Here is a 144,179-nt window from a genome sequence, read left to right as displayed (position 1 = left end):
CAGCTTGTGACAACGCCTGCACTCTGTCATGAGCCTCTAGTTTTGGAAAAGCTTCAGGAACTACAAAAAAAAAAAAACATTCAACCTGACAACTATTCCATTGCTGGAATAGGCTCCTGTTTTAATTCAGCACAGATGTGATTGTTAATGAAAGCATTATGCCTTAGCAGCTGCATGGAAGGCACAAACATGGAAAAGGAATATATAATTTAAGCCTTTCTATGCATTGAACGATTATGCCTGACCTTTCCTAGGGTGAAAAAAGTAGATGGATTTGAAGCCATTGAATAAACAGGCTAGTATATGTAACCTACATTGAAATGGCGAATGCTGGACAGAAAAATACTGTAAATACTTTCAGGCACACTATAGGGCTCAAGTAAAATTGGGCACACATGTATTATGGGGTTAATTCAGTGGATGGGTGTGATTTGCTAAGGGACAATACCATGTGTAATGCAGGTGGGGCAGATGAAACATGTGCAGAGAGAGTTTTTGCACAAATAGACTCTTTGTGCTAAAGGGGTGGAAGGGGGCATTCAAAGAAGTGTGGGAAGGGGTATGCAAAAGTACATTAATGACATGGACATGCTAAATACAGCCCGTGCTGAGCACTATGGGTAACTACCAGCGGCGGCTGCCTCTGGCCACATTGGGGGTGCCATGATTCAGGCTCCCCATGTTGCCGCCGCCGCTGCTGCCGCCGCTACCTCCTACAGCCCATAGGTAAAAACTGCCACTGGTGACAACCAGTGGTACAGTAGCTCCAGAGGTGGGGCTGCAGTACGGTCCAGAGTTCAAATAGGGTAACCACACCAACTGCCATCCCACACTGAATCACTGGCAGCTGGTATGGCTCTTGTATTTGAACTTTGCACCTGGCTGCAGCCCCACTTCTGGAGCCGCCACTGGTAACTACTCAACTTGTTCTCTTCTCCATCACTCTTTAGAATTGTCCCCAGTGCTGGCCATCTGACACTGGCGAATTCCAGAATAATCATGTCCAAATGGTCCAACCATACAAAGAGCAGATCTGGTGAGCAAATCAGCCTTCCGGCTCTATGCTGCCCGCCCGCCCCCTGACTTGAGCAACACCCCTGAATCACCACGTCTTCACCCCCCTTCTCATGTACTCGCGGGTCTGTGGCAAGCACTCACACAAATTTGCCAGGGCTGCTCCTCAGCCTCAGGCTATCCCCGTCTACTGTATTTTTTAGTATATGTAAACAATTAAACATTCTGTAATAATGAAGTTTAATATTTTCATGCAGTTATTATTATGAATAATAATAATAATAATATGCATAGATACCTGTATATAGATACTTAGGATGGTAAGACAGGCTAACAGTCGAGTGGTTGACTAAAGAGTTTGGCAAGGTAGCAGTTAAGAATACCACAATCTCCCAGGCAACAGGGGTTACATGCTAATAGGTTGTCATATCACCTGAGCAGAATATTCTGCTTCTTCCCTTCCCTGAAAACCATCTATTACTTCACTCCATGTGGCAGCCTTCAATTAGATGTACCCACACCTGCAAACCAGCACTGCTGAACACCTGACACGTTTACACATATACTTGTGCATGTTATTAGCTCTTTTTTATAAACCAAGTTATGGCTTAGTTTGTCCTTTAAAGTTAATATATGAAACAGTTTATAAAATCATAACATGGCTGAGTGGTACAGCTGTGTCTATATATCTGAAAGTACACAGAGTCACCCAGAGCCGGTCCTAGGCCTATGCATACTAAACAAATGCGCGTACTTCCTTATCTTTGGGGCCACCGCTTATGTTAGCCGCTATGTAAATCACGATTGCCCCTTCGCGGGCTTTCTTCACTCACCACGCTTTGGGCTCGGTGGCTCGGTCTGCTCCGATTCGCTCGCCACAACTTTGCTAAAGGTAAATGTGTTACCAGGAGGGTGGTGTGGACCCCGAAAATAACCCTCGAGGCTCGCCGTACACTACGTAATTTTCGTAGCATAAGCGGTGGCCACAAAGATGAGGAAGTACCCAAATGCCCTAGGAATTTGGAATGCCTAGGGGTATTCAGGCCTGCCTAGGGCTTGCTGCCAGGGCATCTGATATGGACTGTGGCTCTGCTGCTATCATTGGAAGATCTAGAGATGGGCAAGGAGTGCAGCTGCAGTAGCTTAACTAGTTCCAAAAAGAGCTTAGTCATAAAGGTTATTATACCAGGAATTTGACCATATAGGATTAATATCTTTAAAAAATTGTTACCCTCTGGTATTCCCAGTTGTGAGGTGCTCAATTACCATTTACTTACTCAGCATGTGGTAATTATCTGCTAGGGGACACCAAGAAACATTTTGCCTGGGGCAGTGGTTCTCAAACTCGGTCCTCGGGTCTCCACACTGTGTTTTCCAGGTCACCGGACAGGTGCACTCATTACTGACTGACACATTTTAAAAGATTGACAGGTGGAGCTCATTATTTCACTTGATTCTGTGACCTGCAAATCATGCACGGTGTGGGGTCCCACGTCCCCCTCAGATGGAGCGCCTCTCTGCCAGCTCTCGCTAGCGGAGGGGATTTGGATTGCTGGCGCTGAACAAGAGGCGTACATCTGTAAATGTTCAAATATTCTCTGTGAAGCGCTGCGGAATATGTGTGCGCTATATGATTAACTGTAAATAAATATACCAATATACCCATCATCCAGGGTAAAAAAACCCTCTGTTTGGTCTAACAGTCATTTTTCAAATGTTACTGGGAACACAAGTTTCCATGAAGTTTGATTATTGCAGCAAAAGTACATTTGATGGCCAGATTGGTCTCATAGCCCTGCACATCCTCAATGTAAGACTGTCAGGGAGTAATTACTATTGGCAATGGTAGTAATGAGATCTTAGGGTAGTTCCTTGATGATTATGAGAGGTGGTCATACTTCTGTTTCCTGTACCATAGGAGCGTCTGGCCAGCATCACAAGTGATTAGACGGTTACTGTAACAGACATCATTATGTAAGGTAAAGATGAGCATAAGTCAACAGAGCATGTGCTTCTGACTTACAAGTATGAGAGGGGAAATGGGAAAAGCAGAATAACATCATATTCTCATAGTTAATGATAAACAACTGTTTGACTTGGTGACATTTGGTTTTTAGTGGCATTATCTAGCAGAAAAGCAAAGTGCTGTATAATTCATTTTTACTACCGACTTTACAAACTAGTAAGCCTCCAAACTCCTAGAACGTCTGACCTATAATCGTCTCCTAAACCACCTTACTGCTAACTCCATTCTCGACCCCCTCCAATCCGGGTTCCGCCCTTTACATTCCACTGAAACTGCCCTGACCAAAGTCACTAACGATCTAATATCGGCTAAATCCAAAGGCCTCTTCTCTATCCTCATCCAGCTTGATCTGTCAGCTGCCTTTGACACTGTTGACCACCCTCTCCTGCTCAACACACTCCGCTCCTTTGGCATCACTGGCACGGTATTCTCCTGGTTCACCTCATACCTCTCCGATCGCTCCTTCTCCGTCTCCACTCCGAGCTCCTCCTCTCCTACTACCCCGCAGCCAGTCGGTGTTCCCCAAGGGTCTGTCCTTGGCCCTCTCCTCTTCTCTCTCTACACCACCTCTCTGGGCACTCTCATCAGCTCCTATGGTTTTCATTACCACCTTTATGCTGATGATACCCTAATCTATCTCTCTTCCCCCGATCTATCCCCATCACTCCTGTCCAAGGTCTCTGAATGCCTCACAGCCATCTCAGCCTGGATGACCCAACGCTTCCTGAAGCTAAACATGGCTAAAACTGAACTTCTAATCTTCCATCCCCCGAACATCCCCTCTTCTCCCACTATCTCCATCAGTATTGGTGAAACCGAGATCACCTCCACCGACCAAACGCGCTGCCTTGGTGTCATCATTGACTCCTCCCTCTCTTTCACCCCCCACATTCGTGCTCTCTCACAGTCTTGCCGCTTTCACCTACGCAACATCTCACGCATCAGACCATTCCTCTCCACTGACGCGACCAAAATTCTCATTCACTCTCTTGTCATCTCCCGCCTTGACTACTGCAACATCCTTCTCTCCGGGCTACCTCTCACCCGCCTCGCACCTCTCCAATCCATTCTTAACGCTGCTGCTAGGCTCATCTTCCTCTCCCGCCGCTCTACCTCCGCCTCCCCCCTCTGTCTATCTCTTCACTGGCTCCCCATTCCTTTCCGAGTTCTCTTTAAACTCCTCACCACCACCTACAAAGCTCTCTCCTCCTCCACCGCTCCTTACCTCTCTTCACTGATCTCTATCCACACTCCCTCCCGTCCTCTTCGCTCCATCGCTGACCGCCGACTGACCTCTCACCTAATCACCTCCTCCCACTCCCGTGTCCAAGACTTCTCTCGCGCTGCCCCCCTGCACTGGAACAACCTCCCGCCACCCATCAGGCTTTCTGATTCCCTTACCTCCTTCAAGCGCTCCCTCAAAACCCACTTTTTTCGACTAGCCTATCCCTCCTCCTAACCTCTTTTGATCCTCTTATCCTGCCTCCGTCCCCCTCCGTTCCTACTTATCCTATTGTTTTTCGTTCGTCCACCCACCTATTTTTAGTATGTTAACTCTTATGAGTAGGGCCCTCCTTCCTCACGTACTCACCCTACCTCTTTACCTCACCTGTGCTCCTGTCCTGTTCTTCCCTTCCTCTACTTCATCTTTAGTCTCCTTGACAATTTTGACACCTACTTCTGAACTGATGCTGATTTTAGTTCTACCAGCTATACCCCCATTTATACTGTATTTTTCAACACACCCTGTACGTTACCTCGTCATTTTTTTTTGTTTGCTATGTACGGCGCTGCGGACACTTTGCGGCGCCCTATAAATAAACGTACTACTACTACTACTAATGCTTATATTGCCTACAATCCCTTTGTTAGCACAGGGAAGGAGTAGTCTTGAAGGAACCCTCATTTTGTCAGATGGTGGAGAATATAATGTTTACATAGCATTTTCCACAACTAAAACATAACCACTTTCTTCTGTGGGAGGAATCCTGGGGACAGGCAAGTGAGGTGGTAATATGGCAGAAAAGACATTGGCAGAGTGGAGCTGGTGAGAAGAAGAGTGTATCTTAGTGGAAGGGAGTGGTGGAAGGGAGTGTGTGCATGTGAGTGGGAGAGTGTGTATGTATCTGGAGGGAGTGTTTATGTGGGTGGGGGAGTGTATATGTGAGTAGGGAAGCGTGTAATTGGGTGAGGGAAGTCTGTATATGGGTGAGGGAAGTATGTATGTTGGTGTATGGGTGGAGGAGTGTATATGTGGGTGGGGGAGTGTATACATGGGTGGGGGAGTGTATATGTGGGTGGAGGAGTGTGTATGTGGGTGGGGCAGTGTATATGTGGGTGGGGGAGTGTATATGTGAGCAGAGAAGAGTGTAGGTGGGTATTTGGGTCAAGTGTTGAAAGTGATGAAAGTGTTATTTGGGATGGGGGAAAGTATGTATGTGGGTGGGAGCGTGTATGTGGGTGGAGGGGAGTGTGTATACAGGTAAGGGGAAGTAAGTAGCCGGGTCAGTGTCCCCTCTAAGCGCCGTAGCTAGGTATGGAGGTGCAGTGGTACCCCAGCCTTTCCTGGTCTCCCAGCTGCTAGTGTTTTTCACAAGGAACTGCAACCCAAATCTCTTCCTCTATCTCCCCCCCCCCCCCCCATCCAACCACCCCTATGGGGGGGGGGGGGGGGTTGGAGTGTGTATGTGGGTGGAAGGGAGTGTGTAAGTGGGTAGGATAAAATGTATATGTGGGTAGGACAAAGTGTGTATATGGGTGGGACGGAGCGGGTATATGGCTGGGAGGAAGTGTGTATGTGGGTGGGGAGAGAGTGTGTATGTGGGTAGGACGAAGTGTGTATGTGGGTTGTAGGAAATGTTGTGTGTATATGGGTGGGATGTACTGTGTATGGGGCTAGGATGAAGTGGGGGAGTGTATATCCGGGTGGAGGTAGTTTGTATATGGGTGGGAGGTAGTGTGTATACAGTATGGGTGGGACAAAGTGTGTATACACTATGGGTGGAGGGGAGTGTGTATACAGTATGGGTGGAGGGGAGTGTGGGCCTTATTCTAGTTCACTCTTAGAGGCAAATTCCTTCTTAGCTGGACAAAACCATGTGCACTGCAGGGGGGCAGATGTAACATGTGCAGAGAGAATTAGCTTTGGGTGAGTTCTGTGCAGGGAAAATACTGACTGCTTTATTTTTACAATGCAATATAGATCTCACTTTGAATGAAAACCCCACTCAAATCTAATTCTCTCTGCACATGTTACATCTGCCCCACCTGCAGTGCACATGGTTTTGTCCAGCTAAGAAGGAATTTGCCTCTAAGAGTGAACTAGAATAAGGCCCTGTGTATACAGTATGGGTAGGTGAAAGTGTGTATAAAGTATGGGTGGGAGGAAGTGTGCAGGGCCGCTGAGAGGCAGGGGGGGGCAGGTACATTTTACCTGGGCCCGGGCCTGCCAGGGGAGCCCGGGTCCGGCGGACACACACTTTAAAAAGTAGCAGCTGATGGGCGGGTGGCCGGACACACGGGCACATATTAACCCCTTGGCAACGAGCTAGAACCCCTGGCAATGGAAATCCCCCTTGGCAACGAGCATTAACCCCTGGCAAAAAATATTAACCCCCTTGGCAACATCCAATAACCCCTGGCAACGCATATTAACCCCTTGGCAATGAGCAAGAACCCCTGGCAATGGACAATAAACCCCCCTTGGCAACGAGCAAGAACCCCTGGAAATGGACATTAACCCCACTTGGCAATGAGCATTAACCCCTGGGAACAAATATAAACCCGTTGGCAACAAGCAAGAACCCCTGGCAACGCACATTAACCCCCCTTGGCAACGAGCAAGAACCCCTGGCAATGCACATTAACCCCCCTTGGCAATGAGCAAGAACCCCTGGCAACGCACATTAACCCCCCCCCCCCCTTGGCAACGAGCAAGAACCACTGGCAACGGACATTAACCCCCCTTGGCAACGGACATTAACCACCTTGGCAACGGACATTAACCCCCTTGGCAACGGACATTAACCCCCTTGGCAACAAGCAGGTAATTTATAATTTATTAGAAGCCTTACTGTGGGGGGCAATGTGGTGTGGCATAGTCAGTGTGTATCGACTTTTGTGTGACATCCCATTTTTTTGGGACGGTCCTGCGGGTATTAGACACTGCATGCGTCTAATGAGGCAGGGAGGCTGAGGGCATGGCCAGCAGTTCACACAGCACTGGCCATGCCCTCACAGCGACAAAACGGCGCCCAAAAATTTTGCCTCTACCACGCAAATATATTCCTTTCTCCACTGCCAAAGTTGGGAGGTATGCAATAGGTGTGAGGGGCATTGCAATGTGTGGCATAATGTGTCAGTGGCATTACAGTGTGCAGCATAGTATCATAGGCATTGTGGTGAGCTGCATCATGTTTCAGAGAAATGGCGGTGTGTGGCATAATGTATCGCTCGCTCAGACACTGCCCGGCTGTTCCCGACCCTGCATGCGGCCTGCGCTGCATGTATCGATCATAGGTCACGCTGCGCAGGCCGCAGCGCTGACCACCAGCGCCGGAACCTGCTTGCCGCCGGGCCTCCCACATCCTCCCACATCATACCCGACGCCGGAACCTGCTCGCCGCCGGGCCTCCCACATCCTCCCACATCATACCCTACGCCGGAACCTGCTCGCTGCCGGGCCTCCCACGTCGCACATGTCTACCCGATGCCTGCCTCTGTACTGCGGCCGCCTGCCCCCCTCCGCAGCTCAGAAAAAGTAAGTCAGTGTGGGGGCACAGGGGGCAATTTTCTTTTAGGGATGCCAATCCCGGGATTGAGCATTTTTCAATCCCAGTGATATTGGTGTACCGGCCCCAAGATTTCTGTTGCCATCCCTTACATAGAAATGACCTTCTAGACCTAATTTGTCTCTGTCCCTGCGTCCCCACCATCTCTGTCCCCACCCTCTGGTCCTTCATCACCACCGTCTCTGTCCCTGCATCCCGCCATCCCGCTCTATGCACCTTTGTCCCCGCCATCTCTTTCCCTGCATCCCCACCATTCCTCTCACTGTCCCTGAATTTTGCCACAATCTGTGTGGCACAATGTGAATTTTGCCACAATCCATGTGGAATAATTTGAATTTTGTGTCATTCCATGTGGCATAATGTGAATTTTATGACATTCCATGTGAATTTTGGCTCATTCTGTGTAGCATAATGTGTAAGGAGCAAGTATAAGGAGTCTACTTTTGTGTTTCATAAAGGGTATATGGTGTGGTACACACCCCTATATCCTTTTAATGGCCACACCTCTTTTCTGTAGCTCGCCACTCCAGGGGGGCCCCATGACACTGTTGTACCGGGGCCCAGGATTTCTCTTGGCAGCCCTGGAAGTGTGTATACAGTATGGGTGGAGGGGAGTATGTACACAGTATGGGTGGGAGGAAGTGTGTATACAGTATGGGTGGAGGGGATTATGTATACAGTATGGGTGGGAGGAAGTGTGTATACAGTATGGGTGGGAGGAAGTGTGTATACAATATGGGTGGGAGGAAGTGTGTATACAGTATGGGTGGGAGGAAGTGTGTATACAGTATGGGTGGGAGGAAATATGTATACAGTATGGGTGGAGGGGAGTATGTATACAGTATGGGTGGGAGGAAGTGTGTATACAGTATGGGTGGGAGGAAGTGTGTATACAGTATGAGTGGGAGGAAGTGTGTATACAGTATGGGTGGAGGGGAGTGTGTATACAGTATGGGTGGGAGGAAGTGTGTATACAGTATGGGTGGGAGGAAGTGTGTATACAGTATGGGTGGAGGGGAGTATGTATACAGTATGGGTGGGAGGAAGTGTGTATACAGTATGGGTGGGAGGAAGTGTGTATACAGTATGGGTGGGAGGAAGTGTGTGTACAGTATGGGTGGGAGGAAGTGTGTATACAGTATGGGTGGAGGGGATTATGTATACAGTATGGGTGGGAGGAAGTGTGTATACAGTATGGGTGGGAGGAAGTGTGTATACAATATGGGTGGGAGGAAGTGTGTATACAGTATGGGTGGGAGGAAGTGTGTATACAGTATGGGTGGGAGGAAATATGTATACAGTATGGGTGGAGGGGAGTATGTATACAGTATGGGTGGGAGGAAGTGTGTATACAGTATGGGTGGGAGGAAGTGTGTATACAGTATGGGTGGGAGGAAGTGTGTATACAGTATGGGTGGAGGGGAGTGTGTATACAGTATGGGTGGGAGGAAGTGTGTATACAGTATGGGTGGGAGGAAGTGTGTATACAGTATGGGTGGGAGGAAATGTGTATACAGTATGGGTGGGAGGAAGTGTGTATACAGTATAGTGGGAGGAAGTGTGTATGTGGGAATGAGGTTGGAGAACTTGATTCTGAGTGAGACAGGGAATCAATGGAGCAATTGTATGACAGCAACTCCAATGGGGAGCAAAGGGAGACAAAGATAACACGAGCAGAGGCATTAAGGATAGAATGAATAGGGGTGAGGCACGGGTTTGCTATCATTGTTAGTAAATTACAGTAATCTAGGTGAGAAATTGGGTGAGTTTTAGTGGTTTTCAGGGTGAGAAAGAGTCTGGTCCTGGAAATATGACAGATTGGATACAAAGGTGGGATCTGGGGATGGACTAAATGCTTTTGTGTGTGTGTGTGTGTGTGTGTGTGTGTGCGCGCGCGCGGTGGGGGGGGGGTGGCTATGAGGGAAAACTAAGGATGATTTCCTGACATACACAAATAGTACTGCACAGCGTATATAGCACAGCTGTTTCCTATTTCATCTCAGTGGAATGTCAAACATAAGACTCACACAGACGGAGCCCAGTCACTGCAGAGAATAGAGCATCATGATACAAGATATTTTTTTAATTATTTTGTGCATTCCAAGCTATTCACATTTACACAGATGTCTGTCACAAGATAGCTCGATCCTCCAGTGATTGCTTAGTGATGCAGCATTCAATGTAACAATGCTGTACTGCATCTGCCGAGATGTACACCACAATCACTGAGGGGACAAATACAGTAGGAATATAGGTGCAATACGATGATGATTCCCTGGTCTGTACAAAATGGATCAATTAAATCTTGGGGGAAAAAAGACAAACAAATACAACTTGATCCATGTGATCAGTACAGACCATAATGGGAAGAAGATCTCATCCAACCAATGTACACTCTATGGCCAATAACTAATAATTGTTGGTTTCATTATCATTACTGCAGTTATCAGGATGAACTAAGCGGTGGGCTGTGGAGCTGTTAAGTCAGGTCTACCAGGCTTGGAGTGTCACTGTCATGTCAGACTTGGACTTTGGTTTCCGAGTTCAATTCCGATTCTACCTGCCCACCCTGTTCTTCCTGAACCTAACATGATCAATGAAAGAGATATTGTGGGTCCAGATTAGACAATGGGCTTTCATGCTCTGATACAGGCTGAGATGTCGCCAACATACTGTAGTCCTAGTGGCCCAGGCCAGCCCATTCCACCTCTGTCTGAATGAATTCAGAGCAGATCCGCGACTATCTGTATTTCAAATCTCGCGTTGGCTCACAAGCCAATCGGAGCCTGCGGTCCAGCAGCCAATCTGGAGCATCAGTGGTCGTTATGCGCCGGAATCAGCCCCCAGAATGTCCGGTTCTGAATTAGACCTTAATTGTGCAAGTGGATGTCTATAGAACCGTTTAGAGAATGTGTTTACAAATACTTCTATTATTATTATTATTATTATTATTATTATTATTAATAAATTATGTTATGAGTCTATCTGTAACCCATCTGAGACAAAAAAAAAACATTCATTTCCTCTATATATTATGTGCCTACGAATCGTTTTAACAAGTTATCACTTACTCATTCGTCATCTGGCGTCCCTGTCCGGTTCTGAATTAGACCTTAATTGTGCAAGTGGATGTCTATAGAACCGTTTAGAGAATGTGTTTACAAATACTTCTATTATTATTATTATTAATAAATTATGTTATGAGTCTATCTGTAACCCATCTGAGACAAAAAAAAAAACATTCATTTCCTCTATATATTATGTGCCTACGAATCGTTTTAACAAGTTATCACTTACTCATTCGTCATCTGGCGTCCCTGCAAGAGTTAACTGTGAAATTCTAGAGCAATATGTTTTTATTTAAAACATCTCCTTGTCTGAGTATTGCTGGGTGAACAGTTAGGACAGATATTTCAGAGCTCTCAATTGATAGCATTCCTGCTCTATAATTTAGTCTTGACATCTGCCTGCTGAAGTACTGCACATATGTCATTTCAGTTAAAGGCTGTAGACTAGAAATGCAAATAACATTCCCTCCTCTGCTGTGTTAGAAAAACACCAAATATATGTGCTGGAAACATCTGTGCGCTAAGGTATAACAATACCGAGGGTGTTTTGCTTTTTTATTTAACATCCATTAGAGGCAGCCAAGTCTGCAGCATGGCTTCCAGTCATTTCAATGCATTAGACCTACAGCATAATGGTAGCTTCATCACAATGTCTGTCATTAGTTACTGCATCTGATAGCGAGAAGCATTATTATTTCCCATAGAGCCGAGTGTGGAAGAGGAGAAATACTCGTTGGGTTAGGTAATTTTGAAGATATATTTGGCCAAGTGCAACTACTGCACTTACATGCAAACTGGTCCTCCCGCTTGTAGAGCATCACATTGGAATGTAATTCACCACGGAATGCACAGTTTAATCATTGACAGATGCCTCCCCGACCCTTGTTTGAGTGCAGAAGGGATTCAACTGCCCTCTCCTGGCTGTTTTATGAAAGGGGGCCATTATCAGCTGTGTGATTGAGAAATCAGTGCAAGAGTAAACATATATATATATATATATATATATATATATATATAACTTCATGTTGTGTCTATTGACTGATCACTCCTTTGTCCTTCTTCTCCACCCTAGTTGTAGTATGTATCTGGCAACCTTCAGGAATATAGAAGACCTGTTCGTATCACTGGCAGATGATGGCGTTTTGAGATTGTCCACATGTCCTGTCTCTATCGGTCTGGGCTTGCAGAGCTCATGTCCTGACTTGTTCCTGACATACGTTGTGGTTTTGTTTACTGAGTCTCTGTCTTCCTCTCAGTTCTGTGTGACATGGGTTTGTCTTGTGTATTGAGCTGTCCTGACTCAGTCAGGTCATTTTAAGAAATAGGCACCCTTGGCAGCTGCCCAGTCCCACAAATCTATTGGTCTTTGAGCAGGGGTACACAGTTAGTTACCCTCCTCCCAGAGTGCTTCCTGACAGTGAACTGCTGGAGGCATACTGATTAGTGGATGACTGGTGGGCGACTGATTGGTGGATGGGTTCTGACAGTGAATCAGTAGCCCAGGACCTTGGGGGTTGTTATGTTTTTTTAAGTAGTGTCCATGAATGAGTTAGGGGCCCCAGTGCATTTACTTTGCCAATGGACTACAATGCAGTTAAGATGGTCCTGTTCTTAGTGCTGCCTATCAGGTGTTTGATACAATTGTGTCTGCTTTTCATGCAGCAAGCAGCTTTTCATGTTGCACTACTACTGAGTCCTGTGGAATATGAGTACTTATGGGCAGTCCCAATCCAAGAGCATGCGGACTGAGGCAATACGGTTCTCCAGTAGTGGTTGGGTGTGAAGTATTTTCTCTTGTGATATTCATTTGTCACATCTGTATGTTGATTGCATTAGCACCTGACTACTGGTTTTGACCCCTTACTAACATTCAAGGATGGAAAGTGTAAAAGAGCAGAGACTGGTTGTGGAGGTTACCCGTAAGCTCACACATAAAATTAAACCCATATACCCAGTAACTTGGCCAATATGAAAAAAAAATAAAAGTAAAGTAGACCTAACAGTGTGGTGTAAAACATAGGATCTGAGATTGTTTAATTTGGGTTGAGTATATGATGACAGTGTTGACATGAGATTGTCATAATGTTGAGTCAGCGTTCATCATGTAGACAGCGTTGACATTTTGACATGTTAGAATGTCAACATATTGTCCCTAATAACCCAGTGTTGACTTACCTGGTGGATCTGATGGCTCCAATGGTGTCTTCTTGGTCCCAGCAGTCATGTGACGGTCACTTCCAGGTCAGAGTTCCAATCCTCCGGTATTCAGGTGAGCATTTCTCACCTATCCATATCTTTAATCCCTACCCCTCCCTATATTGCCTACCCTAGCCTCCCCTCACACATCCAAACCCTAACATCATCCTTCACCCTAAACCTAATGTCAACATTATGACAAAGTAAAAAATTCCCCAGTCAAATGATGAGAATGTAAAAATGTTGACTGCCAACATTTTAACAATCTCAACAACATAACTGTCAATACTGAGGTGCCAATATTGTAATACTCAACCTTTGACAGCATCCTGTCTATTGGTTGTGAGAGCTCAGCGACACAGGACAATGTGATGGATTTCTATTCTGCCACTTTGTTATATTTTTTTTATTATTTATTGTTTACAGTTTCTTATATAGCACAGCACATTCCGTTGCGCTTTACAATTGGAAACAGCAGTGATTAAAATAACTGGGTAGATACAAACGGACATGGCGGTAGTAGGGCCCTGCTTGCAAGCTAACAATCTATAGGGATAATAGGAGGGATACATAAGGATAGAATTCCATAGAATGGCAGTCCCATCAGATTACAAGACAGTCCTGATGGGATGCAAATAGATAAAAATGCTACTGGTGGCAGTGTGGGGGTTCCTGAGTATTATAAGCTTACCTGAAGAGGTGAGTTTTCAGGGGATGCTTGAAAGGTTGGAGGCTAGAGGAGAGTCTTAATGTTCATGGAAGGGCATTCCATAGGGTTGGTGCTGCCCGACAAACATCCTGCAAGTGTAAGTGGGAGCAAGTAATGAGTGTGGATAAGAGACACAGATCTTGTGCAGAGCGGAGAGGTCGGGTGGGGATATATTATGAGATAAGCGAAGAGATATAAGTTGGTGTAGTCAGTCATGGCTTTGTATGTAAGTAGAAGTATTTTAGGTACTTGTGAGTTATCCGGGCGTCCGATTTTTAAATCGGGTCGGATCGGGACATCGCATCGCATCGCATGCGACCATCGGATGCGATGCGATGCGATGACCCGATTTTTCCATAGGAATCAATGTTAAAATGGACTGAGTCCATTTTAACATGGAATTCAATGGGAAAAAGGGGTCCTTTTCATACCCCTACTATCCAAGTGGGCATGGAGTTGGATATAAACCTGTGGCGAGCGTAGCGAGCCACCGAGCCCGAAGCGTGGCGAGCGTAGCGAGCCCCACGAGGGGACACGGAATACCGTCCCCTCGCGGGGCTCGCTTCGCTCGCCACGCTTCGGGCTCGGTGGCTCGCTACGCTCGCCACAGGTTTATATCCAACTCCATGCCCACTTGGATAGTAGGGGTATGAAAAGGACCCCTTTTTCCCATTGAATTCCATGTTAAAATGGACTCAGTCCATTTTAACATTGATTCCTATGGAAAAATCGGGTCATCGCATCCGATGGTCGCATGCGATGCGATGCGATGCGATATCGCATCGCATCTGATTGTATGCCTTAACTTAAGGCATACAATCAAAAAATCGGACGCCCAGATAACTCACAAGTACCGTATTTTATATTGAATGCGGTAATATACAGGCAACCAATGGAGGGACTGAAAGAGCGGATCAGCAGACGATGAACTAGCCAGGAAGATTAGCCTCGCAGCTGCATTCAAAATGGATTGTAGTGGTGAGAGTCTTTTCTTAGGAAGACCGATAAGGAGGCCATTGCAATAATCAATGCGTGATATAATGAGTGCATGGATTAGAGTTTTTGTAGTGTCTTGTGTAAGGTACGGATGAATTTTGGATATGTTTTTTAAATGCATGTAACAAGATTTAGAGACAGATTGAATGTGAGGAATGAAGGACAGTTCAGAATCGAGGATGACTCCTAGGCAGCGAGCTTGTGGAGTAGGATTAATTGTTGTCTTCTCAACAGTGATAGAAATAGGCAACATAAGAAAGGTGCTTCACACAAAGCGCTCAGTGTATAACCTCATAAGGCAGATTTAAAAATTGAAACAATATCACCATTTTTCATTTCGCTGTCACTGGATATTTTCAATAGACAGGCTTGATAACCTGAAATGATAGCCACCTATTTTTACAATACATGTGAGCAAGGCGGTATTAAAAAAAATTCTCAGTTTAAAGGGGAATTTAATACATGTCCACACTTACAAACGTAGACTTTTAAAACAGCATGAGATAAAAATCCCCAACAAGGCAAACTGCTACTGTCAGATGGAATGGGCAGGAGCAATCACAGATCCACCAACCAGTCCGGAACTTGGGATGGAATCCGCATCTGCAACACCACGATGACCGCTGATCAGCCTTTCTTTCTAGGGAAGTCCTCACAACACTGAGATAGAAATATCAGGTTGGTAACTACTCTTGGCTGGTGGGAATATAATTAATTCTGTTTTGGAAATGTTGAGTTTGAGGTGGCGAGATGACATCCAAGATGAAATGGCAGAAAGACATTCAGAGACAGATAGATTTGAGTATCATCAGTATACAGATTATACTGAAATCCAAAAGAGTTTATAAGTTTCCCAAGTGAGGAGGTAAAAGCAGAGGACCTAAGACTGAGCCTTCTGGTACTCCAACGGACAGAGGTAGTGAGGAAGAGGTAGAATCAGAGAAGCGGACACTGAAAGAGCGATTAGATAAGTAGGAAGAAAACCAAGGAAGGACTGTGTTCTGAAGACCTAGGAATTGTAGTGTTTGTATGAGAAGAGAGTGGTCGACAGTATCAAAGGCAGCTGAGAGATCTAGAAGAATAAGAAGTGAGAAATGGCCAGATCATTGACTACTTTAGTCAGTGCTGTCTCTTTGGAGTGTTGAGAGTGAAAGCCCGACTGAAGTGGGTCCAATAAGTTGTAGGAGTTGAGAAAGTGTGTGAGGCGAGTGTAGGCAAGTCTCTCAAGTAGCTTGGAGAGGCATGGGAGCTGAGAGATAGGACGGTAGTTAGAGAGACAGTTTGGATCAGAATTGTGTTATTGTAGAATGGGAGTAATAAGTTATATGCTTCAGAATATAATTATTGTATTGATGTGTGGCAGTAAGAAGTAAAACTTTACTTTTGTTTTGTTTGCCCAATCCTTGGTATGAGCTCAGCCTACTGGCACCCAATGTTATATTGTTTTTTTGCTTACAGAACACACCCAAGCAGTAGCTATATATCTATATCATACATATATCCACATCAGCCTGCAATGAGAATGCAATCATTCATAGAAACATAGCATTTGGTAGCAGTAAGAACCACTTGTCCAATCTAGTCCAATTTTTTTGGTAATGTGAGATTTTTAGGCAAAAAAGGTCCGAAATCGCACATTTTACTGAAAATCGCACATGTACTATCGTGCGAATTCTGGTAAAATTTGCATGCTTTGACCTGTCGCAAAAATCACACATTCAAAATCACATCCAGATGTTTTTCAAATTGCACCCTAAACAAAAATAAATAGAGCAAAATAAATAGAGCAGGTCCAGCCTGGCGAGTTGGACAGAACCATGGACAGATCAATGAGATCTGTCCATGGTTCTGTCAAAAGTGTGTCAAAGTAAAAAAAAAAAACAGCATGGGCTCATTGAGCGTGCCCTGGTTCCAAAGTAGGGGGGATAAAAAGACTGGAGGTCCCCGTATTTTGGAATCAGCACCAACTCTAACAGCCAGCGGTGTTATGCCACAGCTAGGGGACACTTTTTATACATGGTCCCCCAGCCAAACCCTGATTACCGTGGCTGGTTAGCCATGCACAGGTTACCTGGGGGAGTGTGGACCCCACAGGCTTCACCCATACAGGGCTGATTCCCGGGGCTGTCCCTGCCACTCCTGGGCTGTGGGTGGCAGGCTGTTTGTTTTGGTGTAAAAAAATAGAATAAAAAAATACTGTGTAAAAATTGGTTTACACAGTAAAATTACAAGTCCCAGAAGGCCTCCACCACATGCTGGGATGTGGAGAACCACAAGTCCAAGCATGCGGAGCATTAATGGGCCCACTTAGACTTGTAGTTCTACTGTGAAAAGAATGTAAAAAAAACAGGCACAGAAAAGTGTACACACACACACACACACACATACAGTACACACATACTTACCCTATCCACAATCCTTTGACAGAGCGGCTCCTCTCCCCACTGACCTCCGTCAATAGGACTCTGCTCAGCCCTGATTGGCTCTAAGCGTTTCCTTGGAGATGCCTACAGCCAATCAGGGCTCAGCTCAGGCCTGTGGACACTCGCTATGGTCCTGCTGGTACAATGCCCTCTAAGAGATTCATTATAATAAATAAAATAAACTTGCAACATTTAAGCAAGTGAGAATGTTTCATTTTGGCCATTTTTATGCCTGGCCAGATATTACAGTAATGTCTGATGTGTGGTCTGTAATAAACATCACTGTGATTATTCTTCTTATTATAATGGCAGGGATTTTTGGGCTTCGGCAGTTATTGGAGAAGCTGAATGTGCCTCTACTTCTCAAGAGACCGTTTGCTTATCTTTACAACTGTTTCTGCTGGAAACAAAGGCATTACATATGCTTTCAACCTAGGATGAAGTACGGTTGCCAAAATGTAAAAAACTGGCTTCAGTATGTTGCAATCCCTTGGGTCCAAGCAAATAAAGGACATTATCTACAAGGCCAAGATGGTTAGTACAATCAATTGTTTTCTTGGATACTTTTAGCCTCTTCAGCTGCTTTTCCGCCAGTTTAATGAATGGTATGAAATGCTAGGCGGACAGATTCTGAACTCTTTTTACTTGTAACTTCTTTTGTAGTAAGATGTACAAAGCCAAAAGGAATCTACGGTGTGTCAAAGTAAGGGAACATGTCCCTCACCTCTTCTTGGCTATAGCATAATAGGAACTTGTAAATAAGCACCTTCAATTTCGAAATCATCTTTAATAGTCATATTTTGATTTCATGGTGAGTGAAATGACTGGGAAGATGTAGATAATAGGTGTAAGCTGCTCTCCTGTGTTAGACCATGAAATGTCAGACTCATGGACTGACTCCTCCAAATTGCAAGGCCCAGTTGCTTCTACTCTGGCCTAATGGGTCCATCCAATTTTGGATGGAGGGTGCGAGTTGCCAAAACACTGAGGTACCCTATGCCCTATTATGCCCACCTTGTGGAGTGAGAGAATCAACCACAAATGGATTGACCCATTAGTGATTTCCTTTAAATTGTTTGGCATGCCAAAATATACTGTACAGCTAGAGCAGCGATTTTCAACCGCTCTGTGGGCAGATACCAGGTGCCAACAGAGCGGTTGCCCGCCAGATAAATATAGTGTGCGGCTAATGCCACTGTCAGTAGATGCCAGCCGCTGCTGGGTACTGACTTGCAGTGCTGGGTGCTCCCACGGGACGGCAAGTGGCCTGTGGTGACTCATAGGTCATGCATGCCATGTTGCCTTCCCGCTCACCACTGCTGCTTCACTGTGCGCCGCTGCTCCTCCATACACCACTGCTCCTCCGTCCCCCCTGCTCCTCCAACCACCCCTGCTCCTGCGTCCACAGCCTGTCTGCAGCACATTGAGCAGGTTTGTCAATGTTTTTTAACGGAGTCCAGCTATAAAACTACTGCAGTAGCTCCACTATGTCTGGTGTCCCATGGTAGTAAAAACATTTAATTTTATATGATTAAACTGTGTGAAATTACTTGGTATGGAGGAGGGAAGGGTGAGTGGTTGGCAGGCAGAGTGTTGCAATTACTGAGGGACGTGTGGAAGGTAGTGTAAGTACTTAGGGGGGTACTACAGTAATTACACCTTGCCTGCTGACACTCACCCCCCCCCCCCCCCCCTTAAGTATATTATGTTTGATAAAAAAATGATGGTGTGCCCTGGTGATTTTGAAATCTTGTTTAGTGTGCCACGAGTTTGGAACGGTTGAAAATCATTGAGCTAGAGGGTGAAGGGTGAGACCATACACAAGATCAAGTGGTGTTTAGCTATTGCACTTGCCAGTTCTAGAATTGCACACGACCCTGACACTTCTCTGTCACAGTATATGTCATAAATGGGCTGATGGCTGTATTGTTTTTATTTTTATATGTTTGTTTTTATTGTGTTTATTCGTAATGCATAGAAGAGGCTTGGATCAGTTAGAAAGTCGGGCACCTTTACTAAGCCTTTCTTTTTAGTCCAATTTGACACTGAACATCAAATTACCGGGTGAAGCCGTTCTACCCAGTAAATTCTTCAGTGTGATAGGGTCAACCCGGATCTTAAATCCTGGGTTGCTGACCCTTTCACACCGGAGAAATACCCATGTAGATTCAGCAAATTACCGGACTGACATTTTAACCCAGTAATTTGTTCCTTTGGTCTTTCTTGCTACAGAATCTCTTGTTATTCCTGCTATCTTTCCATGGGGATATTTAGCAAATCTTGCAGGGAGATTAGTAAGTAAGTTTCATTTACATAGCGCACATTGTCCAACAGGAATCAAGGCGCTTTACAGACGTCAAAACAATGCACAAAGGAAGTGATTCTGGTTGACTCGCTAAGCAGAGACAAAAATCCCTGTTTAGCTAGCCATCTAACTGCGCGCACCGGGTGGATGTTTTGCATATACATCCATTCGCATGGTAGCACATGAGGCAAAATCATTCATTGGTCACCGACCATCTAATGATTTTTCCCCTGCTCGCAAATCAGGCTTAGTAAAAGAATGGGTCCTCGATCCGCCCCAACCGTGAGAATTTCTCGGCGACTATGCAAGTCGCCCACATCAGCCATTCACATACAATAATGCGAATATGCGCAGAGCATAAACATTGCATCATTTGCACAATTTGATTACACAGTCTGGAACCTGACCCCTAGAGAAGAGGCCCAAAGATACTGTGGCCTACCAGGGATTTCCACTGTACCCCAGTGTGGAACTCCAGCTCTGTTCACGTCCTTCCCATCTTGCCAACTAGGAGTTGGGAGAGCTCCCCCAAATGTATAAGTCTCATAGAAATTCGGGGGAGAGTAGGCAAGTAATAGATTGACTGAAATGGTAAGTCAAAAAAGAGGACTAGAAGGGAACAAAACGGGTTTTGGGGCACACTTACTAGAATATTTAAGGATGATTTATGAAAGCATTTAAAAGTTAACTTTTAATGGTAAGACTAAAATTTGCTTGGTACAAACAAATAGAAAAAAATTATCAAAATTGTGATCCACACTTTATACAAACACAAATAACAAGAGAGTATTAAATCCTTGATCATTAGCGAAAATGATTAAACTGATACTCCTATCTTAGACCAAATATATTGGATACCTGGACCAGGACCGCAAGTGGACATTGCCACTCACTTTGGGGACCCATCAAGGACAGAGCAACACCGTCACGGGACCACTCCAACTGCGGTCGGCAGTAGGTGGTTGACATCCCAGAAATGTGATTGTCCAAGGACTTGGCAACAACTCCACGGGGACCACTCCAACTGCAGTCCGAAGTAGTGGCAATCATCCCAGAAACGTGAGTGTCCAAGGACAGATTAACATCTTCACGGCGACCACTGCAACTGCAATCCGCAGTAGTGGTACTTATCCCCAACTTGTTAGTGTCAAAACCACTTTGCTAACTGGAGTCCAATAGGAACAGGATCCACCCTATGAATGACTAGTGGGGTGCAACTATATTTGATTTCCACTCATATCCATTCACAGTGGAAACTCATAATTTATTCATCTTATATAGTTTTCATTAAGGCTAGCACCCAGCAACTATGCTATTTTTATAATGTTTTAGTATTTTTAATGTGTGTTGTGTTATTCATGATTGAAATTGTGATTATATTGATCTAGCAAATAAATGGATATTAATTAAATGTTGTAGTAATTTCCTCGACAACAGAAAATGTGTTCACCATTACTTTAATTTAATTGGGCCGCAGAACATCTTTTTTTTTCTTCAAAATATGGAATCATTAATTGTATAGAACATTTACTGAAACAAATTCAACCATTGTGAAAATGTAGTATTTATTATTTTTTAATACTCCCACGTCTCAAATAAATGAAACCATTCATTAAACTATTGGCAGGCAGTCTCATATAATTGAGCTTAGCACAAAGAGTAAGATGTTTGGATGTTCTTATTACATTGTTACAGAAAATTGTAAATAACTAATTGTTTATTTAGATGAAAACTAAAATTTGAATTAGGGAATAAATTATTGGCACAATGAAATATTCTATTTAGGTACAATCTAGTCATTAAAAATACAATTTGGCACTAATATATTGTTTGAAGCCTTGCCAGGGTGTGTTTCAGAAATTATGTATGATTACTTCTGCTAATTTTGTTCTGTGTAATAATTAAAAGACTATTTTACATACTTAAAGAATTGAGTTAATTGATCTCAAACAGTTGTTAAGTGATTTACATGCTTATCTTGGACCACCCACTACCGCCATACTCGATTCAATCATACGGTATGGAGGGTGTTTACAAAATGCATGTTTGTAGATGAATACTATTGTATGTCACAGAAGAAATTAACATTTGTTTTTTTTTTTTTGTTTTTTTTTTAGATATTTATGTTTTCTCATTTGATCAATGAGCTAATTGAAAAAAATTATATTGGTCTGCTCATGCCATACATCCTTTTAGAAGATTTCCAAATATTGTGTCCCAACCCCCACCCCCCTTATTTTGTAAGCAAATTAAATCACCGGAAAAAAACAACGAATTAAACTTATATAAAATATAAGCGTATTCATTCCTAATGTTCTCTGTTCTGAGAGATTAGTATTTTTTTATTATCATATTATTGTTTTGTATTAAGGGTTTAAGGAGGAGATGATTGAAGTCTTCTAAAGATGATAAGTAAAGAAGGTGTCCATAGCAATCAATTAGATTCAGCCTATCATTCTACAGCATGGTTGCTATGGGCAAATTCCCACATAGTGCATGCAACTCTTACAGTACAGAGATATAGCATGATGTGTATGCCCTATGTTGCCTGTTCTCTGATTAAAATGGATATTTTTTATAGGCATTGGTTGGCTGAATATTGGCCCAGATCAATATCTTCAGCCACTGTGTGTAGGTTATCTCTCAAGTTAAATAAGTACTTGCATAAATATTGTGGCAGATAGAGTATATTTCCACATGAGGATAATGTGGAAAATCCAGACCAGGTTTTAGAACAGCAGCAGGGAATTTAGATCCAGTCCAGGTTTCCTAACTGATGTTAACAGGGTTGGGCTGATTAGCAGCACCTGTGGCTTTCTGATATAAGTGTATCCAGGGCAGGAGGTCATTGCTCCTGATTATGGAACAGCTGCCCAGGTGGTAGGCTGGATTGTGGGCTATGGTAGGGACCACTCAAACATAGTGAATTATTTTGTGACATCTGTATGCTGCAATGCTGTAAATGTGCTTGCCTATGTTGTTTACCTGGTATGCTGTTAAACTACACTCTCCTACCTGTCATAGGTTGTTGAAATTGATGATAGTGGTGTGGACCATATTAGGTAATCACCCGGAAATCAGTCTAGCTAGCCATCGGTTCACTACCAATGTGTCCTTAGGTTGTTGATGGAAGCTGAAGCACACAGAGCAAATCCACACCAACACTGGGAGAACAAACATCACACAGATAGTGCCCTGTTTGGAATCATACTCATGGCCCCATTGCAGTGAGGTGTCGCCACTACAGTATGTCACCGTCATTCTCCCAACAATTAACAATATTACTAAAAATAATAGTGATTGGTGGCATAGACTGCTCAGCTGTTGATCAAGGGGATTAAATGATTTAATTGAATTGTATGTGGTGTCCTTGCAAATATAATCACAGTGTTGTTTACTAAGATGCCTCTGCCATTAGCCAGAACTCTCATCTTGGTACTTGTTTAGTTTCACGGCGGCAGTTACGTATTTTACTTAGTGCTGTATTGAGAATACCAATACAGCACTATGCTGGCTACGTACACTACGTAACTGCTTCTGGAGCACGAGACGCTTGCGCGTCCCTTTGCAACGGAGCCTGCCTCCGCTCCCCGCCGCCTCCCCGCATTGCCGCAGGTACCCCTCGCCGCCCCGAGCGCCGCCTAACGCTGCCCGCCTCCCTGAAGCGGAGATGGGCAGGGACAGGCAGCATCCCCGCCGAGAGACTGGGACGCACATGCGTGTGAGACGCACACACATCTCAGTTCAGTGTAGCCCCTGTCCGCCGGCGCTCGCCAGCGGGGAGGGTCTGGCGAGCCCTGGTCAAGGATGGCAGGGGCTACATCTGTACATCGCCACCCCTTGCCACTCCCCCGCCCCAATGCTAGCGCATATGTACTATCAAAAACTGAGGTTTTACCGTATTTTCCCCTTAGTACTTCCCGCCCTAAAGGAGGTACCTCATAATCAGTGCAAAGATGCATGTTTGTCAAATATTAAGCAAAAATGAGTCACACTTTTCATGGCACACCAAGGGACAAATAGGTATCTGTACAAGACAAGAGGATGGTGGTACCTAAGGTTACTGTCATTAACACATTTTTATAATGTGCCAGTTGGACAGGAAAAGTTTAAAAGTCAATGTTGAGGGTACAGTATGTGGTCACACAGTAATGTGGGTTTTGGCTCAGATGGTTTACTGGCTACAGAAAATAAAATCCATATTAGCTCTGGGTACTCCTAGGTTTCCCCCAATGTTTCTTCTGTATTTTCCAGTGTTTTGTTGTTGTTGTTTTTTGTGGGGTGGGGTTTGGGGAGTGACTGCTGCTGTGGCTGGTGGATCACAGAATAAAAAGCAGGGTGCACAGACTGGTTGGCAGCTGCTGTAAACTGAATAGGGAGTGACTATGACAGTAATTCACTGCTTAAGACGGATGGATGGACAGACTACTGTTCAAAAATTTGGGGTCGCCCAGACAATTTAACATTTTACATGAAAACTGACTGTTATTTATCAAATGAGTTGCAAAATGAATAGAACATATAGTCAAGACATTGGCAAGGTTAGAAATAATGATTTTTTCTTTTTTAAATAATAATTTTGTCCTTCAGACTATGTTTAGTCAAATAATGCTCCCTTTGCAGCAATTACAGCACTGCAGACCTTTGGAATTCTAGCTGTTCACTTGTTGAGGTAATCTGAAGATATTTAACCCCACGCTTCCTGAACCACCTCCCACAAGTTGCATTGGCTTGATCGCACTTCTTGCGTACCATACGGTCAAGCTGCTCCCACAACAGCTCAATGGGGTTGAGATCTGGTGACTGCACTGGCCACTACATTACAGACAGAATACTAGCTGCCTGCTTCTTCCCTAAATAGTTCTTGCATAATTTATTGGAGGATGGCATTGCAAAATGGTGTGATAGCCTTCCTTATTCAAATGACTAGCTGACCCGCCCGGTGTTGCCCGGGAAAACCTTGGGGTTTTTTTATTTCCAAAATTGCTGAAAAATGTAATCTTACAGTATGCTGTGCCAAAGACCTAAGATTGTAATTTGTTGTATGCTCAATGACGGCAATGAATTCAGGTGTGGTGGTGTTGTTTGAAACACAACGATCCTGATTTGATGAATTCTACATCCACTCCTGAGATTTAGCACCTATGACATAGCCTCCAACATCTGAGGGTCAGAAATCGGTACAAAATCAGAAAGGGATGTGGCCACACCTCCATTTCTATACTTTCAACGGTACAGTTTCTAAGATGTGTAAATACAGGTGCTGAGTGCGTGGAGACCGGGGTGGGCGTTACTTACCACGCCATAATTAATAAAAAATTCAACGCTCCCTGCCACTCCCGCTCCCCTCACCAATCCAGCCTGCAGCAGTCTCTGAGGTCTGGAGATCTGTAAAGCACATGCACCGGTCATCTCTACCAGTGGGGCAGCCCCTGAGAGAGGGAGCATGTCCGCAGGCCTGGCCACATGACGTTATAACGCGACGCAGGCTACCCGCACAACACTGCAATGCACCACTGGGAATGGGTGCAATGGGCCAAATTCTTCCCTACACCCGCCGGGCCAATCCACCGATCCAGCCATCGCAATCATCAATGGGTGCATTGATAAGGTTTGGAGTGTAAGAAGTTGAAGAATAAGACTCAGATAAAGATTTTCCATGTTAAAGTGTACAATTTACTCAATAAATCATGCAAAGATATAAGTGTACATAGAAGTACAATCAAGAAATGAAAGTAGGATTAAAAATAAATTCTGATTCAAACTCCTAATTGTTTGGTTGGGGGTGGGTTGTGAAACAAATCTATAGGTGGAGGGGGATATGGATATTGTGGGCATAATTGGTGTTTGGTACACCTACAGGGGCTACTCATTTGATGGGATTTTCACTACAGTGTCATGGTCACAGTGTCACCATAAGGGGATTCCCAATTCGGGTCCAGGAGGTCTTTTAGGAACCCTTTACAATCCCGTAGGTCTCTTCTCCTTGAGCCTACAGTCTCCCTTAATAATAGTCAATCACTGAGGGAGACCATAGGCTTTAGGAGAAGAGACCAATGGGATTGTAAAGGGGTCCCTAAAAGACCACCTGAACCCCAATTGGATTTCCCCCTACGGTGACACTGTAGTGAAAATTTCTCATCAACTGGGGACCCCCTGTAGGTGTACCAAACACCAATTATGCCCACAATATCCATACCCCCCTCCACTTATAGATTTGTTTGGCAACCCACCCCATCCAAACAATTATCAGTTTGAATTAGAATTTATTTTTGAAACCTACTTTTATTTCTTGGTTGTACTTCTATGTACATATATTTTTTTCACGATTTATTGAGTAAATTGTACACTTTAACGTGGCAAATCTTCATCTCAGTATTATTCTTCAAATTCTTACACTCATAACATTCAAACGAATACATGCAGCGCTCATGCCCATCGACCAAACATTATCTATGAACCAAAAGAGTCTGGGACACCCTCAAGGCAGAGCAGTGCCTAACATACAACTGACAGGGTGAGTGCAGTGTACCCACTTTGTATTGATCAAGGGGTGCATTGGCCAGGACAAAGATTTCTCAGTGCAACTGGCTGGGGAGCGCAGTGACAGGCTGGAGGACTGGAGAGACGGATATGCGGAAAAAAGAAAAAACGGTACATTAGGTACAGTTTTTATTTGCTGGTAAAGACTGTTAAATAAACGTCAATTTTTTATGTGTTCTGTGTGTTGTACTGTTTTTGTGTGTGTGATGTAGTGTATGTGGTTGTGTGTGTTGCATGTATCTGTCCAATGCGTAAGTGTGTGAGGTGTGCTATGTATATACAGTATGTGTATGTTGTGTCTTTGTGTATATGTGCAATGTTTAAGTGTGTGTTTTGTGTATGTTGTACTGTTTTTTTGGGTGTGTATGGTGAATGTGGGTGTGTGTTGTGTTGTTAGAGGTATGTTATGTGTGTGTGTGTGTGCTGTGTGTATCTGCCCTATGTGTAAGTGCGTAAGGTGTGCTACGTATAAATGTGTGTGCCGTGTGTATCTGTGCAATGTTTAAGTGTGTGTGATCTGTGTATTGTACTATTTTTGGCTGTTTGTTGTAGTGAATGTGGGTGTGTGTTGTGTTGTTAGAGGTATGTTATGTGTGTGTGTGCTGTGTTTATCTGCCCTATGTGTAAGTGCGTAAGGTGTGCTACGTATAAATGTGTGTGTGTGTGTAGTGTGCCGTGTGTATCTGTGCAATGTTTAAGTGTGTGTGATCTGTGTATTGTACTGTTTTTGGCTGTGTGTTGTAGTGAATGTGGGTGTGCGTTGTACTGTGAGTGGTGTGTTATGTGTGTGTGTGTTGTGTGTATCTGCTGAATGTGTAAGTTTGTGAGGTGCGCTACGTATACATGTGTGTGTAGTGTAGTGTGCTGTGCCTATCCTGGCAATGTTTGTGTGTGTTTCTGTATCTGCACAATGTTTAAGTGTGTGCGTTTGTTGAACTGTTGTTGGGTGTGTGTTGTAGTGTATATGGGTTTGTGATGTACTGCATGTGGTGTGTTATGTGTGTGTTTTGTTGTGTGTATCTGTCCAATGTGTAAGTGTGTGAAGCTCGCTACGTATATATGTGTGTGTTGTGTACTATGTGTGCGTATGTGGTGTACTGTGTGTGTGTGCACGTGTACAATGTGTACATTTGTGTGTGATGTGTGGTCTATGTATATCCTCATTTATTCCTAATTGTTGAAAGTCTCCACCATAGTGTTAGAATGTGTCATTCATACTCAATGACAGCAATGAAATCAGGTGTGGAGTTGTTCCTTCGCAACGGTTTCCCAGATCGTCGATCCTTTTCCCAGATCATCAATTAAGGCAAATTAAAACTTGGTGTTTTTTAAATTTCTAAGTGAAATTTCCCCAAAACGGCTTCGAGGTGCACACCACCGGGTACAGAGGTATCTTGTTGCAGAATTTGGTGGCTCTGAGTGCCACGGTGTGTCCGCAATGCAACGGAAACGCACACACGCACACAGACTCTTCAACTTATTATATAGATGTCTGTCAATAACACTTTTTTCGGTACTCTTTACTTAGCACGGCGCCCACGATTTTGATCGTGGGCATCGCAGGTAAAAAAATCACGGCATTGAATGCACTAAAAAATCGGGTGCGATGCTACCGACGCGATGCCCGCGATTTCCCATAGGGAACAATGTTAAATGTCTCAATTGACCCGATTTTCCTGTTCAATGCCTCAATTGACCCGATTTTTCCATAGAAAACAATGTTAAATGGCCCACAGAGGCCAAATAGCCACCCTGAAGTGTGAAATGGCCCCCACAATTGTTAACGCCAGCCCACGATCAACGTGAACCCGAAGCGTGGCGAGCGCTGCGAGCCCGCGAGGGGCGGCGGTACGTGTCCTACGACCTTTTCATACCCCCACTATCCACGTCGGCGTGGAGTTGAGAATAGAATAGTGTGGCAAACGCAGCGAGCCACCGAGCCCAAAGCGTGGCGAGCGCAGCGAGCCCCGCGAGGGGACGCGGATACCTTCACAGGTAAAGGCGTCCCTTTGCGGGCTTCACAGGTATCCGCGTCCGCTCGCCACGCTTCGGGCTCGGTGGCTCGCTGCGCTCGCCACACTATTCTATTCTCAACTCCACGCCGACGTGGATAGTGGGGGTATGAAAAGGTCGTAGGACGCGTACCGCTGCCCCTCGCGGGCTCGCTGCGCTCGCCACGCTTCGGGTTCACGTTGATCGTGGGGTGGCGTTAACAATTGTGGGGGCCATTTCACACTTCAGGGTGCCTATTTGGCCTCTGTGGGCCATTTAACATTGAGGCATTGAACAGGAAAATCGGGTTAATTGAGACATTTAACATTGTTCACTATGGGAAATCGCGGGCATCGCGTCGGTCGCATCGCACCCGATTTTTTAGTGCATTCAATGCCCGCGATGGCCGCCCTTCTAGGTAAAGAGTACCCTTTTAGAAGGACAGTAACCCCGAGTCACCTCTTCACTGTAAACTTTGACACTGGAGTTTTGCAGGCACCATTTTATGTAAGGCATCTATTTCTCAAACTAGAATCTCAATCTAATGTACTTGTCTTCTTGCTCAGTTGCGCACCAGGGCCCCCCACTTCTCTTTCTACTCTGGTAAGACCCTGTTTTTGCTGTTCTCTGAAGGGAGTAGTACACACCGTTGTGGGAAATGTCCAGTTTCTTGACAATTTCTCACATGGAATAGCTTTCATTTCGAAGAACAAGAATAGACTACCGAGTTTCCCATGAAAAGTCTATTTTTCTGACCATTTTTAAATTATAATCGAACCCACAAATATGATGCTTCAGATTGTCAACTAGCTCATAGAAAGGCCAGTTGTATAGCTTCTCTAATGAGCCAACTTATTTTCAGCTGTGCTAACATAATTGCACAAGGGTTTTCTAATAATCCATTAGTCTTCTATCGTGATTAGCAAACACAATGGATCATTAGAACACTGGAGTGATGGTAGCTGGAAATGGGCCTCTATACACCTAGTATAGTCATTTACCACATTAACAATGTATAGAGTGTATTTATGATTGATTTAACGTTATCTTCATTGAAAAAAAATGCTTTTCTTTAAAAATAAGGACATTTCTTAGTGACCCCAACTTTTGAACGGTAGTGTAGATAGATAGATTTTCTATCCAACTGTCCTGATTTTTGTGGAATGGTTCTAGTCACAGGGGTGCAATTAGTGATATTAAGAGCACATATATTATATATAGACAAAGACTATATACCTCCCAACTGTTTTTCGGGGGACAGTCCAAATGTTTTGTTACTGTCCCGCGTCCCAGTTGGGAGAAATACACACATCGACAGAGGGGCTGGGGGCAATACCAGCAGCTCACAGAGCACTGGCCATACCCCCACAGTGATGAAAACAGGGGGGGGGGGGGTCCTTGAGATTGCGAAGCCATGCTTCTATTCTGGGAGGCCACACCCCGTTTTGGGAGCGAGTGGCTACCTTTGCACATGGGAGCCCAGCTTATCAATGCTCGAATGTTGAAAGGCATAAAACTATGTTATTGGACCTAGCATACTCTGGGCCAAAGGCCTACCTAGATATTCGTAGGCCCCATAGCAAAAGTTTGTAAGGGCCCCCTATTTAGCAACTGATGGTGATAAATTTATGTAAAACATATTACTTAGACAGCAAAGATGGGCCCCCTTCAGCTCTGGGCCGCATAGTAGCTGCACCCCTTGCACCTATGGTAGTTACGCCCTTGCTCTGGGCCACCTCAGATTCTGAGATGCTTTTTGTGCTGTATATAGGTCAATGGAATGTCCTTTGTATTGTAACAAGTCATTACAATTCCTGCACTGTATTGCATTGCATACATGTGATGTGCCAAAAATGCCTGTCTTGAATTTACATATCTTTTACTCCTGCCTTATATTTCCTGTAGGTCCCTATAATGCCTGCCTTTGAAAGTATATAGGTCCCTATGTGTTTCAGTGTAGTTGGTAAATTGATATAAAATACAGGGACTTCTATTTGTTTAAAAAAAAAAACTAAGTTTTTTTTTAACTAAGTAATTAAAACATTGGGCTGTTTCAGTCATTTACTGCCAACTGGCAATTATGTTTAAGTTTCTATGCAAAGTATAAAATCAGTGTCACTGTCACCCTTTATATTAATATGCCATGAATGCTTAGATTTTAAATATCCTTATAATTAAGATTGGCAGCACACTAGCTTGTACGGAAACCCTGTCTCTTTTAAGCATGGTGGATTTAACATTTACAGACTTGTGCACTGGGTCTTTATTCTTGCAACGCCTAAAACTATTTAACTGAAAAATTAATGCAATAAAATCGCTGATATGTATTCAAGCAAGATTTATGTATGAAAATCCATTTATTTATACAGGTTGAGTATCCCTTATCCGAAAAGCTCGGGACCACGAGCATTCCGGATAAGGGAATATTCAGTTTTTTGGAATATTTTTTTTTTGTCATACTTACCTGCCCCTGGTGGGTCCCAGATGGTCCCACGGCGTCCATGGAGTCCTCTGGCGTCCACAGCAGGCCACCAGCACCGTCTCCGGCGTCTCCAGCGGTCCCAGGAGTGCTTTGCGCAAGTTCCCAGGCGCGCCGGTGACGTCACCGGCGTGCGCGCGCACTCGCGCAAAGCACTCCTGGGACCGCTGGAGACGCCGGAGAGGATGCTGAAGGCCTGCCGTGGACGCCGAAGGGCTTGGTAAGTATTAAAAGAGGGTTAGGGAGGGGAAAAAAAAAAACAAAAAAAAATTTGAATTATTCCAAAAAACCACGGTTTTTGGAATAATTCGGATACGGGATGCCCGGATACGGGATACCCGACCTGTATATGCAAAGTATATGTAATTTATTCAAGCCGCACGTGATCAATAAGCGAATGTACAGAAATATGATCAATGAATATTATTTATGTAAGCAAACGAATGAAAACTGCATCAATGATAATACAATATGAGAAGACAGATATTACAATTATTACGTTTATAATTCCAGCATCCTTAATACCGTTAAGCTCAGTGATGTTATATGTGTGTATGTGTGCACAGTGCTGGAGGCGTGCCTATAAACGGCAGCCATTTTAAGATAACTAACAATGGGTTACTGCATGGTGTCCACCTTTTTGGATTCAGCCTCATGTAACTCAAAGGAACCTTATGTTAGGCACCATCGCCCAGGTGCCAGGGATCCTGGACAGACGGTGGTGCAGGGTCAGCGCAGCAGCGCCGAGAACGCTGTCCGGCGGCCCCCTCACTACAGTAGCCGCCGTCCGGATGCCGGGGATTCAGGACGGTCGGCGGGGGGCGTGCACTACAGCAGGACGGGGGACGTTGCTAGGCAACGACCCAGGCCGCAATCTGACACCGGGCGTCGGGGCATTGCTAGGCAACGCACCCGGACTTCCGCCCTGCAGCTGACAGCGTCAGACGCCGGCGTTATCAAGGGGGCACCAGATTCAAATAAAATACTGAAGCTCATGCCAGCTGTTTCTGGTCCCCGGTGGTTTCTGTTCCTTGGTGTCACCGTCAGAGGTTCTCCAGCGTGCCTGCTGCCCATCCTGGTGATCAGCTCCCAGATTCAGTTCCAGGTCTGTGCCTCTGGACTCCTTGTTGATCCTGCTGACAGCTTCAGGTCCCATCTTCTGTCTGAGGTCACGTAAGTGCTCCGGTGGAGCCCGGAATTATTTCCTTATTTATCGGCAGTTTGCCGGCCTGTGTTACCATCTTTTTGGATACCAGCCTGTTAGTTTAATTTGGAGGGCACAGGTCTCCACCCCTCCATGGGTTCAGCCTGTCTCCCTCTCTAGTGGTTACCAGTTCCTCATTTTGGTTTACTTTACTCTTCTCTAGTCGTTGCGTTAGGCAGGGCATTCCAGTGTATTTCAGTTTTGGGAATTTGCTTCCTGCCTTTGTTACTTTTCTGTGGAGACTTCCCCTAACTCTCTCTCTTGTGTATGCGACTGGGTCGCCTTCCCATCCTTGGCCAGGTGCCGGCAGATAGGGGTTATTACCAGCATAGGCCCTTTAGTTAGACATTTCCTCTTGAGCCAGCCTCTGACGATTGCAAGCTCTTTGTCCCCTCATAGACCTAGATGCATCGGGTTGGAGCGGGCATAACTCGCTACTTCGGATGCGGCGGCAACAGGTGAGGACTAGCATTCGCAGGGGTTTGTCATCTGCCCGAGGTGCTCAACAGAGAGAGTGTAGGGTTCGCCGTGGCCGTTCTAAACAGCGGTCACGGTCACGGGCTCATGCCTGACCTCCCACTCCTTGTTCCCTGGTGCAATAGTGCACAATCCTCAGTTATCCTTAAGATTATAACCGGCCATAACAGGTTGTATAAGAGGGCTTGTATAACCATTTTTTTGTTGGTGTGGGTGGATCTCATTACTATGAATCCCAATACTCAGACATTTGCTGACCAGCTCCAGGGAGTAACTCAAATGGTTAGAGAGCTTTTGTTGAAAGTAGCCCCTCAGGAACAACGGTTGCGCCCGGTAGAACTTGAGGTTCCTGAACCAAGAGTTAATTTACCGGATCGCTTCTCTGGTGACAGAAAGGCTTTCTTTAATTTTCGTGAAAGCTGCAAATTGTACTTTCGATTGCGACCTCGGTCTTCAGGGTCAGAGTCCTAGTGTGTGGGCCTGGTGGTGTCCTTACTACAGGGGGACCCCCAAACTTGGGCATTCAGGCTTCCAGCAGACAGTCCTGCCCTATCCTCAGTTGATAATTTTTTTTCTTCTTTGGGTCTCTTATACGATGATCCTGACAGGGAGGCTTCTGCAGAAACCCACCTCCGGGCCCTTAGCCAAGGGAAGGACCCGGCGGAAGTTTATTGTACGGAGTTCCGCCGCTGGGCTAACGACTGCGGTTGGAATGACCCGGCCTTACGAAGTCAGTTCCGCTGTGGTTTGTCTGACGCCATAAAAGACAGCCTTATCCAGTATCCAACACCTAAATCTCTGGATAAACTGATGGAATTGGCAATCAGAATCGACCGCCGCCTCCGTGAACGGAGATCGGAGCGGGGTGTTCAGACAAACTTCCGTTTGTTCCGTTAGTCTCGGAAGATAGCGAGGAGCCTATGCAGCTCAGGGCTACTCGCATCTCGCCAGAAAAAAGAGCTCGCCGGTTCAGTTCCGGTCTTTGTTTATATTGTGGGAACAAAGGACACATCCTCAAGAACTGTCACAATAAGCCAGTAAAAGCCTTGGCCAAGTGAACGAGGAGAGAGTTCACTTTGGCCTACAGCTCTTTTCCTCTCGCGATTCGCTCTTAGTTCCTTGTTGTGTTTCCTATTTGGACAATAAGCTTTCCGGTACCGCATTTATTGACAGTGGTCAGGCCGGAAACTTTCTAGATATCACCCTTGCCAAGAAATTGGGGATTCCCCATCTCAAACTCCATGGGTTAGTTACCTTACGAGGTTTGGATGGGAATATTTTGTCCAATGGGACAATATCGTCTCAGACTCCCTTGATTTTTCTAACCATTGGTTTGTTTCATAGAGAAGAAATTTCGTTTCTTTTAACCTCTTGTCCAGTCGTTCCCATTGTGATAGGTTAGGGCATCCCTGGTTTGTAAAACACAATCCCACCATTGGTTGGTCCGCGGGTGAAATTGCTCCTTGGAGTCCCAGCTGTTCCAGGCAATGCCTTAGCACCTCAATTTCGTAGGCTTCTATTTCCCTCTCCAGGATTCCATCCTCTTATCAAGACTTTGCGGATGCGTTCTCAAAGGGAAAAGCAGACTGTCTTCCACCCCATCGTCCTTACGACTGCACCCTTAATTTAATTCCCAACGCCCCATTGCCCAAGGGTAGATTATATGCTTTGTCCATCCCGGAGACGAAAACGATGTATGAATACGTTCAGTAGAGCCTGAAGAAAGGGTTCATTCAACCATCCAAATCTCCGCTCAGTGCAGGGTTTTTTTTGTTGCCAAAAAGGATGGTACCCCAAGGCCCTGTATTGATTTTCGTGCCCTAAACAAAATCACTGTTAAAAATACTTACCCACTTACCTTGATTGCTGCACTTTTTGACCAGTTACGTTCTGCAACCATTTTTTCCAAGACTGATCTCCGGGGCACCTACAATCTTGTTAGGATTAGGGAAGGCGACGAGTGGAAGATGGCCTTCAGTACTCAGACTGGGCATTATGAGTATTTGGTGATGCCCTTTGGCCGTCTTTCAAGATTTCATAAATTACGTTCTTCGTGGGTAAATTTGTGGTCCTTTATTTAGATGACATTTTGATTTTTTATCAAGATTTAGACTCCCATAGAAGTCAGGTTCGGCTTGTCCTGCAGAAGTTACGTGAAAACCAATTATTCGCTAAACTTGAGAAATGCGAGTTTGAAGTGACACGAGTATCTTTTTTAGGGTACATTATTTCCTCTCAAGGATTCCAAATGGATCCTAAGAAACTTCAGGCCATTGTGGATTGGGCTCGTCCCACCAACCTAAAGGCGATCCAACGTTTTCTTGGATTCGCTAATTACTATAGGCGCTTTATCCATTCTTTTTTTACCATCGTGGCACCCTTGGTGGCATTAATCAAGAAATGGGCCGACCCTACCCATTGGTCTCGGCAGGTAAAGCAAGCCTTCGAAACTCTGAAACAAGCCTTTATATCAGCTCCTGTATTGAAGCATCCGGATCCGAGACTCCCTTTTATTGTGGAAGTAGATGCCTCCAAAGTTGGGGCAGGAGCGGTACTTTCCCAACGAGATTCTGACTCGCTTGATCCACAACCGTGTGCCTATATGTCTGAATAATTTTCCACGGCCGAGGCCAACTATGATGTCGGTAACCGGGAGTTGCTCGCCATCCAATGGGCTTTTGATGAGTGGCGACACTGGTTGGAAGGGGCAGTCCACCAGATTCTGGTCCTTACTGATCATAAAAATCTTCAGTATATCGAATCTGCGAAAAGGCTGAATGCCCAACAAGCTCGTTGGGCTCTCTTCTTCACACGCTTTAACTTTGTCATATCTTATAGATCTGGCTCGAAGAACATCAGAGCTGATGCCCTGTCACAGTCTTTTCTTCCCCAACACGAGACCAAGATTGACAAAGGTCCCATCCTGCCAGCTTCTTGCGTTCATGCAGGAGTCAGTCAGACTCTGAAGAGTCTTATTCCTCCATATCTTCGACGCAGAGTTCTTTCTGAATACCATGATACCAAGATCGCTGGTCATCCGGGAGTTCTCAAGACGGTGACTCTCCTTTCTCGGGTACTCTGGTGGCCGGGCATGTCACGAGATACCAAGGAATTTGTGCTGTCCTGTCCGGATTGCGCCCGGCACAAGGTTCCTCGTTCTCGACCTATAGGAGAACTGATTCCATTGTCCATTCCTGTTAGGTCTTGGTCTCATTTGGCCATGGATTTTATTGTTGGGTTACCTGTTTCATCACAATGTCAGGTGGTTTGGGTCATCATTGACAGGTTTTCGAAAATGGCACATTTTGTGGCTTTGAGGCAATTACCTTCGGCCAAGGAGTTGGTGACTTTGTTCTTGCAACATATCTTTCGATTACACGGTTTACCCACCGATATCGTGTCCGATCATGGTCCGCAATTTGTTGCACAATTTTGGAGGTTCTTTTGTTCCGCTTTAAAAGTCAAAACTAGCTTGACTTCTTCCTTTCATCCCCAGTCCAACGGGCAGATTGAGCGATTAAATCAGTCCCTCAAACAATATTTGAGGTGTTTTGTGTCTAAATTGCATGACAATTGGGTGAGCTTCCTTCCTCTAGTCGAATTCGCCTATAACAATGCACATCATTTAGCTTCAAAAACCTCACCCTTCTTTGCAGTCTATGGGTTCCATCCGCGGGTTAATTCCTTGAGACCTGATGCCCCCAGGTCGGCTTCTTCTTCTTCTTCGGCCTCTCAACTCAGAGTCATTTGGAGGAAGGTTCACGCAGCTCTTAAGGAGGCCTCTTTGAGAGAAAAGGTATCAGCAGACAGATCCAGACGTCCTTGTCGTTTGAAGGTTGGTGACTGGGTGTGGCTTTCCACCCGAAATATCAGGCTTCACCAACCATCCGCAAGGTTAGGGCCGCGTTACATTGGTCCTTTTCGGATTGTCAAGAGGGTTAATCCGGTAGCGTTCCGTCTTTCCCTACCTAAGTCCCTCAGGATTACTAACACCTTCCACGCCTCGCTGCTCAAACCTGTATTCTTTTCACGAAGGTTTCCTCGCAGAACCACTCCAATAATGGTGCAAGGACAGCAAGAGTTTCGAGTGGAGAAGATACTTGACTCCAAATTCGTGAGAGGTTCCTTACAGTTTTTGGTGCATTGGAGGGGGTTTGGTCCCGAGGAGAGATCCTGGATCCCGGATAGGGATCTGCATGTGCCCAATCTCAAGAGGATTTTCTTTCGTGAATTTCCGTATAAGCCCGGTGGTAGGGGTTTGTTAACCCCTCCTCAAGGGGGGGTACTGTTAGGCACCGTCGCCTGGGTGCCAGGCATCCCGGACAGACGGTGGTGCAGGGTCAGCGCAACAGCGCCGGGAATGCTGACCGGTGGCCCCCTCACTACGGTAGTCACCGTCCGGATGCCGGGGATTCCGGACGGTCGGCGGGGGGCGCACACTACAGCAGGCCGGGGGACCTGGCTGCAATCTGACACCGGGCGTTGCTAGGCATCGCACCCGGTCTTCCGCCCGGCAGCTGACAGCGTCAGACGCCGGCGTCATCAAGGGGGCGCCAGATTCAAATAAAGAGCCGGCGTATGCTGCACACAGACGCCGGTTATAGCTCTTGCCAGCTGTTATGTGACGGGCAGGGTTGCACGTCCCATAAGATCTTAATTATGGAAATTGTATGCAGAAGGGAAATATGGACTTTGACACATGTTAAAGGAAATAACTATAAGGATTTACAAGAGGATCTTCATTAAGCTGAGAACATGGTTTTGTATTACTATAGGGCTCTCTGTGAAAGACAGCAAATAGTAGTAAATGTTTGGTGTAAAAGATTATCCTAATATGTATGGGATGTAATAGTGGCATATTGCATTTCCCGAAGCTTCAGATACCAAAACATCCTGGGAGCTTGTACTCGATAGGCAATACCTTACACAGATTCATACCAGCCTACATATGGCAATACCTTACACAGATTCATACCAGCCTACATATATAACATATATATAACTCTTCTCCGGGAGAAGCCTGGAGAGGAGTGAAAGGGGGGCGGGACGAGGCTGACATCACCAAGCCCCGCCCCCTCTTGACAGCCAGCCGTGTTAATTAGTGGGTCCGTGGATTAGGGGAGGGGCTAATTTTAGCCTCGCCCCCTCCCGCGGACCCGCAAAATTTGGGATTTTATACCAAGGGAAGGGGGGAGTAGAGGCTGTGGCGGTGATGCAGGAGACTTGTCCAGATTTGGGAGACCCTGCAGGCAATTTCGGGAGAGTAGGCAAGAATGCATAGATTGCTTTTCCTATTAACTTTTTTTTTTTTTGTATAATTACCTGAGAAGGATTCAATAGGATCCCTCTCCTGTGCGGCTCGTGCATCCTCTGACCGAAGGCCATAAACTGGGAAATCCTCATATTGCAGCTGTTCATCATGTCTGCAAAAGGCATGTGCCCATTAACTATTGTGATCTTTACTGAGTCACATGTAATGCGGTCCCAATCCCATCCAATACTGTGATTGGAAGTCACATAAGAACATCTGCCAATAATCAGCGATGTCACCGCACTGCACTAGACCTCTACTCACGAGAGCAGCTGTAATCACTAGTTTTAGCATTTGTTGTAGTATCAGCCTGAATCTAAATGTGAATATCATGTTTAGGCCCAGTAGATAGTACCTCCCATCCAGTAGCAGTTGTGGAAGCTCCCATAAGTACTTTAGTATGCACACATAGCCCTCAACACATTCACTATTTGCTGAAACACCACTGAATCTGTTCACAGTCAATGAAACTTAGGAGTATACCCTTGGTTACAGAAGCGTACTGGCCTACCATCCTGTAACGGTCATTTGGGTACCACTCCTAACCATCTGAAATGAGGGCAATTCTCCCGAAGACAACGCATACAAAGCTAGCCAGCCACACACCCCATTTCTATCCCACAGTCTACCACTTATTTAAAGTAGGAGGAGTAATGACGGAATTTGTGCTGAATCTTGTCATGAAAGCTGCGCGACTGCTGTAAAAAGCCAGTAATCTGGGCATTTTATAACAGGGGGCGGGACTACAGTATTGCCCTGTACCACCCAACTGTACTGATGCCACGCCCCCTGTTTTGGCAAGTATGTCACTAAGCGAAGGATATCAGATGATTCAATTAAAGCTGGCCATACATCTGCAGATTCATTGTCATATCTGACTGGTTGGAACAAAAACCTGGTAATATCTGATTGACAGCTCGTTAGTTTTCCAGAATTCGAAAGCAAATGGTCAACTGTCGTTTTCTGTCATGCATTACCAAGTTTTTGTACCAAGCAGCCAGATCGGACAATAAATCTGTAGATGCATGGCCAGCTTAAGTCAGACTCGTCTACTCCTCAGAAATTCCTCTGCCAAGGCTAAGATGTAAGAATCAACTCGTAACCTTCCTTTCTTGTTTGCAGCTCTCCATATTCCTGAAATAACTCTTTGAAGTCAGAGGTTGAGATAAATGCTTTTTGATTTTGATAAGCTGTTGGCTGACGTTCCAGGTGTGGAACGCATGAATGCTTCTGAATAACATAATGAGAGAACGCTGTACAAAATGATAACCCGGAAGTCAAAAGAAAAGATTTAGGCCACTGAGCACCTGTAGGACATCTACCGACGTGCCGACTGCGGTAATTAACTCACTTTAGACTGCTTTAAGAAAAACTAAATGTACTGCAGGCTGTGATGCAGGAGTCTTACAAAATGTATGACATAAATATAAGTGCAGGGGGAAAAACTTGCAGTAATGAGGCCTAATTAAAACAGCTAATTTGGCAGTCGTCTGAGAACTTTCTGCCAGTACTGCGGCAGCATCGTTCCTTGTTTATTTAGAAGTTGTTTCTTAACTCTGTTTCATGGAAATGTAATGAGGTTATTTTGACAGAAAGGCAACTTTGATTATCCTAATCACAGAGAAGGTTTATCATCAAAGGTGACGCTTACAAGAAAGGCATGGCGGTCTGCAGGAAGTACCAGTACAGGTGACACAGTGTTGTTCTCAAATGGTGCGATCTGGTAACAACTGCATAAGCCGTTACTACATTACATTTAGGGAAATGTAATGTGGTGCCACACTCTCTGTCCGTATCTGCTGACGCTCTCTCTCTCTTCCAGGTACAGCGAGGTTGAGATTCAGGAGAAGGTGGCCACCTTTAGGCTCATGCTGCAAGAGAAGGATCTGACTGCCTTCAAAGAAGGGGAGAAGCTGAAAGCCAAGTAGGTGCCCCTTCATCCCACCTGTCCTTCCCTTACCAGCCCCTTGCCGGGTCAGCCCCTTCCTTACCCCTCACCTTTCCAGCCTTTCAGAGACTCACCAGCTGGCAGAGGCCAATGAGAAGATGAACGAGCGTCTGCGTGCTGCGTTTGGCATCAGCGACAGTTATGTGGATGGAAGCAGCTTCGACCCCAACCGCAGAGCAACCGCCAAGCAGCAGGAGCAGCAGAAGTCCTAAGTGCGAGTTTATAGAAGTGAGGTTGCCCATAGCAACCAATCAGATTCTCAAATGATTTCTCCAGTGCACACAGATCAGACACCTCTACACCTCTATGGTGTCTCTGATCTGTGAGCGCCCTGTGCGGGAAGCAGGCGGGCAGCTGATATTCGCTGGCTCCAGCTGCCCGCCCCCCGCACCTGCGTCAATGGCCAATTACCATGGGAATGGACAGCATTTTCATGGGAACACCCATGGACCCCGTGGGCTGTACCTCCCCCCCCCCAACATTTAGTTCACCGTGCCCGCTCACACCCTGTGTCTGCATATGCGCAGAACACGCTGGGGGCCGAATGAAGTAGAATAAGGTCCAATATCTGCATAAAATGCCAGTGTCACACACATTTGTTATATAAATTCAAATACAATAAATGTTGCGTAAAAAAAAGGAGTTGACAGATTCACTTGGCACTCAAAGGGTTAAGGAATTTGCATTAACCCTTTGATTGCCAGCATCTCTGTTCGAGATATGCAAAATATCAGCAAAAAATGCCAGCGTCGCTCACATTGTTATATAAATTCACGCTGTGCATTCCCATGGAAATTAGGCAGTGACGCGGCTGCCGGGGGCAGGCAGCTGACATCGCCGGATGTCAGCTGCCCGGCCTGATCCCGCACAGGGAAAGCTCAAACTAAGGCGCCTGAGAGTGCCTTAATTTTGCATGTACAGTACCATGTACAGGCAACCATCAAATGATTGAACATCAATTCTCAGGTGTGCAGGGAAAGCGGCAACAGAGGGGGGCGTGCGGCAGTACAAGTGGCGGGCGGCGTTAAAAGTAGAATAATCCCCATTGTGCCTTCTGCCTCAATTTTCACTGGCATTGATTCAGACAAGAAGCACAGATTTGCACCACTTGTACAGGACAGATTCAAATAAAAGAAAGACTCTTGTTATTGTGTAACATTACCAGATTGCATGATTCTTTGGAGCAGGGATTCAATGTTCTAGAGTTAAGTAAAAATGTTCTCTCTAAATGCTTGGCAGGCTTGCAGGGATCTGAAATTGCCTAAACCTGCCTTCATCCTCAGCTATATCCCTGTACCAATTTCTTTCTTTTTTATAGCCTTCACACAGGACTGACCTTGCATTCAGCCCCCTGCCTTGAAGTAATTCTATTGCTGAACATAGTAGGTTTGTGCTCTAATGTACTGTACATCAGAAACTGTGTTGAGAGCAGTACAGTGAGAGATGTGCAGTTCATCTAGAGTGTGTTGTGAGTGTAATTACTTACTATGAACTTTGGTCTTACGGGAAAAATTAGCTTCATAATGTTTTGTGTAACAGGATATAGAGTCCTGTGCAGTGTTGGCTCCTTCCTCCTGCCACCGCTTTAGCTGATCCCCACCGGTCCCTGCCATAGTCGTGGGACCGGCGCATGCGCAGAATCATCCTTGGTACTATGCATGCACTGCCCCCAGCTTCTATGGGCTGCTTCAGCGGCAGCATATAAAATCTAAATCATGGTCCCGATGCCTGTACACTGCAGATGACAGGCACAGGGAACGGCGCATGCAAATACCACGGATTCTATGGGCTGCAGCCAAAGCAGCCCATAGAGGCATCCCGGAGGGAGGGAACACCTCCCAATAAGCCTGCCTTTGGTGATTGGCAGGCTGGACTCCCAACAGGAAGTCACTGCAAATCACAGTGAAGCCAGTACAGTCTCACAGACTGAATCTGGCTTCACTTGTCAGAGCACATTGGAAGATTGTATCTGTGGGGCTGCAGTCCTGCAGCCCATAGGTAAAAACCACCACTGGCCCCATGTAATAACGACCCTATTACCAGTTGCATACTTCATTTAGATCGCAGTGATACATCTCTGGCGAGCACCAGTGAAGTCCCGCCTCCTTGGCAGCATTTTCTGCTCTTTTGCTGACAGCCTATCACTGGCAGCACCAGTGTCATGGGCTGCTGTATCATGTGCATGCGCGACGGCCAAACTGCTCATGTCACTTTCACTGGTGCCACAGTGGGGACCTGGCAATGTCTGGAAGGCTTTGCGGAAGGGGGGAAGCCTGTTACTGGGCCCCCTTTTTTTTTCAATGGAGACTGTTTCACTATTGTAATATATAGATGGTATAAGCAGTACACAGTGACAAACTGAGCTTATTGCTGTATATATTGTACTGAAAGGAGGACATAACCCTTGGTGGAATCGCCAACCGTCGGAAGGGGATGCATGAACACGAGACGCTCGTGCATCCCATTCTGACAGAGCGAGCTCCCTGTCGGTCCCGATGCTTCCCCACCGGTCACCATCAATCGTCACCGCCTCACCACACCCCCCCCCCCCTAACCCTGCCCATCTCCGCTTCAGGGAGACTGGCAGGCTTAATGGAGGGTGCAGGGAGGCAGCAGCGATTGATGGGAAACGATGAACTCAGTTGGAAGGGGACACATGTCCCAGTCAGATGGAGCGCCTCTCCGCTGGTGATGGCCAGCGGGGGCCTTCTGGCGAACCCCGGCGCTGGCTGAGGGTGCTGGATGACTGACACAGTCGGGACTCCGACAGTCATTACACAGATGTCGGAATTCTAACTGTTAAAACCCAGACACAGGATCCCAACGGGCACCGGCTATTCTCCCTCGTGGCGGTCCACAACCCCCATAGAGGGAGAATAGAATAGGTAGTGAGCCTAGTGAGCCACTGTGCCTGCAGCGCGGTGAGCCCGGTGTCTTATACCACACCCTTGGCTGAGAGGCGCTCCATCTGTATGTCTCTTTATTAAATAGTGCCCATAGCAATGTGTAAACAATACTGGATGGCAGTGGCAAGTCAGTTGGAATGGCAGTTGGTGCAGCTCTGCTATTTAAATTTTGAACTGTGCTGCACGGTCCACCGTGGAGATCTGGATAACAGATATTTGCGCTATTTGTTACCCAGGTTTGTCCATTGCATGTGGTTTTAAGATATTAATTATTCCACCAGTGATCCTACAATTTGCTTTTATCTGATCTGTTTTCACATGGAGCCACAATCCAATCCACCGGTGCTTTGTCGGATATCTGTCACTGCTGCGTTTGCAGGTTGAGAGGTCGAGAAATTGTTTGCAGAGTCAGAGGGTTGAGACCTGCATATCTCTAGCACCAATACGTGTTCATCAAGGGCTGTTACAGCACTGACAGTTTCATCCATCTCGCCAATGGCCTAGGAAAGAGAAATGGCAGCTTTTCAAGTTGTTTATGGTATGACGGATGGGCGCTGTCAGGCATCTACTTGTTAGACTTGAGAACTGACAAAAATAACCTCATCTCTTGGGAAAGAGGCAAGCAGAACACAGTCACTGTCTTTTACATCCTCGGAAAGCATGGTGGTGCTGAATTTTAATTGAGAAAGGTCAAACAGACTCTAGCACGCTCCAGAATTGGCCAGCCTGTGAGTCTTCAACTGCTGTCAAGATGTATGCTGAAACTTGTAGTGCATAATGCAGGTGATAAAATTAATGTATTTGTTCTCATGTACTGTATACTGCAATTTATTTTTTTAAATATACATAAAAAATTACAAAAGTTTCACCAACAACAGATTCATGGTTAAGCTGTATTTATTAAGGGGCCAATTCTGTATCACATGCAATGATCTGACTTTGGCGCCTGCCCTGATAGTTCAAGGTTTGCCCATGTGCAAACCCAACTGTGAACGGCCGCAGAGAGTTACTCTTTGCATTAATCCACCCACAGTTCAAAAGTTGACTAAAGTATAATCATATCATATCTTTCATTTTCAGCAGTCAATAAAATGGCTCATTAACAGTATATTCACTCATCCGTGGTAACAATCATATGGCCACCATAGTAGTCGACAATACCGTTTCGGTGCTGCATGCACCTTCGTCCTGGACTGCTCGTCAGTAAGTGGCGATTGATTCGATCCCATTGCCATGCACCGGCACCGCATTGAGCGTCTATGGTGTTGCGAAGTACATTATTATATAACCATTCTGGTAAAAATGATAGCTTATAAAAGGGGAAAATGGTTACTATCTTCTGCGCTTCTTCCTTTCAAACAGAATTAAAGAAGAAAATAAATTTAAAAAAATTAAACTACATTTATAAAATCTGTTTACGCTAGTAAGTTTTTTTTTTAAATATTTAGGTAAAACCACAGAACACATCAACATGTAACCTTTGTTATTTGTTTTCTGATTAATCCATTCATTTCAGAGGGCACATTATACCCAACATTTCTGCGACAATGTACAATGTTTTATTTTGCACTGTTTATTGGTTTAAATCATTTAAAATTCACTGTTATAACTGCCAAATCTGTAAACCACACATTACCTCAATTACGATAGCAACAGATTGTCCCTTATTTTTTTATGATAAAAAAGTAAAATGTAATACTTCACAGTTTTGCATATTTATTCATCTAAACAAGCTACAAAATAATGTGGTGACATCTGTTGCAGTAATACGTACAACCAAACAGTGCCTTTTTCCCTACGTACATTCAGAATCCTGGTCAACATTTAAAATATATTTTTCACAGAAAGAAAAAGAATTAAGGGATTAATTTAAACTAAAAGCGCATAAACTAAAATAACATTTTTAATTTAAAAACAACATATGGAGATGGATGGTGTAATTAAAATATTAAATCTGCCTACGGTATTTCTTCTACTTTTTTAAAGACGACTTTGCCCTATTACCTGTTTCAGATTTGCCCTGTTCTCTTTTTGGTTAATTGTATTTTTCTTTTTTATTTCAGAATATTATATTGTGTTTTTTTTCTTGTAGTTTATTCTTTTTATATTTATATATATATATATATATATTTTTTTTTTAGCTCAGTTACCAACAGTTTCTCGGCGCATTGGAAATCCATTATGCTCTACTCTAAGTAGTTCTGATCTCATAATTTCCACATTGCAGTAACCTGCATTGTAATTATCGTCTCAATCAAAAGAACATATTGAGCAAGTAAATTTAGGCTCAAGTAGGTTTTCCTATTTTTAAACACACTGTAGAAAGCTTACGCCAGCCAGCTTCTCTCTGCCAGCGAATAATATGTCATTACTAAAAATTCCATTTAAAAGAGAGGAATATTGTTTATCGAACTTTCGTCCTACTGATGTACTGAAAAACAAGTGGAAAAAATAGTAAATCTATTTGTAGAACAGTTGTCATTTTAATTACGCAACCAGCAGAGATTTTCAGGGCAGTTGTACATTTTATTCAGCATTGCAGGTATAAATAAATGCAGCTTAAACAAAATGAGTGTATTTCACAAATTTACACTTAGAAATCTGTACACTGGTAATTAGGATGTCAATTCAAGTGTTTACATTTTAAACCACAGTCAGTTACCAAGTGTTTACATTTTAAACCACAGTCAGTTACCAAGTGTTTACATTTGATACCACAGTATGGGGTAGATTTATTATCTGGCGATCAGGGGAATATGCGCTATCCCCGTGTCTTAAGGCAGGGGATAGAGCTTCCCCTGATCTATCACACCTGCTGGCCAGGTACTTTATCGGCGGCGGTGTGGGGCAGGAGGCATAGCGCAGCTACGATATTTCCTGCTGCGCCCCTGCCTCCTGCCTGATTTATGAACGGTCAGCATCGCTGACCGTTCCACCGCCTGCAGCTATCGACTTCGACAGCTGCAGGCGGCGATGCCCTGTACCTACAACAGGGACAGCGCTGTCTCTGCTGCTGGCGCTGAGCTGCGCTGGGATCTCGCGTGAGTATCGCCGGAGGGGGGAGTTAGCGCTCCCCCGCTTCGGCGGCAAGATCTTAGTAGATCTTGTTGGTGTCCCCTTCTGCTTCACCTCGCTAATGAGGCGAAGCAGGGAGTGTTATAGCGGCGCTAAGAGCGCCTCTATAATAAATCTACTGCTCAGTTACTCACTCTGAGCTCACCTGTCCAGCTGGTTCTGGAGCACTTCATTCAATTCACAAAAAAATAAAAATAAATGGGTACTTATACGCAGGGCCGGATTAACAATGGACCTGATGGAGCTACAGCTCCAAGCCTACTCTCCAAATAGGCCCATTTTGTAGCTGTGGGTCAGGGCTTTCCCAAAGAGCTCAGCTCTGCGTCGATCGCCCCACAGGAACCAGAGATACCGCCAGACAAACCTGGAACATTTTCCCCATATGATAACATGGGACCTGACCCCCTTCCGGTTCCAACGGCTGCCAGTTCCCTCTTTGGCATCACAGAAGCTCAAGGTTCAGTCAAACCCAAATTGCTGGGCCTTCAATCTGATACCAGGCTGGTCCATATGGGTTCATTGGTTCCAGAGATATTGCGGGTAAACCGATTTTTTTCATTTATGAAATGTAATTTCATGGCTGTTCATATTGTTTGAAGACAAATTTCTCTCATGTAAATGGGTCAGTTGGTTTCCGAAGATATAGCTGGTTGTTTAAAGGGGGGGGGGGTTCTCTCCCCCTTACACCAGAAAATGTAGGGACTAGGCTGGTGTAAAAAGGGCAAGCCCGGGAATGTCCCTGCATGATTCTGGGACCATATTCCCAGGTAAGTCTCTGCATTTTCTGGTGTGAAAGGGGTATTATTTCAAATAGCCGGGACCTGCATTGCTCTGAATTTTTCCAGGCAGCCCCTTCTCTCTGCCTGGCTGTCAATAGCTGTAATTTCTGCCCGGCAGCGGCGGTTCCCCAGTTACCGCAACCATGTATTCCCCCTTGGCAATGAGCATGTAATCCCCCATGGCAACACGCATGAAACCCCTGGCAATGAGCATGTAGGTATACAACACTAATGTAGCAGAATTTTTAATAGGCATTATGGTGTTTGGCATAATACAGAATGGACATTATGGTGTGCGGCTTAACATGTAATGGGCATTATGGTGTAAAGTTTTAATGCGCGCAATGCCCCTGTTTATGAAGCATATTGTGTATTTTGGCTCAGTTGGGTGTGAATTTTGGCTCATTCCTTGTGGCATAATGTGTAAGAGGCAAGCACAGTATAAGGGGGTTACTATCGTGTTGCATGATTTGTATAAGGGGTATATTGTGTGGTAAACCTAGGTGACCACATTAAAGGTGCTGAAATGTTATCTACCAAGTTTCAGCTTTCAGTATTTTTTTTATGACTGGAATGCCGCCTCACCCCGCAAGTATCTTAGGACATCGGCGTTCTGTAGGTGCACCTTTGGAGGGCATCCGCCAATATATCTCCCTACATTTTTCCTATGCCAGCCCTCTGCCTTTTCCAGGCATATATAATTTGTTGAAAGTATTTACACAAATAGATGCACACCCATGAGCAGACCACCCAACCAGAACACTGGTCACCCCCCCCCCCCCCATTATTAGGTGCTGGCCACAACCCCTATTATTGCGCATAATAGGCCCTTGATCATTTTCAGCTCCAGGCCCATTTAGACCTTAATCTGGCACTGCTTATACGTTAGTTGGGCGCCCACTAAGCTATTTGCTTATTTTTCCGCTACGCTCGCCACGCTTCGGGCTCAGTGGCTCGCCACACTATATAAAATCAACATGGATAGTGGGCGTACTAACTATAGTTGGAGCCCAAATAACATATAAGTACCAAAAAATGTAGACTGTGATGCATACATAGTGGCCACCATATGAATATAATTTGGGTATGGGTCACAGTGTCGACAGTAAGAAGAGTTTTTAACGTTTTTGATGTCTTTGTCAACATGGACACTATATAAAGTGAACCACTTTGCTTGCTACGTTTTGGAACATTTTATTACAATCTAACTCTACAGGTATGTCCACTTGTAAACCGGAATGTAAAGTTCCTGTTTTGGATTTTTATTTTTTTTTAAACTCATGTCAATCTTTTTCAGGTCAGCCTTTTCAATGTCAACCTATTGCAAGCTCATGTCAATCTTTTTCAGGTCAGCCTTTTCAATGTCAACCTATTGCAAGCGTTGACCTTTTGATAATGTCATGTAAGGTATGTCGACCTATGACCTGTCTATGAATAGTGGTCAACCTATTGACTGTCAACATTTTTATTGTCATCCGGCTGTCCACATCCCTATAAATTAGGTTGTATTTTGTTGATAAGCAGTTGAATCTTGTGTGCAGAATACTAAGGGGTATATTCAATATGGAATTCCAACTGTCGGAATGTCCCGACAATTGGAATCCTGGGCCATTTTTTCCCACCCCGACAGCCAGAATTCAATGCTACAGCTGTCAGAAAGTGGGCGTGTCTACAAAAATGGCCGCAAATTGTCAAGAAAAGGCCATGAATTCGACAATCCATGACCGTTTCCGACAAACAGATCTGATTGTTTTAAAGTCGGATTTGTTTTGTCGGAATCTGCCTTCAATGCTGTCGAAAATGACAGCAATGAATAGGCGGCGGCCACTATTTCCCCTAGTGGAAATAGCGGCCGATATTGAATACCCGTCTAAGGTTCTAATGTGATACAGTAGTCAAGATACACTTCTATAGAAACATAGAATTTGACGGCAGATAAAAAACATTTGGCCCATCTAGTCTGCCCCTTTTTAATCTCAACCCTTTTTAATCCTTATTTCTTTGTAAGGATATTCATATGCCTATCCCAAGCATGTTTAAATTGTTCTACTGTCTTAGCCTCTACTACCTCTGATGGGAGACTATTCCACTTATCCACTACCCTTTCTGTGAAGTAATTATTTCTAACATTTCCCCTGAACCTACCTCCCTCCAGTTTCAGCGCATGTCCCCATGTTCTATTACTTCTTTTCCTTTGAAGAAAATTTCCCTCCTGTACTATGTTAAAACCCTTGATATATTTGAAGTTTTCTATCATGTCCCCCCTTTCCCTTCTCTGCTCCAAACTATACATGTTAAGATCTTTTAGTCTTTCCAGGTAAGTTTTGTGATGTAGGCCATGCACCATTTAATTAGTTGCCCTTCTTTGTACACTCTCTAATGTATTTATATCCTTCTGAAGATATGGTCTCCAGAACTGGACACAGTATTCCAGATGAGGCCGTACCAATGATCTATAAAGTGGCATTATCACGTCTTTTTTTCTGCTACTGGTTCCTCTCCCTATGCAACCAAGCATCTGACTAGCCTTCCTCATTGCTTTGCTACATTACTTTCCTGCCTTTAAGTCACTTGAAATAGTGACTCCTAGATCTCTTTCCTCCTCAGTAGTTTCCATTATAGTACCCTTGATACTATATTGAGCCTTTGGGTTTTTGAGTCCCAAGTGCATAAATTTTGCATTTTTTAGCATTAAACTGTAGTTGCCATGCTCTTCACTACATATAAAGCTGCAATTAATTTAAAGGCAAAACAAACTTAGTTTTGCCAGTGGTTCCTAAACTGGGTGTCTACAGTATGTACCAGGCCTTGGAGGGAGATTAAGTAGATGGAGTTAAAGTACCAACTAAACAGCCCCTAATTGTAATATTTCAAACAGTCCGTAACATGACAGTTAGGCGCTGACTGGCTGGTACTCTCTCCAAGGCTTAGTACATCCCCCAATCCTGCACTGCCACCAATACCAACTTCCCAGTCCACAAGTAAAAGTGTGGAGGTGGCGTCTTAAAAGTTCCACAGCTGCCAAGTGCAGTAGGTACAATAAGGATGTAGACTGTATCTGCCCTTTTATATCCTTATAATGACCTCAAACCTTATGTCTATCCCAAGCATGTTTAAGTTGCTCTACTGTCTCAGCATCTAACACCTCTAATGGGAGGCTATTCCACTTATACACTACCCATTCTTTGAAGTACTTTTTCCAAAAAAACACTTGGCCCACCAGCACTACTGGAGAAGAGAAAGGGCACCCTCAGGACAGACACGTTGGCCATGTAAGAAGGTGCACTATGGGAGGACTGGACATAGCCTCCTGTGAGCGACACCTGACTGCTTTAATATTGATACCTTTTGGGTCCCCATACCTCGATACTATGGATGCAGTGTGGACTGTGTCCAATAAACTTTTCCAACTGCTCCGTGTGAACAAGTGGACTGGAACTCTGCACCATTACTTGACCAGTGATATTACTTACAGTCTACTGTATTTTCTTTTGCACATTATGCATTTTAATTTTATACACGTGTTCATTTTTGTACTTTTAACATTTATATTGTATTGAGCATTGTGACTCAATAAATACATATATTTCCTTCACAGTCTGCAGTTAGCACACAATTTACCCATTACTTGTTGGTAATACATTATTGATACACTTCGCTTACACCCAGCGTCAGTTTATTATCCCCCAGTGATTTGACAGCTGCTGGGTGCAGGCTTCAGCACACGCCTCTGTCTTCCTCATGTGTGTTGTGTGTGACCTCTTATGATGCATGCATGTTTGACATCACGCAGAGAAAGAAGCAGGACTTGGCACGCCCCGGAGAGGAGATTCAGGTGAATTGTGACGCTTGCCAGTGGCTTCAGTGGCACTTTAATTTTGTGTACATAAACATCTGCCAGCTACAGTACAACCAGTGAAGGGGAGAAATGGGGAAATGCCTGCCTGCTACAATCAGTCTGAGGAAAGAGGGCCCCAAATTGGTGTCTTGCTTAGGCCCCATGAGGACTAGATCTGCCACTGAGTCTTATTTGGTGTGGAAAGTCACATATTCAGACAATTTGAGCAGGAGGAGTGGGACAGAGAGGGGTGGAGCTGATACTAATTACCTGGTCTTCTTGGAGGAGCTGGGGGTCCACATCCCAACCACCCTTCCCCTTTTTTTACCTGTCAACCAGCAGCAACTCCACGGAGTGCAGCAGTCTCCTCTGCCTGCAGGGGGCATGAGCAATCGCACTGACCCATGCATTAGTAGTTTGGAAAGTTATTTGGAAATGGGATGTGGCCACACGTCTGTGATTAGTCCACATTCCAATGTATTACTGGGTTCTGGGCTCGCTCTCTATATCCAGGGAGGGGCAGATTGGATGATCTTGATTCCAGGTGTCATGGTGCACTTCCACCACCCCCGTATGATTTTCGCTGATTTCAACGGATCAAGCGTAGAAATCGAATTTGTGTTTGACATCCAATCCGTTGCGTGGTTTCGAGTTGGAGGTTGGATTTGTCTGCACGCCCGACTCGGCCCCCCTCCCGGCGGTGGGAAACGGGGTCGCATGCGATACATCAAATGCAGATTGACTGCATGCGATACATCCTGCCACCCGGGAAGGTCCTGGGTAGCTCAAGGGAGATCGGATAACCTTTAGAAGCAACCTCAAGTGATGGCTCGTTCTAGAACCTTAGGTCCACAATATTACTACAATGAGTCCAATATCATTTATTATCTGTGAGTTCTATTAACTTCACTTCCTCTCACACAACCACCATAGCCTCTATCTTCTAGTCAAGCCACACTGTCCCTTTATACTTGTGTCACGCGTACCAGGACTATCCCTCATTTCCATCGAAAAACAGTGGACCCCCAAACTTGCTTGTACTTTATTACACATTACATTATTACTTTACATGTCGCAAGTGACACCTTTTCCCTAGCACTGATGTTATAAAAATGTTGCACTATATAAAATACATACACGACATCCCAATGATAATTATAATATGTTTAATGTGCGTTCAGTACAAAAAAATTCAACATCATTTTAAAACACAGATTAATTTCTATAAAAATCCTCATATGTAAAATGTTCTTCATTAGAATCATGGCAACACTAAGTAGAATGCAGTTTACAAATCAACATATAGACATATATCCATTGAAAATCAACACTTGCAAAAACATAGCCTTTCCCAAAAGACGTATTGGAATGTACTACAGAACGGACAATTTGTATCTATTGGGATCGGGAATGCTTACAAATAATTGCATTAAGACTTCGGTATTTTGTGCTTTATTATCATTGTACAAGAAGTGGAATGTATCAGCTTTTCCTAGTGGCAAACTGCAGCCGCAGCGCAACTATCATTTTCATAAGGTCAGTCAGGCGCTAGTCTGTGAAGTCGTCCGTGGATTCTGTCATCTGGCTCATGTTAAGGTAAAAGAAGGCATAACAAGCCAGTAGAAGCACCAAGATGGCCACAACAACAAGGAACACCTCCTACACGAAAAGGAAACAAGACAAAACAAAAACCGTTACAAAGAAATTCAGTCATTTCTGGCATATTGGTTTTATTATGAAGTCAGGTTATCCGGATAAAGCAGTTTAAAATGTATAGAGATAAAGTACCAATCAATTAGTTTCTTACTGTCATTTTTCAAAAACAGCCTGTAACATGACAGTTATGAGCTGATTGTTTGGTACTTTATCCCTCTCCATGCTTTGATACCTCTTCCCCTAATTGCTAAGCTTAACTAATCTGCTCTGTCACCTCTATAGCAGTTGTTTCCAGAGCTGGGCCAAGTATGACCATAAGCAAGTACGGGAGGAAGGACCAATTAGAATACTGTACGTCATCACAGAGACAAACCAACTCAAAAGTGTTGGCAGTTCTATATCATGGGGAGGAGCAGGAGGGAAGTAAAATGCAGGTACTAGATGGTAACAAGGTATTAAAACAAAATGTTAGACTTAATAACCTAAACAGATACAACAATATGCAATGGCAATGTAATATCCTTTACAAGGCAACTGTTTGCTGTAGTCAAATTAAAAAGAATATACAGTACCGTATATATGGGAGTATAAGCCAAGTTTTTCAGCACATTTTCTTATGCTAAAAAAGCCCCCCTCGGCTTATACTTGAGTGAGGAGGACGGAGCTACCACTGCCAGAAGTTCAGGGACACAGTGCGCTGGCAATGCACCTCCTCCCTGTGCTGCTGCTGCCCTACTCACTTCCGGTGCCCGGGGCTGCCGTGTCTCCCCGCAGTGACAGAGCCCAGCAAGAGGGGCAGTGCGAACACTCAGCTCGGTGGATATGCCGATGGCGGCCTCTGACAGGAGGCCGGGGGGACGCCACGCTGCCACTGACAGGAGGCCGCCATGTCTGATCCCAGCAGCAGCAGTGTGTCCCTGCAGCAGGTGCTGGACGGGTGAGTGCCGCCAGAGACACTGATCCCGTCATACATACACATACAGTATGACACACTGCTCCCCCACACACATACATGTCACACACCTTGCTTCCCACACATATGGCACTCCAGAAAATCATAACCTTACTGTAATTTCCCAGTATATGACATTTTTTCAAAGTATGGAATCCAAATTTAGCATGCGGGTCATTTTCCTTATACAGTATGACCTCTATGGGTGGTCTGACATTTACCAGTAGCTGCTGCATTTCCCACCCTAGGCTTATACTCGAGTCAATACGTTTTCCCAGTTTTTTGTGGTAAAATTAGGTGCCTTGGCTTATAATCGGGTCGACTTCTCAAGTATATAAAGTAAATATAAAACAAAACTGCATGTAAACCCCAGCCCCAACATACTGTAAGGTCATGTCAGCATCATTTACAGCAGAGAGCGCTCTGGCGAGAAGCGGAGGGAAGAAAGCAAAAGGTAAGTAAATTGTGAGAGTTTGTTTTAGAGATAGGTTGGGCATTACATTGCTGAAGACAAACAAAGGGGAGAGATTTGATTTATGAAGACACACAAGGGGGAGGGATTTGATTGCTGAAGACACACAAGGGGAGGGATTTGATTGCTAGAGACACACAAGGGGGAGAGATTTCATGGCTGGAGACACATAAGGGGGAGACATTTCATGACTAGTGACACAAAATGGGGAGGGATTTGATTGCTGGAGACACAAGGGGAAGAGATTTGATGGCTGGAGACACAATGGGGGAAGATTTGATGAATAGAGACACACAAGGGGGAGAGATTTGATGGCTTGAGACACACAATGGGGAGATATTTGATGGATGGAGAAACACAAGGGGAGAGATTTGATTGCTGGAGACACAAAAGGGGGAGATATTTTATTGCTGGAGACACACAACGGGGAGAGGTTTGATGGCTGGAGACACACAATGGGGAGAGGTTTGATGAATTGAGATACACAATAGGGAGAGGTTTGATGAATGGAGACACATAAGGGGAGAAATTTGATGGCTGGAGACACACAAAAGGGAGACATTTGATGGCTGGAGACACACAAGGGGGAGAAATGTGATAGCTGGAGACACATAAGGGAGAGAGATTTGATGGCTGGAGACACGGACATGCTTTTCCTCCCCAGTCACCCACTGTCATGAAACTATGGCCATCTAGTTCTGTCTTGCTCCCTTCTCAGTGCATGGTACATGCGCCAAGGACAACCATGGGGAGAGGGGATTACAAGGCATGCCACTGTTGCACGCAGGTGTCTCCATTTCAAATCATACAAAAGCGTTTATCCACAGATAGCCCATCCCAATTTAGAATCAGTCCAATGTTGCCAACATTTTACCAGTTTAAATGTTTTACAGCTAAGATTTACATTTTTGATATGTACACTTAAGCAGAAAAAAATAGCAGAAATATCAACATTTTATAAAACTATTGGTCAGAACAATAATTCAAAAATAAATAAATATTGCATATGTACAGTATTCTTATTTTCTGTGGACAACTAAGTATAAATATGAAATAAAGCGATTTGGTTACAAACATTTTTTTTGCACAATTTACAAAAATAAATGAATAAAGATTAAAAGAATCAAAAATAAAAGAACAACCTAACAACCCTTCAAAACACCATTTGCAGTTTAAATAAATAAATAAATAAATAAAAAATAAAATCCCAACATGAATAATTCATTGCATTTGTTTATGTTCTGCTGGGATTTTCTACCTGGCTGTTCATGTTTTAGTGCTAATGGCATAAATTTGTTCAAAGCATTCCAACTGTAACATACGTTTCTCCGAGGCATCATCTTGATTTTGCATTGTGACAAGTTTTTTTCGATAATTTCACTATTTATATTGCTCTTGTGTGAAATAAATGCACAGTCGCATTAAATAAGCAAATTATGAATATTTACTCAAATTAACAAAAAATACAAACAATCCAAAAGGGAGAAAGAAAATGTGTTTCCTTCGTTGCAACTAGGACATTTATTCTTAAAAAAAAAAAAAAATCACGCAGGTTTCATTTATTTTCATTTTTTATACACAGCTGTTCTGTAAGGCCCATCTGGACACACAGCTACTAATCTTAAGAGGATGTAATAAGCAAGTGACACACAACTGGAGCTGCCATCTGCTAGTGAGAACGGACAGCAGACCTGTACAGTGCATTCGCTATTCTCAACCCACATAATGAATGTCAGAAGTGCCGCATGATACAATGCCTACAGATGTGTGTGTGTGTTTTTTTTTTTAAATATTCAAGCAGGCACAATAACAATGGCTTAGATGATTTGTGTGTGTGGGGGGGGGGGGGGGGGGGGAGAGGGGTTGAGGAGGAGGGGTGGTCAAGCATAAACAGATGATTTAAAAACAAACTATAGGAAGGGGTTCCACTGTTCTCCCTAGGCTGTGGGAGTCAATCCTATTATCCGCAATGATCTCAAGTGCGAGCCATTGCGTCAGTGGGCACACATTATGGAGGTCCTGCCCAATAGAGTTCTTAACACACTTGTGCAAAATCACTTTGATTACAGCCTGCGAAGTGTGCGAGCTTGGGTGCCGATGTAGGCGCTAAAACATTGCAGCGGCGGCACATCTTAGCGTTCACGCACTGTAGGACTATATTTGTCGGGAGGTTCACCTTGCAAATATCCCCTGCCATGCGCCATTCTCCACTTTCAAAACAGTGCCATCCCCTGCCACCTGGCACAGCAGCGCGTCTAAAAGACATGCCGCACAGACATAAGTGCACAAGGGCCATATGTTTCAAGCTTCAAAAAGTGATAAAATGGAGAGCTATAAACTGCCAGCCAATCAGCTCCTAACTGCCATGTAACAGGTTTAAAAAATGACAAGTGCTGATTGGCTGGTGGTTTATCACTCTCCATTTTATCACTTTTTGAAACTTGATACATCTGGCTCTTATTGGCTGTGCCACAGTGCAGCTCACAGCTCGGAGCAACCCCTGCCAGAAGAAGAATGGCAAAGGCCAGCAACCTCGACCCATAATATCATTCCCCGGTGGAATACAGCTAGCTATAAAAAATAGTTAAAAAAAAACACTCCAAGGAGAACACTCCGTTTCTATGTAGTTTGAGCTCATGGCAAACTGCACATAGGGCCTTATTCTAATTCACTCTTTCTGACAAAATCCTTCATAGATGGACAAAACCATGTGCACTGCAGGGGGGCAGATGTAACATGTGCAGAGAGAATTAGATTTGGGTGAGTTATTTTGTTTCTGTGCAGGGTAAATACGGACTGCTTTATTTTTACACTGCAATATAGATCTCACTTTGAAGTAAAACCCCACCCAAATCTAATTCTCTCTGCACAAGTAACATCTGCCCCACCTGCAGTGCACATGGTTTTGTCCATCCAAAAAGGATTTTGTCAGAAAGAGTGAACTAGAATAAGGCCCCAAGTGTTCCCTCTAAGCTTCTTTAGCAGGGTGCCGCACCCTGCCCATTTTTAAAACCTCAAAATGCACCCTGCCCTTTTTGTGTGTGGCACTGTCTGCCTTTACGCTGCCCCCAACCCCGATGACATGCCGCTGAGAACATTTGTATAATGGGTATTACAGTGTATGCCATCATGTATAATGGGCATTATGGTGTGTGGTATAATGTGTGAGAGGCATTACAGTGTGTGCCATAATGTTTAATTATGATAGAAATATGTAATGGGCATAGCAGTGTATGACAATGTTTAATGGATGCAAATTTTTATATATATATTTTTTTAATTTCTAATATAAAAGGTGCACTCCCAATTGAAAAATGTGCCCTGCCCGGTGGTCAGCACCCTGTCCTAAAAAAATCCTTGAACACTATGCACCTATATAAGTACCAAATGGTGTGAAGTTTTTAAAGACAGAACACAGAGAGAGTTGCAAGATTGCAATGGGAGATGCTGGGATAAACATTAGCAGAGTTCCCTCCCCCCTTACCTTGTACTGCAATGGTATAAATGGAGATTACCAGATATTCCAGGAAAGTAGGGAATATTTTTAGAATCGGAAGATGCAATGTAAGAACAGTTCTGGGTAGGTTAACAGTATGATGCAGAAGGACCAGACTGAGGAATAAAAGGGAAGGGTGGTTGATTGCACTAGTACCAGACAAATTTATAATATCAAATGATTAGGGTAGGTCAGGTGTATGATAAATGGGTAACAATTTATTATTAAAACATGATTAAATATAAAAGAAAAATAAGAGAGACACTCAGATTCATAGTCACACTTTGGTTTCCAGAATGTTCAGTCTGATAGAATTCTCCTGAAAAAATTGGTGTGGATCCACAAGGTAAGATTTGTAATCCGTTTGGGGTATATGGGCGCTGAGATGTTAATTTCTCCACAGATGGTGCTTTCTTCTCTGGAATGCTCCTACGCGTTTCGCTGCCCTCAACAGCTTTTTCAAGGAAAAAGCTGCTGAGGACAGCGAAACGCGTAGGTGCATTCTCAAAGTGACCTCAGACTACCTCTCCAAATTTCACCTGTGGTACCCAGTTCCATTGTGGACTCCACCAAGGACTACCCATCCAACGGGGCACTCCACTCTTCAGGGGAAGCTAAATCCATACTTCAGGAGAAGCAAACTGGTCCTTCTGTTTCCAATCCAAGGAACAAGAGTCATCTGGAGGCACGCCACCTCCTAAAAGCCTAGTAACATCTGCAAAGGTAATTCCAGCGCTCCCCACTTTGTGGGTTCCCACCGACACCACCTAGGTGGCATATTCAACTCCCTATTGAGAGAGAAAAAATTCCCCCTTAGGACCAAGTGAATTGTCCCCTTACTTTTGTCCTGAGGTACAAGACCTTTCTGGAGACCCACTTCCCCCAGAAAAGAAAGCACCATCTGTGGAGAAATTAACATCTCAGCCCCCATATATCCCAAACGGATTACAAATCTTACCTTGTGGGTCCACACCAATTTTTTCAGGAAATTTCAATCAGACTGAACATTCTGAAAACCCAGGTGTGACTATGAATCTGAGTGTCTCTTTGTTTTTCTTTTATATTTACTCATGTTTTAATAATAAATTATTACCTATTTCTCATACACCTGACCTGCCTTAATCATTTGATATTATAAATTTGTCTGGTACTAGCGCAATCAACCACCCTTTCTGTTTTTCTATATTGTATTGGGGTTGACTCCCCCTTTTTTAGATTGCTGCTTACTAGTTAAGCACACTCATACTTAGGTGCCTTTAGTGGATATTTTTATATCCCTTCTTTTTCTCCAGACTGAGGAATAAAATGCATTGGACGGTACTCTATTAGCCCTGTTCATTTTTCTGCTCCAACAAACAGGTTAAAATCCTGATTTTAGTCCAATGGGGAGAATTGGGCTATCCTATTAAAACCCATTCTTCTGACAGACCCTGAAGGTCTGATTTTTGGGTATTATGCTTCGCATGCCGATAGGTGTATCAGGATTACACAATCTCCCTATAGTTAGGGCAATGGTGGGAATGGAACCCATGACCTCAGTGCGGTGAGGCAGTAATGCTAACCATTACACCATCTGTGCTGCCCAAAGAGAGCGATAGATATAGATATTATCCTTCCTATTTGGACATGTCAAAGTGTTTTGAGAATGTGAACATTGCTCACTGTATCGAAACTGCTGAAAACAACCCAGGAACATTTCAGCAATAGCGGTAAAGGAATAGTTTGCTCGATGACATAGCTAAATTGTCAGAGAGCGAGCAGGGCTGTATCAATTTAATCTTAGTTTGCTCAGATTCTATATAACATCCTTTTTATTATTTATACAAATATATGTGTATATATATATATATAATGACAAACACTGGATATGGATAAAGTCTTATCTTGTAGCAGCTAAAACAGCATACCAGGTTAACAGCTCGGCAAGCAAGGTTAGAGCATCTCAGGGTGTTCCACAGATTTTACAGTCAGGGTACACTCCAAAGTACCCAATGTAATATTACATTACCGGCCTATCACCCAGCCACTTTTCAGCATTGGGAGAAATTACCTCTTGCCCTGGACACACATATAACAGGAAGCCACAGGTGCTGCTAATTAGCCAAGTCTTGATCACATCAGTTTAGAGAACCTGGTCTAGATCCAATTTTCCTGCTGCTGCTTTAAAACCTTGACTGGATCTTTCACGTTACTCTCATGTGGAAATATGCTGTGCCAGCCACAAATATTATATATATATATATATATATATATATATATATATATATATATATATATATACACACATACACATATATATATATATATATATATATATATATATACACACATACATATATATATATATATATATATATATATATATATATATATATATATATATACACACACATTTAATTTTAATTTGTAGCATCTGATTTCCCTAATCCTGCATCCTTATTGTGACGTTCCGTGTACTGTACAGCATATGATGTCTTCAGCAGGGCTAGCACAGCCAGAGGCAGAGTGATAGCAGGAGATAAGCAGAGCCTTCTTCCCATCTCTATATGGCAGGCATGCAGATGCTCCAGCCGTGATGCTGCCACGTGCGATGCCAAGCAACCTGCTGCTCTGATATCCATGCCGCCTTTGCCAATGCATCCACAGGGGAAATGGTATAATGGCACACACTGGTTGATGATGGCAATCAATCTCAATTCTCATTCTCTCTCCAAAACACACAAACTTGGATCGGACGTGATCTTGGAAGAGCGCCACAAATCTCCCAGAGCAACAGTGATTAAGGAAGAAAGGAAGATAAGAACAGCATCTGATCGCTTTCAAAATGCAAATGTTCACTAGGTGCGAACAATCCATTTTCGTCCAAACTCCGCACACAAAGACGCTGTCTTAACATGGGCATGAAAAAAGTATAATTGTGTCAAATGCCTAATGTATATGTAACTATTTATTAACAGTTTCTTATATACAGTAGCACACATATTCCGCAGCGCTTTACAGAGTATAGCTGAACACTCACATCAGTCCCTGCCCCAGTGGAGCTTACACTCTATATTCCCTACCACATGTACAGTACACGCACACACAGACATTCTAGGGTTAATTTTGTCGGGAGCCAATTAACCTACCAGTATATTTTTGGATTGTGGGAGGAAACCGGAGTACCCAGAGGAAACCCACGCAAGTACGGGAAGAAGATGCAAAATCTGCACAGTTAGAGCCATGTGGAAATCGAACCCATGACCTCAGTGCTGTGAGGCAGTAATGCTAACCATTACACCATCCGTGTCTATACAGTATATAGACCAAAGATATATAGGGTATTTGGCTATTGGTCCCAATAATGGCACAGCAGATGTGAAAGTGCCTTGTAACTTGGTAGGACTGCTATGCTATTACTGATGCCTGTCCTTGTGTTTCTCTCCTGTGTCCCTATAGATTGTAAGCTTGCAGCAGGGCCCTCCTACCTCCATGTCTGCGTGTTGTTATCCAGTTTGTTTTATCTCTGTCTACTATTGTAAAGCGCAACGGAATCTGCTGCGCTATATAAGACACTAACGGAATCTGCTGCGCTATATAAGACACTGTAACGGAATCTGCTGCGCTATATAAGACACTGTAACGGAATCTGCTGCGCTATATAAGACACTGTAACGGAATCTGCTGCGCTATATAAGACACTGTAACGGAATCTGCTGCGCTATATAAGACACTGTAACGGAATATGCTGCGCTATATAAGACGCTGTAACGGAATATGCTGCGCTATATAAGACGCTGTAACTGAATCTGCTGCGCTATATAAGACGCTGTAACGGAATCTGCTGCACTATATAAGACACTGTAACGGAATCTGCTGCGCTGTATAAGACACTGTAACGGAATCTGCTGCGCTGTACAAGACTCTGTAAATATATAAAACAAACAAATAAATAAATAAGTGCCACACATGATGCTATATATATTGGTAAACAGTAGGTATAGGTTAATGCAGGAACACTTTGGGAATGCAGGGGTTAACAGCAGCAGTATTGCAGCTATCTGGAGCCTCGCCTTAGATGCTAAGTAGCTTTACTGTGACACTATTACACTGGGTATGGATCATTGGATAAACAGCAACTAGGTTGGCAAGCTTTAGGTCGACATCACTAAGTCAACGTGACTGAAGGTCGACATGCAGGAAGGTCGACATGGGTCATTATGTCAACATGTGGAAGGTCAACAGTCAAAAGGTCGATACAGTGGACTCATGGCTCGCTGAGCTCACCATGCTTTCGGGCACGGTGCCTTGCTACGCTCGGCACACTATTTCATTCTCCCAGCACGCCCACTTAGTGAATGGTAGGGCATGAAATACCGCCTGTCGGCACATGTAGGCTCAAGAAAAAAAAAAACATGTCAATCTTTTGACTGTCGACCGTCCCCATGTCAATATAATGCTTGTGTCAACCGAATGACCCTGTCAACCTAACCCATGTCGGTCTTTAGTCATGTTGACCTTCCTGCATGTCGTCCTAATGCTTGTCGACCTAGTGATCGTATCCCATTGCACAGTAAAAGGAGGCTGCAGTCTGTCCATGTGCTGCAAATCATGTTGGAGGTTGCATCTCCCTGCAGATTCTGGGTCCTAGTACCCAGGTATGTGATTAGGCTTTGCTGATACCGCTTTCAGACCGCACTCTAGACCCGGGTTATTGCCGTGTTCTTGCGGCCCCAACACGGGTCAAGGTGCGGTCTGAAAAGGCCACCACGGGTCGAGCAACACGGGGGTTCAACCCTGGTAATGACCCGTGTCAAGTGCAGTGTGAACGGGTGCCTGGGTCGAGCGACCCGTGTCCCGTTCACAGTATGGAGGAGGCAGCACTGTCAGCTCCAAGTACTGCCTCGTCCAGAGCCCCCGATGACGCGCCGCCGCCCAGCTCCGCTCCCTGTGACGTCACCGACTCGGCAATATGCCGTGTCGGTGTCCGAACTTTCAGACCGCATTGCCGTGTTGCTCTGGGGATGGGACCCGTGTCCTAATCCCGTGTGCGACACGGCATTTGCGGTCTGAAAGTAGTATGAGGAATTCGTAGTTTTCTAATTGCAAAAGTACCCTCCCAGTGACTAGAATGGGTTAAGGGAGTGTTTTCTGGCTTCAAATGTAGTGTTCAGTCACTCCAGTGCTACTCCGCGCACTGGCTGGAATAAGCATCTGTAGAAGGGTTTCCCAAACTCCACCATTACAGTCCAGATTTTACAACTATTTATGAATAAGTCACCTGTGCTCAAGTATGGGTTTCTTGAGAACCTGGATTGTAATTGCATAGACTGGGAATCTATATTGCACCCATACGGGTATATTAACTAAAGGTCAATTTTGGTCAAAACATTTTTTTTCCAATACTCATCGATTCATGATCTATCTTAATCGATGTTGGGCTGTTAGAGCTAACGCACACATTCACTGATAGAAATAAATATCAAAAATAATCAAAGCGTTAGTAAATGTGTGTTCTAGTCCTGAAAGACTAGCATGGATTAAGGTTGATTTTAAAACTGATCAAGATCAGCCAAAATAATAACAATAATAAAAAAAAAACAACTGTGGTCACTGCGATGTTCGTAAAGTTAAATATTCTAGATCAGTGTTTTTCAACCACTATGCCGTGGCACACTAGTGTGCCTTGAGCTGTTCTCAAGTGTGCCCCCTGATCTAGAGATGCCCAAATCAGTTTACAGCCACCACCAGTTCAACTGGTAATTTACTGGTCTCTTCTATTCATGTAAAGGGCCAATGTATTTTTATTTTTGTTACTTGTGAGGAACAGCGTGATAGTTTTTTTTTATATGGGGGCCAATATTTTTTTTTTTTCCTGTGGGGGGCCAATGTGTTTTCCCCTTTGGGGATCTCATGTGTACCTTGGCAATTTTAGAATCTTATCTAGTGTGCCGCAAGGTAAAAAGGTTGAAAACCACTGATCTAGATTCTAGATTGACACTACTGTAGCTCTTATTATGACCAATGAGAGAAGACACTTACAGTATTATACTGCTGTACAGGTAAGTATCCACAAGTATAAAATAATGCTATTCTAGTATAAAAGTGTCAGGAATAATTAATCCTTAGAATTCTAGTATTAAAGTAGCAGGAATGCAGAATCCTGTGAATTCTATTTTATTTAAAAAAAAGTTTCAGGAATCCTGTGAATTATATTCTAGTATTAAAGTGGCAGGAATGCAGAATCTTGGAAATTCTATTCGAGTATAAAGTGGCAGGAATGCAGAATCCTAGGAATTCTATTCTATTACAAAAGTCACGGGAATGCGGAATCATGGGAATTCTATTCTAGTGGAAAAGTTTCAGTACCAATATAGGTACTGCGCATGCGCAATTGCCGTTTTTGCACGGCAGCAAGGCGTCCCGGCGGGAGGGAACACCTCCCACTGGGACTGCCTTTGGTGACTGGCAGGTCGGACTTCCAATAGGAAGTCACTGCCAGTCACAGTGAAGCCAGTGCAGTCTCACAGACTGCACCTGGCTTCACTACAGTGGCGGATTTTACCTGGGGGGGGGGGCTGTAACCCATAGGTAAAAACCGCCACTGCTTGGAAGCTTAACAAAAAGGGAACTAAGCCTTTGGGTTGTGCTTGTGTATTAGGAACTAGTGAGGGACGTAAGTGAATTGGTTGAGATGAGTCAGTCCTGAGACAGTTTATGAAGGATTCCAGAGTGCAGGCCTCTCACGCTGGGGGTTATTCTGGTTCACTGCTTCTTGCAAATTCTTGCTTAGATGGACAAAACCAGGTGCACTGCAAGGGGGACAGATGTAAAATGTGCTGAGATAATTAGATTTGGGTGAGTTATTTTGTTTCTGTGCAGGGAAAACACTGGCTGCTTTATTTTTACACTGCAATATAGATCTCACTTTGAAGTAAAACCCCACCCAAATCTAATTATCTCTGCTCAAGTAACATCTGCCCCCCTGCAGTGCACATGGTTTTGTCCATTTGAGAAGGAATTTGCCAGAAGGAGTGAACCAGAATAACCCCCACTCTGCAACTCTCAACACTGTGTAATAAACAATCTGAATTTCGATTATATTGGTTTCAATCCATTTTATATTTTTCATCACCATGTTCTTAACCGCAAGAAACACTGTATATGTATAATAATTAGAGATGTGCGGGCTCGGATTTCAGAGATCCGAGCCCCCACGGACGTCATCATTCCGAGCCCGATTCCGAGCAGCGCTCGGAGATTCCCGCCTGACTTGGTCCGTCCGCGTGATTAGAACGTCATCTCCCGGCGTCGGATTTCGCGAGGCTTTATAAGCAGCTGCCGCGCCCCGCCATCTTCACTCCAGTCAAGTAGTGGGTTGGGAGAGGGTGTGTTGGTGCTGCTGCTGGGGCTTAAACTTGAGCTTGACCTTGAGCTTTTGCAATCGCTGGTGCTGTCTCTCAGTGCTGCTGTGTAGTAGTCTAACTGTGTACTTGCAGTACTACTGTCTCCTCTGTGCGGTCTACCTCTGGTGTGCTGTGCTGCCTGTAATTGATTATTTTATTTGCTGGGGCTGTCTCCCTCAGTGCTGCTGTGTACTCTGTTCTCAGCTTAGGACAACAGTCTAACTGTGTACTTGTAGTACTACTGTCTCCTCTGTGCGGTCTACCTCTGGTGTGCTGTGCTGTAATTAATTATTTTATTTGCTAGGGCTGTCTCCCTCAGTGCTGCTGTGTACTATGTTCTCCTCTGCTTAGGAGAACAGTCTAACTGTGTACCTGCCTGTAGTACTACTGTCTCCTCTGTGCTGGGGCATACCTCTGGTGCTGTGCTGTGCCATTTATTATATATATTAATAATTAATTAATTATATTAAATAAATATATATAGTCCACTGGTGCTGCACTGCTGCCTGCACTGAATCTGCTAGTCTGGCGGTCTGTGGTCTGGGGCTCACTGGCTAATAAATAATTAAATACTGCCTGCCTAATAAATAATTAAATACTGCCGTATATTTGTGGTCTGGGGCTCACTGGCTATATTGCCGCATGTACCGTCTGGTCTGGGGCTCACTGGCTAATAAATAATTAAATACTGCCGTATATCTCTACCTTTGTGGTCTGGGGCTCACTGGCTATACTGCCGTATGTACCGTCTGGTCTGGGGCTCACTGGCTAATAAATAATTAAATACTGCCGTATTTCTCTACCTTTGTGGTCTGGGGCTCACTGGCTATACTGCCGTATGTACCGTCTGGTCTGGGGCTCACTGGCTAATAAATAATTAAATACTGCCTGCCTAATAAATAATTAAATACTGCCGTATATCTCTACCTTTGTGGTCTGGGGCTCACTGGCTATACTGCCGTATGTACCGTCTGGTCTGGGGCTCACTGGCTAATAAATAATTAAATACTGCCGTATATCTCTACCTTTGTGGTCTGGGGCTCACTGGCTATACTGCCGTATGTACCGTCTGGTCTGGGGCTCACTGGCTAATAAATAATTAAATACTGCCTGCCTAATAAATAATTAAATACTGCCGTATATCTCTACCTTTGTGGTCTGGGGCTCACTGGCTATACTGCCGTATGTACCGTCTGGTCTGGGGCTCTCTGCCTAATACTGCCGTACCTGTGTGGTGTGTGGCTCACTGCCCAATACTGCCGTATCTACCCTCTGGTCTGGGGCTCTCTGCCTAATACTGCCGTACCTGTGTGGTGTGTGGCTCACTGCCCAATACTGCCGTATCTACCCTCTGGTCTGGGGCTCACTGCCTAAATACTGCCGTATATCATTATCTACCTGTCTGGTCTGGGGCTCTCTGCCTAATACTGCCGAACCTGTGTGGTGTGTGGCTCACTGCCCAATACTGCCGTATCTACCCTCTGGTCTGGGGCTCACTGCCTAAATACTGCCGTATATCATTATCTACCTGTCTGGTCTGGGGCTCTCTGCCTAATACTGCCGTACCTGTGTGGTGTGTGGCTCACTGCCCAATACTGCCGTACCTACCCTCTGGTCTGGGGCTCACTGCCTAAATACTGCCGTATATCATTATCTACCTGTCTGGTCTGGGGCTCTCTGCCTAATACTGCCGTACCTGCGTGGTGTGTGGCTCACTGCCCAATACTGCCGTATCTACCCTCTGGTCTGGGGCTCACTGCCTAAATACTGCCGTATATCATTACATACCTGTCTGGTCTTGGGCTCTCTGCCTAATACTGCCGTACCTGTCTGGTGTGTGGCTCACTGCCCAATACTGCCGTATCTACCCTCTGGTCTGGGGCTCACTGCCTAAATACTGCCGTATATCATTATCTACCTGTCTGGTCTGGGGCTCACTGCCTAATACTGCTGTACCTGTCTGGTCAGGGGCTCACTGCCTAATTTTTTTTGGAGCCTTGAGACTTTTAGGGATGCTGTACTAGCCGACACCTTTAGGTGGACTCTGGTCTGTCTTGTATCAAGCACAGTGGTCTCATGTGCATGAGATTGTTCTCTGTCCTCTTTTAAAATTGTGTCACCATCTTCATGGGTGAGAATGTGATCTCCCTGACTTGGGGGAGTCAGGGCTGGGGCAGGAAGGGTACAGGCTGAGTGGGGGTAGGGCACCCTTGTACTCTGCTGCTTTTGCCGGCTCCGGCCGGTAGCGTCTCCCTGGTGTCCCTGGTGTCTCCTCCGGCACAGTTTCATTTCACCTCTGACCTCTCCTTTTGCGCTCCTGTGCCAGTGCCCCTGTAACTGTGTGGTGCAAAATAGTACCTGAATCTGGAGCTGATTACGGCGGCAGCTTCTGGATTCCTCACGGCTTCCCTCTTGCCTCCCTCATGATGCTGGCTGCTGGCTCTCTCTGTGTGCGCTGCTGTCCATCACCGCCGGGTCTCCTGCACGGAAACGCTGCCCGGCTCTCTCCTCTCTAGCGGGTCTCACTTCTGCACGCTTCCAGGCTGCGCACTCTGCTGCTCTCCTCTCTGTGGATCTTTAGGGTGCCCAGCCTGTCTTCTCTCTCTAAGCACGTGTCATCCTCTCTCACGCTGCTGCAAACCCTCCTCCGGCACAGTTTCATTTCACCTCTGACCTCTCCTTTTGCGCTCCTGTGCCAGTGCCCCTGTAACGGTGTGGTGCAAAATAGTACCTGAATCTGGAGCTGATTACGGCGGCAGCTTCTGGATTCCTCACGGCTTCCCTCTTGCCTCCCTCATGATGCTGGCTGCTGGCTCTCTCTGTGTGCGCTGCTGTCCATCACCGCCAGGTCTCCTGCACGGAAACGCTGCCCGGCTCTCTCCTCTCTAGCGGGTCTCACTTCTGCACGCTTCCAGGCTGCGCACTCTGCTGCTCTCCTCTCTGTGGATCTTTAGGGTGCCCAGCCTGTCTTCTCTCTCTAAGCACGTGTCATCCTCTCTCACGCTGCTGCAAACCCTCCTCCGGCACAGTTTCATTTCACCTCTGACCTCTCCTTTTGCGCTCCTGTGCCAGTGCCCCTGTAACGGTGTGGTGCAAAATAGTACCTGAATCTGGAGCTGATTACGGCGGCAGCTTCTGGATTCCTCACGGCTTCTTCCGGAGAACCTGTGGCAGGGAATGGCACAACCCAAGGAGAACACACAAAAGACAAGGCTACTACGGCTAGCAGCAACAAATATTTATTTAAAGGAGATATGTAAATGGGTTGCTGCAATACACTCACGTACTTATGCAAAACAGTCACTTTATATCATTCAGTAATTAAAGCTATAACTAATCAATGACCAGATTAAAGAGAGAACGATTACGCAATAAATTACATCACAACAATAACAATATGACAGAATAATATTACGTCACAACATGTCCGCCAAGTGGCGCTATGCACCCTATATACACTGCGCGGTAGTCCCTGGTGCAAAACAACACAGTTCCTGAATTTGAATAACGGTCCCGCGAAGGAAATCCTCACAAGGTGATTAGGCCATAACTTAGTGTGCACACTACTTTTATGCATAACAAAAGTGATCAAAAATCCTCTCTAAGAGGGGCAGGCAGATTCCCATCCCTTAGGGCAATCTCCTGTATCAGAGGCAAACACGCAGTCCTGTTAGTGGGGGTATCCAACACCCCAGTACCTGAACAATCAGCTGCAGTTGCCAGCTCCTGCTGGTCACGACTCCTGGCTGGCCACTGCCTGTCTTGGGTGCTGTGTGGTCCTCTGGGTGACTCCCAGATGGGCGGCAATGTCCCTCTCTGCCTAGTTCCGTGCTGTAGGTCTCTGCAGTCACTCCTACTGGGCTCTATCTCCCTTCACATGCTGCTCACCCCTTCTTCTGGTCAGCAGTGCTGGCTGTCATTAACTGCTGGGTCCTTGCTCCCAGTGCCTGGTCTCAGATGTGTGCTTCTCTCTGCACAGCATCTCTGTCTGCATGCTTCCTGGCTCAGGATACAAGCTCTTCACCCCTCTGCACACTTTCTCTCTCTCTCACACACTGCTGTTGGGATCACCTCTGACCTCCCAGCTTCCTGTCTCATGTGCAGGGGAGCTGGGACACTAGGACACTAGCTGAGTCTGTTAACCCCTCACAGACCTGCAGCTTCCACAAGCAAAGGAGGTTTTCCTCTGAGCAGCATTGGCTGCAATTAAAATCTCTTTGGGGGCACAAGAGTACACCAGGGGTGGACTGCCACAATCCCTGGGCAGCCAATCAGGGGGGTGTCAGGCTCCCTGCACGTGGACTGAGCTGGGGCTGTTTAACCCCTCACATCCCTGCAGTTTTCCTCTGAGCAGCATTGGCTGCAATTAAACTTCTTTGGGGGCACTCCAGGGGCACAGGGGGTATCCTGTAGTGGGCTGCCACACAAGCCCATTCACATTTTTTGAAATATGGCTATCCACAGGTTGTTCAGTCTGCCATTTGAGATTGGGATCTTTCAGCACAGAGACAAACTGCACATCAGGGTCAGGATCAACCAGGTTGTTAAACGGGGTTTCGACCATGAATCAATCACATCAAAAAATTAATTAATAATCAATCAATCATAATCACAATCAAGCCAGATAGGGGTCTTGTTAAATATTAAACTGACCAAAACAGATACACACACAACTAATACTGCCTCATCTACCTGTCTGGTCTAGTGCCCACTGCCTAGTACTACCGTATCTACCGTCTGGTGCCTAGTACTTCCTAGTACTGCCTTATCTACCGGTCTTGTGCCTAGTACTGACTTATCTACCGTGTGGTGTCTAGTACTGCTTCATCTACCTGTCTGGTCTGGTGCCCACTGCTGAGAGTCATTCGTATGAGGGACTTGTCTTTTAAATGCATACAACTGATTGCATTCCACTAATGAGAGTAATTGATTGCTGCACCAATCGCCCACTGCTCCTCGGCTGCACTGTGTAAACAGTGCACAATCAAGCCAGATAGGGGTCTTGGTGCTTGTTTTGAGGTTGTAGCAGGGGAGTGCAGCTACGAGTAACACCTTGAGAGAAGATCAGTACTTCTCTACCGGCAAAGGACATCCTCCTCAACAGAGCGCACAGCTTCACGAGGGTCGCATGTGAAGCAGTGAGCAAAGGGAACACCCGCCTAGCGAGCCAGATCACCTGAATCCACCCTAGCGATCAATAGAGTTACAGAAGTCGCAGCCAGATATTACTCTTCCAGCTGCCACCTAGTCATTGATTAGCCCCCTCCCCTCCACCCATTAGGCAATGATTGACGAGACGAATGGTAATAATAAATAATAAATGAATAATATTACTAATCACCAAATTAAAAATCAGATGAAATTAATTATAAATAATCATAATCACAATCAAGCCAGATAGGGGTCTTGTTGGATGTTAAAGTGATCGAAACAGTTACACACTTGCAGACAAACTCTGTGCTGCACAAAATGCCCACCGCTCCTTGGCTGCACATGGTAAACAGTGCATGATCAAGCCAGATAGGTATCTTTTATGGGCCTATTTTTTTAAACTGCCATCATGTCTGCCGCTGCAGTGCCACTCTTACATGAGCCACGTGTTTGTGCCGCACACTTGTGTGGCTTAGCATAGTTATCCAGCTACCTCAGTGCAAACTATGGCAATAAAAACAATATTGTGAGGTGTGAGGTGTTCAGAATACACTGGAAATGAGTGTAAATGAATGTTATTGAGGTCAATATAGCATAGGAGCAAAAAAAACACCAAATTCTGCCATTTTAGCTGTTTTTAGGCTTTTTTTAACAAAAAAATCAGAACCCAAAACCCAAATAAATCCAAACACAAAACACTTAGGAGGTGTTTTGCCAAAACCCATTAGAACCCAAAACCTCAAGGTAATCAGAACCCAAAACCCAAAACGTGGCCGGTGAACATCCCTAATAATAATTATTAGGTTTTCAAACAGCTGCTGAACAAAACAAAATTAAAAAAAGCGGCTTGTAAGGTTTCCATTAGTGATGCCATCTGTCCCAAATATATATAGTAGATTGCTTTTTGTATTCATATAAAACATCCAATCTTTGCCTGTAACAGAGCAATTGTCAGTCCCTGTATAAAGGACATGTTTTCCTGCATTATGCTACAAAGAGAATCATACAATATAACGTCTAAACTTTAAATGACAGAATATATTATCAGATAAATGAAAGACATTGCGCTAGGTACCAAATGTTACTGTGAGCATTTGGGCTAGATCGAAACTTATACCGCTTTCACACTGCCAAAACGTTAAAAAAACGGTATTTTTAAACGGTATTTAAAACGGGTCTGAGCCTTCACATTGCAGTACATTACCGTTTTAAATACCATTCACATCAGTCAACCCATTTAACCCCTGAACACGTTTCAAGGCAGAATGCAGGGGACAGCCTATCACAGGTCTGTTGTTTTTACTAAATACCGTTTCAGAACCATTCTCACTGCATAAAAAGGCTCTGAAACGTGTAGGACTCTGCTTTTTAAACGTTTTGAAATACCGGTTATCTTTAACCAGTAAATCAACTCTGGCGCTTTCCCACTGCAGCCTTAAACGTTTTGAAATGAGAAAAAAACAGCAATATACTGTTTAACAAGTGCAGTGTGAAAGGGGTATAATAAATAGGTCTTGCTTATATAAACTAGCATTAGATGGCCCTTGGTTCTTCACATGTACCCAGCATGACGTTTATTAAATGACATAGGGCCAGATTCTCTAAACTTCAAAACGTGCTAAAATGGAGAGTGATAAACAGCCAGCCAATCAGCTCCTGCCTGACATTTTTCAAACACAGTCTGTGACATGGCAGGTGGGAGCTGATTGGCTGGCTGTTTATCACTCTCCATTTTATCACTTTTGAAGTTTAGAGAATCTAGCCCATATTCAGTATCCTTCTCTATATATATCTAAGTAAGGGGCCCTTATTTTGTGTTGGGTCGTGAAATGTGACCTGTTGCTTTTTGTTACACTGGGACGAAACACTTCCAATAAAGAGAGTATTATGTAGTAAACAAATATATAAAATCTCTCTCTCTCTATAACTAATCCTCACCTCTATGAAGTTAAGTACTGCCAGTGACAACTAAATGCCACTCAAAGGATCAAATTACTCCTTAGTGTGTAAGAAGATGTCAAAACAGAAAGAGAAAGTGAGTTTTGTAGGGACAATGATCTGTTTCAAACTTGATGGATATGGAGGGAGGGAGCTGCGAAGACAGAGATTGAGGTAGGAGCAGATAGGGACTGGGGAAGAGATTGGTTTGTGGGCTAAAAACGGCCACAGCTCAAAGTGAAAGTACATAGCAGAAGCCGTCATTTTGATGGACTTTTAACTAGTTATTTAAATAAAGAAGTAGTGAGTGTACTAACAGCTCTCCCCCCCCCCCCCCCCCATGCTCAAGTAGCTAGTTTGGGGTACACATTTCATGGAGAGACCTAGATGGGTCAGTGCAAGGCTGGTTCTCTACATTAGGTGTAAGGCGGGTACAAATGAAAACTGCATTCCCCAGCACTGCGGCTCTTCCTGGGATTTGGGGTATAAATAGTATTGCCACACAAAAGAAAAAAAAAACATGTCAGAAATCCCAGAGGGCATTAGGGTCACGCGGCCATCCGATAGTTCAGAGATGATCCAACACTGCGGATCAGTAAAGCAGCAGGACGCGTCATACATTACTATATACGTCCTATCGCCCCAATCACGACAGAGTGGGCAAGTATGAGGAGGAAGCTAAAGGCAATTTTTCAGTATGCCTGGGATATCTGTAGCCAGGGCTGCCTGCAGAAATTGGGGGGCCCGGGACTGACACAATAGGCAGGTGCCCCCTCTCACACACACCTATTGTTACACAAAAATATTTTAGTCAGATATATTGCCTGTACCCCGCTAGCCGGCAGCTCACGGATGGTGCCATCAAGTTGATTTTTAACAAAAAAACGCAATGACCGCAGAGGGGGTATGAGGTGTTACCACATACCTGCAACATATTTTTTTAAAGTAAGCCTGCACTGTCACACAAAATCAGCAGGAGATATTGTTACAGCCTGCTCCGAGAACCAGCCCTGGCACCGTTCTAAACATACACACACATATGGAAAATAAGGACAGTGCATGTCAAATGGGGCACGGAAAAAATGTAGGACGTGGGGAAGAGATGTTTCCACACATTACTACCAATTCACATTACACCACATACTGCACAAAGTAGAGCACCTTAGACATAATGCACCAGGATTATGCACACCGTAATGGTGATTACATGTTGTCACCCACCGCAATGCCCATTACATATTACGGTACTTGTGTAGTTTCACGGCGCCATATTGGCGCCGTGCGTCTGAGTCCCCTTGCTCGCTTCGCTCGCCCACGCTGCGGGCTCGGTGGCTCGCTACGCTCGCCACGCTATCTAAAATCAACTCCATGCCAACGTGGATAGTGGGGGTATGAACTATCCACATTGGCATGGAGTTAAGTTACTGTATTTTAGATAGTTTGCCGAGCGTACAAACCGGAAGTAGCTGGCGCGATGAAACTACACAAGAACCCATATTACACAGCACACTGTAATGCCCATTACATTTTACGCCACACACCATAATGCCCATTACATATTACGCTACACACCGTATTGCCCATTACATATTATGCCACATAACTGCCGCTTACAGTACCTACTGTACATGCTTGTTGCCAGGAGTTTCTTGCTCCATGTCAGTGGTTACAAGCGTGTTGCCAGGGGTTGACTGAGATTTACATGCTCCTTGCCAGGGGTTTTGTGCTGGTTGCAAGTGGTTTCATGCTGGTTGCTGATGGGGGGATTTAATGCCCATTTCCAGGGGGAGTTACATGCTCGTTGCCAGGGAGGAATAAATGGGCATTGCAAGGGGGTAGTTACATGCTCATTGCCTAGGGGGAGTTTCTTGTTAGTTGTCCAGGGGAATACATACTCGTTGCCAGGGGCAATCACTTGCTCGTTGCCCAGGGGTGCTCAAAACTGTTTAATTATTATGCTAATTACCAGAGGCAAACACTCCCTGCACACCAGCGCTCTCCGAATCCGCACTTCTGGGTAGCGCCGGATGCTCTGTGCTCACTGCTCACGCTAGAAGTGTCATCTCTAGCGTCTGTCTCTGTGTCCAATGGATGTTTCCTATGATCTAGGGGCGGCAGGCAGCAGAGTGTCTGTGTCTTGTGAGGGGGGGGGGGGCACGGTGGATAGCAGGGGACCAGCGGGTCACATCGACTTGAAAGAGGATGCTGCGGGCGACCCGTGGCCTGTCGCAGAGTATAGAATGTGGCTCCGGCGGGCAGTCTGAGGCGCTTTCCGGAAGACAGACCTGGGCCCTTCTCTCTCTTCAGAGTGGCAGGGCCTGGAACAAGTGTCCCCATAGCACCCCCCTGATGGCGGCCCTGTGTATAATTTTATAACAAGTGGCATTTGTTTCTTTGAATAAATGAATGGACTTACATTTAATAAGATCTACAGTAATACAGTATGTGGCCCTTTGACGATTAGAGGCCATGCATGTAGCCCTCGAAGTGTATCAGTGCAGGGATTAATCCTGAACAGAATAAACTCAACTCATGTCAAATGTGTAAAACATCAAACAGCCCAAATGTTCGGTATTACAGGGTCAGAAAAAATTATGTTTGCTTTGAGCCTGGACTAGACCAGAATTATTACATTGCTCTACAGAACGTCCTCAGCCTGTAGCCTGTACATTGTACACAGTGATATACAGCTGGCACCAGCTAACAGCCGCGTACCAGCAGGTTAATTGCTGTAAAATAACACAATAAGCAGCATTGAGCCCTAATTAAGAAATCAACCAGTTGTAATTATTTTATTTTTTTTGTTATCGTAACTCATTTTTATTTATTTGAAGAAATCAATTCCCCCCCCCCCCCACCATTTACAAACTGTGTATTGCGCCTGACATTATAATCATGAATAGAAGTGTTCTTTGGGGAAATTAAAAAGTTTTTAAATATCAACTGTTGAAATAAACTCTGTCACCTAAACACTGCCTTAAAAATGATAATAACACTCTAATAAAACAATCTAATTAGTATGAGACCAACTCTCCCAGGGCAACACGCCTGATTGTATTTAATAATTCAATCCCACCTCTTACACTACTTGTGCCTTTTGTTTTTGTTCATTAAGTTTCATATTTTGTATTCTGTATGAATCGCTATAAGAAACTGGTGAGTTCCTAACGAATCTGGATGCACTTTTTTGTCCATCAACGACGTAAAGTTTAGGGGAAGCCAGATTGTGGGATGAAAAACGGCCATCAAATTCACTAAGATTCAAATGCAAAGGGTTTAGCGGTTGCCTTCCAGTTGTAATGACAGCGCACTGGGGCTGATTCGTGTTTATATGTAATTGCACAGCTGCAAGGAAGCGGCTGTGCAATTCCATCTCATTAAAATTGTAATGCAGCAGGAGACGTCAGAAGGTGATAGATGCCTCATGTTTGCGTTAGTCAGGAGTGACTACCACATGTACATGAACACACACACAGACATTCTAGGGTTAATTTGCCTACCAGTATATTTTTGGATTGTGGGAGGAAACCATAGTACCCGGAGGAAACCCACGCAAGCACGAGGAGAATATACAAAGTCTGCACAGTTAGGGCCATGGTGGGAATCGAACCCATGACCTCAGTGCTGTGAGGCAGTAATGCTAACCATTACACCATCCATACTGCTCCACATGGCAAGTTGCGTGCGTTTGTTTGATTGCAAAGTGCAAATACACAAGTTTGTTGAAATTGGCCTTCATCATGATTAGCGTACACTTAAGTCAGCCCAGCACCTGACGCATTAGATCCGTATCAATGCAGTCCAAAATTCCAACTACACAACCTCAGTCCACAGTACATCTACTGATGTAGGACACAGGTATATGCAATGTGCTGCCACTATTTCCAACGTGGGAAATAGCGGCGGCTCCCTATTCAATGCTGTCATTAACGACAGCATTGATGTGGGATCACGGCAGAACGGGCCCGACTTCAGAAGCTGTTGGGCCCGTTCTGCCGATGACGGCCATGGATTGTCGTTATCCGGGCCGCAGATCGACAATCCACGGCCGTTTTTCACGGCCGCGACCCCTTTGTGTCCACTGGCAGGCGGGACATTGAATCCCGTCTGTCGTTATGCGATCGATCTGACCACAAACGGGCCAGGATCACGGCTGTCGGCGGGGATCGACAGCCATGATCCCAGATTGCATTCCTGGGTTATGAAAGGGAGGTTTCTTAGCGCACGGAGATGTTCCATATTTTGGAAATGTTACTGGAAATGAGACGCTCATCTTCTCACTCAGGAGGCCATACTGGGATAGATAAACTATAATGCCGTATGGCTCTTGATGGTGCAACTCATTAGGCATGTAAGAACCATTGGTTTTGCATACAAATATGAGTCACACGCTTAGGCGGGTATTCAATCTGTTCCGATATTTCCTGACAGGAGAAATATCGGCACACACCTATTCAATGCCGCCATTAACGACAGCATTGAAAGGTGTCAGATCCAACTTTTTTACAAGTTAGTCTGTTTTGTCGGGAACGGAGGTGGACTGTCGAATTCACGGCCATTTTTGCCAGTCTGCAGCTATTTTCGCCAATCCACATATTTTCCGACACTCAACAGCCGGAACATTGATTTCCAACTTTCGAGTTACTGACGGATCAGACAAAATCGGCCCAGGAGGACTGTCATGATGCTCCGACAGTTGGAATCCCAGATTGAATACCCTCCTTAGTATGGAAACTTGAATGAATTCGCTAGAGAGGGTATACTACTACTACCACCACCACCACCAACAACAACAACAGGCGGGGTACCATTTGTCACTCTAGTGACATACTATGACAATTGTACTTGCTATGCACTTAGCTGCCCATAGATCCACTTAATCAGCCACATTTTATAAAACATTGAGATAGTATAAAGAGAAGATAATTCAAAATCTTTTCTTTAACCCTTTGAGTGCCAAGTGAATTTGTCAAAATAGGTGTGAAAATTGGCAAGCATACATTTTTATTTATCATAACGACCCGTAATGTGTACCTTTTATAGAAAATATATTCTTTTTTTTTTTTACACAATTTTTATTTCAATTCATATAAAAATTATGCTGGAATTTTATCCGATATTTAGCGCATCTCTCTTAGAGATGTGGGCATTTTTAGAAGACATTTTTGAGCATCTCTCCGAGAGATCTTGGCACTCAAAGGGTTAAAGGTGGTTAATAAAAATATTTGAAAGTGAGGAGCCAGAGTTCTGAGTAATTAGGTCTGAGGTCAGTATCTCTCCTGCCCTGCGTTTCTCGGACAAGTATCCATTAACAATAGACAGAAGGGAGGTCAGGTGGTCTGCAGGCTTTAATTGTCCCAAATAGGCTTTATTTAAAACCCCGCAGAAATTATTTATCAGTCTGAAAAAAAAAAAAAATGATAATGGAATCAATGGGATAAGTATGGCGGGAATAATGCGCTTAGAGCGGTTGGAGAAAGTCTTACATGTAGATTAGTGAGACCCATGAAGGTGCCTGTTGCTTTGCTTCCAATACACTTCATCAACAGAATTACTGATCACAGCATTTATATTTAAAAGTCAGTCATTGTAAGAAGTTATAGATTATACAAAAAGATGATTTTGGCGGCAGATTTGGGAAATCATTCTGGTTGGCTCACTAAGCAGCGCACTACCGGCTTTCTAATGCCGCCCACCGAGCAAGTGATTGCCCACCGCTTTGCACATCTCACTGACGCACAGCAAATGGATGTTTTTCAGAAAAATCAAATTGCAGGGTAGGGGGCCGAAATCGTTTGATGGTCACCAACGCATGCGATCGCCCCCAGTACCCCCCCAACTGCGAGCGCCTCAGAGACTATGCAAGTCTCAAAGATCGCCCTCAGTGAAGGACCTGCACATGTGCATGAACAGATCTACAATATCGGTCCCAGTTGCGAATCCGCAATGCGGCGAATCAACAAGAATGAACTCCTAACTGTATTCTGTAAGCATTACCTGCAGTGTTGCATGGTTTTGTCCAGCTGAAAACATTGCAGCCTTGCTAACAGAACTAAATGAGGCCAAAAGCACCAAACAGCTCCTATCATTTTTCAAACACTCCCTGTAACATGGCAATCAGAAGCTGATTGGCTGGTACTGTAGTTGCACTCTCTTCAGTGCTTCTTACAGCACATCTCCTCCTAATGTGACAATCTGTACACACACACGCTACAGTATTTGTAGGACTTTTGGGGGGCGCTTATTCAAAAGGTGCTTCAAATAGGTACTTTTTTACAGGGTTTTTAATGCATTTGTGAGGAAAAATCGCATGCCATGCGATGGCATGTGTTTTTGTTCACAAATGCATCCAAATGCCTTTAAATTAGTATTAAACATGTGAAATGCACCCCAAATGTCATTTTTCACACTGTACCACCCCCGATTTCAACGCCAACCCGAAGCGTGGCGAACGCAGCGAGCCCGCGAGGGGCGGCGGTACGCGTCCTACGACCTTTTCATACCCCCACTATCCACGTCGGCATGGAGTTGAGAATAGAAAGTGTGACGAGCGCAGCGAGCCACCGCGCCCGAAGCGTGGCGAGCGCAGCGAGCCCCGCGGATACCTTCACAGGTATCCGTGTCCCCTCGCGGGCTACACAGGTATCCGCGTCCGCTCGCCACGCTTCGGGCTCGGTGGCTCGCTGCACTCTCCACACTTTCTCTTCTCAATTCCACGCCGACGTGGATAGTGGGGGTATGAAAAGGACGTAGGACGCGTACCGCTGCGCTCGCCACGCTTCGGGTTGGCAGTGATAGTGGGGGTGGTACAGTGTGAAAAATTACATTTGGGGTGCATTTTACATGATTTTAACACATGTCCATGATTTTTGAGAAAAATGGAATCGCATCGCCATGCGATGCGATTTTTCCCTGTACGATGCCCATCGTGGGAGCCGTGATACTACACAAGTACCTTCAAATACACTATTTACATGAATAAAATATATCATTGACTTGAATGGTATTACTTTGTTTACTGTAGATTCCAAATCACATTTTTCTGGATTCTCAAACAATATCTATTGTTGATAAAATATTTCAACATGTTGCTGATGGCCACTAATTTCCAAGTGCAGTCACAGTTTTATTTTAGAGAACGCCCCTGGTTTTAACAGTGACCAGCAGAGGACATTTTATCATATAATGTATCCAGGCTTAAAGAGGACCTTGAGAGGTGGTGGAACTCATGGGCTGATTCGGGGGGGGGGGGAAGCCCCGAGACACATGCCCCTCCCCTGTCATTTCTGACATTTTGTAGCCGAGGATCGGGGCTTTCCAACGAGCCCGGACCAGCATCGCTAGCCCCCAGGAACCAGAGATACTGCCGGGCAAAGCTGGAACGTTTTCCCCATGGGAACATGGGACGCGCTAATTCCGACGGCTTACAATCCCCCCCCTCCCTGGCATCACAAAAACTCATGATTGATCTCATTTGAACCGTTCCCACTGGGCCTTCAATCTGATACCAGGACATATGGGTCAATTGGTTCCGGATAATTGCGGGTAAACCGATTTTTTTTAAATTCTGAAATGTAATGGCTGTTCACGTTTTTATGGGCAAATTTCTCTGGAATCAAATGTTCCAGTTTCACGGGGCCAAGATCATTCGAAGCCCACTCAAAAGTTCTTCAATATGATACTGGTCTCATGTATATGGGTCAGTTGTTTCAGAAGTATAGCCGGTTAAATGGGAGGGGGTGGTTTTCCCTCTCCCCCCTCTCACCAGAAAATGCAGGGACTAGACTGGTGTAAAAGAGGCCAGCCCTGCATTTTATGGTGTGAAAGGGGTATTATTTCAAATAGCCGGGACCTGCAGTACCTGCAGAGGACCTCCGGCTCTCTGCCTGGCTGTCAATGGTTGTCACTTCTACCCGGCGGTGGCCTCTTATATATAATACCCACAACAGTAGAGGATTTGGTAACTAGGTTATTTAGGTTGACATGCATTGGGTTAATCACTGAACGTCAACAGAACTTAGGTCCACACCAGAAATAGGTCGACATGGCGAAGGTCGACATGGCGAAGGTCGACATGGTCCGAAGGTTGAAACAAGGTAAAAGGTCAACATGAGTTTTTCACAGTTTTTGTCCTAAATGTCCACATGGACACCGCACCTGTAACAGATGCGGACATGAAACATCCATTTCAAGATTCTGCTGCTACTCCGCACCGAGCCACACGATACAACCATATAAATGTTAGTTAAAAAGTTGTACCGTATCATACCTCCCAACATTTCTGCTGGCTATTGCGGGACAGGATGCGCGCCGGAGGAGCGCGGCGAATTGTTTGGGCGTGGCCTACCGGAAAGGGGGCGTGGTCTATACTCACGGCGCTGCCGCGAGGCCACGTCCCCATTTTCTGCCACGGTGGGGGCATGCCCAGCAGCCCTATAAGCTGCTGGCCAGCCCCTCATAGCATCTATTCACAGACTACAGGGGGACGCCTAACTGCCCCCCCCTCCGCGGGACACTGCCGGCCGCGGGAGGGACGCGGGAACGTCCCCAAATACCGGGACAGTTGGGAGGTATGCAGTATCAGTTAGCAACGGGTGTGTAATCACACATTGCCAAAGTGTAAGCTCTTTACACATAAGTTAGGCGCTATTATACTTTTTCCCATACACCTCCCTCAGTGTCTTTTTGTTCCCCCCACATGGAGACAATGCCAACAGCAGCCTCAGCAATCTCGGAATAGGGCAGAGGATCATAAAGGGAGCGACAACGACACAGATATCCTCAGGTGCAGAGCGTTGCTTTTTGCTGCGTCGGGTATTTCTGGCTCACACTTGGACTATAAAAGCGAAGACATTACTAGAAAAAAAAAACATCAAACCTAAACTAAGGAAAAAAAAAAGTAACATTTATGAAAAAAAAACAAGAAAACATAAGAGTAGCATAAGGTTAATGAAACATCTTTTAACAAAAATGGCAATTTCCTTTCCCTCATTAAAAACTGACACACGGCACTAACTGCAGAGATTATGTTGGGAAAACACGCTACATCGTAAGGCAGCGCCTGCTCGGGATCTGCAGTCAGGAAAAAAAAAATCAAATAAAAGCCGTTTCATGATTAGAATAGCAAAAGCTGGAACAAACCCAAAACTGGCAGCAGAGCAGCTGGTACAGCTTGGTAGTAATACCTTGGCATTTCCTATTTGCTAGAACTCGTACAAAATGATTTTTCATCTGTCGCATGCATGGGAAACTCTCTTTTTGTTTTAAGATATTTGAATATGTTTGTCTGCAACTGTACAGGGTTTATTTGGGGAACGTGTCTGTCTGGCCGACGAGCTGCCAGTTTCATCTGTCTGGATTGATGCTGTGCTTTTATTTCCCGGGCACACAGCAAAGTTAATTAGCGATAGTGTGTATTTTTTTTTCTTTTTTAAGGTTTTTTTTTTTTCCTGATCTGGTGCAGCTTGTGGGGCACGTGCTGTATGAAGGAAGATGCCAATCGGATGATACATTAAGGTGGTCCTTTAATTGATTGTTCCAACATGAAAGTGACAGCTGGGTTGAGGCTCCAGCTTCTCTAGGGGTAGATAAATAAAGGCCTTAATGTTTCAAAAGGTTTTAATTCACCGTGTTCATATTAACAGTCAATTAACACTCTTCCAACAGGAGCTCGTAAAGAAAAGAAAAATATTCAACCCTTCATTAAGATCCTGACTGTAGAGCGGGGTAGGTGAAGTTCCCTTCTCAAGGCTGGCCAAAGGACAGATCTCAAACCCAGAGTAATCCATTATTGCGACTGGAAAATAGACCTCATTTTCCAGGTGTATTTGGCTGAGGCCTGCACGGATCAGTCAGATCCTTGCAGGCTTCTCGGTGAAAAAAAGTGCCCTCAATGGGGTCACCTTGCAGTCATCCTGAGGTGCTGGTTCCCACCATAATAGAGCTGCGCAGAGCCTATCAGGCGCAGAGCTCCCCAGGAGCCTTCTCCTGATTGGCTGAGGGAAGACCCCCTCATTCTCAGGGAGGGGTTGCAAGTTTAAATATGCAGCCTCTTGGTCCATTGGAGTCGGGTTTTCGTTTTTTTTTTATCCCTGGATGCTACATAAACCGAAGAGGACACAATCTTCACCGGATGGGGAGTAAGATTTTTATTCACAGGTATCAATGTTGATTCTAATGGACAAGAGGACAGGCCTACATTGGACCCTATAGGTAAGTACAGATGGATCAACGATTATTCAACCCCTAGTGTTCCATAGCGTTCTCACACGCACGGGCATCCCTTTCTCTGTGAGTGGCACGTGCCGGGTGGTTGACTAAGCGCAGGTCCATCTGTATGTATGAATGTATTTGGTATGTATTAAAGTTTATTTTTACAGGTGTGTGTGTTTATGCTAGTGGGGTGTTGGTTCACAGTGCTCATGCTTTGTCCAAGGGACCTTATATAAAAAGTGTCCCCCGGCTTTGGCATGACAACGCTGGCTGTTTGAACCGGATGTTGGTTTCCGAAGTACGGATGACCCCTACTCCTTTTGTCCCCCGTATTTTGGGAACCAGGATCATGCCACGAGCCTGTTGCTGGTTATAGAAATACAGGGGAACTCCATTTCATCCCCCCCCCCTGTATTTCTGCAACCAGGACCGGCACAATGAGCCCGGGGCTGGTTATTCTTGTGGTGGGGGAAGACTACACACCGTTTTTTAACATTATTTATTTGTTTTTCTTTTTTTTTTTTTTACAATGAGAACCATTGCACTGCTTCATGCACGTATGTATATGGCTGCTGGAAAACTTGGCAGCCAAATACAAATCACTTCACCATCGGAAAATACGATTAAAAATTAAAAATATTAGTATTTTCGGGCCGAATCCAGCCGATCCCGGTAATACTAGGTCAAATAAGGGATCGGCCATAAATCGACCTTCTTAGTAAATTTCCTGTGACTAGGGATGTGCAACTGATGCTTGCTCACAGAGCGCATGGCGATTTCTTCTGTCTAGCAGGTTAACTAAGTGTCCTTAGGACACTACAGATCCACCTGCATCTCCCCGACATTGGCGTTTAAATGCTGCTTTTCAGTGAGGAGGGGGGCTAAAATGCAGCAATTTCCATCAATTTAGATTGATGACATAGAGATCAGGCCCCACCCCCCCAAAGTGCTGTTAATAGTCCCTTTTTCAGGCTAGTCCCAGAGAAGTACTCTAAGGAGATAGGGATTAAGTCGTCATTTTTATTATTTCATTATTACTATTTTTATATAAATACATATTCTACCACGTAATCAATTATTTGCCTTAAATTTGATTTATGTTACCTTTATTTAATTTAAAATACAATGTTGGGACATTTAGGAATTCAGACACATCGGCAACTACTGTATGCCAAAATAACAAAAGAGGTAAGTATAAACAATATAGTATAGTGCCGAGTGATAGGACATTAACGATCATTGTATACTACCACTAGATAGACTGTGGCTAGTTGCTATGGTTACAGCACCTTATCTGCATGGTAACCAGACCCCCAGTTTTTATAAGTGTCCCCCAGCGTGCTCATTGGCAAGATGCAGCTCCTAAAAGACCATTTGTTACACGAATTGCGCAAATCTCTCTTTTTAAAAAGTAGAAGACATAGTCCGTGGCATGCCGATACACATAAGCTGAGTTTAACACAAAGGAAGTGACAAGCCTTTTAAACCTATTGTTAGAAGCAATCAGAGGGTTAATCGATGCCTTAAGTAAAGCAGCGCATGATAAATATTTTAGACACAGCCATTGTACTCAGGGTTTGAAGTGTCATAAGCAATCTCTCTCAGAAATCAATATTCACACAGCACATCCTGGGGGACAAGGGAAGTAGACATGCAGTGCAACTTAATGTGAGCTATCAAATACATGTCTACCTTAATCCCTATTGCCGTTTTCTTGGCTTCTGCTTTTAGTCTTGTTGCTCTTAATACAGGCTTGTTTTTCTTGTAGTCTTGTCTTCCTAAAGTAGAAAAGGAATGAATTATTGATAAAGAGATGTATACTCGTAATTATTTTAGCATTATTGATCTTTGGTTTTATTAAAAACACACACACACAAACACACACACGCACAATAATGCCCTTCCACAAAAAAAAAATCGAGACATACAAACAACGCACAATAGAATTAGTCTTGAGGGCATCAAAAAGATAAGACTGTGGGATACTGTGTCATCAATATATTAATAACCATTTTCCATGTGAGAGGAGGATGCGACAGAGGCAGGAGGCAGAAAGAACGCAATTGGAAGAGGTGTACCAGGTTCCAATGACATTACCGATACCCCTTTCAGATATAAATGCCAGGTCGCCCCCAGGATTTTGAAGACTGGTCCTACCAGGATGTTACCTGGCTCTGGTCCCTTTCACACGGGCAGCTCATTCCTGGGTTGGTCACATCATTGCACATGGAAGATGAGATCATCTCTAAGAGCAGGCTTCTTCTAGGTCTCGGGTCTGATGACCTGGGTTACCTATTTACACTGCACTGTGATCCGTGTCAATCCTGGGTTCAACCCAGTTAATAAGCACACGGGTTATTTTCCCTGGCCTCTCTCTGATTACACAAAATCCAGGGTTTGCGGTGCATTCATGTGCAATAATTTGGCATTTTTCTGCTAATCTGAAAGAGAATTGGGGGAGTGTCTGGAACTTCCAGAGAAATATGTCGGCATTGATTGAATGCTATGCAGAAGAACAGCAGTGAGCGGCTGGCCTGCGTTTGGGATGGTGGACAGTAAAGCAGGCTAACCACTGGACAATATTCATAATGTTTTTGCCATTTCCAGTGGGCTAGAATGCCAAAATCAAAATACTGTATTGTCTAGTGCGCTTGTGCACAATGTCGCTGACAAAACGCACTCCAGCGCTTCATCACATTCATCCTCCGTACATGCAGGACAATGAAGGACATCCCCGGGTCCCCATCATGCCAGATGTCGCTGGGTATACATATAGTCTAAAGGGTACCCTCCTTAACGGAAAGGGGGGACTGACTCCCCACAAATGGAATGGTTTTACTAATTGTGCGACAGTAAATACAGGTTGAGTATCCCGTATCCAAAATGCTCGGGACCAGGAGAATTTTGGATAACGGATTATTCCGTATTTCGGAATATTTTAATATTTCAATTATGTATTTTGAAGTATCTTGCATGTATGCTGTAGAAACACATAAAATACACACAAATATATTTTATTACCACATAAAATACACACAAATATATTTTATTTGTTCAAAAAACAAGGTTTCAAAACATGAAACAAAATTTGTGTACTATCTCAGATATTGAATTTGAAGGCCAAGCAATCATTTTCTTGTACATATATAGTGCCAGTTACATATCATGTCCTCAGTAGTGCTGTTACATATGTCCCCAGTGAGTTTTTAGCAAAAAAAATATTTTTTATTCACTTTCTGGAATGTCTGGTTTTCGGAATAATTCGGATAACGGATACTCGGATACGGGATACTCAACCTGTACTGGCAATGAATTTCTCAGCAAGACTATTAGCATAGTTGGTTCTAGTTTCTGCAATATAATACATTTACGTTACAATACCATACAAAACAATACCATACAGTGTAATAAAATACCATACAATGTAATAGAACTTCTCCAACAAGTGTGAATTGAATGATTTAATGATTTAATACCATAACAACCAGAGTCATGTATTATTTGTTTTATTATTTATTTTTTGTGTTAATAAATTCCCCCCTTATCACATCTAGTAACCCTAAGCCCCTGCTGCAAATCGGGTCACATTTAGGGTGGCCAATCTCGGGATCGGCATAATCCAGGGATTTGGGCCCAAAATTGCTGGGATTTCAATCCCAGGACCGGACTTTCTAATCCCAGGTTTTCAGGATTAGACTTTCGGGATTAGCAATTGCTCAGACACTGCCCGGCTTCTCCCGTGCATGGCTGTGTGGCTCTGTGCAGCGTGACCTGTCAGAGGTCATGCTGGGCAGGCCGCTGAGCCTGCCCGCTTTCCACGGCTCAGCACCCCAGCCGCACTGCCCACCCTCCATAGCTCAGCCCCCCAGCCACACTGCCCACCCTCTGGTCATCTGCAGGTAGCTCATCTCCCTGGCCACAACGCCCGCTCTCTTCGTGGACATGCCACCCCCAGAGGCACTGCGCACTCAGCCGGCTGCTCCCACCCATGTAAGTGAATATGCAGGGTGGCTGGGGCATTTTTTTAATTAGGGAAGCAAATCCGGTTGAGCATTTTTCAATCCCGAATCACAGGAATCAAAAAAAAAATGCCCCGGGATTGGCTTCCCTAGACACATTAGCTCAATTTTGTCTAATCACTGAATTGCACTGAACAAGTGCAATAATATTACACTAACTAGTTCAAAGCCCGTCAAAATGACAGCTTCTGTAATATACATTCACTTTGAGCTGTGACAGTTTTTAGCCCACACTCTTCACCCCACCCCCAGTCCCTAACTGCTCCTTCCTCCAATCTCTGTCTTCACAGCTCTCGCTCTCTCTACATATCCAGCAAGTTACAACAGACCAGTGTCCCTGCAAAAATAGCTTTCACTTTCTGCTATGACACCTTTTAGCACACAAAAGAGTAATTTGGTCCCTCGAGTGGCCAGTGGCAGTACTTCATCTCATAGAGGTGAGTACTTCATCTCATAGAGGTGAGAAGTAGATAGAATATATATATATATATATATATATATATATATATATATATATATATGTATATATATATATATATATATATATAAAATCTCAGGTAGAGTATCCCCTATCCGTGCATCCCGTATCCGAATTATACAAAAAAACCTTGTTTTTTTTTGGAGTAATTCAAACTTTTTTTTGTCTCCCCCCCCCCCCCACTAACCGCATCTCCAGCGGTCCCAGGAGTGCTTTGCGTGAGTGCGCGCACCGGTGACGTATCGGGAACTCGCGCAAAGCACTCCTGGGACCGCTGGAGACGCCCGAGAGGATGCTGAAGTCCTGCTGTGGACTCCGAGGGACCACCGGGCACCACTAGGAGACAGGTAAGTATGCCGAACAAACTTTTATTCCAAAAACCGGTAAATTCCCTTATCCGGAATGCTCGTGGTCCCGAGCATTTTGGATAAGGGATACTCAACCTGTTTATTTATATATATATATATATATATATATATATATATATATATATATATATATATATATATAAAACAAATCAAACATATTAACTAAAACCATGCTCTGTACCGTCGATTATGTGATGTTGAGACGTTTATTCAGATACTTTGCAAATCATTAGTCCATGGAAAACACAGAATGGTTCCACATATTAGACATAAGCAGAGATAATATAGAAATGATTTAAATGTATAAAGTGAATAGCCACTCTTATCAATTAACTTTCAATATTTGGAAATGGACCTAAAAAATGAATTAATTAAATCTTTATTCGGCATGATTACTGGATAAATGTTTAGTAAATTCATGGGGGATAAGACTGTGAGCAGAGAAATCCAGTAGAAATAGGCTAATAATTAGTCACTAAGGGAGCAGGATATCAGTGTGCTCCATCTGTCTGCTGTTCACTTTCTTCTTCTCTAAGAGAAAACTGCTCCAGGTGGATCTGAAAACTTTAACACTGCATCATGTTGATTTTATGGTGGTGGTACGGAAAAGGTGACAGCGAGGTTAGTGTGAGGGCTGCGCAGTGGGCGGCAGAGCCAGTAGAATGTGCTCAGTGCTGAAAAGGTAGCAATCACTAAAGACAGTCAGTATTAAAATGTTTATTAAATATCACATTCAAAAACATAATATTATATATATATATATATATATTATTTTTTTTTAAGAGAATACCGATCTGTTCCCATTTAACTCTATTTTTTTCCAAATGGTAATCCAAAACCAGCACATTTGTCTGCAATAGGAAAAATTCCCTTCTTCAGTTTCCATAATGGGCATAATCACTAATCAAGCTCAGACCATGGATTTTTTTTTTTTGCGGGGTACTAATAACAGCTACTGAAATGATTAACCCACAAGAGACCATTCAGATTCAAGAATATCGCTAAAGACCAAATATTCATATTCGTGTTGGTCCAATTAACATTTTTTCCAGACATAAAGTCTGTACAGAGTAAATTAATTGGAAAGATAGCATACTGCTCGGTGTGCCAAGCGCCAGGTAGCTTCAGCATGTAGAGGGGAACAGGGGGGATGGAATCTCTAAATGTAACAAAATTCACTCGGCTAAACCAAAGACTTCCGTTCCCATAGAAGTCATGATGGAAGTTCGGGTAACATTTTCTAGCTAATCCACAGCTCCATAAGATCCGGATTTGGGCAGAAAAAGGTATTGGGGTTTTAATTTATTTTGAAACATGGGTACTTATGTAGTATCTGGGCTGCCGATTTTTTGATTGTATGCCTTAAGTTAAGGCATACAATCAGATGCGATGCGATGCGATATCGCATCGCATCGCATCGCATCCGATATCGGATGCGATGACCCGATTTTTCCATAGGAATCAATGTTAAAATGATTCCTATGGAAAAATGGGTCCTTTTCATACCCCTACTATCCAAGTGGGCATGGAGTTGGATATAAACCTGTGGCGAGCGTAGCGAGCCACCGAGCCCGAAGCGTGGCGAGCGAAGCGAGCCCCGCGAGGGGACGGTATTCGTCCCCTCGCGGGGCTCGCTTCGCTCGCCGCGCTTCGGGCTCGGTGGCTCGCTACGCTCGCCACAGGTTTATATCCAACTCCATGCCCACTTGGATAGTAGGGGTATGAAAAGGACCCATTTTTCCCATTGAATTCCATGTTAAAATGGACTCAGTCCATTTTAACATTGATTCCTATGGAAAAATCGGGTCATCGCATCGCATCGTATCGCATCGAATCGCATGGTCGCATGCGATGCGATGCGATCTCCCGATCCGACCCGATTTTGAAATCGGCAGCCCAGATACTACATAAGTACCGAAACATGAAATCGGGCTTATTTATTTACACAAATGTTTTTGTCATAATAGCTCAATAAAATGAATTTTTATATGAATGCTAATTTCACAATTCTATATTATGCTACAGTACAGTACCTTATACAGTAGTACGTTATGTTAGAAAGAAATACCACTCAAGACGGTTTTAGGTTCTTTTTCGAATGCAGTTAGAAATCCATTGGGGGCTTTGACATCCCAACAAATCTGCCTCCATAATTTCGGTCAATGCTATAATCACAAAGATGCCACAAAGGAAGGAAAGAAACTTTCCATCAGTTATCATTGTTCCCATAGAGCTTTGAGTTTGGCCATTTGGCTGGATTGGCATCAATCAAAGAAAGGATTAGTCGCTAGGAAGCAATCATCGAATTCCAGTTATTGATGGCAACATCCCAACTTCTCATTACGTTCTTATTCAATAATGACAGTTTTATTGGTGCAATAAGCGGTGATAAGAAAAGCTACTGTCCATTGATAATTTCCTAATCCTTATAAATTGATCAGCAATAAAAATATGGACAGGAAGGTGGTGGATATCTGTCTCCACGTTGGTTAGTCTTCAGTTCTACCTTATTTATTTTAAAAGGGGTTCCAGGTAAGATGTCAGGTCAGAATGTAGACATGAACATTAAGTTGACTTGTGAAGAGTCAACAATCACAAATGTTGACATGTTCAAAATGCTGACATTGAGCATGTCAACATTAGAAAGTTGACAGTACAATTTTTCTTTTTAGGGGTAGGATTAGAGCTAATAAAAAAAAATAATAATATGTCAACATTCTGGTGTCAATACGTTAAATTTCGATGCCTACCTAATATTCATGTTGACATTCTGATTGGTGACTTTTCATACCACACCCCCAGCAAGGTAGACAAAAAGATGTCTCACCATCTGTAACCTATAAAGCAGAAGTAACACAGCCCGACTCGTCTCCCGGAAGAATAGTGGTGCTTGCGGTAAAGTACAGATGTTAGTTCATTTGTGCAGGACCCGCATGTGCGGTGCAGATCAACAATGCAGAGCAGTAGCAGACTGCCAATGATTGGGTGCAGGGAGGATGCAGCGACAGTCTCCGTTTCCCACAACAGAGGAATGTCGCTGCTATTTTGTGGTAGATACAAGGCCAGGATGATAGATTTCCTGGCTCTTGGTAGGACCTACGGCGGCAAGCTAGTGAGACCACATGGGTCATACAGCTGGCTGATAGAGTTGAAGATAATCTGATGCTGGATCCTAGGAAGCAGCTTGGATCACTAATGCAGACAGGAGGTGTAGCCCTCCTGCTGCATTACCTTCCATGTAAAGCAGCAGCGATAGAAACTCCAACGTCCAGAGAAATGTAATAGGCTCCGAGATTGCCAGAGGTGCTGGATGCTGGTTGATCTCTGATGTTTTTTAAAAGCACCAATTATTTACAAGGCATGGTTTTTCCATGTAAATGATTGGCCGGTATCCCGCCCCTCCGGAAATCCCGAACCTTATTGCATTGACTTCCAGACTTGAAATAAGGCCTGCTATCGGGTTTTTGCAATAAGCACACAGAACAAAGTAACAGCAACTTTTGGGCTGTTACCGAGACAAATGTGGTAAAGTTCTTCACAGGTGCTTTACCATACCACACTGCCCATTTGCAGCCCACTGTTCTGCTCTTACAGAGCATCATGGTAATCATCTAAATAAGCGATTCCCAAATTTTTGGGGAATCATGGCACCCTAGAGCATCAGAATGTTTTCAAGGCACCCCTAGGCCTAATGTTTCTTATTAAGAAATTCAGAAAAAATATTAAAATTAAGCACACTGTGTTTATATATCAGTTATATGGTGACAGGATTTGCTTCCGTTTCTCCTCGTATGTTATGATTGGCAGCCACAAGCACTGGTACTGCGGTTACATTTCCCATAAATAATATGAATCGATCCTGGTCCACCAAACCAAGGCACCCCTGCAAGTGTCCCGAGGCACCCCAGGGTGCCTAGGCACACAGTTTGCAACCACTGATCTAGGGATTAAGTCTTTCCAGAAACATATGGTAAAATCATTTGCAACATCATCAAAAGAGACATTTATTAGCGTTGTCAAACGGTTGTCTGTAACCCCTGCTTATTCATACAAAATGACAGTAGCCTAATAGCTTCTAGCTATGAGCCTCAGAATTTATCAGCCTCCACCAGAGCCCCGTTGCCGTCCCTCCACTTCTTCACGTTCCCGTCCAGGCCTCATTATCATGCGAATATCTAGTTATTGTTTTATGAATGTTCATATTTCAAAGCTTTCCTCTGTGCTTTTCCTCGCCAGACTTTACAATATCCAACCTCATTATCATCATGTGTCAGGGCTGCTTTCCGCCTGCATTTTCTGCTTTAAAAATTAATGCATTGCTATTTTCTGAATGCCGCTTAAGCTGCTTAGCAGCATATTATGCTATCAAATAGAGACATGCAGAAAAGCTTCCTAAACTGTTGTTCCTTCAATGAAAATACAGCTGGTTCTGCATGAAAGACAAGCCTTTCACCTGCAAATGGGGTAGCTGCTGGATTTATTTATTTATTGGGGTCTTTTATGTGCCGGTAAATCGTTAATTTCCCCAAACTTTGAATAAAATATGTTCAATTATAACTCGGCGGTACTGGTTACTATGGTTATGTAGTTATTTTTCTTTAAGAGAAGACGTGTCCCAAAATATAATATAACGAGCGCTTAACGGAAACGAACGATAGTAAATATCTTTATTTTTTTAAACATAAAATAAAATGCATTGAATGACTTGAACGTACATCGTTCTAAAAGTTGATTTTGGGCTGATGTTAATTGATTTTAATCGATGTTGGGCTCCCAGGGCTAAACTGACCGTTAAAGTTTTATTATCATTTTTAAATGTTGGCAAATCTTTGTTAGCAAATCGGTGTTTTTAGAACTGGATGGAAAACATTGATTAATATCTATTTATAAATCGGCCAACATCGACACAAATCGGCCAACTTTAACCCTTTCAGTGCCAGCATTTCTGTGAGAGATGTGCAAAATATCTGCTAAAAAGGGTCAAAGTCGAGTAATATGAATCACTTTAGTTATTGCCGGCAAATTGAAGTTATGTTAAACATTGCGCCAAAAAAAGAACAGTCTGTGAGCGACATTGGCATTTTCAGCGGATATTTTGCATATCTCGCACAGCAAAATTTGCAATCAAAGGGTTAAACAAAATTGAGCTTAAAGATAATAGCGAGGAAAGAATTAGTCGTCCATAGTATAACTTATTCCGCACCATGAATGTAAAAAGCAATGTCGATATAATATAGAGAAATGTTCCGTCTCCATCTGGGAATTCAGCTTGGTCTGTATCCAAGAGGCAACGTGATCATTGGAGCGATGCATAAGGATGTACAGATATAGCTTCCATTATATTGAACTCCTGCTCTTTTAATAGTGATGTGTAATTAAATTTCCAATAAACTCCAGTCACTTTCCCCCGTATAACACATTGGAGTCCGCTAATAAACTATTCACTTAGAAGTGTTGTTTAAGAGGATCATTCCTAAGAGACGTCTTGCAGCTCCTACAAACTGTGGCATGTTTTTAAATACTGGTATGAATGCAGCATTTAATTAACCGCCTTTTATTCCACAATTCAATATAGTATCAAAAGGGGATGTCCACCTACAGATGCTTCCGCTACATGTTGGGATCTCCAATCCACTGATCTGCAATTGCTGGACTATTTGGTCTTACTTGTCAACTCAATGCATACAGTTAATCGCAATGCTGGACCGTGCAATTTCCCACACTGGTGGACTCAGAGGATGATGTTTGTCCCTTTGAACTACATGCTGATATTATCATTTACTTTATAAAGGTGGCACAAGTGGTTTGCAGTGCTGTACATAGGATATCCCATTCCACACCAGTACCGGCGGACTCTATCAAAGTCGATGAGCTCTCGTGCACCCATGCAGGACACAGCGGTATGTAAGAAGGGAAATCTTTAAAAGATTGCTTTGTTCGTTTTATGATGTTATTTACTATATTATCACATGAGCGACAGCTGTGTACGATCCCTTGCTTTCAACAGGTTCTGTGTCTTTTAGTAACTGTTGAAATGTGATGGGTCATGGTTACTGTATTATAAAGGAACATTCATGAGCTTTCCAAATAGCCTGGCTGGTCATCGGTACATGTGCTTCTATATCCTGAAGAGTCATGCCAAGGAGCAAGAGCACAACTTGGCGACAACAGGGGCGCCACTCCACTGCGCAATTATGTATCCTTGCTTAGTAGATGTTGAGCCTGATGTTGAGGCACAGTTAAGGCCCTCACAAACTACTCCGAGGTGCATACATTGTATTCGGTCCTTTAGCATATGTGCACCACTTGCGATCTCTGGATACCAATCTGATGCACACAGGATCGCGCATCCGATCGGATCAGATGTCAAACACATCCGATTTGGACAATTTTCACCCGTCGGAATCGGGTGAAAAGTGGGAAAATTGGACGTGTATGGCCAGCTTTAGTCCTCATGGGGCTCTAAGCAAGATACCGTTTTGGGGCCCTCCTCCCAGTCAACAACCAATAGCACTATATTTTTGCTCCTGATTGCAGCTGGCATCGACAGAGTGCCATGTCGCGTACACAGTCTACTGATAAATGCTCAGCTGCGTGAACATAGGCATGGTGTACAAATCAGGCTCTAGGTCTTTTGGAAGTAGGGTTAATACCCATGTCAAATTTAATGTACACTCGCTGCACACACTGGATACATAAGCTGATTAGGCGCTGGGTCCTGGTGCGCACAATAAGCACCTTAGATTGCGGTGGAATGGGAGCTTTTCCTGGTGCTGCTGGAGTTGGTGGCCAAGCAAGTTCTTGTGAGATCTGTCCCAGGAACTATCAGAGCACTGGTGCCTGCTAGGATTGCTGGTGTCTCCGAGATAGGGACGCTGGGAAGAGGAGATCCTGTGAGAGAGGTGACTGGCTCCACCACCAAGGCTGTGATTGATACCACTGCCACCATTGCCAGCACTGCTAGGGCTGTAAGTGGCAATATGAATGGAGCTGAGGCCCCAGCTGGTAAGAGATTGTTAGCTGAATATGATATGGGTGGCCATTTTTTTATTGGCCTATGACAGCTAGAACCCCTAGGTGGATAAAACTACTCGTCTACGTGTACGGATAAAAACGGTGTCTCCAACCAGGTTTTTATCCGATCACAGAACATCAAAGGGACTTTCAGAGTGTGGGCAGGTCTTCGTGATGTCTTGACATAGTCACACAATGCGCAAGCCCCACCCCCCACCGTTGCTCATTGCAACCGGCATCAGCAAGTTTGTAAGCATTTACCAGATGGCCAGCATATCTTAAAGGGCACCTTGGAACCGCCTGGGAATTATGCCTCTGCCTGATGATGCTCTTTGTGTCATCAAGCTGCTGCATACTTAACAAGAAGGAGAAGCATGGGCTGAGCACAGTGACCGAATATCCTGGCAGTAGTCATTTGTGTTTCCCAGACATTCTGGCAGCAGTTCCTTACCACCAACTAAAATGAAAAACAACCAATATATTTCCCACTTCCACAAGAGTTTTGGCTCAGACAAAGGAGTCAATTCATTAAAGCTTCAAAAAATTTAAATAGGTGATGTTTCCCATTGCATCCTAGAAAATGATAATCATTTTTAAAGAGCTTTGGTAAAATGACCTCAAAATGTATTAAATCTGTATTATGTACTTTCAATAATTGCAGAAAAACAGAGAATGTGAAAGCAATGTTGTCATATGTTATTTTGACGACCATCTTATAGTAATTAATGTGCTACAACAATTATGTGGTCAAACTAACACAGTACAGTCCTAAGCACTAACAACAATTTAATGAGTCTTGATGCTTGCCAGATTTGCATCTTGTTAGGTTATATTAATCAGTTGTATTTATGATGGTGTTATCTGCGATCTGAAAACCAAAATGGTGGTAAGGTGAGTCCACACTAGATGATATAGTTAACGATATGCACAATAACGACCATTGTTACGCGATATTTTCATACACATCATCTAGTGTTTACGCGCTTTATCATTAATGATGCATACTCCCACGCATTAGCATTGTCCTCTATCTGCACATGTGGGATGAAGAAAGATATCTCTAGTGAGAGCCATGGCCCCCTCATCCCCACACCCCGCCGTTGCTCATTGTACCCGGTATCGGCAAGTGTGTATGCATTTGTCAGATGCCGGCACCTCTGCCAGGTTCCAATGCAAACGAGATCACTGGGTACATACTATCATCATATCATTGATGATATCGTTCAGTGTGTATGCATTGTTCGCCTGGGAATTCAATGGAAATTGTTGGCGATATCGCTCCTGAAATTGTGGTCTTGTGCATACCAGATTTTAGTATCCAGACTAGTTGTCAGGGGGTGAAGAAGTGAGTTAGTGCCCTGAATAGGGGAGGTTATTTGTGGGGGGTTTTTTGCTGCCGGTAGAACATTACTTTTCTTTGTTCACCAGAAGAGATGTGTGTAGACTTGGATTAAGGACCTAGACACTGCCCTTATACACTCCTCTACAGAGCCAATTACCCTGTAATATCAAATTAAATTATAACCAAATATTTATACCTAGTCTAAGGTGTATATTCAGTTAAAGTCGGATCCATTCCGACAGGCATTTTTCGGAATGGATCCAACAATACCTATTCAATGCAGCCAAATCCGACTGTCGGGTTTGGTGGCTGCTGCTGCTCACCTGGCCTGGCCCCAGGTGACTAACTGGAGGATGGAGGACTGTGCCGGGTGAAGCTCCTGCTGCTGTCAGATTTGGTGGCTGCTGCTGCTCACCCGGCCTGGCGCTAGGACCAGGTGACTAACTGAAGGACGGTGGACTGTGCTGGGTGAGCTCCTGTTGCTGCTGCTGACCAGGCCCGGCGTTAGGACAGGGTGAGAGGCAGGAGGATGGTGGATGGTGGATGGGAGGCAGAAGGGAGGACGGCGCCGGATGAGCTGCTGTTGATGCTCACCCAGTGCCGTCCTCCCTGCCTCATCTTCTCAATCCGACTTTTTTTTAAAGTCAGATTAAGATTGTCGGAAACGGCCAAAACCTGTCAAATTTGACCCAGTTTTCAACAAAAGCACATGGATTGGCGGCATGTATTAGACTTAAAAAAAGTCAGAAACTGACGTTTTTCGACAAACAGACTCGAATTGAATATACTCCTAAACCTATAGATTAATCTGATTTGCAATCAAAGTTTTATACACTTAAATACAACTGTAGGAATATCCAGGCAACAAACGATTTGATCTGCTGCAGAACTACTTTACATTATTATTAAATGAATTCATTAACTTATTGTAGGTCTGCTTTCATTATCTCATGAGAAAGGTGATTCATCGATTAATAAAACTCAATACCATTTACTGCAGTAGAAAATGGAGACAGAAGTGGGTGAGTCTACAGTAAAGTGTTATAATATGTTCATAATCATTCTGACAATTGCATCTCCTATGTCTATCAGCCAGAACATTTTCCATGGATTCTTTTACAAAAGTGGTTTCAATTATAATGTATTTTAGCAGTGCTCGCTGGTCTGCGAGTATTATTATGATGAATATTTGTATGACAATTTACATACTCAAATGTTCTTAAAATGTTACGCGCTGAAGAATTGCCTCCAATTTATCTCGAGCTAGGAATTATCTGACAAGCAGCAAAACAAAACCTCTAATGCGTTACAAAAAGGGTGCTTAGCTATGATTATAGTTATTTGGGGTACAGCCATTGCACCCTTACATGCATTAAAATGAAAAAAAAAAATCTATATTTTAACATTTTTTCAATCTTCGCAAGTGGGGCAATTTGTCACTAATAATACATTGGCAAAGAACGTATACTGTAATATTACACAGCATTAAGTGCTTGAGAGGAACTTTCAGATAGGATTCTCAACTTCCAGATGACATATTACATTTAATGGCTAGTCGGGATTCAGTCTGTTATAGAATAGACTTAAGAGCAAAATAAAAGGTTCCGGCAATTTGTGTTCCGTATCCTGCTATGAAGGTAAAATACACATTAATGACACAAGATTGCTTATTTATAATAATCCAATAACATCACAGGCCAAGACGAGCTGAACTTTTTTGACAAGTTGTTTTTAATTCCTCTTGTCTAGTACATCTACGTACCATGCCAGGCTGGCTGGCTGGCAAGATAGAAAAATAATTATTTATGTTAGACAACAATGTTAAAGGATGAACACTGTCCTTAAGTAACCTAGAATAATATGTTTCAGTGGCGTAACTATAAATTTTGCTGCCCCCGGCCAAAAAGTTTGTGGCGCTATAGCCAATAGCCGGCTCTGTACAGTCAATTAAATCAGTGGGGAGATTTGTCGTCTCTGTCATGGCTGACCAGCTTCTGGTGCTCAGCCAGCAGGCAGCAGCCTGTCAGTGCATCGAGCGGGTGCTGGCGCCCACACAGACCCCGCTGCCGCTTGCTCCCCCAAGCGGCTGCTGGGGCTGCCTTACCGTAGTTATGCCACTTATATGTTATGATTATTCTCCCTGCTATAAAAAAAAAAAAAGCAGTAGTGGTCGGAGCCCAGCAAGCAGGTTAACGCTGCCCCGCCGAACGCACGTCTCCCCGCCTTCCGAGCCGATGTGCACGGCTGTGAACGGAAGGGTACAGGTACACAACCATTCACTAGTGACTGAACGGAGGAGAAATCCTTCAATGGTTACTTACTGCACCATCAAAGATTTCTCCTCCTCTGTCCTGCGCTCGCAGCCGCCGCTGGAACCACTCCGCGGCTGATTGTGGTGATGCGAATTTGGGGTGGGCACCGACGCAATGTGCCCGCCAGAGCACCCCTGGAAACGCCTGCGTTCTGATGGGCGTGCCCAGCGTTTCTATGGGAGCACCCACCGTTTTTGTGAAATGCCCATGTAACACCACGGGTCCACCTCGGAACTCCCCCTGCCGGTCACTCAAGCTCTGAGCACCTCGGTGAAGGTAAAATGTTCCAAAGGTGCTCGCAGCCATGGGGCCTGCATATGTGCAGATCAGACACCATCAGAAGAGGGGCCGAATTCAAACAGACCTGAATCGGCCCATATATTAAAAGGCCCTATGATGGGATCCTCAGGTACAAAGAAAAAATATATTACTGCTGCAAGTGACACAAACATTTTTTTTTAGAAAAAAAAAAAAAATTTGAAGTATGGCTTCACAGACACTGAGAGGTAAATTTACTAAGATGGAAGTTCTATTGAAGATTGATGTTGCCGATAGCAACCAAAATAGATTCTAGAAGATAATACATAGAATCTGATAGATTGGTTGCCATCGGCAACATCCTATCTTCAATAGAACTCCCATCTTAGTAAATTTACCCCTAAATACTCTTCAGTTATATAGAAATCCCCAAACAATGTATGTCCCTAAATGTACATTTGATTTCAGCAGGAAACTCTCTAAAGCAGTAACAAATCTCTTATGCACAGCCATGGTTTCCTCTGGCCTGGGGAGAACTGTTTGAAGATTTAGGCAAGGCTGCAGGTCACATAAATACAAGGTGTGAAAGTGCAATAATACAATTCATCTGTGAGATATGAGCCTCACACTGGCTTCTTTCATATATCAAAACACTTGTGTGACCCAGCTTGCCGTGTCACGTATGCCCAGCGCAACTGAATGCCGTACTGATATATCCTGTTACTGGCATCCTGAGATGCTAATGGAAGGAGGATTGTGGTTTTGTCCATGAAAGAACGAGATAAGCCCCATTACTGACGAAATCATGAACTATGTCCGCTGGTTATTATACCCGAATTTGTGTGAGCTCATAGAGATTGTCATAGAATATTCTTAAAAAATATTTTAGCAACAGAATATCATTCTGATCACACTGTGGGCCAGATGCACTAAGATTCAAGGTGATAAAATGGAGAGTAATAAACCAGCAGCCAATCAGCTGTCTGGACATGGCAGGTAGGAGCTGATTGGCTGGCTGTTTATCACGCTCCATTTTATCACTTTTGAAGCTTAGTGCATCTGGTCCTCTGTGAGGGAAATTTACTAAGATCGGCCATTTTGGCAGATCAGAAATTTGGCCAGTTACGACAGGGATCGGTCCGAGAATGCGGCTTTTTTCGTAAGCTGCCGAGTTCTTAGGATTTGTATTTTCGGATGGTGACGTCATTCGGATTTGGCTGCAGAGTTTAATTGGCAGCCAAACACGGACGACCTTAAAGCATCACACGGATCAGTCAGATCCGTTCAACGCTTCTGTATCTAAAAGTAAAGAAAAGGTTAAAAAAAATGGCGTGGGGTCCCCCCTTCTAAGCATAACCAGCCATCTTTCCTCATACAAATTATAGTAAATTTGTCCTGGTGCTATGTAAAGTCCTGGTAAGTTTGGCCGATGGTCTATTGATTTGTACTTGTGGTTTTGGATGTGATTTTCATTCGTAAATGAACAAAATCAGACATATTTTCAGTTTATTCAAAATTTTCTGGAGGTGCTATTCCTGGCCGAGAATGGGCCGAGAATCTCTATAGGTCTACCCCAAGAAGGCATGAATTTTTTCCTACGGTCTGAAACCAAAAATGGCAGATAAACTAGCTTGTGACTAAATAGTGTCTGGTAAGAGAGGCATCGGTTGGGTCACCTCGTGTGGAGGAATCATAGTTAGAGTAAAGATGGAGCCGCGCTTATCTAGCTGGCTAGCCATAGCGATCTGTCTTGGTGTGACGTTCGCCAAGACGGAGACGTGCAGCGCCTTCCATGCTCACGCATCCATTTCCACGAATGAGGTGTGCATGCGTCTTACACGCATATGCCGCCCATTCTCAGAGGGGATGTGGACGTGCAGCGCCTTCCATGCTCACATGTCCATTTCCACGAATGAGGTGTGCAAGCGTCTTACACGCATATGCCGCCCATTCTCGGAGGGCTTCGGTAATGGCGTGTCAAGAAGGGAAGCAAACCAGCTAGATAAGCAAGGTTCCATCTGTAGTGTGGCCCCATTGTGTACAGCCACGCCCACTGGAGGGAAAATACTGAGGACGTGACACATCCCATCATGCCAGGCAGCCCCAGTATCTCTCCTGAGTCCCAGCACAAGAAAACAGTGTTGATACTGCTCGCTGACACCAAAATATCAGAGTTCCCTCAGATGGTGTCAGCCAGTGCGCCCCTCACCAGTCACAAGATGCCCCAGTCTGGCTTCACTGATGTACTGAATGAATGAATAAAGCACTATGTAAAAGAGGGACAAGTTTATACGTATGTAGAAATGATTGTGGTACTTGTTTCCTAGCACGGCGCCACCAATTTTAATTGTATGCAATCGGGTTGCAAAAATCGGGTCAATCGCATCGCATGCAATGTGATTGACCAGACGACCCGATTTTTTACATTGGAACCAATGTTAAATGGTCCCTGAGACCCGATTTTACATTGGCCCCAATGTTAAATGCCCCCCAGACCCCATTTTTTATTGTATACCCCCCCATTGTTAACGCAACACCACGATCAACGTAAGCCCGAAGTGTGGCGAGCGCATCGGGTCGGTCGCATTGCATGCCATTATAATGGCATGCGATAGACCCGATTTTTACATTGTCGGGAAAGCTGTTAAAAAGCCCGAAATCGGGTCAGTCGAGTCCCATCGCATACCTTAAGTTAAGGTATGCGATGGGACCCGACGGGCGCCGTGCTAGGAAACAAGTACCATGATTGTAATATGTATTATATTAGAACCAGATGCATGTTTATTGTCGTCATGCATTTGACACGCTATGGAAAATGATGAGATCAGTAGCAATGCGGACATTGAATGAAGGTGTGGCTGGTCTTGCAGCTGCCCATTAGTAATGAATTATTGAGCCGCTTAAACATGCCCACAATTACACATAGAAGCAATACATTTAATGGAGTCCTTGTTATTTAAGTAGCATGCAAAGTGAACTGGGATGCATGTCACTCGAATTGATTGATGGAAAAAATAGTACGTACAACCTCTATAGGATCTATTCAAGTTATGTGTGCGCTGAAATATTGATGTAAAACAACTTACCTATTTGCTTACGGTATTGATCGACTGGTGCTCTCGTCGTTGAAGCATCTTTTCTACCCATTTTCTTTCCCTAAAAAAAATAAAAATCAATGACATTGATGGTTTATACTGTGCAAGCAGTAAAATAGCAAGGTCTGCCATCCAGGTTGTTTCCTTGTGCTGTCCACTGCTATGCAATATACAAGTTCCGCACAACAAGATAATCTAGTGTATATATCTAGTGTATATAATACAGTATAAAACAACAACTCCATATGAAAGTAAAATCACTCACTGCACTGATACAGAGATCAGGAAAGGAGCACAGTTCACTCCAATTAAGGATTAAAAAAAAGAAACTGCAAAAACAAAACAAAACATAAAATTTGACTACAAATAAGAACCATTGGGCCCATCAAATTTTTTAACCACTATTGTTACGCTCAAACCCTATTTGATCCGTATTTCTTTGTAAGGATATCCTTATGTCTATCCCATGCATGTTTAAATAGCATGGGATACTGTTTTAGCCTCTACCACCTCTGATGGGAGGCTATTCCACTTGTCCACTACCCCTTACCTCCCGGACCTTGGTAAAACCCTAGATATATGTGAAAGTTTCTATCAGGTCCCTCCTTTCCCTTCTCTGCTCCAAAGTATACATATTAAGATCTTTTAGTCTTTCCTGGTACGTTTTGTGATGTAGGCCATGCACCATTTTAGTTGCCCTTCTTTGTAAAGTCTCTAATGTATTTATATTATTCTGGAGATATGGCCTCCAGAACTGAACCCAGTACTCTAGATGAGGTCGTACCAATGACCTATACAGTGGCATTATTACTTCTTCCTTTCTACTGCTGATACCTCTACATATGCAACCAAGCATCTGACTTCCCTTCTTCATTGCTTTGTTACATTGCCTACCTGCCTTTAAGTCCCCTGAAATAGTGACACCTAGATCCCTCTCTTCCTCAGTAGTTTCCATTATAGTGCCATTTATACTATATATTTAGCCTTGGAATTTTTGAGACCCAAGTGCAAGATTTTGCATGTTTTGGCATTAAACTGTAAATGCCATGCTCCTGAACATTCCTCTAGTCTACCTAGATCATCCACCATTTGTTTTACCCCTGCTGGTATGTCTACAATGGTGCATACCTTTGTGTTATCTGCATAAAAGCATACCACCACCAACATGACAACAACCTGGGTTGTACACAGGTCGAGGACAGACAGAACAGTACTCTCTGGTTTTGGGGGCACAACTTATTCAGAATTTCTTTAAAATTTAACTTTTAATTATATCTTAGATAAAGAATAAAATTAACTTACAACACATATACAGTGACATACAAATACATGACCAGACAATGACATGGATTAAAAGTGCAATGTGAAAGGGGTATAAGATCGGTCTGCAGACCAAGGGCCTGTTTCTAGTTTGCTCGGTAAGCTGCAAGGGTCACAGCTTACCGAGCACCATAGACGCTGCCCCACCAAATACCCCGCCTCTGCCGATTCTCCTCAGGGATGAAGGGGATGTGTAATGAAAAGACATCCCCTCGTATGCCTCTGCTGCAGGAGAAATCATTCGATGGTCACCGACTATCGAATGACTTCTGGCTTATCAAATAAAAGTCAGTCTGAACTGCCTTCTATTTGCCTGTGCCTGCCCAAAGACAGGGTGGGTGGCTGGCTTCCTGTGACATCAGCCACCGCCCCCAGCAGGCATCAGCCCGCCCACACAACCATGGGAACATTTTCATGGGGATGCCTATAAAATTCTGGCCGTTGCCATGGGCGACCCCCATACTTGCCGCTGTCCACCCCGATCCTTGCGAATGACTCTACATGACTTGGCATTCGCAAAGGGGAGCTGCACTTGTGCATAAAATACTATGCGCAGAGCCCGAAACATTGGAGCGGGGTCGAATTCGTCCCCGCCCAAATGAATTTGAAGCACCCCCCAAGTTTTTTCATTTTTTATTTGTGACAGCATGCAAAACAAGGAGGCCCAAATAATTGTAAACACTTGCAACGCTAAATCTACCTTACATCAAATTCAATAATAAAAAAAAAAATTCCCAATACAAATAATATTATTTTAAATAATTTGCACAAAAGGCGACACACTGCACCTCTATTACTGTGTACTGTATGTATGTTTTGTGTTATTTCAGATATCTCCTGCCAATAAACCACAAGACAAACCTACAGATTATAAATATGCAATCCAATTCTACGGATTTACTGGTCACACTACTACCGTGAGCAGAATACACTCATAAAAGAAAAAAAAAAAGGACAAAGTAATGCAGACGATAAAGACAAAAAGAATGATAAACCACGGGTTTGGTAGCATAAAGGACTGTGCTATACAAAGCATAATCTAAATGTACATTTCTGATGATCTCGAGATGAAAACTTACACTCAATTTGTGCACTATAATTGCTCCCAATACACAGAACTGCTAATAAAAAAAGAAATGCTTAAATATAGCTTTCACATTTGAAAAAATGATCAAAAAAAATACTAAATCCGTAATGTGCTTGTGAAGTAAATGCATTTGCCTTCATTAGTCTCACTCACGTTCCAGACGGATCAAGCTGGTTGTTACAGAAAGCGCCACATTTGTGTTATTTATTCATTATCAAGTATAATGGCGTTAGTCCTATTTAACATCAAAAGTGGAATCGCCGTCGAGGTTTGCTGCTGCGAGATATTCTGATCAGCAGTTGTAACCAGGATTTGACGATTGTTAAATTTATAGCATTATTATAAAATAATAAAAAAATTAAATAAACATGCAGCTAATGATGATACTTAAGAATGATAGAATTCGCTAATGTTTATAAAAATGAATAGCATTCGGTGCAATAGAATAAAACGTACAACTTTTTTTTATTAGTAGAAAAAAAAAAAGGCTATGTTATCTAATGGCACTCTATAATACCAGTGAAGTGAACATAATTAAAATACAGTACAGCATGAGGTTAAATAAGGAGGATTTGAGTGGCGCTTCTGAGATTTAGATGATTGCTCATGTTGCCTGCGGAATAATCCCATTAACTGCCACTGGCATTTCTTGATAACCATTTATTACAAAAAATGTCGCAAATGAAAGAATCTTAGGTCTATAATTTTAGTCCTGCCAATAAAACACTTCCAAGTGGGTGATGACAGTATTTCTTTTATTATTTTTCTTAAATGTATATCCGTTACAATAGCTACTTATCCCAAAATCAGCAGCCTTGTTCATCGGTTACCCTCATGCTGCCAGGATCTTAGACATCTGACACCGATAAAATGCTGTGACTTTCCTTTGTTCATCAAAGCTATGTGATAATCATTATTCATTTTTACAGCTTTGACGACGTTCGATGATAAAAAATAAAAAAAAATTACCCTAGATTCCAACCGAGACATTAACACATAAAGTCCTAATAAGCCAGCTATTTTGCATAAAAGATCAGCGGCACTTTGCAGAGTGCCATGATAGATGGAGGAATGGAGGCTAGATTAGTATGTACAAAATCAAGATTGTTTTCACAATGCTGGTCCTTAGGGAACCTTGCTCATCATCTCAACCTCAGAAAGAATTTGTACTTCCCCGAGGAGGAGGCTTGTCACCGAAACTTAAACTAGAATATGGATTAGAATGAGATTCTGTTTATTACTTATTAATATTTCTGCTGGAGTCGATGTGAATTACAATACTGAATTAAACATCAAAGGGAAAGAGAGTTGGAATTGTCTTTGTTTATTTGCTCCTGAAGATCTTACAAGGTGCAAACCAACAGAACAATTTATAATTATATTACAGTTAATAATATATATATAATAAAAATAAAATATATAAAATACATGCACACACACACACACACACACACACACACACTGTACACTGTATAACCAGTTCACTTTACAAAAAAAAAAAATATATTCTCAGTATCATTGCGTTCGTGGAGCTTCTTACGTCTCTACATCTTATTGATTAGCTAAATTGTCTAAGCTTTTTGCTTCTACAATAAAAATGTAGCTTCAAAAATAACTAATGGATTTTTTTTTCTTGCCAAAACAAAAAAAAAAGAAAGTTTAACAAAATCTACCCACAATGAGGGAAAAAAACAATATAATGAACAATTTGTTAAAACATAGAAAATATCTTTTATGTTAAAAACTACAAGGGTGGGTATAGAAAAATTTCCAACGGCACTGAAAAATAAAGCTTATAATTAGTGATCAACACTAATATAATGGGACTTTTACTGTGTTTATCTTTAGAGGAAAAAAACTTTATATATAATTCATATATTTAAATGCTTCCAAATAAAATATTTGCTTGTTTACAAAGCTATTCTAGATGACGTTGGAATAATACAAAAAAAAAAAAAAATTCAGAGTAATTAACGTAAACATACAGTAAGGAAGACCTTCTAAAGGATTTTGGGCCCATTGTTCCCTTACACAATATATAATGTGATTGTTATATGTGCAGTGGAACCAATGTCTCATATGATCACTAACATTTATTTATTCCATTATTTAAAAAAAAAAAAAAATATATATATATATATATATATATATATATATATATATATATATATATATATACACACACTGTATATATATATATATATATATATATATATATATATATATATATATATATATATATTATATATATATACACACACACATTATATATATATATATATATATATATATATATATATATACACACACACACACACACACACGTATATAAACACACATTTATTATATAGCTACATATAAAATAAATACACAAGTTAGATGTGAGGTATATGTATAGAGAGAGAGGCAGACAAAGACACACACACACACACACACACACACAGGTGTGTGTGTGTATTTAAAAATATATGTACAGTTCATACATACGCACATACATACAGTGTGTGTGTACATGCATAGAAATAAATAATAGTTAGAAATAGATCACACACACACACACACACACACACGCCTCTTTATACATAAAAGAAACAGTTTGGGGAAGGAGGAAAAGACATCCGCATGTGTTTCCCCCACAGAGGTACACTGCAGTATAGTGACATTATTCTGTCACAATATCAAATTGAAATATCAAAGTGTCAGACAGTCCCAACTGCAACCAGTGGGAGGGTAATGCAGACTAAATCATGAATTATAGATGAATCGTTAAAAAAAAAAAAAAAAAAGTATTAAATTATCCAGTTATAAAAACTTGACTGTATACTCGGTTACGGACTAAGTGATCCCTTGTATTCATTGGCAATTTACTAATTGACAATATACTGTAGTCCTTTAATTGACTGTTCGTTGAAATAACTGTAAAAGAAATTGCATGACGATGGAATACAGGAGCGTACGTTTTTAATGACCTTCTTCAGTCCGAGATGCTGTGGGCTATGTTCTGTTTGAAGGGTGACTTGTTTTATCTGTGGCAGGGCTACTAGTCTGTCAAGGTGCCAGAGAAAGTACCGATAATTTCAACTAAAAATAACGATTGTAGGAAAAAAAATATATATATCAGACTGCTCTGGGGGGGGGGGGGGGGGGGATGAAAAAAAAAGGAACAGTCTCAGAAATCACCTAATTAAATTGCAAAACCCTGCACTATAGTAAAAACCTGGCACTGTTGAATTTCCCTCTTATAGGGGGTTATGACTCGTTCTGGCAAATTCCTTCTTAAATGGACAAAACCATGTGCAATGCAGGTGGGGCAGATGTAACATGTGCAGAGAGTTAGATTTGGGAGAGTTATTTTGTTTCTGTGCAGGGAAAATACTGACTGCTTTATTTTTACACTGCAATATAGATATCACTTTGAAGTAAAACCCCACCCAAATCTAATTCTCTCTGCACAAGTTACATCTGCCCCCACCCCCCTCGGCCATAAAGCATGATCTATTGGTAGAAACAGGTATGAAATAGCGGTTGCAACACAATGCAAACTATACAACTGCCAAAAGGAATACCACAATATAATGTATAGGACACAGCGAGGTAAATTTACCAAGATGAGAGTTATACTGGTGATGGAATGTTGCCCATTATCTTCTAGTAGGTGCAAAATAAAAAAAGTAGAATCTGTTTGGTTACTATGGGCTACACCCCAACTAAGTAAATGTACCCCAGTGAATCTGATGCAGAGATTATCATAACAGGGGCCCTTATTCTGGTTGGTGCGGTAATGTCCGCGTGCGTTCGTGCCGCCGATGTTTTGTGTCTGCGCATGTGCAGAGGCGTCTCTGCGCATGTGCGAGCGGGGCGTACGGCCAAATCCCGCATGAAATGTAAACACTCCGAACAGGGGGTGGAGAGGGGTGTGAAGGGCTATTTGGGCTCATTACCATATGCATACGCCCCGCGTTTCATGGGCGTTCTCATGCAAACGCTGGGCGTACGTATGGTAATGCGGCCGTGACGCACGTGTAGGGGGCGGATATATGACATCGCTCGATGTCAGCTGCCCGCCCAGATCCCTGCTTTTGCACGGAGAAATGTCCGTGTGGTCTGAGGTTGCGGGAGCTGGTGGACCACTCGGTCCTGCATTCGATGGTCTGCGACCATCGAATGATGGGGGAGGTTCCCTGAGATGGAGGAGGCGTATTCCGTGAAAAATACACGTGCGGTCCGTTCGGCCATACGCGATCCGTATGGAAGGCGGGGTTTCGCACGCACGGTCCTGGCCGCATAATCGGATCCGGCCGCACCGATCAGAATAAGGGCCAGGATGTGGTAGCTTACAGAAACATTACTACATATGTATTTTGGCAGACAACTGGGGGCCGGAGTCAAATTCTGAAGCACCTATGGCGATACACAGCAAATGTGCAGTATGGGCCCTGAGTTGGACACTGTAGGGCAGCATATTTCCAACCACTGTGCTGTGGCATATTACTGTGCCTTGAGCTGTTCTCAAGTGTTCCACCAGAGCTAGAGATGTTCAACTTTGTATTCACTGGTCTCTTCCTGCTCCAGTCCGGTCTCTGTATCCTGAGCAAATGAGTCTACCCTTTTTGACATCAGTGAGTGCATATTATTATTTATTTACTTACAGTTTCTTATATAGCGCAGCAGATTCCGTTGCGCTTTCCAATAGTAGACAGTGATAAAACAAACTGGGTAACAACAGACAGACTTGGAGGTTAGATGGCCCTGCTGCAAGCTTGCAATCTATAGGGATATAGGAGGGAAACACAAGGACAGGCACCAGTAATAGCATAGCAGTCCCACCAAGTTACAGGTCCGGAAGGGAAGGTAAACAATACATAAGTGCCTCAGATGGTTATGCGTGTAGAACTTAGATATGATAGGCTTGCCTGAAGAGGTGAGTTTTCAGGGAACACTTGAAAGTTTGTAGACTAGCGGAGAGTCTTATTGGGCGTGGAAGGGCATTCCATAGGATGGGAGCAGCCCGATGATAGTCCTGTAATAGTGAATGTGAGCTAGTGAGCCGTGTAGAAGAGAGACGCAGATCTTGTGCAGAGCGGAATGGTCGATTTGGGAGATATTTTGAGATATGTAAAGAGATATAGGGGGGGGGGGGGATGCTCTAACATCCGCGTCCCTTTACCGCCGCACATCGCCGGCTACCGCAGACCTAATTATCACATATGCTCTAACATATGTGATAATTATGGCAAAGGACAGCTCTTGTGTTAAGCTGTCCTTTGCGATCTTGCCGGCGATGTGCTGCAGGTCCCGGCGGCTCCCCCCTCCCTCCATTACCCGGGGCTGCTGCATGCGTGTGGGCTCTCCTCCTCCTCCCTGCACCCGGAAGAGGATACAGTAAAAGGAGGAGGGGGTCACAGGTCCAGGCAGCACAGTGCTATGCTGCCTTGACACAGCTGAGGGGGGAGGGGTTGTCGGCACAAGGCGGCGGGGATCCGTTCGGGGCGGCGTGGGTGCGTTAAGAAGCCCATAGGCTTCCATGGGGTATCGCTAGCTTTTGCTGGCGATACCCCCCCGCAGCGAAAACCCATCGTGCAGGTTTTGCTGCATTTCAAAATGCGGTAAAAACCCTGATAACGGGGTTTTTTCCGCATTCCTGCTTTAGAGAATCTCCCCATAAGCTGGTGCAGTATGGTTAATAGATTTATACAGTATGTGAGTAGAAGTATTTTACATTGAATACGGTAAAATACAGGCAACCAATGGAGAGACTGGCAGAGTGGATCGGCAGACGATGAGTGCCTTGCTAGGAAGATCAGCCTAGCAGCAGCATTTAGAATAGATTGCAGTGGTGTGAGCCTGTTCTTGGGAAGACCAGTTATGAGACTATTGCAATGATCGATGCGGGATATAATGAGTGCATGGATAAGAGATTTAGTAGTGTCTTGTGTGAGATAGGGTCGTATTTTGGATTTGGCTGCTGGCTCCTCCTTCTCTTGTCATCCACTAATCATCACTGGTTGGCGGCGGCCGTGCGCATCAGTTCGGATCAGGAGATCGCCACGGCTGCCACAAGGATTTGTTGGATCCCGTTGCAGTCAATGGCGCTGCATACGATACATTTTATGCAAAAGGAGTGCATTCAATGTACTGACTGTGATTTTACCACCTGTGAGAATGGCGGGTAGTTGGCCGGGTATGGCATGCGAGTTATGCAGTAATGTATGCGGGCCCTATATAAGAAACTGTAAACATAGATGCAGTCAAAATGTCTAGGTCTCTGCATCCCCCAAATTTGCATCCATCCATTTCTAGTGAAGGCATGGTGTGAATTTATGCAAAATCCCCCAAAGCGCATAATTGTCAGCACAACAGTTCAGCACTAGAAATTTTTTTTGAAGTAGCGATTTAAATCTTTAGAACTTAATAGGTATTGTTATAATCAAGAAAGCTTAAGGCCTAGTTGTACGCAAAGTGCGTTAAATGGCTTAACACAAATAGAACGGGCTACTAACTTTATTTTAGAAAAACTATGTAAGTTTCAAATTGAAAGGGTGTTCTAGAAATTCTTCTTTTATGGTAGTTCCGTAGAAGTAAAAAATGAATACTTGCAGAAAAGCAGAATTCGATTTGGAGCTAAAAATTACAAGTAATCTCATCCGACGACTTCAGGGAAAACAAGGCATTATAGGACACAACAGCAAAAGGATACCGCCGTAGCAGTTTTGCAAACATAAATCAAGCAAGGAGTTTGTCAGGACAAGTAAAATGACAGAAATCAATGTTTTCATCTGTCTTCCAGACTGGATGTATCAGCAGCACGGGCCCCAGGTTGGAAATCAGCAATTTCATTCCACTTTCCCATTTTCAGCATACTTGCACACCTTTGGTTTTAATTTACTTTTACAGGCTTTCAATCAATTGGAAGTTAAGGTCACGGGGTTAAGAAGTCACAAACCTCAAATTTTCAGAACAGCTGAGTCCTTATACGCATTAAGAGAGAAAGGTACAACTATGATCACGCACATTGCACAATGAGAAATGTGCTGTGCAGTGACGGTGTTGTAATAATATGTACATGACAACGGCCACAATTGAGGGACAAATACTGGTTTTTGTTTTTTTATACACCCCTAATAGAGGATTTCTGTTTTAGCAGTAACCAATCTTTGTGCATGTCTATCCATTCTTCTGTAAGAGGCGGCAACAGAGATGGCACCCGTCTCATCCTGGGCAGTAGAGAGCCTGTCCGAGCCCAGGTACTTCTCAGGGGGTGTGGCCATGCACCCTTAGAATAGAATACAGAAAGAATAGCACTTTTAAACTTCTCCCTGGTCTAATGTTAATTCTAGCACCCTGCTCCTTGTAAAATCCTTGTAGTTCCTCCTTTCTGCCTGGGGTGTCGCTGTCTGCTGTGGTACTTAAAGAACAGTCTGGCTTGTATCTCAATGTTGATATACAAACCAGACTGTTGTAGAAATACCACAGCAGAGAGTGACACCCCAGGCAGGAAGGATGAACTGCAGGGATTTTACAAGGAGATGGGTGGAAGAATGAAGACTACTGGTCATATGACATCATGTGCTGGGTTGAAAAGAGCTGCTGATAACAGGCAAAGGGGCCCCCACTCGGTCGTTATATCAAACCTAGGCCCAGGTATTAAATACCCCATCTACCCCTCTATTGGCACCATATCATACTACTAGAAACATTTGCAGGATTTATGTGCAATTTTTACATTCAAGGATAAATACAGAATATCTATGATAAACGTAGTTATATCTGTTTGTCAGGAAACTTGGTTGTTTGATATTTGCTTACATTAATTTATCAATTATAATTTATGGAGTAAATCAGAGTTTTGTCGGTACTTGTTTCCTAGCACGGCCACAATCGTATGGATCGTGTACCTTTAAGTTAAGGTACACGATCCATACGATGGACCCGATTTCCTTTGAAATCAGGTCCATTTGGCCGGCTAGGACAAAATATCGGGGGCATCGCGTCGGTCGGGACCGTTAACAATGGTCCCGACGCGACCGACGCGATGCCCCCGATTTCCCCATAGGCTTCAATGTTAAAAAATATTTTAACATTGAAATCGTGTCGGGAAAGGTAAAATATCGGGGGCATCGCGTCGGTCGGGACCATTAACAATGGTCCCGACGCGATGCCCCCGATTTTTCCATAGGCTTCAATGTTAAAATATTTTTTAACATTGAAATAGTGAAAAAATTTGAAAAATGTGAAATGGGCCAATATGACCCATTTCACATTATAGATGTCCCCGTCGTCACCCCACGATAGACGCCAACCCGAAGCGTGGCGAGCGCAGCGAGCCCGCGAGGGGCGGCGGTGCGCGTCCTCCGACCTTTTCATTCCCCTACTATCCACGTCGGCGTGGAGTTGAGAATAGAATAGTGTGGCGAGCGCAGCGAGCCACCGAGTCCGAAGCGTGGCGAGCGCACGCGTATAACTTCACAGGTATACGCGTCCGCTCGCCACGCTTCGGGCTCGGTGGCTCGCTGCGCTCGCCACACTATTCTATTCTCAACTCCACGCCGACGTGGATAGTAGGGGAATGAAAAGGTCGGAGGACGCGCACCGCCGACCCTCGCGGGCTCGCTGCGCTCGCCACGCTTCGGGTTGGCGTCTATCGTGGGGTGGGGTGTACGCCGGTAAATTTGGGGGGGTTGGGAATATTTTACATTGAATCCAATGTAAAATCGATTTACATTTCATTAAAAAAAAAATTCCGACACGACCACCCCGATGTAAATCGGTGTGGCCGTGCTAGGAAACAAGTACCGTTTTGTCCATCCTACGGGTCTTCAGATGGAACATCTCGACTTCCAATAATATGTATTTGCTTATCATTGTGACACTTGAAACACAGTATGGGGGAAACATACAAACCTTAAGTGTGCTGAAATGGACAAGGGGATAAGCTGACCATATAGTGGCAACCAATCAGCTTCTGGAAAGCATTTCTCAAGTACGTTCTATGAATTGACAGCATATGCACAACTTTTGCACTCTTTAGAAGGTTTGATGGGGGCTAAACTGCACAACCAACATAATGGGCTGTATTCGAAGTGGCCGGCGAGGGGGTTAAATGGTGGGGATCGCTGAAAACAAGCGATCCTCACTGTTTAACCCCTGCGCCGGCCGCTCACCATATTCTACATTCCAGGAGAATCCTCACTGTCACAGGACGGTGAGGATTCCCCCAAACAGCGAGGCTTGCGTGTAACAGGGAGCCCGCTGCATTAAGCTGCGTGTCTCTCTATTTTAGCGGCCGCACATGCCGTTTCCCCATCGCTACAAAAACCAAACAAGGGCAAAACGGCGTGTGCAGGGCGTCCGCACTGCTTGCTGTCACAGCTCCCTGCACCCCAATGATAGGCCCTAACAGGCATATACTCTGGGTTGGCTGGTTAAAACCACATAAGTTTTTCTTGTTTGTTTGTTTTTTTTTAAGAGGAAAAACACACTCTTTTTTTTTATTATGCTGTGACTGCAGGCTTGAAGCTGTGACTTCTAAAAAAAAAAAAAGTCTATTATAAAGGGAATCTCTTGGTATTATTCTACATTCTTGCAGTGGTCTTCAAGCATCTTTATCTAGAGCAGAAACAACATTTGATCTTTGGTTTAGTTCATATATATCTAAGAAACAAACCGGGAACTGAAAAGGCCTGTAACCTAGTGGTATTATACAGAATGTTTAATGCCCAGTGCTAATTCTTATCCCCTTCTTTTGTGTGTGTTACTCTGAAAAGTGATTTCGCATTTTTCATTTTGTATTTGTACTCAGATGTATTTATTTAGTAGTAATAAGTAGGACTAATTCATACCTCCCAACTTGCATTGTTGGTTCAGCGGGACCTTGGCGCTCGGCTGCGCTGCCCGCCCGTTTTGCCACTGGCGACACTCTGCCTGCAGGGAATAGACACTGTGCGCATTTCTATTCCCCGCTGACAAGCAGGTGGCAGAAGTACAGTGTAACATAAGCAATTTTACATTGGACATTTAAGTTCTAGTACAGGAGTCTATGAAACCATTCCTACAGCTGAAAAAAGGAAGCCACCTAACCTATCCCATCCCACAGCATAACCCTAACCCCCACTTCTAGGTACCTAAACCTATCCCAGCAGTCGGGAATCTGGTGTCGGCATCCTCATCAATATTGGGATTCTGGCACCAGTCTTCAAGCGGCAAGTCGGGATGCCGGCATCTGTATTCTGACTGCCTGCGTCCCAATCTGCCAGGATGTTAACCGCATCCCCAAGACACACAAGGGGAAATTTACTAGCAAATAAGAATAAGGCGGATGCTGGATACAAATCCATACATCCGGCATCGGCCGTATTCTTGGGAAAATACAATTCGTAAATAGGGCAGATTTACTATTTATTTATACTACCGTATTTGCGGGACGCTTATTTCCCAATGGGGTAGGCGGCCGTATTTTTTCGAAATTGTATTCGTATTTGGCGGCATTTTTGTAGAACTACAAGTACCAGCAGGCCCTTTATTGCCCCGCATAGTGGAACTTGTGGTTCTCCAAGTCCCTGCGTGCGGTGCAAGCATGCTGGGACTTGTAGTTATTTTTGAAAATGCGATCAGCCCAGTGCCCACTGCCCTAGGGCAATGAGGACAATTCTAGGGCCAAGGCAGGGTTAATTTTGGAAGGAGGACCCCTTTATTGGGGGGGGGTCCCCACTCCCCCAGGGTCCCTGCCCAGGCTGACCGGTCAGGTGGTTAATAATTTGGCTGCGGGACCTTATATAATAAGTGTACCCCAGGCTGTGCCATTACACCGCTGGCTGGTTGGGCCCAGTGCTGGTTCTCAAAATACGGGGACAACTAATCATTTTGTCCCCCGTATTTTGGGAACCAGGACCGGCCCTTGTGCCCATAGGGTTAAATACAATTACATACGGTGCCGCCAAATCACCGGTATGCCAATTGTAAGCAAAAATGTGCAGCTCCAGCGCTAGAAGGGGACACAAGGGTGCAAGTTATAGTGGCATTGGCGGTGTCTACACGTCGCTGCAATGGCACCTCCCACTGATCGCGGAGAATAGAGTCTATGGGCCAGATGTACTAAGCTTGAAAAGTGATCAAATGAAGATCAGCCAATCAGCTCCTAAATGCCACGACACAGGGTGTGTTTGAAAAATGACAGGTAGGAGCTGGTCGGTTGGAGGTTTATCACTCTCCATTTTATCACTTTTCAAGGCTTTAGTACATATAATAATCAACTTTCTACCATTCTGAAACGTAATGTTTTCAACTATGTAGGTTACTAAAGATGGCACCTGGGTTTCCTACAAGTGTACTGGCTACCCACTACATTTCATGCGATCTATAGTGTACATCATAAGTATAGAGCGAGGCAATATTTCAACAATAACCACCGCAATGATCATAAAATGTCACACATACTATAAAATGTATTAGGCAACTCTTGTCTATCTGTGTTTGTTTCTTACTACCATTTATATTCCCTTTACAGCAATAAAGATATTTTATGTTCCAATAGCAAGTGTACCATGCTATATAACATGGGCTTGGACCTGTGTAATTGGAAGCAGAGTGCCACTGACAGACTGCAGATTTGTGGCAGTGAAAGGGTCATATTTTTCGATGAAATAAACAAATATCGAGGGACTGAGCCACAGAGCATCAGGGAAGATTTGACGAGAAAAAAATCAATTCTTGACTGACAGTCGCCTGTGCGACCATTTAAAAACAGGTCATGACCAAGTGTTATCCAACCAAGACATGCATGGAATGCTTCAAATCATTTACTTTTAGCAATTATATTTATTGAACAAAAATACCAACAGTTTGTATTTGCCTCTTAAATGTATACTAAACACACTTTTTTTTTTGTTCTTAATAATAGAATTTCTCAATTTTAAAAAAAAATGATTGTTGTTATTATTATTAGCCAATTAACCAAAATGCATCCATTGTATATTTTGGTTTTCTCAGTAGGATGTTTAAAAAGAAAAAAAAACTAATTATATATATATAAAAAAAAAAAAATTCTATTACAAGCAGATTAGGAAACAATGTACAATGGTAATAAAGTATTCACTTCCTTTGGCTTTATCTGTTTTTTTTTCTTACTGCACATCATGAATAAAAATGTAATTTATTTTGGAAATTCTTACCAACTGATCAAAACACTGTGGAATGTAAAATTAATAAATAAAAACCCCTAAACGTACATTTTCATAAATAAATTGCTAAATTTTCTTAAAACTAATGTACGAGAGATCACGCTTGCAGTTTGTGGTCTCTGACACAGTTGTGGTGTTTTTCTGTAGTGCAACATACATTGAAAGAAAAAGTCCATAAACGCCAACACTCTGCACCGCTCACTCATGGTAAGCGTCTTACCGAGGATAAGTGTATACAACACATCTGTACCGAACCTCCTAGACCTACAAGATACTACACACAGAAAAGAGACAGGAGATGGCACTAGTAGTATCCTATCTCCTCCAAATTGGCATCTAGAGTCTTTGGGCGGGATGTATCAACATACATCTCCGCCCTTCGCACGGCAGCCGCCGCGATGCTACCGCATATGTACTAACATATGCGGCCAGCATCGGGCTGCGGTAACGGAGACCCCCGCGATACCTGTGATGTGGGCTGCGGGGGTCTCCGTCACCTCCCGGCGGCTGCCAGCGTCCCCCTGTGTCTCCTCCTCCCCCCTGAAGCCGGATGTCCTGCCGGCTGTGACACCAGGGGGAGGAGGAGATCAAAGGACGACGGGAGGGGGTGGGCGCGCGGACGTCGGACGGCGAAAGAAGCCCACAGGCTTCTATAGGGTATCGCCACCCAGAGGGTGGCGATACCCTCCCTTGCGAAAACGGGGCGGACGGGTATTGATACATAGGAAAATGCGGTAAAACGGGTGTTTTACCGCATTTTTCCGTTAGTACATCCCGCCCTTTGGGTCTCCTTTTTCAAACTCATTGGGGGTATTAAATCTGTGCCTATTGAAGGATTTCAGATTCTACAACTTAAAAAATTGTGGGATCTAAGGGGCGGCAGGCATCTCGCCAGGGATCCGGTCAGCAGCGGCCACTGTATCAGTGCTGATACTGTAGCTCTGGCCACTGGTGCAGAGTGCTGACAGCCACTGCCATTTCTACAAAGCCTAGTTCATATACCTTCCATGGTTGCTTCTTTTTCCAACTGTAATAATAATAATAATAATTATTATAATATTTTAATTATATTGCGCTCTTTCTACAGTAAGACTCAAAGCGCTTAACAGATAGTATTAACGTAAAAGTACAGGAACAATGAAGTACAGAAAAGCTTTTCATAAATGATACTTAAGGAAATTACGGAAATGCTTGAGAAAACAGGAAAGTCTTGAGTGTTTTTGAAGAGTTCTAGAGTGGGGGGGGGGACGGGGACTCTCGAAACTGTGAGGGGGAAAGTGTGTTCCATAGAGTCCGAGCTGCATGGCTAAAAGCTCAACCCCCAAATGAATTATGGGAGATTTTAGGTACTGCTAAAAGTCCTTCATTTACAGATCGCAGTAATTAGGTGGGACAGTATGGAATCAGAAGCTGCTTCCGGTGCCTTAGGCCTTGGTCATGTAGGGCTTTGAAACTCAGTAAGTTAATCTTGAAGATGATTCGCCATTTTATAAGCAGCCAGTGAAGGGAGTAGAGAATGGGAGAAATGTGGCTAGAACAGGGCTGGTTGGTTAACAGCTTTTCAATTGTACCACAAAAGTAGACAGGGCTGCCGCCAATGGCTTCTTCAATAGGTGATGTTTTCAACATGCAACCGCTACACAATATACAATGATTATTCCATGTATTAATTTCTTCAACACATTGCCTAGATAAAAGATCCTTTAGATTAAGTCAGTGCCATTTTAACATTTTATGTTAGGTATTATGGTTTTATTTCTTTGGATCATGGTACCTTTAATTGACATTACCAATATCTTACGGATATTTTTACTACACTATTACTTGGCATCTCAACAATGCGACTTCTGCGAAATGATGTCGATAAATGTCCAAAATGATTTCAGGTATAATTACCAGCATGTATTATATCCATTTGACCTATTTATACTACATAATGCCCGTGTACCAGTAATTCCAACAATTGTAAAATGAGTACAGAATCCACAAATAGATCTAGCAGAACTTTCTTTACACCTTTACAGGAAATGTAAGCATTATCAATGCTCTGTTGATTGCCTTTTCTCAGCAGTGTTAGGAAGTTATTCATAGATAATAGGACTTCTTTAATGTAAGATTAGTCATCATACTTGTATTTCTGTAAAATCATGGTTCTTTTTAAAAGGCTCAAAGCGAGTTCATGTCTTAAGAAGTTCTGAAGACTTTACCACAAGAAACTTCACAGGCCTGATGACAAATGTCATGTAGCGGTGATTTTATATACACACTGTAGGACCTATCTGTATGAACCTTATTATCAGTAAAAATTCTAATAGGTTCCATTTAACCGAATATTGCAATTTATTGAATTGTAAAAGATGTGCAGATATTATAATGACATCCTTCTTGACAGTTTACAAGCAGGCTAACATCATTAAAACAGTTTAATTACCATTTAACGAGATGCAGTGCATGGATTATTGGTGCTAAAAGGACATTGCCTACAATCAAGACTCTCTTCAGCTTTTCTGGGGGGAAGGTTGCCTTGCTCACACGCCCGCTGTACAGGAGGGGGGGGTGCCGGGCGTTCCGGGGAAGGTGGGGGTTGGTAGCGGGTGTCGGGTGACGCCGCATCATTTCCCAGGGGCGGGGCGTGTCAGGTGATGCAGTGACTGCCGCTAAGTAATTCCAGGGGTAGAGAGGGGGATCGGGTGATGCGGCGAGGGCCGCCTAGACTTCCATGGGGGGGGACGGGGGGACTGCTGCAAACTGGAGCCCTCCAGTGGTCGGCGCCCTAGGCAAATGCCTAGAGTTGCCTAGTGGTGGCGCCGGCCCTGCATATATCTCATTGACGGCAGCTCCAAGACCTAAAATACAGTTCACTGCTTAAGGATGTATACAGGACCAATCTCATATATTGACAATTAGGCCAGAGAAAGCCTTTTTAGGAATTCTTCATTATGGAAATGGTCATCAATTTAAATTTAAATTTCAAACCCAGTCTGTAGCTTGACCGTTAGGAACCGATTGGCTGGTGCGTTATCCCCTTCAATTTTGGGGGATGTTCAATGTCTGCCGCTATTTCCGACAGAGGTATTCAATCTCGGCCAGACTCGCCTGCTACAGACCTGCCTCCCTGTGGTGGAAAGTCTGTATTGTCTGAAAATGCCGTGAATTGCTGACGTTTTTTTGCAAAATGGCCGTGTTTTCACCAATCCACGGACTATCTGTCACTCGACAGCCGGAACATTGAATTCCTGCTGTCAAGTTACTGTCAGAAGAACCGAAAACGGCACGGGATTCCGACTGTCAGGACATTTCAATCCCACATTGAATACCCCCCTTTAGCTCTTCTCCAGGCTTAGTACATCTGCCCCTAGCAAATGACAAAAATTACAGGTATTTTAACCATAATAACCATAGTTGCCTCCCATCCTGCATTCTGCAGGAGACTCCCTGAAATAGCAGCAATCTCCCTCTCTCCCTAATTAGTCTAGCAATCTCCCTCATGTCACCCAGCCCACATTACACGGTTATATTTTTTGGGGGAAAAGGAGTGAGAGACAGATACATTTACATTGAATCATCAGCACCATTTCCCACCACTTTACCAAGTATAGTATCTCTTACTAACTGCTTTGGGGTCATCTACATTTGGATATAAGTAATTTTAAAAGATTCCTCTCACATGTAGCAGTACACACCCACGCTTCTAGGTGCCAAGTTCACAATCTCTTTATATATGGAACTAGACACGCCCTTTGGGTGGAGCATGACACACACCTCTCAGTGGGGCGCTGTGGAAAATTCTACTACCAACTATAATCTCCCTGAAACTAGTTTTCAAATGTAGGCAAGTATGATAAGAACAAATATAGCAGATTCCCAGAGGACAAGTTGATGTGATATTGCCAGGAGGAGCAGAACTTCCTTTCTTTGCTAAGAGACTTATTTAATTTTCAAATGAGCGAAAGCCCCACGCTGGGATTTACTGCAGAATCCTGCATCCGTTATTGGTTTCTGTTCTGTCTTTAACTGTAAATCCCAGTTGCCAGATGTATAAATAAGGTCAACCTGTGTCACTAGCTGCATAATAAGAATACGTGCATTTACTAGCTGATAGGGAAACGCTGGAAAAGTTGTGTGCCTCGGTGCTCACTTGCAGTCGGATCCTGCACTTGTGATGAAAGCACCATTACTACACCTCCACCATGGTATGTGTTGGCGATGTTTATATCGTTTCATCTGGAAAGGCTGAAAGGTTATATATTGTACTTGTAATGCGTTATCGGCCCGATTCAGACCTACTCGCTAGTCAGCGTATATTCGCTGCTTAATGAGCAGGTAAACGCTGTGGAACCCAATGAACGCACAACCCCCCACCCCCCCCCCCCCCCAGTCGAACAAATTCCAGCACTAACATGTGAGCGAATGTGTACAGCACTAACATGTGAGCGAATGCGGCCAAACGGATTCACCAAATCCAAATGAAAATCAAAATAAATGGTTGTACATAGAGGTGCTACAGTGCCGCACCCATACAGCTAGATTAGTCAGTGCTTATGTCAGGGTTTCCCTAACTCAATCCTTGGGGCACTCTAAAAGAGTCCATGGGGGTGAAGTATCAGACATTGGAGCAAGATATATAGACACACAAACTACTGACCAATTAGCTTCTGTCATTTACAGGCTGTTTCTGTAAATAAAATACCAGTTAGGGGCTAGTTGGCATATGAGAGAGATGAAGTTTATTCAGATACATATTCTCTTTAGTCTTAAATTAATTGTAATTTTTTTTTTTATAATTCAAAAATGGTCTACATTGAATGTTGAACGATTTTAGTGTTCTTATTTTAAAGTGGCTCCCCACTGGATCTGCTACTGGCGCTAGGGCTGTTGAGCCCGACTAGACGTTGGACTTAAAAGGACAGTTTTACACCTTTCATTACAACACCATGATACCTCCCAACAGTCCCAGTTTTGTAGGGACAATCCTGAATATCACACCCCAAAACGAGAGGGGATTTTGCAAAAATGGGCAACCAAACTGGGTGCTTTGAGAGACTCTGTGGATTATTTTGTTCTGATGAGTAGGGATGGCAACTGACCATCAACGGTGGATAACCGTAAATGGTGCAGATATGATTGTTCTGACGTGGATGGCAGTGAGGCAGAAATGGTTTTTTCGACTTTGCGCATTGGGCATAGAGCTTAATCTCAAATGCTTCCCTGCATGGCCCGACACCTCTCGTTGTGCACAAAATAGAACCATCAATGGGTGTAAAACCACTGAAGATGCCCTGTTGATTGTACCGTGTGACTGACGTTAACCACAGATGTCACCATCGTTGTTTAACCCGCTAATGGACATCCTTAACATTGGACGATATGCATCATGCTGCTGTCCGTACTGAAAGGATAAAAGGTTCTACAGTTTAGGGATTAATTTCTAGTTTACTGCTCTCTGGGAGCCTCAAAATCACCAGGAACCGCCCTGGCTGGATTAAATCACAAGTGAAAAATTGGGAAACCGTAGTTTCATCTGATTTATTATTTGTTAATAATCTCCAACACTACGGTCCTGACACAAGGTCAAGTAAACAATTCTGTTACCGAACAAAGATCATGTTAAAGTGACATTATCTTCATGGAAATGCAGCAGCAATTTGATTCCAGCCAACTGTGCAATCCTTTCTCTGAAGACCTGGTCAAATATTGACTTACTTGCATTTTATAAGTAATCCGGAGTTATCTAAATGTTAATTTCTCTGCAATCTTAGTACTTGTAACAATAACTGTGTCTGGTGCAGGGGTGTGCGCATTTAAATTAATACTGTATTGTAAGGTCACAAAAGCACCCACTCAGCGTAGAATAGGGCTAAAGCAGCACATACACGCTGCTCTGTGGGCGTGCTGTACTAGCACTGATCACATTGCATTGCATGTGCATCCATTGTGCATGCAATGCAATGCAATGTGATGAAACCTAAGTACAAAAAGTATGTGCAAGCATATACTTTTTGTACTTAGGTTTCATCAAATTGCATCGCATTGCATGCACAATGGATGCACATGCAATGCAATGCAATGTGATCCGTGCTAGTACAGCACGGAAAGCACACCCTCATAGCAGCGTGTATGGGCTGCTTCAACCCTTAAAACGTAGATAACTGGGAACATGGAGGTGTTAACCTTCTAGAGGGAAATTTATTAAGATGGTTGTTCTATTTCAGATGGGAAGTTGCTATTGGCAACCATTCATATACTATCAATTATCATCTAGAAGGTGCCAAATAAATAAGCAGATTCTGATTGGTTGCCAATAGCAACGTCCGTCTGAAAGAGAACTCCCATCTTAGTAAATTTCCCCCTAAATATCTACTACAAATATCTATTAAAAGACTTTGGCAATTACATCGTGAGCGGGTCGCCAGTGTCTCGTCAGACCCGCACACGCGGAGCGCACGACCCGCTCACAAAATGCATCGTGAGTGGGTTCCGATTCAAATGCGATCCGCACCCGAGTGTATGGTCGTTTTCAGATCCTACCTGCAGCAGGTAGGATCTGAATAACGACCGACCTGCGGGGCCGCGCATCTGATCGGGATCAGATCTGATCAGGACAGAAAAGGGCCTAAACAACATACAATCTACATCCAATCGATCAAAATTGGATCTAGATAGATTGTCGTTGTGGTGTGTACCCCGCATTACAGCACCATGAGGACCATGGCATATGCTAACTTATATATATATAGTTGCAAGGGAAACCAAGTAAACTTTTCCTCTTGCACAGATTCTCCCTTTTAGCACAGAGAGACCTTTTATCCTAAATTACCTTTGATATCAGTACAAGACCACCACTTACACCTAGAACCTGCAAATGACAGCATGGGGGACCCAGTCTCCTGCAGAAGAAGGTATGGCTTTAGCAGAGCTGCTAAAGCCATACCATAGTTCTGCAGGGATCATAGACCTATAGATACTGGATCATTATGGTTTGGAAGGAGTTCTTGCACCATCTGCCTCCTCCAAGTTCAGGGGTGTGGGAGTCGTGACTGGCTACAGAGGTAATGCCCAGTTTGCCCTGCCCCTAAGTGGTCAGTGAAGAGTTGTAACTGCAGACACTGCAACCTCTGATTGGTGCTCAGACTTTTGCCTGAACTTATCGGTTTAGAAGTTCTTTAATTACATCATATTTGAATGAGTTGGGATCATTTGGTCTACAGCATGATGGTTGACTTCAGGTCAACACCATTAGGTCAACATGGGAAAGGTCGAAAGGTCATTAGTTCGACAGTAAAAAGGTCGACATGGAGGTTTTCACTTTTACCCGAATGTCAGCACAGTCGACATGGACACCGTTTAAAATGCACCTCTGCGCTCGCAATGCTTTGGGCGCGGTGTCTCGCTACGCCCGGCACACTATTTTATTCTCCCACCACGCCCTAGTGGTTAGAGTTCACACTGCACAGGGACACACCGCTCCACCCACCTGGCTCTCGTCTGCCTGTACTGCCAGCACTGGTCGCCCTCCGAACCGACCCCCTGGCTCCTGCCACTCAGCTCCCGCACCACCCAGCTCCCTGCCGCACCGGCAAATGGTAAGTAAATATGCGGTGCACCCAGGTCATTTTTCTTAAATTAGGGAATCAAACCCAGGATTTAGGATTCTTCAAACCCGAATCCCAGGATCTAAATTCCCCAGGATTGGCTTCCCTAATTTCTACTGTATAGTCTTGCCTGGCAAGACTATTTTTCTTTTCGATTCCCACTAAACGTGAAGGCATGAGTCTGCAATGAATGCTGCTAAAAGCATTCGATTTCGATTCGATTTTGCTTCTATAAGTGCATATCTCACTGTGTGTACGGTCTATATGACAAACCACATGCAGCTGTGTGAGTTTTTACTTTACGCGCAATACTTTGATAATTAATCACTCTTCCCTAATCCTGGAATGCTGATCAGTTCATCAATATTTTATGACTCTCCAGGGTTCCGACCCCCTTACATCCGAGAAGACATTGATTTCTATTACCCCAGGCATAATCTCCATGTAGGAACACTATCTGAATATGCCAGCTGAGCCCTTGACAGTCACAGAGGTAAAGTGTGCAGTCCCTAGGGTGAGATTAATTAGCACTTCTCCTATATCACATTCTCTTCACAACTGTTGGATACGTGGGCAGCTGCAGAATTGGAAATGAAAATAATTAACCCAGAGGCACAAAAGGTAAATGTGAAAATCCCAGAGCTCCACTTAGACCAGTCCAGCTTGGCACAGGCAGCAGGACCTATTAAAGAAGTCTAGGAGATACAGTATATAGCTGGATTTGGCCATAGTGTGAAACTATATTACAGCTGACAAATAATGGGGAATATTAACATATAAAGTATCGGTAACTTTGGGTGTAGTAATAGTCTCTGTCCTATGTTTCCAAAAGTAATTATTATTAAAAAAAAAAAAAAAAAAAACACATATACTCAGATGACTATTCCTTTCTGCATATTACCAGTACAGGTTGAATATCGCTTATCCAAAGTTTTCTGAAAACCATACATTCCAGAAAGTGACTAAAGCACTACTGGGGCCATGAAATGCAACTGGCACTACTGGGAACATGATATGCAACTGGCACTACTGGGGACATGATATGCAACTGGAACTACTGGGGACATGATATGCAACTGGCACTACTGGGGACATGATATGCAACTGGCACTACTGGGGACATGATATGCAACTGGCACTACTGGGGACATGATATGCAACTGGCACTACTGGGGACATGATATGCAACTGGCGCTACTGGGGCCATGATATGCAACTGGCGCTACTGGGGCCATGATATGCAACTGGCGCTACTGGGGCCATGATATGCAACTGGCGCTACTGGGGCCATGATATGCAACTGGCGCTACTGGGGCCATGATATGCAACTGGCGCTACTGGGGCCATGATATGCAACTGGCGCTACTGGGGCCATGATATGCAACTGGCGCTACTGGGGCCATGATATGCAACTGGCGCTACTGGGGCCATGATATGCAACTGGCGCTACTGGGGCCATGATATGCAACTGGCACTACTGGGGCCATGATATGCAACTGGCACTATGATATGCAACTAGCACTATGATATGTAACCAGCACTATGATATGCAACCGGCACCAATGGGGCCATGATATGCAACCGGCACCACTGGGGCCATGATATGCAACCGGCACCACTGGGGCCATGATATGCAACCGGCACCACTGGGGCCATGATATGCAACCGGCACCACTGGGGCCATGATATGCAACCGGCACCACTGGGGCCATGATATGTAATTGGCACTGCTGGGGACATGATATGTAACTGGCGCTACTGGGGACATGTTATGTAACTGGCGCTACTGGGGACATGTTATGTAACTGGCGCTACTGGGGACATGATATGTAACTGGCACCACTGGGGCCATGATATGCAACCGGCACCACTGGGGCCATGATATGCAACCGGCACCACTGGGGACATGATATGTAACTGGCGCTACTGGGGACATGTTATGTAACTGGCGCTACTGGGGACATGATATGTAACTGGCACTACTGGGGACATGATATGTAACTGGCACTACTGGGGACATGATATGTAACTGGCACTACTTGGGAGATGATATGTAACTGGCACTACTGGGGACATGATATGTAATTGGCACTGCTGGGGACATGATATGTAACTGGCGCTACTGGGGACATATGTAACTGCCACAACTGGGGACATGTTATGTAACTGGCACTACTTAAATATGGAATAATCCGTTACCCAAAACTCTTCTGGTCCTGAACATTTTGGATAAGGTATACTCAACCATGTAACACCAGATGCTAAATTGTGGTTTCAGGGTGAGAACACCAAAGGCTTAGAGACATTGCAGAACACAATGCGAACACATTAAAGCAGTGGTTCTCATATTCAGGGCAAACTAACAGGCCAGGATTTAAGGTAGAGGGTGCTACAATGAACACCATCAATATACACATTAATGTCGACCTGGTCATTATGCCAACATAATGCATGTCAGCATTCACAGTCAACATTACAGGCAATGCCACCATCAGGGGTGACTGTTGGGTAATCAGTCCCAAGCCTGGACTGAGAGGGGGCTCAAGGCTGTTCCCACATTCATTATACTGCTGCAACTCTATCCCTCCATGGCAACCTGCCATTGAGCAGCTGGCCCAGCCTCAATAACCACTGCAGCTACTTGGGCCTAGGGATAGCCATATGTGCAGTCACTATCGATGGTTGCCATTAATGGCAATATGGCAACCAGCCATGTGATAGACAACCATTAATAGTTTTGGATATCGATTGTCATCCATTTTCATTGACTGACTGGCCCGAGGACCAATCTGAACATGTGGGTGGGGCTTCAGTGTTGTCAGGGACGGAGATACGCTCTGTGCAACTTGCAAAAAAAAACGGTTCTGCTATGGCACCGATGGAGGGAAACCCTCTGGTTCTCTCCAATCGATTACAAAAGTATTCGACAACGGCCATTAGTCATCCCTACTTGGGCCCTTATCAATGTGCAAATGGAGGGACTGCTGTGCTTTGACCTCTGCCTTCAGCTCTCCAGCAGCAACAAATGTCCAGAATGGCAAAAACTGTGGGGGCTGCAGACGGAGCGGATGGAGATGCTGGTCATGTGACGGAGTGGTGCAGCCAAATTGTGATCACACACAGGCCAATCTGAATTTCTCAGAACCATTGCGCCAACGTGCAGCGTGCACCCAGTTTAAGCAAATGCATCTGCAAACACATAGTATTTTTATGCTTGCGGCTTGCACTAGTGTCGCTAGACAGCGACAGCAGGAACAGAGCATTTACTGTGCAGGTAAAACAGATAATCAACCCCACTGCAAATATGTCGCTGATATCGTTATTATATTTTAATTTCACCTATTGGATTAAAATTATTGTGACACATCCAGACTATTATGTCAAGACACAAATGTGTCCCATTACCCTGTTAGGTAATCACGGATTAAAGGTACAATACAAAGCGTAGCTGCAGTTTTGTTTGTTCAGCCAGGATAAAACATATTTGTCAATGTGCCACCAGATGGATAAATCATCATAAAAACTGGCTGAAATCATGAAATACTAAGAAATAACCATTACACAAACCATATTTGCCTGGCTAGTCTACAGGCCGCAGGGGCAAACTGATCCCCAGAGTCACATTAAACCCAGCATGCATGTAACGTATTTGTGTGGAACAATTCAAATACAAGGTGAGCGTTGGTTTACAAATGAACCAAACACGTACTCCGTACTGAATCATTATCTAGCCGCGGTCAGAAACATCACAATATACTGGAATAGAAAAATAATAACGCTAAATAAAATTTATACATTCATGTACCAATATATATATATATATATATTGTATTAAAAATACAGTTTCCCTCTGCTTGTCAATGCCTAAGTCAGCAGTCAATAGTTTGACATTGACAGAAGGTCGGCACAAGCAACAAATCGACAAGGGAAAAGGTCTACATCCATTTTCCACATTTATTTTCATTATTAGATTTTTGTATACTTTACCATTTCCAAACGGAGACTATGTTGATGGTAAAGTATGGCAAGTGTAGCAAGCCATGCAAGGGTACACTAACTGGGGATCCGCGTGCTCAGGTGACGACAGTGATACAAAAATGTGAAAAACTCACGTCAGTGTTGACCTTTTCCATGTCAACCTTCTGCTGTTATCCTAATAACTGTCGAGCTAGATATTGGGCGGTATTCAATGAGGCTGATTCGCCATGTTTTTATGGCGAATTTGTGCTGTTTGGCGAATTTTTGACTAAAACGGTGAATCACCCTATTCAATGACCAGATGGCGAATACATTTGAAGGTTTTTTTCGCCATGATTCACCGAGTAGCAATCGCTATCTTTTTATGGTGAAGTGGAATGTGAACTTTTAAAATAAAGTGTTTTGTTTTTTACATTTGGTGTCAAAAAATCGGGAATTTTATTCTAAGGAGGGGCATGCTATTTTTATTCATGTGCTGTAAGCACATGAATATATATTTACCGTATATACTTGAGTATAAGTCGACCCGAATATAAGCCGAGGCACCTACTTTTACAACAAAAAAACTGGGGAAACTTATTGACTCAAGTGGGACTCTCACTCGAGTATAAGCCGAGGGGCACCTTTTCAGCATAAAAAATATTCCGAAAAAGTAGGCTTATACTCGAGTATATATGGTAATTTAAAAAAATATATTATTTTTTTTTACACAGCAGCCAGCAGGGGGCGCCGGAGCCAAGCCGCTCATTAGATATTCATATATTCACTGCACCCGATCGTTACATATTCACGATCGGGTGTAGTAAATATACCCGGTCCCCTGCTGGCACCCCCGGGGGGCAGCCTGTGCTGCCTGGCACCCGGGGAGCCCACCTCCCCCCCACATACGCTCAGGGGCAGGCAGAGAGACTTCCATCTCCCTGCCTGCCACCGTCCTCAGGCTCCCTGCGGCGTTCGCCGCAGGAGCTCATATTCGCCGGTCAGGGGCAGCGAACGTGGCGAATGTGCATCGAATCCTAAACAGGATTCGCTGCACCTCGCCGGTATTCACATTGAATACCGCCCTAAATCTGTGGACTATACTACACCCATATTACACACACAAACTTGATATGTTTCTTTGTGCAGTCACCATGAAGAGCTCCACTAAATAATTTGGCAAGGAGGGATCTGCCAAGGGAAGGGTGGGGAGGATAATCAGTCCCAACTTACCAAAAAGTTCTTTGGGGGTTATTCTGATTCATTCAGAAAGGCACAATCACTCTCTAATGGACAAAACCATATGCACTGCAGGTGGGGCAGATGTAACATGAGCAGAGAGAGTTAGATTTGGGTGTTTTATTGTTTCTGTGCAGGGTAAATAATGGCTGCTTTACGTTTACACTGCAATATAGATATCAATTTGAAGTACACCCCTCATGTCGACACACATTAAAATCATGGCGAGGGGACCTTATACAGTGTCCATGTCGACCTAGGTACACAAAAACATGAAAAACTCATGACTAACTTTCCCATGTCAACCTTTTTCACGTGTCAACCTTTTTACGGTCAACCAATAGTGGTGGACCTTTTTACTGTAGATCTAATGTCCCGTACCTAAACATTGCACCACACTGTATTTTGTACTTTCAAAACTTCACATGTGAAAGAACGTGTGGTTCCTCATCCAGAACTCTGCTCATATCCCTGGAACTGCCGAAGACGCAGGAGCCTCAGCTTTCGCCTCTTGCTGTCCTTCTATGGTAAGGAAGCACGAGCGCAGTGTAAATAGAACATGTGTGCAGTGTATACTCCACAGCACAGCACCAGTGCTTTAGATTCCTGACCCCATTGGCACAGTTCTTCATATATGGCCATGTTTAGGAGTCACACCTGACTGCACATCACTTCCACGGGTATTCTGTATGTTACTTTATCAAGGATTACAGGAATCTAATACAAACTAGGTTCAATCTGGGACCAAGAAGCCGAATGTTTGTTCCAAATACACAGAAAGATTATTGTCTTAACTGTGTAATAGAGACTTAAGCACATACTGTGTACAGAACAGAACACATGTCATACAGTAAGGGCCGGTGCAAGGCACCGGAGCGCCCCAGGCGAGTCGGGGTGGGGGTGGTGTACCTGTCCTGCGGCTGTGTATATAAAGCTTGCGGCGGCAGCGGGGGGTCCCTGCAGTCAAGAAATAACGAGCGATATCTGCCTGGCTACGCGGAAGCGCTTCTGTTGTGAAAACACTGGCCGCACGGCGCACGCTGATTGGCTGAATCTCAGCCAATCAGCGTGCGGCCAGTGTTTCCACAACAGAAGCGCTTCCGCGTAGCCAGGCGGATAGCGCTCGTTATTTCTTGACTGCAGGGACCCCCCGCTGCCGCAAGCTTTATATACACAGCCGCAGGACAGGTACCCCCGGGGCACAGGGGGGGGGGGGGGCGAAATGCCGCCCTCCAGTGGCCGGCGCCCTAGGCAAATGCCTAGATTTGCCTAGTGGTGGCGCCGGCCCTGCATACAGTGTACAGCTCACCTGTAAAGTCTACCTGACATACCTTTATATTACACGTTAAACTGGTTTAGTGACAGAAGTAACGAAGACGCTTCCCAACATTACTACTTACGCTGTGTTACTTAAGCCAGCTAATAAGATATTAAAGAGAAAATTATACACATCAGTGTTTCATGGTGTTTCGCGTTTTGGATCTGTAATTTAAAAAAAAAAAATTTTTTGACTAAATCGCAGAATTTTTATTTATTTTTTTGCTCCTATGCTATTACCCTCTATAACATTCATTTCCACTCATTTCCAGTCTATCATGAACACCTCACACCCCACAATGCTGTTTTTAGGCAAAAGGGTTACACCGAGGTACAGTAGCTGGATGACTATGCTAAGTGATACAAGTGGGCGGCACAAACACGTGGCCCCTCTAGGAGTGGCACTGCAGCGGCAGACAGGATGGCAGTAAGAAAAACACAATCCCCCCCCCCCCCCCCAAAAAAGAAGGAGGTGCAAGATCAATCAATTAACAACAGTATTACTGGACTTATGCAGCAGTACCAATGGACTGGACTTATGTAGCAGTACCACTGGACTGTCACTGGACTTATACGGCTGTCCCACTGGACTTAATGGCAGTGACTGTCACTGGACTTAAACGGCTGTCTGGTGTACCGCTGGACTTAACGGCAGCACCCCTGGATTGATACGGCAGACTTCGCAACACCCCATGAATTATATGGTACACTTGGCTCACCCCTGGAATGATATGGCACATTGAGCAGTTAAAAAAACAAACCTTTTTATTCTTTTAATAAAAAGGGGGGGAGCTCTCCTGGACTGATATGGCACGGATATGGCACACTGGGCAGCCCTGCAGTAAAAATAAAAAACTTTTTTTTTCCAGAGAGTCCCCACAGCAGTCCCATATTACAGCCTCCCTTAGTAGTGCCTCCATAACAGTACCCTATACCTAGTAGTTTCCATCACAGTAGTCCCCCCCCCCCCTTAGTAGTTGCACCCTGGCCATTAATATAGTTTCCTGCTCAGTAGTTCCCCCTTACTAGATGAACCCTTTCATATTCCCCTTCGTAGTTGTCCCCCATCAGCAGCCCCCAAGTTAGGCCACCCGTTAGTTTCCCCATTTGTTTGTCCCCTTTAGTTTGTGCCCCCCCTGCTGCCGTCATAGCATCCCCCTCTGCAAACAGCACAGACACATCCGTGCTGTCTGACCCCATGCATGAATGGGAATGAAGATGGCGTCGGAAGCCGGGACTTATACCGAGTTCCGGTCTCACGAGAATCCGACGCGATTCAGATTATGGGCGGATAAGGTAAATTCGGAGGCGTTCGCATCTCTAGGATCCGAACGCGGCTCATCTCTAATTTGCAGTAGCTAGACTGGAGTGTAAGGAGAGAAGCAGCAGAGTGTTCTGGTCCCTGATGTATGGACTTCATTGGTTGGGTGTCCTATAAAAGTGGAACATGCACTATGCAAGTAAAATAAGATGATCTTAAAAGGTTATCTCCTCCCTGTTATTATGCATTCTGTCCAAGAACTTCTAGGATGTACATGTAAGTGTCCACGAGCAGCTCTGCTCTCCTAAGGTTATATTAACTAAAGGTGGATTTTGATCAATTTCAGATCGATTACAATCACTGTTGGTCTTCCATGGCTAATGGGGTAATACTAACGTTGCCATTTTTGCAGCTTTTTCTAGCGATCTGTGCTAAGCAATCTACAGTAGATTGCTTAGAAATCAAGAACAAATCGCATGCAGTCAAAATCTAGTGAGACCGTTTAGCAAATGAGTTCTAATTACTACGTGTGCACAGAAACAGTGATATCGACCTACGTCACTCAAACCACTCCCTTGACCCGATGTATCAAGCTCCAAAAAGTGATCAAATGGAGTGTGATAAACAGCCAGCCAATCACCTCCTGTCTGTCATGTTACAGTCTGGGTTTTGAGAAATTACAGATAAATGATCAATACAAATTATTATAATCCTATTGTTATTAATATTATTAAGAAGGGCAAAGAGTGAAGGAGATATTAGTTCTAGAAGGGCTCATATTACCAAAACCATCTATAAAACGGAGTTAAGTTCAGTCGACCCACTGAGACCCATAAGGGTAAGATTGGAGATCTATTAAAGCTGGGATGTTGCCCATAGCAACCGATCAGATTCTCCTTCACATTTATCACCTTCTAGGAAATAATAGAGGGCCAGATGCATTAAGCTTCAAAAGTGATAAACAGCCAGCCAATCAGCTTCTAGCTGCCACGTCACAGACTGTTTTTGAAAAATGTCAGACAGGAGCTGATATGTTAGTTGTTTATCACTCTCCATTTTAGAACTTTTGAAGCCGATTCTCCTTATTTATCACCTTCTAGAAAATAATAGATGGAATCTGATTGGTTGCTATGGGAACATCTTCAATAGAACGCCCATCTTAGTAAAAATTTGCCATAGGGTGCAGAGAATAATAGAAGTTCTCCCATACCCTCCAACATGACCCATTCCATTAGGTAGAAAATGCTCTGTTCCTGGACTTCCATGTCAGTGGCTGTTACAGAGGTTGGACTCCAGCACAGTCCAAAATTCAAAGAGGGGGGGGGGGGTCACATCAACTGCCAGTGAGTCCAGGACAGTGATGTTTGGAATGGCATTGGAAGGGGCTCCCCTTTTTGAATATTTGACTGTGCTGCAGCCCCACCTCTGCAACTGTCACTGGTAGGGAAGTCCAGGAACAGAGCACCTAATGGAATGGGCCATGTTGGAGGGTATGGTTCTCCCACTGAAGCCCATTATATTGAGCATGTCCTACTGCACGGTTAATTTTTTTTATTTTTTTTTATAAGAGTGAATGGTAGAAAGGCCGGGCTTTTATAGCCAATAAAAATATTAAGGGAATGAGCTTCAGAAGCTGGAAAAGCACCAGTCGAAGACATATTTCATAATGTATATGAAAATGCTGAGCCGACTTAGCTGTATATTTTCTCATACAACTCCATCGGCCTGTTCCAGTTCGATAGAATACCCCACAGTATGTGCGCTCTTCTGTAATAATTTACCTCAGGAAAACGTAAACCATGTAACATTTAGTGCAGCATAATAGCTACATGACCGTACAATTAATGGCATAAAGACAGGAAAATCAATAAACTCATCTTTTGCAGGATGGAGTCCTGTCTGAGGAGAAGGCTGGACGGCCGTTGTATGAAAGGTTAACAGAAGTGATCCAAGCATTCTGAAAATCCATCTGTATTTACCAGAGATCTGTATTCGCCAATCAGCCAGTGTGGCCAAGTGTAAGGTGAAGGATACTATGATACCTCAGAGATTTTGAGGGTTTTTTAAATTGAGCTTTTTCTTCAAATGGTTTCATATGACTGCACATGATTTTTATGTGCATAATAAATGAGCGGATAGTACGTGCTATGACAATGTTGATTATTGCATTAAACCTGTTCAAAGTGCATTGTAGATCATACAGTACTTGCCGACTTTTGTTCTCTGCAAGTGGATAGTGCTTGGGTTCATGCTCTTCGTGTCATTAGTACCCCTAGCACCAAAATGGCTGGAGATGTACATATTTAAATAGGGGGCAGGGCCAAATGAAATTACAACAGAATTGCGTCACAAGGCCTCGTATCCTCAGAGATGACCAAGAATTACTGGGGGGGGGGGGGGGGGGGGGGGGGGGGGGGGGGGGGGGGGGGGCCTGCGGGGCTATAGTTAGTAGCTGCCGTCTGCCCCTGCCGCCGGCGATTCTGTCTAGCGCAGGCATGTCCAACGTTGGCCCCCCAGATGTTTTGAAACTACACATCCCAGCATGCTTTGCCACAGTTTTGCTATTAGAGAATGCTAAAACTATTGCAAAGCATGCTGGGATGTGTAGTTTCACAACATCTGGAGGGCCAACATTGGACAGGCCTGGTCTAGCGGGTCCCGGCTCCTGCTACTTATAAAAAAAAGTGACATTCGGAAAATGGCTGCCCCCATACTGCAGACTGTTTTTAAGGTTGCTAGAGGAGGCCGCCGCCGCCTCCTCTAGCATCCTCAAAAACGTCTCACCTTCTCAGCGCCTCCCCACCACCGCAGGGGCTGCGTGGCTATAGTTACGCCACTGGATATCGGATATCTGGATAAGGGTACTCAACCTAAATTCTTAACAGCGTATTATTGATCTATTTAGAAGCCCACACCCAGGGGATAATGGAGACAAACTGCGGTGAGCATTAGCTAATTTACCCAGGACTTTGTGATCGGTACATATTTACATTGCATGTGTTTGCTTAATCCACCTCCAAAACACAATGAAATGGTTTCCAGATTTTACTTTATTCATTAAATTGCAAGATATCATTTCAAATGCATTTATCATGGAGAGGAGGGCCGAGGATCAATATCTGTCAGGGGACTCAGATTATACTCTATCTCTCTCCCCAAGCTTTGATCATTCTTCCCCTTAGTTAAATGCTACCTAACTAAATGGACAGAAGAGACACACTGACTAAATATATTTTTCCTATTAAAAGGATGGTTCACACCAAGGTTTGTTCTCGACGGTCGAAATTCCGAATGGGTCATAATACCGACAAGGACAAAATCCCGACATATAGAATGTACAGGTGAAACAGTCAACATGACTTTGTGTCGACAGGTCGCGAGGTCGACATGGTTTTTTATCACTGTTTTTTGACCCGACATGTGCCGTCAGGCGGTATTTCATGCCCTACCATCCACTAGAGCGTGGCGGGAGAATAAAATAGTGTGCCGAGTGCAGCGAGGCACCGTGCCTGAAGCATAGCGAGGGGCTGCGGTTCAGTTCCAACTGTGTCCATGACGACCGTGTCGACATTCGGGTCAAAAAAACAGTGAAAAAACCCATGTCGACACAAAGTCATGTTGACTGTTTCACCTGTACATTCTATATGTCAGTATTTTGACCTTGTCTGGATTTTAAATGTCGGGATTTTAAATGTCAGGATTTTGCCCTTGTTGGTATTATGACCCTGTCGGGATTTTGACCGTAGGGATTTCATACCGAATCAGTTGCATGTGTAGTCAGCAGCAGAAGTGCGGTCTGGAGCCCAGGGACCCTAAGCGATTCTGCCTGATGTTGACACATCAGGCAGCTCCGCATCCCCCATAGTAACCTATGAGGGTACGGCGGCTCAGGAGGAACCGGAAATTCCTGCTGTGGTCCCACCTGTTACATTAAGGTAATACTTAATATTTGCAGCTAACCCTCAAAAACTGGTGTTTTCGGGGATTTAGCCTCAAATATTAACGGATAAATGGGCCCCTAAATGAATTCTGATGCCATATGCTGAAATGTTACTTTAGGTAATATCCAAATATACCATTCAGTCGGCAAAGGTTCTCCCAGGAAATCAATGGTTAGAGAAAAAACGAACACAATACATTCTAGAGTCTTGGAAAAGTTTAAAGTTGTTGTTTATCAGAGTTCATAGTTGCCTTAGACAGTTTACAGCACTTTTGAGACACATAAAAGAGAATTAAAGCACTTACCTAAATTGTGTTACTTTTCTAAATGCGGGTTATATAAAAAAGGAATGATCCATAAACCACTATTGAAAAAAAAAGAAAGAAAGAAAGAATGGCGTGAGTCCACATTTAAGAACGTTACGAAATCCCCTCCTCCCTTTCTGGTAACAGAGCCAATACGGCAGTTCTAACACTGTTACTCTGTACTCTGCCCTGCTATAGAGAGATGTTCCAGCTACAGTATTTGGGAGGTCACTAGGTAGAGACCCTATTTAGGTCAACATGCATTGGGTTAAACACTGAAGATCATCAGGGCTTACGTCGACACCTGAAAATAGGTCAACATAGCTAAGGTCGACACAAACGTTAGATTGACAGTCAAAATGTCGACCTTAGGTTTTTACAGGGTTTTTTTAGCCGACAGGCGGTATTTCATGCCTTACCATCCACTACGGCATGGTGGGAGAATATATTGGTGTGCCAAATGCAGAGGCACCGTGCCCAAAGCATGGCGGTGCAGCCAGTCATGCAAGGGGATACGGTACACTTTGACAGTGTCCATGTCGACATTCGGGTCGAAAAAAATGTGAAAAACTTATGTTAACCTTTTGACTGTCAAATTTCCCATTGCCATGGGCCCAACCTTAGTCATGTCCCGGGCCGCTAGAAGCACCGCCAGGCCCCAGTAAAAAAGGGACCCCATACACTTGTGCGAAATATAGCCTGCAGCCTCGCTTGCGATACCTTGGCAACATCGTATGCCCTCCTTTGGCATACAATACTTCGTATGCGATCCTAGTCATGGTTACGGTATATGATTGATCCTTGTTGCAGCCGCAACGATCTCTGGATCCGATCCGATGCGCACAGGAACACATATCGGATTGGAATTGCAGGTGTCACATACAATATGGCACTTTTCACATGATTTACCATCCCAATGGGTCAAAGTCATGTGAACAGGGGCTATATACATACATGTATATGTATGTTAACTAAAGGGGGCCTTTAGTTAACAAATTTATCAATTCTGTACAATAAGGACCAAAATAAATTATAATCACTCACTGTTAGGAAATTGGCACGTGAATATGTCACGCAAACATTTTTATTCATTATAATGACCTTAGGAAAAAAAAAAAAAAATATATATATATATATATATATATATATATATATATATATATATATATATATATATATATATATATATATATATATATATATATATACATACATATATATTTTATTTTTTTTTACACATTTTTTTTATTTGAATTTATATAACAAATGTGAGCGTTTTTTGCAGATATTTTGCACATCTTAGCACTCAATGGGTTAATGCTGCTGAAGATTAACCGTACACCTCACGGACATTGTGCAGGGTTTAAATTAAACAGAACACAGTTTTTTATGCCAATACAAGAAGCAAGTACAATTCTTAAACATACAGAACCCATAAACCCATAGCACACGTCTCCCATAGAACCATAAATACTCTACTTATTATTTATTGCTACCTCCGAACGGTCCAAGACTTATTTTTTTATGTTCTTCTCTATCGCTAGATTTCACCTCCTGCTGTGCATCAAATAAGAAGCCTTTATAGTTTAGTGTTTCTGCCAGATAGGACAAACCAATTACTACAATGGAGGCAGACAAATAACCAATAGATTAAAACAAGAAAGCGCAGACATTAATATTGCGTAGACAATATGTGAAAGTGCCGAATGCTGCACAATTGCAGAGCGCTGTTGTAATCATTTACGGAACAAAAAACACTTTATTAGCCCTGCAGAGACTTAAATCCAAATGTAATAGTCCGTGAGTTGGGGACATCGGCACGATTTTGGAGATATAGCCGCTAAATGTAAAGCAGCAATAATTTAAAAGACAAAGCAAACAAGCGAGAGAAAGGAGACCAAATATACCACAGCGCACTAATAACAGGGGTTACACCGGGTCGGTGTGCTGTGTGAAAGGGCCATGTTGAATATGGTGGGTCCAGCAACTCGAGGGGGGGGGGGGGGGGGATTTCCTAAGAAGGGAGTTCTATTTCACATAGGTTGTTGCTATGGGCAACTAATCAGAATCTACTTCTTATATATTAAGCACCCTCTAGAGCAGAGGCCACCAGAACGTTGATCGCGATCTACTGGACAGTCGCAGAGCTTTCGCCGGTAGATCGTGATCGGTTCTTGAGGCATTTGCCCTGTACACTCTGAATCCCTTCTGAAGCCTTTGTTGGCTTCAGCGGCCCCAGGGATACATTGCATGGGTGATTTCACCACGCACCCACTACAAGGACTGAGCTGCTCTGGACACAAGCAGCATCTAGCGAGAAGGCTGAGCGGCTGCAGCGCGGGAAGGCTGAGCGGTGGCAGGCAGACTCATCGAGGATGGGGAGCGGCGTGAAAATTAAAGTGTAAGATGACTGGCTTGCATTTTTTTAAATGTGTTTAATTGATATGGAGGGGGAAGGGGTTTCTTCATCCCAGTTAAATGGGATGTTTTGTGACACCCCACCCCATTTATTATTATTTTTTTAAGGGGCACAAAACTATTACAGGCAGCAACTTATATGAACTTACCCTTGTGTAGAGACCCCTCCCACCACTTAACAGAATTCTGCCTGATTCTGTGTGGCTTAACATGCATTAAGTCTCGTTCCATGTGGCGTAATTTTAATTTTGTCTCATGTCATGTGGTATAATGTGAATTTTGGTGCATTCCGTTTTGCATAATGTGAAATTTGGCTCATACTGCGTGGCATAATGTGAATTTTGGCTCAAACTGTGTGGCACAATGTGAATTTTGGCTTATACTGTGTGGCATAATGTGAAATTTAGCTCAATCTGTGTGGCATACCATAATGTGAATTTTGGCTCAATCTGTGTGGCTTACTGTGTAAGGGACATATTCAGTGATGGGATTCACCTGGTTTGCACCAGTTCTGCTAAATGGATACCTAATGTGTTATCGGTTCTGCAGAACCATTTGCTAGCTCCATCCACTTTTTGTAATTTAGTCAGCTGCCAGCCACCCTGCACCAACCCCCACGGACCCGTGCCGACCCCCCCCCCCCCCCACCACCACCACCACCACCACCACCACCTGTGTCCAGGAAGCACAGTGCTGTGCTGCCTGGACCAGAGACCTCCTCCTCCCTGCACTGTACATCCTCTTCCGGGTGTGGGGAGGAGGAGAATCCACTGTCCGTCTGAACACAAGAGCTGTCCTTTGCAATAATTATCGCATATGTTAGTGCATATACGATAATTATTGTATCTATGCGATTGCCGGCGATGTGCGGCGAAGAGGTGCAGCGAATCTTAGTGCATCCCTATATTGTTAACGATGCGTACTCCCGCAGGTCATTAATGACCCCCGTCGTCTGAACATGTAGTCCAAGTCTGCCTATATCACCATTGACTGCATGTTCAGCAGGGCCTGGTGACATCACTAAACAGTATCGTTCACTGTATATGACTTATATTGTTTGTCTGGGAACACCACCGATATTGTTAATAATGATTAAACATTAAAATGTATAACTTTTTAAGTGAATCATCCCTTATGTGTCACTCCTGTCTGTCTGCCCCTCCCCTTTAGAATGTAAGCCCTCACGAGCAGGGCCCTCGCTCCTCATGTGCTTTTCTCAGAATATATCTCTATCACTTTCATAATTACATCAGTGTCCACTGCTACAACTGTCTTTCATTTACCATTTGCATTTGTACTCTAATTAGTTATTTTATTGATTTTTGCTCATCCATGTTTTAAAAGTACACGTAGAAAAGAAGACTTGTGTTGTTGCCCCCAACACAAGTCTTCTTTTCTACGTGTACTTTTATGTTGTTTCTGACTTAGGGGAGCACCTCCAACCCTGTCTTTCACCTTATATAGCTACTTATGAGCTCATTTATCTGGGAATTGGAGCCAACTAAAATTCATTAAGTGTAATCTACACCACTTGGCCAATATCCAGTGCGAAATCTCAAAAACTATATTCTCATCCATGTATTGTAAGGGGCTGCGGAACCCTGGTGGCACCAAACAAATAAATAATAATAAATATAATATTCTAACTGATAAAATCAGTGGAGTACTATTTCTATTACAGGTGGAAAAGAAACAGAGGGACATAAAAACTTGTGTGTACCATTATTCTCCAACGTTTGTATTAAATCTGTCTTTTATTCAGGACATTACTGTGAATTTAGATCCCTTCCAAAGGAGTTAAATCCTAAGTCTACCCATATATATGATAAATCTGCCAAGTGGTTAATGCATCAATTAATAATAAATAAGAATGGGAGCTATATCTCACCATAAAACAGCACTTGTAGGTGCGAGAGGGAATTTTAGGCTCTTGAAGGCAATTATCAGGGATTTTCTGTTAGGTAAGAGATACAACTCTTGGTCATAAAAATGTTACCGTCTCCATTTAAAGTGAAATTCCCTAATCAGATGGCAATGTGTCTAAAGGAATGAAGTCATAATCCAATCATTGTAATTCACTGACAATGTATTCTTGGACACTAGCTGTACTATGTTAACACTGATAAATAAATACGGCAACTTGGCTGAGTGGCCACCTATATTTTCCTGATCACAGAATAATATCTAAAAGGTGCCTACACACGGTAAGATTTTTTTAAACGTTATGTCCGTTTCCGACTGATCGAAACGTCCAATCGTTTAAAAACTTACAGTGTGTGGGCTTTATGACCATTCGATGTGGGTGCCTGCCGGTCGCTCATATTTACTGCATTTTTTCTTTATTGCATCCCAATGCTGACACACAGATGGAGCGCCTCTCGCTCTTGCCCCGCCATCGCCAGAATCTGTCCGCTGGCGGAGAGGTGCTCCATCTGACTGAGATGCGCGTGCGTGTGAGTCGGCGGGGGGACGTGAACCCTGTCCGTCTCCGCTTCAGTGAGACGGACAGGGTTAGGGAGGGGCGGCAAGGACCCGATGCGACCCTCGGCGAGGCAGCGGGGACCCGGGGGGAGCCCCGTTGTAAGGCTGCGTGCGCGTGTCCCCTTACGGCGGCTGGCGGGGGATGGCGAATCTTCCGCCATCCCCTACTAAGATTAGACCCGCTCCATCTGTATAGATAGATGGCAAACAACTCCTCACCTCTATGAGTTGAAGTACCGCCAGTAACCACTAGAGGCTATTAGATGCACTAAATTACTCCTATGGGTGCTAACCTTTGTCACGCCAAACTGCCCCTTTTGGCACTCCATATTGCATGAGAATCTTCTAGCATCTGGCTTCTTTTTTTGACAAAAATGCATCTAATAGTGTGTACACACGGTCCGATTTCCTTTCCGATGTTGACGATATAGTCAACATCGGATCAGAATCGGATGCCGATCACAAGGGTTTTAACCCTTGCGATCCCGATCCGCGTTCACGTATCGGAAGCCAGAAAGTCTTGGCTGCCTTGTCTATATAGTGCAGATCTGCACTATATAGTCAAGATTGGATGCAAATCGGATGTGCCTTAAGATCCTATCAGATCTGATTGTGGATAGGATCTTAAGGCACATCTGACCGTGTGTACACACCATTAATCACAAAGAAAAGGATGCACAAGGAGACTGCGCTGATAACGCTATATAGGACTCTTCGTATCGTGCGACTTTTCACACATTTCATCTAGTTACCCCATGATCTGTAAGCTGAAATGTGTGGGACTGCGAATTACACCATCGGGTTCCCCCTAATTAGCGTGTCCACAGAAATATGACTGAATTGGCCCAAAAGGGGGAAACCATACAAACTCCCAGTGAGTCCCGGCTGGTGATGCTGGGGGGGTGAAAGTTGGTGTGTCTCCCCTATTTAAATTTTGGACTTCGCTGTGCCCCACCCCTGGAACCGCCACTGGAATTTGTTTTAAATGCAAAAGTTACAAAGCACAATGGAACTTGGGGAGAGAAAAGGCTGCAGTGACCGCAAATTTGCAGTTCTTATACAGAATCAGACAGACAGACAGACATTCTCACATTGATGTACAAATAGCCCTCATCAAATTGGTCTATACAATCTAGCAAAGTAGGTTTCTTGCTTCAAGTTGTTTTATTTAGGCAAATAAGATGCAAATTTCAAGCAACAACTAAAAAAGTTTAACTTAGGCAAACCAAGAGGGGCTGTTTGGCATGACTGCAGCCAGTGTATGAGGATGCAGCTGTAATATATAAGGTGAAATGTATCAAGCATCCTGCCACTCAACGCACACATATCAAAAGTATGCATTAAGGTTTAGCAAAGGACAGCTCTTGTGGTAAGAACTGACATTTGGGATGATATGACTTTAGGTTATGACCCGGAGTCCTATCTCCACATGTATCGCTTGGTGCATACGTAAAAGGGGGTACTGGGGTGCGTGGGGGCTTTGCGAAAGAAGCCCATAGGCTTCTACAAGGTAACGCCATCTAAGGATGGTGTTGCCCACTGCATCCAAGCCACAGAATCTATGTATATGCATTTGCAGATGTTTGGCTGCATTTTAACCTGAGAGAGAAGAGTGCCACAGCAGTCTATGGGCAGAGAGAGCAGTGCAATAGCAATCTGGAGGGGGCAGAGAAATGGTGTGCAGCAGCAGCCTGAGAAGCAGAGATAGGTGTTGCAGCACCCAGGGCAGAGAGAGAGATAGAGGGCCAGATGCACTAAGCTTCAAAAGTGATAAAATGGAGAGTGATAAATAGCCAGCCAATCAGCTCCTACCTGAAACAGACTGTGTTTAAAAAATATAAGGCAGGAGCTGATTGGCTGGCTGCTTATCACTCTCCATTTATCACTTTTGAAGCTTAGTGCACGGGTGTCAAATCCGGCCCACCAGACCTCGTCATGTGGCCCGCGCGAGGAGATAGCACGCAGGGGCAGTGTGTCTAAAACAGGAGTGCTGCGGGCCGCATCCACGTCCGCCTTACCTGTTCCTCCACTGTCAGCGGCCATGTTCCTGTAGGCACATATGTATGCGGCTGCAGAAACATGGCCGCCGGCCTCCACGGCTACGTGGAGGAGGGCCCGGCCGCCTGTTCCCTCTGATGCCCGGCAGTGACAGACACTGGGTGGGGACGTCATGACGATGACGCCGCCCACCCATGCGTCTATAGAGAAGTAGGAGCAGGCAGGGAAGCTGGACCGGGAGTCGGGGACAGTGTGGCCGCAGCAAGCAGTGAAGAAAAGCTGGAAGCCGCAGCAGCTGCAGGACAGACGGAGAAACAGTAAGTGAGGATGAGGATCACACTCACAATAAAAAAAATATATATATCTGCTGTTTCCTGAGGTGTCCCTGTGTATAATAATAATAATAATGCCATGACACCACAGGCTGCTCCTCCTGTATAATCATTTATGTGTCATGGCATTACTTTTATTATATTATACAGGGGGAGCAGTCTGCGGTGTCATGGCATTATTATTATACAGGGGGAACAGCCTGTGGTGTCATGGCATTCATTTTATATTATACAGGGGGAGCAGTCTGTGGTGTCATGGCATTATAATTATACAGGGGGACCTACAGATACAACCGGCCCTTTGATGGTGACCAAACTGCTGATGCGGCCCCCGATGAATTTGAGTTTGACACCCCTGGCTTAGTGCAAAAGAGAGAGAGAGAGACAGAAGACAGAGAGAGAGAGACAAAGAGGTGCTGCAGCACCCAGGGCAGAGGGAGAGGTACTGCAGCTCCCAGGACTGAGAGAGGTGCTCTAGCAGCTGGGGTAAAGAGAGGTGCTGCAGTAGCTAGTGCCGAGAAAGGTGCTGCAGCAGCTAGGGCAGAGAGATATGATGTAGCAGTTGGGACAGAGAGAGGTGCTGCAGCAGCTAGTGCCGAGAAAGGTGCTGCAGCAGCTAGGGCAGAGAGATATGATGTAGCAGTTGGGACAGAGAGAGGTGCTGCAGCAGCTGAGGCGGAGAGATATGTTGTAGCAGTTGGGACATTGAAAGATGGTACAGCAGCTAGAGCAGAGAGAGGTGCTGCAGCAGCTGGGATATAGAGAGGTACTGCAGTAGCCAGTGCAGAGATCCTGCAGCAGCGGGCAGAGAGAGGTGCTGCGGCAGCTGGAACAAACCGGGGAAGTAGGAAGTCGCCCATCTGCACAGCTACAAGAAGACAGTGTGGGCAAAATAAAGAGGGCGGGCAGTGCTCCGGTACGTGCCGGCTGTCAGTGTCTCCCGCTGCCGCCTCCGGCCTGCCCTGTTCCCTACCTAGTCTCCGAGTCAGTGCTCCTCCTCCTCCTGCTCTGCTGCTGCCTGTACAGCGGCCGGAGCCGTGATGCGGCCTGCGGGGGGCGCGGCCTCAGATCTCGCTTTCCCAATGGAAAAGACAGGGTGCCGCCCGGTGGGTGGGCGCGGTCTCAGTTTGCCCTCTCCCTGTGGGACAAGCTATGGGTGCGCCCGGCGAGGTGGGCGTGGCCTCAGGAGGCTGGGCAGGAGGACACGTTGCACACTGTGTGAGTGTCATCCTGATGTGTGTGTGTACTGGACGGTGTCACTGTGGGAAACCCGGGCTCAGGGGTTACCTGTGTTGCCTGGGGGTCTATAGATCCCGCGGTTATTATATTAATCAAATTGGAAACTATGTATTGTTATTATTGTTGTTGTTGTTATCATTATTATTAATAATAATAACGTAATTTGTTTTTCAGTTAAAGGGGGCGATTCTCTAACAGAAATGCGGTTAAAAAAAAACGTTATCGGGGTTTTTACAGCATTTCTGTATGCTCTAACCCCCCTCCGCAGTGGCTGCGCTGCGGAGGGAATCGCCAGCAAAAGCTGGCGATTCCCCGCAGAAGCCTATGGGCTTCTTACCGCAGTGCTGTTTGACTGATCCCTCCCAGCATGCCCTGCAGCCGGCGCATGCGCAGATGGACTCCCAGGTCACAGACACGGAAGTCCAGTGCTGGCACCGCATCGCAAGGGACAGCTCTTATCACAAGAGCTGTCCCTTGCGTTAATAACCCCAAATGTTAGAACATATGCCGTTATTAAAAATGCGGTGGCCGGTGAAGGGGACGAGGGCTGCGGATGTTACAACATCCCGTCCAAAGTCCTGTAAATACGAAACATTTGTTTTTCAGTTAAAGGCGGAGAGGCACTGAAATTGCATGTGCATCTCACCACCATTCACAGAATATCGCATTGTTAATAATTGCACTTAAGTAATGCGATTATTAACATAAAGGACAGCTCTGACACTGCCAGCCCCGGGTGGGACGCGGGAACATCCCCCAAAAAATGGGACGTTTGAATGGTAAGAAGAAAAAGAAGTAGTCTACTGATGGCGGAAGAAGTCTCCCGTTGCATTGAGATGAAACATGATACATCATCATCAGCATCTCCTTGTGCTTTTATTTCTATTGGGAGAGAGCGCAAAACCAATTTGTGATGAACTGAAAAGTTTTTTTATTAACCATAAATAAACAACAATAATAAAATACAATATTAATACTATATAAGAGCCATATATTTCATTAAACAAAAAATATTCCAGCTGAGCCACATTTATGTATAAAACCATATCTTAAATGTATTCCTTTATCTTAAAGGTGTTAATGCTCGAGGTAAAGGTTCACAGTGATAATTACCATCCATTCCATTTGTATATTTGAAGATCAGTCCCCCTTCTCTAGCGGTCAAATAGATCTGAGCGCAATCTTAGGGAGTCCAAATGAAATTGAAATTGTTGCGCCACTGCACCTCTATCAAGAGAGCTCTTCAGTTGGTGGACTCTATCGCAGTTGTGACTATAGCGGTGAAGGTCG

At 44.1% G+C, this 144,179-nt stretch overlaps 1 protein-coding gene across 1 annotated transcript; it reads right to left on the bottom strand.

The window, feature by feature from the left end:
* Positions 1 to 51,228: 51,228 nt before the first annotated feature.
* TRIQK (triple QxxK/R motif containing) lies at positions 51,229 to 142,764 on the bottom strand. Its single transcript, XM_083187066.1, has 5 exons — positions 142,624 to 142,764; positions 134,422 to 134,480; positions 100,219 to 100,288; positions 83,034 to 83,119; positions 51,229 to 51,738 (listed from the first exon to the last, which is right to left on the bottom strand). The coding sequence occupies exons 3-5, from the start codon at positions 100,277 to 100,279 to the stop codon at positions 51,628 to 51,630; spliced, it is 258 nt and encodes an 85-aa protein (XP_083043192.1). The 5' UTR covers positions 100,280 to 100,288; positions 134,422 to 134,480; positions 142,624 to 142,764; the 3' UTR covers positions 51,229 to 51,627.
* Between the last annotated feature and the right edge of the window lie 1,415 nt (positions 142,765 to 144,179).

Source organism: Crinia signifera, chromosome 5 (assembly GCF_055691185.1).
Source record: "Crinia signifera chromosome 5, ASM5569118v1, whole genome shotgun sequence".
Taxonomy (NCBI): domain Eukaryota; kingdom Metazoa; phylum Chordata; class Amphibia; order Anura; family Myobatrachidae; genus Crinia; species Crinia signifera.
Note: the sequence above shows the minus strand (reverse complement) of the source record. Positions and strands in the feature narration are given on the sequence as shown.

What these genes read in the sequence shown, in the direction of transcription:
- TRIQK (XM_083187066.1), bottom strand. Translation starts at nt 100,279, where the DNA reads ATGGGTAGAAAAGATGCTTCAACGACGAGAGCACCAGTCGATCAATAC. An exon ending in TCAATACCGTAAGCAAATAG is followed by an intron (nt 83,120 to 100,218) that starts GTAAGTTGTTTT and finishes TTTCTACTTTAG; the next exon opens with GAAGACAAGACTACAAGAAA. An exon ending in AAACGGCAATAGGGATTAAG is followed by an intron (nt 51,739 to 83,033) that starts GTAGACATGTAT and finishes CTTTTCGTGTAG; the next exon opens with GAGGTGTTCCTTGTTGTTGT.